This window comes from Bos indicus x Bos taurus, chromosome 10, assembly GCF_003369695.1.
Source record: "Bos indicus x Bos taurus breed Angus x Brahman F1 hybrid chromosome 10, Bos_hybrid_MaternalHap_v2.0, whole genome shotgun sequence".
Taxonomy (NCBI): domain Eukaryota; kingdom Metazoa; phylum Chordata; class Mammalia; order Artiodactyla; family Bovidae; genus Bos; species Bos indicus x Bos taurus.
This window is the reverse complement of record NC_040085.1, coordinates 74,470,712-74,612,368: the sequence shown is the minus strand read 5'-3', so window position 1 is coordinate 74,612,368 and position 141,657 is coordinate 74,470,712. Positions and strand designations below refer to the sequence as shown.

The 141,657-nt window shown below is 50.3% G+C and overlaps 1 protein-coding gene, 2 non-coding genes and 1 pseudogene across 7 annotated transcripts; 3 read left to right on the top strand and 1 right to left on the bottom strand.

Moving 5' to 3' along the window:
- The first annotated feature begins 10,070 nt into the window (after window positions 1-10,070).
- LOC113900510 lies at window positions 10,071-10,180 on the top strand. Its single transcript, XR_003513155.1, has one exon. It is a non-coding gene; the product is annotated as a U6 spliceosomal RNA (small nuclear RNA).
- A 21,903-nt stretch (window positions 10,181-32,083) lies between these two features.
- On the top strand, window positions 32,084-130,133 carry ACTN1 (actinin alpha 1). Of its 5 annotated transcripts, XM_027552255.1 has the most exons (22): window positions 32,086-32,494; window positions 86,634-86,748; window positions 91,000-91,119; window positions 99,237-99,323; window positions 101,154-101,241; window positions 101,754-101,832; window positions 105,384-105,465; window positions 106,686-106,771; window positions 113,589-113,681; window positions 114,930-115,160; window positions 116,880-117,027; window positions 120,236-120,386; window positions 120,832-120,940; window positions 121,435-121,575; window positions 122,354-122,536; window positions 122,806-122,940; window positions 123,934-124,113; window positions 124,868-125,014; window positions 125,962-126,042; window positions 126,553-126,618; window positions 127,762-127,920; window positions 129,389-130,133. In XM_027552255.1, exons 1-22 carry the CDS (start codon window positions 32,390-32,392, stop codon window positions 129,545-129,547), a joined length of 2,745 nt encoding a protein of 914 aa, XP_027408056.1. In that variant the 5' UTR covers window positions 32,086-32,389; the 3' UTR covers window positions 129,548-130,133. The 5 variants fall into 5 exon arrangements, 4 of the variants coding, with proteins under 4 accessions (XP_027408053.1, XP_027408056.1, XP_027408055.1 ...); XM_027552252.1 differs by lacking the exon at window positions 126,553-126,618 and having other exon boundaries at window positions 32,084-32,494; XM_027552254.1 differs by lacking the exon at window positions 125,962-126,042 and having other exon boundaries at window positions 126,556-126,618.
- On the top strand, window positions 54,923-55,029 carry LOC113900514. The gene has a single exon (XR_003513157.1). It is a non-coding gene; the product is annotated as a U6 spliceosomal RNA (small nuclear RNA).
- Window positions 130,134-135,354: 5,221 nt separating the features above from the next.
- LOC113899658 lies at window positions 135,355-136,761 on the bottom strand (annotated as a pseudogene).
- Between the last annotated feature and the right edge of the window lie 4,896 nt (window positions 136,762-141,657).

Sequence of the window (141,657 nt, the reverse complement as noted above, 5' to 3'; positions counted from 1 at the left end):
TTTCAGTGCTTGTAATTGGGTTGCTCATAATTTCTATTTCCTCTTGGTTCAGTTTTGGAAGATTGAACTTTTCTAAGAATCTGTCCATCCTTTCAGGTTATCTATTTTATTGCCATATATTTGTTCATAATAGTGTCTCACAATCCTTTGTATTTCTGCATTGCCTGTTGTAACCTCTCCTTTTTCATTTCTAATTTTGTTCATTTGATTCTGCTCTCTTTTTTTCTTGATGAGTCCAGCTAAAGGTTTGTCAATTTTGTTTATCTTCTCAAAGAAACAGCTTTCAGTTTTACTAATCTTTACTATTGTTTCTTTAATTTCTTTTTCATTTATTTCCATTCGGATCTTTATGATTTCTTTCCTTCTACTAATTTTGGGGTTTTTTGTTCTTCTTTTTCCAGTTGTTTTAGGTGTAAAGTCAGGTTGTCTATTCAATGTTTTCTTGTTTCTTGAGGTAGGATTGTACTGCTGTAAACTTCCCTCTTAGAACTGCTTTTGCTGCATCCCATAGGTCTTGAGTTGTCGTATTTTCACTGTCATTTGTTTCTATAAATATTTTGATTTCCCTTTTGATTTCTTCAGTAACATGTTTGTTATTTAGAAACGTGTTGTTTAATCTCCATGTGTTTGTGTTTCTTGCAGTTTTTTTTTTTCCTTGTAATTGATGTCTAGTCTCACAGCGTTGTGGTCAGAGAAGATGCTTGATACAATTTCAGTTTTCTTAAATTTACTGAGGTTTGATTTGTGACCCAGGATGTGGTCTATCCTGGAGAGTATTCCATGTGCACTTGAGAAGAAGGTGTATTCTTCTGCATTTGGATGGAATGTCCTAAGGATATCAATGAGATCCATCTCATCTAATGTATCATTTAAGTCTTGTGCTTCCTTATTAATTTTCTGTTTGATGATCTGGCCATTGGTGTGAGTGGGGTGTTAAAGTCTCTTACTATTATTGTGTTACTGTCCATTTCTCCTTTTATGTCTATTAATGTTTGTCTTATGTATTGAGGTGCTCCTATGTTGGGTCATAGGTATTTACAATTGTTATGTCTTTCTCTTGGATTGACCCCTTGATCATTATGTAGTGTTCTTCCTTATCTCTTGTAATAGTCTTTATTTTAAGGTCTATTTTGTCTGGTATAAGGATTGCTACTCCAGCTTTCTTTTGCATCCCGTTTGCATGGGATATATTTTTCCATCCTCTCACTTTCAGGCTATATGTGTCTTGAGGTCTGAAGTGGGCTTCTTGTAGACAGCATATATATATATATATGTCTTGTTTTTGTATCTATTCAACTAGTCTGTGTCTTTGTTGGAGCATTTAATCCATTTACCTTTAAAGTAATTATTGATATATATGTTCCTATTGCCATTTTCTTAATTGTTTGGGGTTGATTTTGTAGATCTTTTTTCTTCTCTTATATTTCTTGACTATATAAGTCCCTTTAACATTTGTTGTAAAGCTGGTTTGATGGTACTAAATTATCTTCACTTTTGTTTGTCTGAAAAGTTTTTATTTCTCCACCAATTTTGAATGAGATCCTTGCCAGGTACAGTATTCTTGGTTGTAGATTTTTTTTCAGTATTTTAAATATATCCTGCCATTCCCTTCTGGCCCACAGAGTTTCTGCTGAAAGATCAGCTGTTAAGTCTATGGGGTTTCCCTTGTATATCACTTGTTGTTTCTCCATTGCTGCTTTTAATATTCTTTCTTTGTGTTTAGTCTTTGTTAGTTTGATTAGTATGTGTCTTGGTGTGTTTCTCCTTGGGTTTATCCTATATGGGACTCTTTGCGCCTCTTGGACTTGACTGACTATTTCCTTTTCTTGTTGGGGAAATTTTCAATTATAATCTCTTCAATTATTTTCTCATATGCTTTCTTTTTCTCTTCCTCTTCTGGGACCCCTATAATTTGAATGTTGGTGTGTTTGATATTGTCCCAGAGGTCCTCTGGGACAATATCAAACACACCAACATTCAAATTTCCTGGCAGTCTACAGGGTCTACAGGGTCTCAAAGAGTCAGACTATACTGAAGCGACCCTGCATGCGTAGATGCAAGACTATTTTTGCTTGTGGCAGCTCTGCCACAGTGAGAGTTGAGCGTAAAAGTGGCTCAAGCTGCTTGGCTTGCGGGGACTCTGGTGGCGCCTGGTGTGCAGGGACACGGACTGCCTTCGCCGCAGGAGTTATGGCCCTATCAGAGGTTTTTTCTGAGCCTCTTGTAGCTGGTGATCGGAAGGCCTCTTTGGCCAGCCTTTCTCCGTAGCTCTGCCCATTCAGGCAATTAGAGGGCTCCCTTGCCTGGGGTCCTTCTCTGTTGTTCCGCACATCAGGCACATAGAGGGGGGCCCCCTGGCTGGGGTCCTACTCTGTAAATTGGCAGGTCAGGCACTTAAAGGGGCACCCTGGGTGGGGTCCTGCTCTGTAATTCAGTGCATCAGGTGTTTGATGGGCCAGCCTCTCTACTGTTCAGCTGCTGATGCTGGCAGTGATGGGAGAGAGAGACTATGGTGGTGGCTCCACCCCCAACACGTGACTCAGCTGTATCACCTTGCTTCCATGGCTGCCGGAGTTTTTTCCACAGATATTTCCCACCACCATCTCCTCCCTCACATCCCCTAGATCCATCTCTCCGCAGTCAACAGCAGCCCTTGCCCTGGGATCGCTCCACAATTCCTAAACTCCAGCTCCCAGCCACCAAACCTTCCAGGGGACCAGCGTCCCTGTCTGGGGTATGTATGGCTGCGGCAAGGACTGTCTGATTCTCATTCCATTTAGGCTGCTACAGATTAACCATTTCACTCTCAGCCGTAAATGTTTCTCCTCTAACTCAAACAATTGCCCCCATGTGGGGATCGGACCCCTGCTTCAGTTCCTCCACCCTCTGAGGGCAGGTCCAGTCTTACTAACACTCCTGTTTTTTCCCCTAGTTCCTTCATCCTACCGAGTTTTGCATGGTTCTGTATGTGCTTTTCCACTGGTCAGATACTCCTGTCCGCTCTCAGCTGGTGTTCTGCATGCACTTCTGTGTCTGAAGGTGTATTTCTGATATACCATGAAGAGAGATGTACTAGACGTCCACCTACTTCTCCGCTATCTTGTTATCCAAGCCTGCGGAGGAAGACTTTTAAAGTAGGGGAGGGGACTTCTCCAGTAGTCCAGAGGTTAGGACTCGGCGCTTTCACTGCCATGGCCCTGGGTTTAGTCTCTGGTTGGGGATCTAAGATTCCACAAGCTGCATGGTGTGGCCTAAAATAAAATAAAGACAGTGAGCAGAAGCCTGAGGGAAGGAAGTGGGCCATGCGGATCTGGGGAAGGTGTGGAGGTTCTGCCAACAGAAGAAATTCGGCATGTCTGAGGCATAATGAGGAGGCCAGGATGGCTCCAGTGGAGGGAAGCAGAGTGTGGTAGCCCATGGGGATGGAGAGATAGGCAGGGCCGCATCACTGGGCATCTGGAGCCTGACCTTTTTCTGTGTGTTGGTCCAGAGGTTCTGGACAGAGGAGTGCCAAGAGCTGGCTTAGGTTTGCAAAGATATTTCTGGCTGCCATTTAGAGAACAGACGACTGGCAGGTACACCCTGCCAGGAGGCCACTGTTGTGGGTCAGGGATAGAGAGGTTAGAGTAGGGAATTCAATTAGGACGTGCTAGTAAGAATGCATTGGAAAGTTGCTGATGTATTTCGAAAGTTGAGCTGACAGGATTTGATAATAAAATGGAGGTGAGCAAGAACAAAGAGTCCCATCACTTCATGGCAAATAGACGGGGAAAAAATGGAAACAGTGACAGACTTTATTTTCTTGGGCTCCAAAATCACTGAGGACAGTGACTACAGCCATGAAATTAAGACACTTGCTCCTTGGAAGAACAGCTCTGACAAACCTAGACAGCGTATTAAAAAGCAGAGATATCACTTTGCCAACAAGGATCTGTCTAGTCAAAGCTATTGGAGAAGGAAATGGCAACCCACTCCAGTATTCTTGCCTGGAGAATCCTGTGGACGGCGGAGCCTGGTGGGCTGCTGTCCCTAGGGTCACACAGAGTTGGACACGACTAAATCAACTTAGCATGCATGCATGGATTGGAGAAGGAAATGGCAACCCACTCCAGTATTCTTGTCTAGAGAATCTTAGGGACAGAGGAGCCTGGTGGGCTGCCGTCTATGGGTCGCACAGAGTTGGACACGACTTCATGGGAAATAGATGGGGAAACAGTGGAAACAGTGTCAAACTTTATTTTTGGGGGCTCCAAAATCACAGTAGATGGTGATTGCAGCCATGAAATTAAAGACGCTTACTCCTTGGAAGGAAAGTTATGACCAACCTAGATAGCATATTCAAAAGCAGAGACATTACCTTGCCAACAAAGGTCCATCTAGTCAAGGCTATGGTTTTTCCAGTGGTTATGTATGGATGTGAGAGTTGGACTGTGAAGAAAGCTGAGGGCCGAAGAACTGATGCTTTTGAACTGTGGTGTTGGAGAAGACTCTTTAGTGTCCCTTGGACTGCAAGGAGATCCAACCAGTCCATTCTAAAGGAGATCAGTCCTGGGTGTTCTTTGGAAGGACTGATGCTAAAGCTGAAACTCCAGTACTTTGGCCACCTCATGAGAAGAGTTGACTCATTGGAAAAGACCCTGATGCTGGGAGGGATTGGGGGCAGGAGGAGAAGGGGACAGCAGAGGATGAGATGGCAGGATGGCATCACCGACTCGATGGACATGAGTTTGAGTGAACTCCAGGAGTTGGTGATGGACAGGGAGGCCTGGCATGCTGCAATTCATGGGGTCGCAAAGAGTCGGACATAACTGAGCGACTGAACTGAACTGAAGCACCTTAGCAGCAGCAGCAGCAGCAGTCAAAGCTATGCGTTTTCCAGTAGTCAGGTATGGATGTGAGAGTTGGACCATAAAGAAGGCTGAGTGCCAAAGAATAGAAGCTTTCGAACTGTGGTGTTGGAGAAGACTCTTGAGAGTCCCTTGGACAACAAGAACATCAAACCAGTCAATCCTAAAGGAAATCAATCCTGAATATTCAATGGAAGGGCTGATACTGAAGCTGGACCTCCAATACCTTGGCCACCTGATGAGAAGAGCCGACTCATTGGAAAAGACCAAGATGCTGGGAAAGATTGAAGGCAAAAGAAGTTGGTGGTAGAAGATGAGAGAGTTGGATAGCATCACCGATACAATGGATACGAGTTTGAGCAAATTCCAGGAGAGAATGAATGACAGGGAAGCTTGGCATGCTGCAATTCATGGGGTTGCAAAGAGTCAGACACAACTAAGCTACTGAACGATAACAAATGAACAAAGAGAAGGCAATGTGATTCCTAGGTCTGCCACGTGAGCTTCTAAGTCAATGGTGCAGGTGAGGGGAAGTTAAAAATTCTGTTTGGGGGGTTTCTCTGGCAGTCCAGAGGTTAAAACTTCACCTTTCAATGCAGGAGGTCTGGGAGCTAAGATCCCACATGCCTCATGGCCAAAAAATCAAAAACAAAAAACAGAAGCAATGTTGTAACAAATTCAATAAAGACTTTAAAAATGGTCCACATTAAAAAAAAAAAAAAAAAAGGAAAACAAAAAAGAACTCTGTTTGGCACACATGAAGTTTGAGGTGCCCATTAGCTAGCTACCCCAGTGGAGGTGTCGGGTGGGCCATTGAAGATATAAGGCTATGAGTCTGGACCAGAGGCGGGGCCAGGGTTGGGAGGTAAGGGTGGAGATAAATTTCATCAGCTGTAGAGGGAACTGACAGCCATGGGAGAAGTGGGATCCGGGAGAAACTTAGAAGGGAGGGAAGGGGAGTGAGGACTGGGGCCCAGGCTTCTACCGTGGAGAGGTCTCCAGGAAGAGGAGGCTGAACCAGCCTGGGAGACTGTAAAAGAGGAGCCAGTGAGTAAAGGTGAAATCAGTGGGGTGTGCTGATGTGAGTAAGCTCAGACAGGCAGGAAAGAGGGAGGGCTTAACTGTGCCACAAACTGTGATGATTGGCCGGTAAGATAGGGACCAACCTAAAATTCTTCGATTGCTAAGTTGCAGGTCACGGGCCACCTTGGCAAGAGAGCTGAGAGGAGTGATGGGGACTTAGGCCTCACAAAAGTGCGCTGGGAAGGAGATGGAGGTACAAGGGCAGGCCAATATACCTAGGGATTTTGCTGTAGAAGGGAATAGAGAAACAGGATGACAAACTAGCCCACTGGACCCGCAGGGAGAAGGAGAACTGGAACGGTCACGGATGACCTTGCCGAGAGTTTTCAGCGCAGCAGAGGTGACAGACGGGACTGCTGTGTCAGGCAGGAGGCTGGCATGTCTTCCCTGAGATTGGAAGGAAAGGGTAAACATGTAGATAACCTGAAGGAAATGGAGGGCTTCTGCCAGCATTCTTTCTCTGTGGCCTCGACTTTTCACCATCACTGTTTTCAGAAGCCTGACTTTAGCAACCAAAGAGAAAGATGTTACCTGAACAGTAGAGCCACGATGGCAGCAGGTTGAGGAAGGTCCTGAAGGAAAGGGTGAGCTCTAGTTACAGCCCCTGTTTCTAAGGCTAAATCTGTCTAGGTGGGTCTGGTCAGAAAAGCCTGTCTGACCAGGACAGCAAGTGCAAGACAGCACATCTGAAAACAGTCCACAGCTTCAGGACCCAGGACTTCACTCCTGGATGTTGCATTAATTTAGGAATCCTCCAGTCCTGACTGAGGAGCTGGTGATTCACAGGGGCTAATGGACCCTCAGCAGGAAAGAATTCTTCCTTCCATTTCATTGTTTCCAAAGCCACACCTGTGAAATAATGAGGGTGATCTTTGAACCCAGAAAAAGGATGTACCAATTAAGAAGCCTCATGCCAATAAAATGGTGATGCTGTGCTACTCAAAGTGTGGTCCCTGAACCAGCAGCATCAGTATCAACTGGGATCTTGATAAAAATACAGAATCTCAAACCTATGGAATCAGTCTTACTTTAACAAAATTCCCAACTGATTCTGATGTGCTAATTTAACCACTAATGTTGAGAACCATTAACTTAAGCCATGAAGATATTTATCTGGAGAGTTAAATCTACGGTATATTCAACAGCCTCCCTGATATAATTGAGGACCAACCATTATTAGAGTTGTTTTTTTTTTTTCTGATGCTGTTTGCCTCATGGTTATAAATGGCTGCCACAGCTCCTAGAGTCTTATGCACCAATGTGACAATATTCAATGACTGGGAATGGGGTTCAGGGCGAAGGTGATAAGAACTTGTTTTGTGAACTCTCTCCTTTTGTCAAACAGGGGAAAAACTTTCCCTGCAAGAGATGTCCCCTTGCTTCTTACTGGGCAAAAATTTGTCACCCTCTCCTGCTAGGGAGTCTGGGATGTTTTGGCTTTTTCATTGTCCATAGTAGGAAGCAGAAAATAAGAAGGAGGTTGGAAAGGGCTACTGGGCAACCAGTCATTAGCGATGCCATAAAAGGCAAACATGAAACATAAATGTACATATGGCAAAGTTAACACATTAATTAAGTAATTAGTTAAGTAATGAGAGAAAACAAGGAAGATCAGGGTCTCCCATTAATTTTCTGTCTTTAATTTATCTGATCAATTAATAAATCATTTTTTTCTGTTTAATTGATTTGCTTCATGTTTGTCCAGGTCAAAAATGAAAAGGTTTTCTTTAAAATATAAGTTCCTTTGAAGACAGAAATTCCCATCTGAATGTAAACTTTGTGTACTGTTCGTAGCTCACTGTCACTACATTCTGTAAAAATAGAGATGAAGAGACCAAAAATAAGGTAGTCAACCACATTTATTAATGCTCTTCAACATATAAATGTACTGTCCACAGCAGTTGTGTATAAAAACTCTTAGAATTTTACATACCCTTTAACACAGAAATCCCACTTCTGGGAATTAGTCCTAAGGAAATAATCAAGGATGCATTTCAAAAACAGCCATTAACAAGCCTCCTATAAAAACAGGGGACAACCTAAATCTCCAATGACAGGGTGCTGGTTGATGATACAGCCGTACAATGAGATACTAAACAGCTGTAAAAAAAAAAACAAAAACACAGTGTTGAGTAGTATTGGATGTCATGGGAAAATGTTCACAATATATTATTAAGTGAAAAAAGCAGTTTATAAGGCAGTAAGTATATAGCATAACCACATGTAAGTTTTTAAAAATATAATTATGCTAAAGAAAAAAAAAACAAAACAAAACACTGCACACTACAAAATATTGCTTTCTGGATGGCCCGATTATGTGAGGTTTGATTTTTCTTTTGACTCCTCTATAGTAAATATGCTTTACTTTGCTGTGAGAAAAAAAGAGGGTTTGTGGTACTAGATTAAGATCTAGGCTTCCCTTTCTCACCTCTTCTCCCTACCTCCCTACCCCCAGGCTAAGCAAGACATTCCACCCCCCCACCCCCAACTCAGAATGCTGTGGAGGCTTCTGGGGCTCCCTCCCACTTGGCCAACTTTCTGTTTTTGTGGAAACTCTTAATGTTTCCATTGTCTGATTTGAGAGTGTTCAAATTATTCATCGTAATTAAGTAGGACTAGGTGTTGTTTTGACAGAGACTCTCACCCTGCAGATTTTCTTTACCACTTGTTTGTTTTAGAAGCCAAGAAAGAACAGGATTGAGAGGGAGGGCAGACGGCCCACCATGCACTATCTACATCTGAAAGGCAGCCTTTCAGATGCTGGAAGAAAGGACCGGATGGCCCCTGGCTGGTGCTTCCCACACTGCCAGTATCTTAAGAGTCTTGAAACCCCCTGCAAGGAGAGTTTCTTTGCAGAAGTGGCTTCCTGGGTTCCAAAGTGAGTCAGGTGATACTCCCTATCTAAGTAGTCTGGTAGTGGCTTCACGACTGCACATTTCTCCTCTCAACTCGAAATGTACGTTCCTACTCTGTGCCACTTGATGATGCGGAGTGATGGAGCCAGTCTAGAGAGTGACCACCAGCAACCTGTCAGAGGCGTTGACATCAAGCGGAGACTTGAAGGGCTTCCAACCGTGAGCAAGTCTGGAGGGACCGGCTTCCAGACAGAGAAAATAACAAGGGCAACGACTTGTGTGGGAATGAGCTTGGCCCTTTCTAGGAAAGAAGGGCATCCTGAGAGGTCTTTTCCTGAGATAAGTGCCTACAGTGGGGTGATGGGACCAAAAGTTAGACATTTTTATGACTCTTGATATATATATATGGATTGTTTCCAGAATGAATGTAATTAAGATTTTGTGTCCAATTGTTGACAGCAGTTATCCTTGGAGAGTGGGATTCAGAGGTTGACAGGATGAGAAAAGAAACTTAAAAATTTCCATCTTCTGGGTGATTTAAATTTTGAGCCAAGAGTATGTCATTTTTATAGCTTGAAGCGACCTATTGTTTTAGAACGCTGGACATAAGCAGGGTGGTAGATACAGTGTTTTATTATTCTAAATATCATATATGTGTATTTAAGCTCCATTATATGTATGAAGTATTTCATACTAAAAACCTGATTTTTATAAAATGTATTAATTTATAGACTGCCAGCTAGCTCTAAATATGATAGTTTCACCACCATTGCACAAATATCGACCATTATTCCTCTTTAACATTTTTGCCTCTTTGAGTTCAGGCTCTGGCCTGCTCTGATGTTTTACAAGTCACTTCACTTCTGTAGGTTTCAGTCTTTTGTCCAATGAGAAGGAAGATCTGACTAAGTTCTCAATTCCCTAATAGAATTGTTCAGGAAGTTAAATGAAATAGTACATGGAAAGGCACTTAGCAAATTTTTTAATGTAATAGACTAGTGAATTCCCTGGTGGTCCAGTGGTTAAGATTTCATGGTTTCACTGCTGAGGGCCTGTATTCGATCTCTGGTCCAGGAACCAAGATCCCACAAGCTGTGCAACTTGGCCAGAAAACAAAAAAAACTGAAATGGATTAGAACAAAGGAATGAGAACTAAAGAAAGAATTTCCATCTGAAATGAATTCCCTCTTTATCCACATCTCAAACAAGCTAGTGGCTTCTCAAGACAGATTTTCTAGACTCTCTCATTCACCCTGCTCTGCCTGTTATCTATATTTTGTCTCAAATGTTCCTCACTTCGGCAGCACATATACTAAAATTGGAATAACATAGAGAAGATTAGCATGGTCCCTGGACAAGGGTGACGTGCAAGTTTGTCAAGCGTTCCATGATTTTTATGGGCATCAAGAGGGAAGAGGGGCCCTGTACGTGAGACAGCAAAAGAGACACAGATGTATGGAACAGTCTTTTTGATCCTGTGGGAGAAGGCAAGGGTGGGATGATTTGAGAGAATAGCAGTGAAATATGTATATTATCATATGTGAAACAGATCGGCAGTCCAGGTTTGACGCATGAAACAGGGTGCTCAAGGCTGGGGCCCTGGGATGACTCTGAGGGATGGGCTGGGGATGGAGGTTGGAGGGGGGTTCAGGATGGGGAACACATGTACGCCCATGGCTAATTCATGTCAATGTATGGCAAAAACCACTACAATATTGTAAAGTAATTCGCCTCCATTTTAAATAAATTAAATTTTGTTTTAAAAATAGGGAAGAGGGGAGTGGGAGGAATTGGGTGATTGGGATTGACATACATACACTGTTGATTTTATGTATAAAATAGATAATTAATGAGAACCCACTGGATAGCACAGGGCACTCTACTCAATGCTCTGTGGTGACCTAATGGGAAGGGAGTCCAGAAAAGAGGGGACATGTGTATACATACAGTTGATTCACCTTGCTGTACAGCAGAAACTAAGACAACATTCTAAAGCAACTATACTCCAGTGAAAATTGAAAAGTTAATTCTGTCTCAAATGCTCTTAACCCTAAGTCTGCACAGTGTGACACATTCATTGTCTCGCGTGCATTAATGACGAAATCCCCCAGAGGAGGGTCCTGTGAGGGTGTGGTGTCCTGAGAGCAGCATTTTAGAGGAGAGGAGACAGTCTGGATGGAGAGGAGGGATCTTTCCAGACTGAAGTTACTGAGAGCAGGATGGATTGGGAAGAGCTTCAAATGAGCTTGTATATAAATTAAGTTCTAGTCTGGGTTTTTCAATGACTAGCTCTGAGTATGTCCAGTTTCTTTCTGGTTTCAGTTTCTTGAGAAGTGGGGATACAAAATTTTCCCTTTTTGTTTGGTTACGTTGTTTTAAGGATTTGATGAACCAACATACTTTAAGAAGCCTTGAAAACCGGGGAGGCTTTGTACAAATACAAGGACCTATTACTGCTATTTAAGGCAATGGTTTTTTCCAGTAGTCATGTATGGATGTGAGAGTTGGACTGTGAAGAAAGCTGAGCGCCGAAGAATTGATGCTTTTGAACTGTGGTATTGGAGAAGACTCTTGAGAGTCCCTTAGACTGAAAGGAGATCCAACCAGTCCATTCTGAAGGAGCTCAGTCCTGGGTGTTCTTTGGAAGGACTGATGCTAAAACTGAAACTCCAGTACTTTGGCCACCTCATGTGAAGAGTTGACTCATTGGAAAAGACTGTGATGCTGGGAGGGATTGGGGGCAGGAGGAGAAGGGGACGACAGAGGATGAGATGGCTGGATGGCATCATTGACTCGATAGACGTGAGTTTGAGTGGACTCCGGGAGTTGGTGATGGACAGGCAGGCCTGGCGTGCTGCAATTCATGGTGTCGCAGAGTTGGACACGACTGAGCGACTGAACTGAACTGAATGACTGCCTTTGGGCATCCCTTGTGGCTCAGTTGGTAAAGAATCTGCCTGCAATGCGGGAGACCTGGGTTTGATCCCTGAGTTGGGAAGAAAATCCCTGAGTTGGGAGAAGGGAAAGGCTCCCACTCCAGTATTCTGGCCTGGAGAATTCCATGGACTATACAGTCCATGGGGTCACAAAGAGCTGGACACAACTGAGTGACTTTCACTTTTACTTTTGTCCCCAGCAGGTTATGCAAGGGTGCTCACACAGGCCCGCTTGCTAACTGGGCCTGGAGGGAAGGAGTCCTCTTACTGGCTCCAAGTGTCATGGACAGAGTTTGAGCTTTGATTCCAGGCAGAGCTCACTTGATACCTGAGTTCTGCCAGCTGCTACCCTGTGCTTGGTTGCTCAGTTGTGTCCAACTCTTTGTGACCCTTTTGACTGCAGCCACCAGGCTCTTCTGTTCATAGGATTTCCCAGGCAAGAATACTGGAGTGGGTTTGCCATTTCCTCCTCCAGGGGATCTTTCTGACCCAGGGATCAAACCCGCATCTCCTGTGTCTCCTGCATTGCAGGCAAATTCTTCATCCATTGAGACATCAGGGAAGCCTCACTACTTCCTGCTAGGTATTAAACCTGCCTGTGGTCAGCATCGCCTATGCTCACCGCTATCCTGTGCGCCTCCCCTTCCTGGCACACGGAAGACTCAGTAGGCGCGTGGGGACAAGGTACTAGTTCTGGCAAATGAACTGACAGCAGAAGTTCACTTCTGGGCTGAAGGGGAAACTCATGCACAATCTTCCAGTCTCTCTCTTCCCCTGCCATGGCAATTGCAGTGGAGGCCTTGAGTTGACATGGTGGGGCAAAAGATCAAAGCAGTCAGCGTTTTGGAGCAACTGCACGGAAGGCTTCTGTGAGTGGCAAATATACTCTAATTGCATAGAACCACTGAGATTCTTCAGACTGTTTGTTACTACAGCACAGCCTTGCCTCTCCTGACCAACACGCAACATGAGTCTCGGTTTCCCCTCCCCTGTCTCACATGGCTGTAGCGAAGATTTAATAAGAGAACTTGTGTCAAGTTGTTAGCTCAATGTTGGCTCCTGGAAGGGACACTCTAAATGTTTGATTCTTGCCCACCGCTAGCAAGATGGTTATTCTTGGCAAAATCACACAAGGCTACCTGACTAGGCCTTCCCATGGACCTCTGGAGCATAGCAGTGATGTCAGTAGTTTCTCACGGAAGCACACAATCCTTACTAAGCAGCAGGTATTATGTATTATGAGTTCTCTCTCTCCACACTTCCCAGTTCTTTCCATGGCAATCCCAGGGCGGTAACGTGGGTTTGTTGAGCGATACGGCACTGACAGCCCCTGGCACCCACCTTCTGCTTACAAGCTGTGACAACTCCACTCTCCCTGAAGCATTGCCACCAGCAGCCTCCATCCACAGCAGGGAGAGGGGAGAGATGGGGCTTGGGGTTGGGGTGCTGGGAGGGAACTACCCTTGCCTCTCAGTGCCAAGTGGCACGAAAGAAACCTTTGGGAATATCAACACGCAGTAGCACCTCTGAACCTCACTTGGTCTGTGCTTTGACTCTAACAACAGCAAATAAGAAAGCAAATTCCAAACAAAATTCTGAGCTGTGGGTGCCCCCCCCCCCTTTTTGAGTGAAGTTTACTGAAATGATGGTGGTTCTAGAAGCAAAACATGAATCTGAATGCTGAAGGAGGAGAAACAAAACGCCTATGGAAAATCACCTTTCCCTTCTCAGTATTGGCTGGGTGTATTTGGGGGGTGGTTCTGTGTGGGGGTTTCTGCAACCAGGCTGATACTTTTAGCTCCATCAGGAAAGCAGTTTCTTGAATCCCACAGTGAGGGAGAGGAGCCTTTAGAAAGTTATGTCCGGGCTCTGGTGGTATTTTCCAGAGCCAGTGACTCAGGATTGCTCACCTGGACACCTTCCCCAGCAGTATTTCCCCTACACACATACTGTGTTTCACACATACACACACACACATGCACGCACGCACGCACTCATCCAGTTATGAAGAAGAAGATGGGAGCAAGCAACTTGGAGATGTTTTTAGCCTAACCTTGGAAAACACAAAAGATATGTAAGTCCATTTTCAAAATCTAGGTCTGGTTGTGGAGGGCCCTGGTCCTCCCTCCGCCCCTCTCCTGACCCACAGGAGCTGTGCAAGAAAGCTGAGGAAAATGGACTCCGCTTCACCACTTCATCTTATGAGAAACTAATGACTCCTTCCTCGAAAATGGCGAGTGCCTCCAGAAACCCATCCTTGTTCCTTTGTTCCAAAGCAAACACTTGCCTTGGCTTCTGTTCTCGTGCTCAGACAAGATATACAGGAGTGGAGCTCCTGAGCCAAAGGCCTGGGACTTGAATGGAAATCAACACACTCTCCGGAAGCTGTGACCACAGAGAGGTGGGGCAGGTTTTCTAACAAACCTTCCAAGACTTACACATCCACGTAAGCCTGATCCCCTTCAAAACAGTCAAAATGTAGGGATTTACTTCAAGGGTGATAATGATTAACAAGGTATCAATATGTATGGAGCATTTGCCAAATGTCAGACTTTGTGCTAAGATCTGTGTAAGTATTTCCCGGTTGATCCTCCCAATTCCATTAATAGATGAGGAAACTGCGATCCAGGGAGGTCAAGTCAGGTCAGTATTGGGCGATGATGCTGGAGTCCAACCCAGGCCCAGAGCTCTCCAGTCCAGGCTTAGAGCTACTTTCAGAACCAGGAATGAATGCCATTTTTCAGGTCCTCACCGATGGCATGAGGATTCACCTTCATTTAGTTTCAATCAGCAGAATCTGGAGCATTCACATTCCTTTCTTCTTTCACTGAAATCTCACCCAGGTGAGGCAAGTGGGTGAGCCTCACAGTCCTCTTAGGGCGGGGAGCCCCGGACACTCGGAGTTACGGAACTTGTGGGAAGTGACTCTGTGATCGCTCTTGGGGATGGGTTTGATTTTTTGGAAACAATCAAAAGCTATTTGGAGTAAAGTCTGCTAAGCTAGCTAATTTATCTCTGCAAAATCAGGCATGTTCAATATAAATTTACACACGGTGGATCATCTTATGTGGTTCATAGACTGATCATTATGAAGCCAATTCCAGAAAAGGCATTTCATGAATGGTCAGAAATTTCTTCTGAGTCTCATCCTAAATCTGCCTCCTTGTAATTTGCTCCTGTGACTCCAATTTGAATTCTGACGCCACGTAAATCGGTCTCATCACTACCCATCTCCCTGCCACTCCATCCTAGAAGCTTGGCTATCTGATTGCCAAACCAGTAGATTAGAAACTGGGAAAGAGAAAAGATGGGCATGCACATTAGAATCACCTGGAATGTTTCTAACTTACCGGTTCATGGGTTCTACCCCCAGGGAGTCTAATTTCCTCCATCTGGCTCAGGGTCCAGGTGTGGTTGTCTTTTTGAAGTTCATCAAGTGATTTTAGCCAAGGATGAGAAAGATTGTCTTCAGAAGAGAGGATAAATTAGACCCTGAGAGGCTGGGGAACTAGCCCAGGGTGGCACAGGAACCATACTCTAGAGCTGAGCGTTAAGCCCCTGCCCACCTGCCCCTTGCTTCCTCTGGTCATGCTCATCCGACCTCACCCAGATGGCTTTCCTGAGTGTGGGGTCCCAGCAGGGACAGCAGGGGAATGACAGTGTTTGCATTCTGCCCAGTTCTCAAGCGTTGCTCATCACCCACAGTAAATTCGTTTTTTTTTTTTTGGCTGCACTGGGTCTTTGTTGCAGCATGCCGGGGCTTTTCTCTAGCTGAAGTGTGCGGGAGCTTTTCTAGTTGTGGTGCACAGACTCACTTGCCCCGGGGCATGTGGGGTCCTAGTTCCTGATCAGGGATCCAACCTGTGTTCCCCCCTGCAGCCTCCTGCACTGAAGGCGGATTCTTAACCACATGACCACCAGGGAAGTCTCCACCCACAATAATGTATGATTTCTTGTGACAAAGGAATGCTGGCAAGCCAGGCACAGGTGAAGCCTGGGGACTCCTGGGTGTTGACTCTGCTTAGCTCCACATGAGGATGTGGCCTTGGGGCTGTGGAGTCTGGTCCAGAACCAGGAGAGGCCCGTCCACGTTTGTGAATATTTCTCTCAACTTGCACTTACCTTGTCAGAAGTACATGCTTCTGGAACCATGACCCCAGCCCTACTATAATGGAGTGAGAAATCCAACCTTCTAGGGGATCCTGGAAGGGATTGAGGCAGGTGCCCTGTGCATCTCCTCCAGAATTTTGAGGAAGTTTGTGGAGTGAGGCTGCCTCTGTGGCTGGCTAGCTTCTGATAAGAAGGACTTTGTATCCTCATCTAATTTAATTTAATCTAAACTTATAATCTAACCTCACAGGGACTGTGTATGTATGATGATGACGTTTTATGGAGGACGTGTGGAGGTTCCTTAAAATAACTAAAAATACAGCTATCATATGACTCTGAAATCCCACTCCTGGGCATATATCCAGAGGAAAATATGGCCTGAAAAGATACATGCATCCCAGTATTCATTGCAATACCATTTACAATAGCCAAGACATGGAAGCAACCTAGATGTCCATTGACAGATGAATGGGTGAAGATGGTGCATACATCACACCACATCTCCTTTACCCATCCACACACACACACACATATATACACGCACACACACATATATGAATGTTACTCAGCCATTAAAAAGAATGTGATAAGGCCATTTGCAGCGACATGGATGGACCTAGACAGTGTCATACTCAGTGAATCAGTCAGAGGAGAAGGATCATATGACATCCCTTATATGTGGAATCTAAAAAGAAAAGATATAAATGGACTTGCAAAACAGAAAGAGACTCACAGACTTAGAAAAGGAACTCATAGTTGCTGGGGGGCAGTGGTGGTGGGGAAGGGATAGTTAAGGACTTTGGGAACGTCATATACACACTATATTTCAGTTCAGTTCAGTTCAGTCGCTCAGTCGTGTCCGACTCTCTGCGACCCCATGAATTGCAGCACACTATATTTAGTACATATTATATTTAAAAGGATAACCAACAAAAACCTATTGTATAGCACTTGGAACTCTGCTCAATGTTATGTGCCAGCCTGAATGGGAGCGGGGTCTGGGGGAATAGACACATGAATATGCATGACTCAGCTCCTTCTCTGTTCACCTGAACTATCACTACATTGTTAATGGGCTATACCCCAATACAAAGTGTTTTTGGTGTTAAAAAAATTAAAATTAAATATGTATATATAAAACCTCATAGAACTGTGTGTGTATGACGCTGATGTTTTATATAATGTTAAAGGTACTGTGTACGCATGATGCTGATGTTTTATATAACCTTATGGGGACTGTGTATGTATGATACTGATGCTTTGTATAACCTGTAGCTGGGGATATGAGCATAGGTGGCCCTCCTGGCTGGCCCTGACACTGAGACTGAAACAAGCAGGCCTCAAGGAACCAAGGCAGGGGTTGTCGCCACTGGGACTTGCTGGGGGAGAGTCCACCAACTTGCCAAGGCCTGACCTCAGTCCCCCTCCCTAGGAGCCCTGTATTTCAGCTTCTCTAGTTGTCTCTTTTTCTGTTTAAATATTTATTTGGTTGCACTGGGTCTTAGTTGCAGCACGTGGGATCTTTAGTTGCTGCACGCAAAATCTTAGTTGTGCCATGCGAGATCTAGTTCTTTGATCAGGGATTGAAACCCAGCCCCTTACATTGGGAGCACAGAGTGTTAGCCACTAGATCGCCAGGCAAGTCTCAGGTTATTTCCAGATGCTGTGGTCCCAGCTCTGTTACCCTCTGCCACTAACAGAAACACTTCCCTGGTTGCTATTCCCCTTACCTTTCCCTTCCATGACTCTTTCCACCCACATCCCTCAGTTCCAGGGTGTACTTTACTTAGAAAACAACAGGGAATTTCAGGTCAAAGAACAAGGTACAGTTGTAGTGATTAACTCAATTGGGTACCATCTATGCCCCTGAATTCAAATACATTGATTCACAGATGCAAGTTCATTTGGTTCAGCCTCAAGGTAACCTTGTATGATGGTTAATTTTATGGGTTGAGTTGAGAGGGCCTCAAGTGCCCAGACATTTGTCAAGAATTATTCTGGAGATGTCCGTGAAAGTGTTTTTCAGATGAGATTAACATCTAAATGACCTGACAAGTGAAGCAGCTTGCCTTCTTTAATGTGAGTGGGCCTCATCCAGTCAATTGAAGGCCAAATAGAGTAGAAAAACCTGACCTCCTCTGCATGAGAATTCTTCCTTCCTGATGGCCTTCAAACAGCAATGTTGGCCCTCTTTTTCTGCCCTTGGACTCACGCCGAAGCATCGGCCCTTCCTGGATCTTGAGCTGCTGGCCTTCAGACTGGAACTACACCATCATCTCTCCAGCTTGCCAACTCACTCTGTAGATCTTGGGACTTGCTCACTTCCTTAATCACGTGAACCAATTCCTTGTAACAAGTCTCTTTCTCTCTATATATACATCTTACCGGTTCTGTTTCCCTGAAGAACCCTGACTCATCACCACCTTGCCTCAGAGATATTGCCAATATCCCCATTTTGCAGATGGAGAACGTGTGTGAGAGTCAGGGCCACCACCAGCCCTCTCTGAATCTTGATCATACTAGCTCTGCTCACCTCCTTTCTCCCTTTCTCCCCATGTCATGCTCCCTTCTGGCTCATTCTAGTTCTGCTCACTTCTTTTTCTCCCTTCCTCCCCGTGTCATTCTCCCTTCTGCAGCCTACCTTGTCCAGGTGGCAGCTCTGTCTCTAACCCCTTCCCCATCTGGGCCAGCAGGTACCTCAATCTCGGAGCTGTGATTCTTTTTCTGGTTCTTTCACAGGGAGTTGAGCAAATCGATATTTATGGGGGAGTTAAACACACATGCTGGTCTTCCCTGATTCTGCAGTCACTTCTTTTTTTAAACACTTGAAAATATCTCAGAACCCACATTATTCCATTTGGTTGTCAAGCCACACCATGGTTTTGTAGAGAAGGCTGTATATCCTGGAGACTCTAATCTTCATTTCTTTTCCTACCACTTTGCATTTTCCTTTCTCACTTCAGATAATCTTCTCCTGCAGGTTTATTTTCAAGATAATTCAGGGAAAGGTGTTTGGCTCACACATTTTGACCTGCTGTAGTTTCCAAAATATTTTGGAGAGATCTAGGGGGTAGGTCGGAGAAGGCTATGGCACCCCACTCCAGTACTCTTGCCTGGAAAATCCCATGGACGGAGGAGCCTGGTAGGCTGCTGTCCATGGGGTCATGAAGAGTCGGCCATGACTGAGCGACTTCACTTACACTTTCCACTTTCATGCATTGGAGAAGGAAATGGCAACCCACTCCAGTGTTCTTGCCTGGAGAATCCCAGGGACGGGGGAGCCTGGTGGGCTGCTGTGTATGGGGTCACACAGAGTCGGACACGACTGAAGCGACTTAGCAGCAGCAGCAGCGGAGGGTAAGTTAACTTCTTTTTGGCCTAGTCTGAGTAGTTTTGATGTGACAGTGAATGTATTCTGACTTGCAGATGGTAGAAAGAAAGGAAGGAAGAATAAAAGAAATGAAAGAAAATAAAGATATCAATAGCAGCGCCCAACAGCTAAATTTATATGAATAATTCTCTAAGGATAACTTGTACTTTACCTTGGGCCCCTGATAGCTCAGTTGGTAAAGAATCCACATGCAATGAAGGAGACCCCAGTTTGATTCCTGGGTCAGGAAGATCCCCTGGAGAAGGGATGGGCTACCCACTCCAGTATTCGTGGGCTTCCCTTGTGGCTTAGCTGGTAAAGAATCCACCTGCAATGCAGGAGACCTGGGATCAATCCCTGGGTTGGGAAGATCCTCTAGAGAAGGGAAAGGCTACCCACTCCAGTATTCTGGCCTGGAGGTTTCCATGGACTGTATGGTCCATGGGGTCTCAAATAGACATGTCTGAACGACTTTCACTTTCAGCCAGGAGCAGTGGGAACCAACAGCCACAGGGAGGAATATACTAGCTTCAAGATTACGTTCACCCTAGGTTCTTTTTCCATCCTTCAATTGCCCCCCACCTACCCACCCTTGAGCGGCTTGTGGGATCGATCTTAGTTCCCCAACCAGGGATTGAACCTGTGCTTCCTGCAGAGGAAGTATGGAGTCTTAACCACTGGACCACCTTGGAAGTCTCTATCTTTAGTTTGAAAACACTTCAACACATTCACTATTAATAATTCTTCTTTCTTCTGAGCATCTAGAGAAACAGGTCAGTAAGAGATTTATGTGAGATGATGAGGCAAATGGGAGCCAGGAAGATCTTTGAGTCCTGGATAGTGTCCTTGATGAGGCTTCTCCTCCACACTGGAACCTGGGAACATGGTATTAAGCTAGAGCCAAAATAGAGTGAGAGGGAATGTGGAGAAGGGCTTCCCAGAAGACAGAATGTGGAAGAGAGACTTGAAGAAAAGGCTGGTGGGAAGGTGCCAGGAGGGCCATGAGGTCATGGTTTCAGCGTCCTCCAGCCCTCTGGCTAAAGAACCATTTCACTGTGAATTGTTATCCCTATTTGTTTGTGTCTTTAATAATAGCCATAACAATGGATGCCACGAAGGTCAACCCTGGGGCTCCTGTTGGGCTAATGCATTTAGTAAGGGTTGGAGGCGGAAATAAGTTGATGAAATTGTTGTTGATCCAAACACAGTTTGGCTGGCCTAGGCGGCGGAGGCCTGTGAGAAACTCCAGATGGACTTCATCTCCTCTGGGGTCCTAGGCAAGGACAAGAATGGCAGCTAGAATTTAACTTGAACACATTTAAGGTGAGGCATATGGGATGAAAGCTCATCTCAGCTTCTTATATGAGATGGAAGACTCTGAGTGGTGCCCCGAGAAGCTGGGCTGGCCCACAGGCGGTGGATACTCATTCAGTCTAGGGCAGAGGCCCACCTTGGTAGCCAGAGCAAGCATCATGCCAGTTGTAGAGGAGTCCTAGGCCCCACAGGGGTCTGGACTGCCCCTTGCTGTGTGGGGTAATCTCAAATCCCATCTGGCATGGCTTGCTGGGATCTTACCACTTTCCCTTCAAACGACATTAGGAAAGGAGGCCCCATGGGGTGGAAAGACCCACCCAAGGTCACTTGGTTGGATGGAAGCTGAGTCAGCACCAGAATCCGGCCCTTGGCTTCCCGTTGGAGTATTTCCACTTGTCTGTAAGCCCCCGACTCCTCCAACCCCAGCTCAACCAGAGGCAGGTAAACAGCAGCCTCCCAGGCTGGAGATGGTGGGGGATGGGGTGCCTGGGGGCTGGCCAGTTTTTAGTCGTGCCCTCCGATGAATGCACACCAGGAGCTATGCCTCATGCACTGTTATCTATAAGGGCATGAATCCTAGAGTCAGACCTCAATCATTTAATTCCTCTGAGGCTTTCTTTCCTTATCTGGAAAATGGACAACATTAATAAGTGTGTCTAACACATAAAGTGAAATGCTCCATGAAGGATCACTGTACAAGATGAGGGACCCAGGACCCCAAAGAAGTTCATGGTATCTCAGGAGAGCCAGAGTCACCTATAACTGTATTCAGGGTATATGAACATGGTGGTTTAGGAGAAGGGGAAGGAATAACTAACTAACTAGAGTGTACCAGGAGAAGGCAATGGCAACTCACTCCAGTAGTCTTGCCTGGAAAATCCCATGGACAGAGAAGCCTGGTAGGCTGCAGTCCATGGGATCGCTAAGAGTCGGACACTGAGCGACTTCACTTTCACTTTTCACTTTCATGCATTGGAGAAGGAAATGGCAACCCACTCCAGTGTTCTTGCCTGGAGAATCCCAGGGACAGGGGAGCCTGGTGGGCTGCCGTCGATGGGATCGCACAGAGTCGGACACGACTGAAGCGCCTTAGCAGCAGCAGCAGCAGGGTGTACCAATGTCTGTCCTACTACTTATCAGCTAGATGACCATAAACACATTTCTCAACCTCTCTGGAGGTGACTGAACTTCTTATGTGTAATACGGGAAGATTGAAACAGCACATACATTCAGGGGTATGGATTTAAGAACTGGATATAACAAATACGAAGCACCTGACTCTTGCCTGGAGAACTCCATGGACAGAGGAACCTGGTGGGCTACAGTCCATGGGATCACAAAGAGTTGTAAACGACTGAGCGACTAACATGGACATCCATAATGTAATATTATCCTTTTGGGAAATAAAGCCAAAGAAATCTTGACAGAGGAGGTGATGTTTGAGTTGGGTTTGAGAGATGAGCAGAGTTCTACAGAGAGAACTTAGAGCAGCATGGACAAGGGGATAGAGACATGGAAATATGGCTTATTCAAAAGAGAGCAAGCAGCCTGGAGATTCTGTGGCAGGGAGTTTGTGGGAGTGAGGATACAGGGACAGGTTTTTGTGGACTTTATGCCTGATGTAAAGAAATTTAGACTTTAGGACAATGAGGGCCTTTGGAGATTTTTGAGCCTAGGTAGGACAGGATCAAATTGGCATTTATAAGATATGCTTAGTTGCCACTTTCTTAGATACTGGTTTTTTGTTCGTTTGTTTTGCCACAAGCCATGTTACAACAGCACTAAAACAATAGTGTTAAACTCCTGAATATCTATGAGAAGCCTATTGGTTGCAAGTGACAGAAAACCAAACTCAAACTAGGTGTGGTGGTTTTAAAATAGGTCCACATTCTTTGGTGGTCCTCCTCCCTTCAAGAGGTAAAGACTGATACCCTCCCTTTGAGTGGGAGGGAATCAGTAACTTAGTAATGATTCTAACTGGACCGGACTTAGTAACTCACTGCTAACAAAGAGAATAAGTGGAAGTGACAATGTGCAATTCAGAATTGAGGTAATAAAAAGCCCTTCTCACTTGCTCTTTTGAGTAACTCATTCTGGAGGAAGTCAGCTACCATGTTCTAAGGACAAGCAATCAGCCTATGGAGAGCTCAATGACAAAGAACTGAGGCCTCCTGCCAACAGCCACATGGGTGAAAGCCCAGTCAGGCCTTCAGAGTCTTTGCTAACATCCAGACTGAAATCCAGTGAGAGACCCTGAGCCAGAATCATCCAGCTTATACCACTCCCAACCCTCGACCTATAGAAACTGTGAGATAGTTAATGTTTATTGTTTTCATCCAGTTTCACAGTTATTATGCATCAATAAATAATCCGATAGGCCAACTCAAGCCAAAAAAAGGAAATTAATTAATAAACACAACTGAGAAGTCCGGAAGTAGTACAACTTCATACAGGGAATCAAGAGATGTCACCAGAACTCAGTTTTTCTTCACTCCTTAGAGCTGCCATCCTCTGCACTGGCTTTTTCGCTTAGGTTCCATGTAGCTCCCGAAAGCTCCAGGCTGCAGTTATCCTCACTGCTGGGATCTCCAGGGGAAAAGACTGTGTGCCTCTCTCCCGGCAGTGCCTGCAACAGGCTTATTGCCAGTCATGCATTCTGATTGGCTCTCATGTCCAGCCCAAACCAATCGTTGTGCTCTGATTGGCCCTTTGTTGCTCAGCCTTGGTGGTTAGGGGTGTGGTCAACTCTACCTGCAGAACAGGGCCTGCGGTAGAGGAGGTATCTCCCTAGAGGAAAGTCAAGGTACAGTTGCCAGGAGAGGAAATGGTTTCTGGGCAGTGAAACAATGAATATCTATTATGCCCACACTTGCCCTGTACTTTTCCTCATGTGTCTCACACGCATTGTTCCATGCCAGCCTCCTGGCTGTTCCTCAAATGCTTTTCCTTTTTCATGTTATTTAGGTCTTAAATATTCTCTACTCAATGAAACCTTCCCCAAACACCCCATTTAAAAGAGTAACTGCCCTCTACGTCTCCCCTGTGATGTTGTGATTTATAATAAGAAATATATATTTGCTCTTTGTCCTGTTTTTGGCACAGAGCTCCTAAACCCCTCAAAATTTCCTAAGTGGTAAGAGCAATAAAGATGTCTTTATATTCATAACAAACCCCTTTCAACCACACTAGAGTTTATGTTAATTGTATGACTTTTGGAAAGCACCTAAGGATGGGGGCTGGTTGCCAGGGGAACCAACTGTGTTATTGCAGGGTTGGAACTTTCAGCCCCATTCCTGTGACCTCCAGGGAAGTGGGAGCTGTTGGAGGTTGAATCAATCACCAGTGGCCAATGATCTAATCAATCATGTCTATGTAATGAAGCCTCCACAAAATCCCAATAAGGACAGGGTGTCGGGGTGTGTTTCTGGACGGTTTCTGGGTTGGCGGACATATGGAGATTTGGGGAGAACGACGTGCCCCAAAGAGGACTTTAAAAACTCTGTACCCGTTCCTGCATACCTTGCCGTATGCACCTCTTCCATCTAGTTATTCCTGAATTATATCCATAGGGTCGCAGAGTCAGACATGACCTAGCGACTAAACAGCAGCAGCAGTAGCGGCGTAATAAACTGGTAATCTAGTAAGTAAAATGTTTTCTCTGAGCCACTCTAGGTCAGAGGGGGTCGTGACAATCTCAGAATTAATAGCCAGTGTGTCAGAAACACAGGTGGCAACCCAGACTTTTGTTTGGCATCCGAAGTCATGTAGGATTGAGCCTTGACCTGTGGGATACGATGCTGTTTACAGGTAGGTAGTGTCAGAATTGAGGTAAATTATGTGGAGGACATCCAGCTGGTGTTGAAGAATCGTCTGGTAGTGTTGGAAAACCCATGTATCAGATCCCTACACTCTCTATTCCCCTTCCCTGCTAAATTTTTTTCCCCTGAATAATATCATATTATTTTCCTCATTTATCTTAGTCTCTCCCTTTGGAATGTGAGTTTCAAAGGCAGAGATATTGTCCATTCTGGTTCCTGCTATATCCTCTGTGTCTAGAACAGTATCTGGCCCAGAGTGGGTACTCAGTACATAATGGTTGGATAAATGAATGAATGGGGTTCCCTGGTAGCTCAGCTGGTAAAGAATCTGCTTGCAATGCAGGAGTGCAGGAGACCCAGGTTCGATTCCTGAGTTGAGAAGTTCCCCTGGAGCAGGGATTCTTGGGCTTCCCCTGTGGCTCAGATGGTAAAGAATTTGTCTGTAATGCGGGAGACCTGGGTTTGATCCCTGGGTTGGGAAGATCCCCTGAGAGGAGGGCATGGTAACCTACTCCAGTATACTTGCCTGGAAAATCTCATGTCCAGAAGAGCCTGGTGGGCTACAGTCCATGGGATCGCAAAGTCAGACATGACTGAGCGATTAAGCACAGCAAATGGATGTTCACAGCCATCCTGGGAAATAGGTGGGATGAAGGTGATTCTTCTTCTGTTAGAGGTAAGGACATTGAAACTCGAGAGATGGCTCCTGTTGGCAAAAAGATTAAAAAGAATTTTTTGGAAACGTTAATTGTAGAGTGCTAATGAGAAAACAGCAGAGGGGAACTTAGTGGATTACAGTGTGTTCCCACCAAATGAAGGTTAAATGATGCCCTGATCAGTGGTTCAAGTAGAGAAACTAGTAGAACTGAGTCATCCTCTGGCACTGTGGCGATACAGGCCTCCTGAAAGCAAAAGAAACACCTGCTCTATCACAGTCAGAACTTACATCATGCTGGGAGTCACAGTTTAATTTCAGCAAATAGCAACAGTCACATTTAAATGAAAATGGTTCGTTTAAATCTTATTGGTTTTGCCATTTCTGTTAAATAGAATCTGTAACCTTGTTTTGATTTTATCTTGGTGGTAAACCTTAAGAAGATTGTACCTAGTTTTATATTTGTGCACATTTAAGGACCATTAAAACAAAAATTAAGTAATTTTGTGAGAATTTGTATCCTTTATAAAGGGACTTACTTTGTATTTCAGATCGTGAAACACTGTTTCCCAAGGCTCAAACCCTCTTGTCATTGAAGATCTGAAGGAGGAGCCTAAGGATGTTCTTAGCACAGTTCTTAGAACTTAAAGACCATCTGGCAAAGTCCAGCTCTCTCAATTTGCAGGCGAATAAACTGAGGAGCTTGGAGAAGGAAATGGCAACCCACTCCAGTGTTCTTGCCTGGAGAATCCCAGGGAAGGGGGAGCCTGGTGGGCTGCCGTCTCTGGGGTCGCACAGAGTCGGACACGACTGAAGTGACTTAGCAGCAGCAGCAAACTGAGGAGCTCAGGTCTTTTGACACCCCACCCCCACCCCTGGGGCTCTTCCTTTGATGTTATCCTGTGCTCAGTTAAGGACACCTGCTCTCCAAAAGCTATACCATTATTTCCACGGAGTGACCTGAGCAGGCCTCTAAGGATGAGCTTCTATGGAAGACCAGTGGGGTAAGCTGGGATTGATAAGACCCCTGAGGAACTCACTCCCCTAGCCTGGGGTCTGCCTGTCCCTACCAAGGAGGTGGGGGTGGGAGGGTACTAGTCACCAGGAATTTCCCAGTTGTGACTTGGGTGTTTCACTCTGGTAGTTGCTGGGAACTAGAGGTAGCTGGGGAGAGACCCCCACCCTCCTCAGAGGGCTCAGGTTGGGGAACCTACCAGGCACAACTGTCCCCTGATTGGAGCTGACCTCAGGGTGACTCTCTGAGGAGGAGATTTCTGAGGTTTCTATTTGGATTGACCCCTGGACTTTGGGGTAGCTCCCATGTAGCTCAGTCGGTAAAGAATCCACCTGCAATGCAGGAGACCTGGGTTCGATTCCTGAGTCAGGAAGATTCCCTGGAGAAGGAAATGGCAACCCACTCTGGTATTCTTGCCTGGAGAATCCCATGGGTAGAGTAGAGGAGCCTGGCGGGCTACAGTCCATGGTATCGCAAGGGTCGGACATGACTTAGCAACTAAACCACTACCACCTGGACTTTGGGGGAGAGATATATGCAAAAAAAGATGAAAACAAGGGCACCAAACCAGCTAGATGTTCCACCACCCGAGATCTAAAACCTGAGAGCTGGGCAGAGCATGAGAACCAAAGAAACATTTCTGCCTGCTCCAGGCCAGTCTTTTAGTAAAGATTCTGCAAGAGGGACCCTGCCCATCTTCTTCTTTCCTCCCCTGATGAGCCTGTGGTGGGAGGGCCAGGAACTGGGTGCGGGTGGCTAAGGACTTGGGCCTGAGGGCTGAGAGCTGCCCGCAGGGATGAGAAGGATGATGACCTGGTCAGTTTCTCCAGCGCTGGTTTCTGGGGGAGGTCCAGGACTGACGAAATGCTTATGTGGATGATGGCAAAGCCTCCCACAGGTTGAAGGGGGAAAGGGAGGCCCAGAGATGAAATCTGACTCAGGTCATTTTTCATTCAACAAAGACTGCATTGGATCTTTTGTGTTCTAGGTGCTGTGGTAGGTGGGGGGTGGGGGCGGAGTAGAAGGGTAAGACTGCATAAGGGCTGTAGGAGATGAAATGTGGGCAAAGGACTACAACAAAGCAAAGCAAAGCAAAAAAGAAAAAAAAAGCTCTTTTCAGTTACAACTGATGTGCTGTAGAAGCTCAGGGGAGAGTGACTTAATGCATTCAATTGCTGATGAGTGATATCCCCTCTCCTCTAGCCTTCTACAAATACAATCATTCCTTATGAGAAGCCCATAAGGAACCTTAGTCTGTAAGTCAGAGGTTCAGGACACAGTGAAGGAAACCCCCAGATCTCTGGGCTTGTGAAATCCGTGGTGCTTTTGGTTTCCAGAATCTTACAGATCCTACTTGCGTGTTTCCCCACAGGGCCTTGTGTGGTCATTTCCAGACTTAGGAGAAGATGGGCCTGAGGAGCACTGGAGTGGCCGTGGCAGCAGGACAGGCTCCCGGCTAGAACTCTGCATTCTTTACGTTCCTGGCATATGTCAATCCAGTTCATTTTTATCAGAAGACTGTGTTATTGGTAACTATCTGTTGGATGGATGCATTTTAGGGGATAAAGCCTATGGTTTGGTCCCAGCTAGACCAAGAGGCTTGGGAACGCCAGGAGTCTTCTTGGTGCTGCCTGGCACAAAGTGGGGGCTTGGTAAGTACTCCCAGAACTCATAGACATACCATTCCTCCCTCTTTCCAAGGGAAAATGGGTCATCACCACCAGAGCTAGGTTCTTTCAGCTACAAAGCACTTGTGGCTTTCTGGGTGACTCATCACTGGCTGGAGTGGGGCTGCCTGCAGGGCTGGTAATGGACTAAACTAGCCTCTCAGAGCTGGTACTGAGCCAGGAGTTCCATTCCTCGAGGAGCTGGGGAGAGAAAGCCCCAACTGGTGGAAAGGACCTGAGTGTTTTCCTGACCACTGACTTGAGACTCCTGCAGTCTCGATTCACACCCACTGGCCTGTAGAATGGCAAGACCTCTGCCCACAATCACAGTTCCTTTGTCATCGCATCCAGAGAAATCCAAAAGGACGGAAAAGGGGCTGGAAAGGCTGAGCCTCTGGGGAGAAAGGAATCAGTGCTGTTCCAGATGAACCCTCCCATTTTCCTTCATGATCTTGCCTTACTCTACTTGGGTTGCTGATGTGACCCCAGGGATTATTTCTTTTTCGTTATTAAAAAAAAATTTATGTGGCTGTGCCAGTCTTCTTTGATTTTTGTTGCAGCATGTGAATTTTTTTTTTTTTTTTTCAGTTGTGGCATGTGAATTCTTAATTGCAGCTTGTGGAATCTATTTCCTTGGCCAGGGATCAAATCTGGGTTCCCTGAATTGGGAACATGGAGTCTTATCGGCTGGACCAATGGGAAGTCCCTATTTCTTTTTAAAGGAGCTGCTTTTCTTAAACATTTTTATTGAAAAGTCATAATGGACCTGTACCAATGCAAAACAAAACAGCTCCCACAAGGGGCCAAACAGCCTCCCCAAACAAGCATTTCTGGAATATTTGCTAAGCATCTTCTACCTCCTCTAAGAGAGGACCACATCTTTCTTCTTTGCTTTTATATCTTCATAGAGCAATTGCTTGATAAATATTTGTTGAATGAACTAATTAATTAAATTTGGGGAAATTAATAAAATATGCATGTCATCATCTGTTATCTCAAGCAGCTAAAAAATAAATTGCTGGGACTTCCCTGGCAGTCCAGTGGTTAAAACTTCACCTTCCAATGCAGGGGGTATATGTTCGATCCAGGGCCAGGGAGCTAAGATCCCACATGCCTTGCAACCAAAAACCCAAAACATAAAACAGAAACAATATTGTAACATATTCCATAAAGCCTCTACAGATGATGCACATCAAAATCTTTAAAAAAAATAAATAAATTGCTATTATCAATGGCAGTGGGAATGAGAGTTATTGATTCAAATGGTCAATAGGTATATGACAGATTAAACCCATAAAAACAAACCACTACTCACCAATCTTCATGACTAAAATTTAAAAAAATAACACTGAGTGGTGGGAGAACATGGAGCAACTGAAATTCTCACATTCTGCTGCTTGGAGAGTAAATTCTTAGTTGGTTTGAAAAATTAGCAATATCCACTAAAATGAAACATATACCTCTACAATAGGATGACATAATTCTCTTCCTGGGTATACATGTATAATTTCTCTTGTATGTGATATATATGTGGTATCTCCAAGAGAAATTATTTTCCAAGAGAAATATGTTCACCAAAAGCACACATAAAAATATAAAACTTTATAGCAGTTTTATTCAAGTTGCAAACTGTAAACAATACAAATGACAGGAGAGTAGGTAAATTACTTAGCATATACTTATACAATGGAATACTGCACAGGAAGAAAACAAACAAACAAAAATCAACTGCTGATACAAGCCACGACATAAACAAATCTCACAGACATTAAACTTAGTGAAAAATCCAGAAACCAAAGTATGCATACTGCCTGATTTCAGAGACAACTTTTCAGGCCTTACTTTCCAGGCCTTTCTGCCACATCTGATGTTGCTGATGCCCCTCACTTTGATGTTTCATTCTGGATTTTCAGGACACCATGTTGTCCAGGCTCCCTGCGCTTCTGCGGACCATTTCCTCTCTGTCTCCCCCAGGGGTCCTTGTTCTTTACAGTTCCTTTCTAAGTCCTGCTCCTCTGGGCGCTCTTAGCTCCACCGAGGCATTCTCCCTGGAGTTCCTCATGGTGTCCATGCTATCCGTAGTCAGATGACTCTCAGATTCTGTTTCCCCTCAAGTCAGGGCTGTGCCATCACCTACTTACTGGACAGCTGACTCCGGACAGAGCACTTCCGGTTCCAGCACTACCTGGATTATTCCAACTCCTTTTTTTAAAATTTCATTTTATTTAATTTTTGGCCACACCGCACAGCATGTGGGATCTTAGTTCCCTAAGGACTGAACCCATGTCCCCTGCATTGAAAGTGCAGAGTGTTAACCACTGGACCACCAGGGAAGTTCCCTCCAACTCCTTTGCAACTGGTTGTCACAGCTTCCAGCCAGCCTTGCTCCCCTCAGAGAGGCATGTGGCTGAGAAGGCCTTCACTGCCTGGCTGCTGCCCACCTCTCCAGCCCTGTCTCTGGTCCCTCCTGGCCTTGAATTTCTAGTCTGGCCATGTTGAAAGCTAGCATTCCCTTTATACCATGCAGCTTCCTGCCCCCATGTATCAGCTCACACTGCTTCTTCTGCCTGGAATAATCTCCCACTCTCCTCTTTGTCTGGCTGGCTCTTGTTCTTTAAGGCTCACTTGAATTCCCCCTCCTCCAAAAAGTGATACCTGGAGCTTCCTTTCCTACACTGGGCTCAAAGTCCACCCTCTCTACCTACCTCCCTACAGTTCCCTGGCTGGGGAAGTATCTATCTCCTTGCAGAATATTTTTATTTCTGTGTGTCTCTGGTGGACTGCCAGAGGCAAGGAGTGTCTTTTTCATCTCTAGATACATAACATCTAGCATGTCCCCTGACACATGGATGCGGCTCCACACATATTTATTGAGAGAATGAATGGCTGCAGCACCATCATTACCCTCGATATCAGGTTTAGAGCCATAGTTTAGAAGTGGATATAAAATAGTCTATAAATCTGCTGTCTCCGTGGCTCAGAAGCAGTGCTTCCTCAGCCAGGGACTTGTGGAGGGCACAGTGCTGACCAGTGACACTTGTATAAATGTGCGAGATTGAATGGTGCAGGCAGTGACACATCACCCATATCTGCTTAGGACAGCAGCAGCTGGCTCTCCTGGGAGTCACAGGCACTTTTTTCAACTTTCCCATCTGTTGGCCTTTCAGGTAACCTAATTCATTGCCCTTTCTAACTCCTTCAGTCACCTCTGAACTGACAGTTGTTTTCACAGTAAACCCAGCCATCCTTCAGGAGCATACATGGATTAAGCACTACTCTGTGCAGACGCTACTGGAGGCCTCTGGCTCCCGTTCTTGAGTCCCGGAGCTCTCAGAGGAGCCCACCAGGGTGTGAGCCCACTGGGGAGATCCGCCACTTACTAGGACAGGCGTAGAGCAGGCAGGCTCCACGAACTTAAAGGTGTTTCTTCGCTCTTGCCCTCCTTCCTCCAATAACAATAAGGCTTTGTTTGTCAGGCATAAGGTTACCGGGTTGGCTTGTGGAGCTCTGAGAACCCGAAAAGTCCCCGTTTTAAGCTCATCTTCGGGAAATTCAGTTTCTCCGTCGGGTCAGGGGTGTGTATTGAGGGGGCGTGGAGTAGGTAGATCGCTCAGAGCTATTAGGGTGCTGCCCAGGTGTGTATAAGGATAGCTCGGCCCTGCCAGCCCGCGGGAACCCGCAGCGGAACCCGGGAAGCTGGGCGACTTAGACCCTGAGCCCAAGGGAGGGCGGCAAAGGAGCCTGGGGCGAGGCGGGAAAGCTGTGTGGCTTCGGAGGCCGATGGCTGGTTAGAAACCTGGCTCCGGGAGGGCAGGGGTCCGCCGGGTCGCGCCGCGCGGGGCGGGGCCGGGGGCGGAATCAGGAAATTCCCAGGAAATTCCTTAACATTCCGGCACTCCCCGCCCCCCTTCCCCGGGTGCCGATCTCTCCGGACCCTGGGAAACAGAAAATGAAATGCTTTTCGGGTTTCTTCGCGTCGGTCCTCCAGCCCCTGGCAGTTGTGGGCTCTGGAGCGCGTGGGAGCGCAGGACGCAGCAGCAACGGAGTACCGGGCCTTCCTGCGGGCTGGGAGTGTGTCCAATGCCCCGGCGGTTCCTCCTGGGGCTCCCGAGCGCGCGGCCGCTCGGTCCCCGAGCTCGGGGAGGCGTCCGCCGGCTTCGGTCCCGTTCAGCTTAAGCTGGTGTCACATGAGCCGCGCGGGGGAGTGGGAACCCGGGGAGTGGGCGGGGGCGTGTGCGCCGGGAGGGGGCCGCCCAGTCCACCTATATGCGCCGCGGCCCGGCTGACGGATGCCAGGAATTCCCAATGAGAGGCGAAGGGGGGAAGTTTGGGCAACTCGGCCTGGCCAATGGAGAGCCTCCGGAGGGCTCTGCCCCTGCCCCTCGCCCCCGCCCGCCTGTGCGCCCGCAGCGCTAGTGTGTCCGCCTCGCTCAGTGTGCGTAGAGATTAGGTCTGAGCGCCGGCGCGAGGTAGGCAGTCCGCGAGCTCCAGCCGCCGCCGCCGACGCCCCCCAGCAGCCGCCTTCGCTAGCAGCGCCGCGGTGGAACCGGGCGCAGGGGAGCTAGCCCGGCCCCGCCAGCCCAGCCCAGCCCCAGCCCCAGCCCCAGCTCAGACCGTCCCGACTCCCTCCCCACGCCGGGGCAGCAAGCCGCAGCCGCCGCCGCCCGGAGAGAAGGTGGAGGAAGAAATCCAGCCCCTAGCACGCGCGCACCATCCATCATGGACCATTATGATTCCCAGCAAACCAATGACTACATGCAGCCCGAAGAGGACTGGGATCGAGACCTGCTCTTGGACCCAGCGTGGGAGAAGCAGCAGAGAAAGGTAAGCAACCTCCCCGGCCCGTCGCAGCCCCCCGCCCGGGGCAGCTCGGCTTGCGGGGCTCTGGGGTTCTGGGCTGCGAACCGGTTCCAGGCGCGCACGAGCGGGGGCGGGGGATGCGCGGCCGCAGCGAGGTGGGGTGTTGGGTTACAGGCGCGGGGAGGAAGGGGGAGCGCCCCGGCCCCAGAGCCCGCGAACGCCGAGGCTGAGCGCTGGGAGGTGGGGCCGCCCGCGGGCAGGTCGCCTTGGGGCGGGCTACCCAGGCTGCCCGGCTGTAGTCCCCGCGGCCCCGCCAGGGCAAGGCGCGGGGGCGGTCCTCTGGAGGCTGGGGCTGAGCCCCGGGCTCGGTGGCAGTTAGCTCCGGATCGATTTTCTCTTTCCTTCCCCGCCCCTTGACCGCCTTTCCATATGGCGTGCGGTGGCAGCGCGCTTCCTGGGTCGCCTTGGTACCTGAAGGGGACAAGCTGCATGGGTCCTCCCAGCCTCAGTCCGCCGGCCGAGGGGGCAGCGGGCGTGGCGGGATTGGCACCCACCTCTGGGTCTGTGTGGATGTGGACCTGCCGGAGTGGGGTTAGGGCCGAGAGAACCCGGGACCAAAGCGGGCTCCCCAACGGGCCCTGTGGAGGCGGGGTCAGGGCGGCAAACCGTTTTATTGCTTAACTCGGTGCTTGGTAGCTGCGAACCGACATGAGCTTGCGTCTGCGTCCTGCCTCTCCGATCCCTGCTCATTCCTGGCAGATGGCGAATTTGGGCAACTTGATCTGAGTTGAGGGGCTCGGTAGGGCAAGGCATTGTCTCTGGGGATATTTGGGGTCAGTCCTTGGGGTTCCATGCTTAGCCACCGAGGCGCGTCCCAGTGCCGGGTGCGCGCTCTCCCACGGGCGCTGGGCTCAAAGCTGGCGAGGCGACCCGGGCACAGCGGCCGGTGGCAGGAAGAGGTCAGAAACCACTCTTGTTGGGGGGGAGGGCGCCCCAACCGTGCCTTTGCTTCCTGCCTGCGCGGTGAGCTCTTGCCCCAGGCGGCCACGTACCCTGAACACCCTTTTCCCTCCTCCCCCGCGGCCCGCTCCCATCCGGTCCCTTCTTAACCCCCACCCCCACCTCCACCCCTCCGCAGATCTGGGAATGGGGTGGGGGGGACACACAGGATGGCGCGTCCCCCTGGATAGTGCGGTTAGGGCTGGGCTTGAGGGAGAACGCTTATGTCCAAAAATGGTAACATTCATTCCCTTTTTTAAACTTAAAAGGGGGGGAGTTTAGGGAGCCGACTGAAGTTTTTTTTCAGCCAAAGGCATCCTGTATTAGCTCACTCAGGAATCCTAAGCCCTGAAACTGGCGCCCTTTTACTCACTTCATCAGACAAGCAGAGGTAATTTAAAACAGCGCACAAAGGGCTTCCCAAAGCAGGGCGACCTGAGCCCCAGGGTCTTGGCTTCTGCTGGGCCCAGCCCTCTGCAGCCGCACCAGAAGGTTGCCCTGCTTCTAGCAGACTTCTTTGCCTTGCGGCCGTTACTTAAACACCCCTCCCCCTCTACCTGTCGGGCCCCTCGGGGAGGGCTGGGGGAGAGGTGAGTCCCTCCCTCACCTGGTTTATCTCCTGGGTCAGTTGTACTGTTGGGGAGTTGAGAATGGAGTAATCTGGAGATTCTCATGGGGGTAAAGGTTGGGGAGTTTCAAGGTGCACCTTCCTTGAGAATAGGTTTTAAATTGGACAGGAGGAGTGGGATTAGTGTAGAAATTTCTGTTTGCCTAGCACCTACTGTGTGCCTGGTGGGGTGGAGTGACAGGACTACCCAAGAATTAGGAATTAGGTCCTTTTAAGGATTGTGGGACTAAGCATTGGACCTGCACATGGTTTCATTATCATCAAATGAATGAGTGAGTATATTAAAAGCAGTGGGGGAGAAAAATTAGTGTCTCTCTTTCCCTACACACACACTCAGAACTCTGACCTGGGTAGTAATGGATGTGTACCAGGCTTTTGGGCAGCCAGGTGGGAACAGGGTCACCTGGGAAGGTTGGTTACCCAGGGACAAACCCCACAGTTCCAAGAGCTGGGACTGGCTGATGTACGCTGGGACTGTTCTAATGGTATATGTGGTTTCAGTTGTTACTCCCAGCAGCTGTGGGAGCTGGGCAACGGGAGGATGAGGAAATGAGGGCAGAGGTGGAAGTAACCAGCCTAGCGTCCAGACAGCTGCTTGGTGGGGCTGGGTTGCAGCTGTGCTCCAGCAGGCAGCTTCCCCTCACTTGTTCCTTAGTTGGTGAAAGAGGCCGGAAAGCTGGGTCTGGCACCCAGAGCCTGCAAAGATCTTGGACCAAGGGGAGCCAACCCCTGCTTTGGTGGGGTTGATGGAGAAGGCCCACAAGCTCTGAGCCTTGATTGAATCTGGTCCACAGCTTTTTTTTTTGTTTTTTCTGGGCCATTAAGTCTCTGTAATCTCAGTTTCTGCATATTTCCCCTAGTTCTCAGCAGGCTGGTCGGGATCTAAATTGGTATTATAACGGGAAGATCAGATTTAAAGTAACTTGGTGCTTTTGACAGTCTCCCTGCTGAGGTGAGGTGAGGGTTGAGTGGGTCAGAGGCTGACGGTTCCAAATGGAGGCGGGAGAGTGAGGGTGGGGGGAGGAGGGGCGGAAGGAGGTCACAGTGCTATGAGATACAAAAGCCACTGGGCAGGAGGCTGAAGACCCCCGTGTTCTGTCCTGGACTAGACAACCTGGACTGCGGGTAAGACTTCGGGCCAGTCATTTCGCTTCTCTGAGCTTTTATTAGTTCAGCAAGTACTTTTGGAACCCCTACTCTGGGCCAGGCTGGGATCCCGGTGCAGAGGGTGGAACGTGAACTAGGCAGGCCAGGTCTCTGTCCCCGCCGGCCTTCCATTCTGTTTCCTCCTTCGGCCTGCCCTGCCCACCCCTCAGGGCTCCTTACAAGCATCAGATTAAATGACTTCTTGGGTGACGCCAAGGCTGATGCAGATGCTGGTAAAAGTCTGTGCAGGTAGCAGGCATGACTCAAGAGCCTGCCCTGGGTTGGCCACGGCTTGTTCCTTCAAAGAGTGCTTCAGTGCAGAGTTCATCATGCTGGGCTCCTTGCCTCAAAGACACAAAATGCCGTGGCTTGGGGGAGTTTACTGGATTTCACAGTCTTTCCGATGTTGGAGGCTGAGAACTGAAGCCGTCTTTTCCAGGGGCCCCAGCTCTGAACGCCCATCTTTGGGGAATGGCCAGAGTCCTCAGTTTATTCCCTTATGTGACTCTCACCCACGTCCTCATGTGTGCTCATGTGTGCCTGGAGTCAGCTTGGCTAGATTTTGAGTAAAATCCTGGCTCTACACTTGTATGCTTGCAGCCCTGGGCAAGTTACTTATCCTTTCTCAGCCTCCAATTTCTTATTTATAAAAAGATGCTAATACCTCCACCCTACCCCACCCCCTCCACCGACCCTCTTCACTGCTAGGTCGACAGCAGAGGATATGTAAAAGGGCCTCTTCTGCTGTTAAGTTTTATTCTCTCTCTTCCCTCTAAATCTGGGAGGCTCTGGTGTACTGTGTATTCCCACAGGTGCCAGCCCTGCGTTTTTGTTCTGTTTTTCACATGTAGGACCTTAATTAATATTTGTTGAGCTGATGGATGTTCAAACAGAGAGACGGCCCTGGCAGGTGAAAGAAGGTAGTTGTAAATAAGCCCAGATCCTGATTCCATATCTACGTCAAGCCAGGTTGTCAAGCTATGTGGCAGGAAGAGAGGCTGCTTTATTTACATTTGCTTCTGGACTTTGAGGGGCTTCCTGGTGGCTCAGCGGTAAAGTGTCTGCCTGCAATACAGGAGCCACTGGACACATGGGAGGAGAGCATGGCAACCCATTCCAGTATTCTTGCCTGGAGAATCCCCATGGACAGAGGGAGCCTGGCAGGCCATGGTCCATGGGGTCACAAAGAGTCAGACTGAGCATGCACGCATCCATGTCCTGGACTGTGAGATCATCATCAGAGGAGCTACCAAGGTTACCCACCAAGGTGGAGGATTGCAAAAGGGGAGAGTCTGCCATAGGTGGGTTTATCTGGGGAGGATCAGGATGTCTGCCTACCTGAAGGCAGGAGGTTAGGAGTGAGTGATGCCTGGTAGCAATAAAGCCTGAGAGAGAAGAGAATTGGCCTTCATCTCCATCCTCATACCGCTAGGGTTCTTCCCAATTCATTCCTTGTCAGTGTCCATGGGGGCAGGACCCAATCTGTCCTGTGCTCTGCAGAATCCCTAGTGCCTAGCACAGAGTCAGACCTATTGCATGTGGTCCAGAAATGATGATGAAATAATTGGATAAACATCATGCATGGCTTCTAACTCCAAGCCAGGGCAGTAGAGATTGGGATGAAATGCTTTACATTCCAGATAAACCATCCCTTTCTGGGACTGGATTCTGGCTCCAGCCTCTGCAGGTGGACATGCTCTGGGGACCCTGGTTCAAGTCTTCACCCCTCCACTGGCTAGCAGTGTGATCCAGGGTGAGTCACTTACCTGCTGTGTGCCTGATGATGCCAAGAGGGAAATGGAGATAATAATTGTTCCTGCCTGAAATAGCTGAGTAGAAGCTTAAAAACCCAGTAAGGTATACAGGGAATTTAGCATAGCACATGGGGTATAGCGAGTGCTCAGTAAATGTTAACTATTTTGAGGAACCAGAGCTGCTATGGCCTTTTTACGGTGATGCTTTGAGATAAGATGTAGTATATAAATCTGCTTCTGAAGGAGGCCAGAAGTGTGTTGGAGTTGTGTTGTCCTTGACCTTTGACCCCAAATTCAGTGCTGGCTCATTGAGTGTCACCCGACCTTTCCGTTTGCTCAATCCCTTGACCTATAGAATGGTATAAAATCCTTTGCCTACCCTTTTCCTACTTCCTGGGAATCCAGGATGAAGAGGTGAATGCCGAAGTGCTTAAAAAACATTGTCAGCTGGTTGTAATACAGGTAAAATGACCTCAGAGTGTCTTCAGGCCCCTCTGATAATTAACTGATGAATGCCAAAGTGCTTAAAAACATTGTCGGCTGGTGGTAATACAGGTAAAATGACCTCGGAGTGTCTTCAGGCCCTTCTGATAATTAACTGAGTGCGTTCTGCAGGCCCTGCTCACACCCTCAGCAGCTCGCCCAGCCCCGCTTGGCTCCAGATTGCAGCTGCTTCCTCTCTGAAACCCGGCCCACGTGGGTGCTCTGAGTGCAGGTGTTCCGCTAGTTGGTGAAGTGGTGGACAGAACCTGGAAGAGAGATGGGAGAGATGGACGGGCTGGGAGCCTCAGGGCTGCCCTGGAGAGATAGGTATGAGAGGGCCTGGGGCAGAGGGCTGGCCAGACTCTTCAGTTCTGAGCAATGATGAGACCTTGAGGGGCTGCTGAGATGGGCTTTAGGATTCAGCCTCTTCAAAAGGAGGAATCTCGCTTCCTGAAGTCTGACTTCTTGAGGAGGGCTGCCAAGGCCTCTTAACCCTGGGACTGTCCCTGGGGACGGTGGGCGGTTCTGTGCGAGGAGGTCACACCAAATGGGCGTCCTGTCCCCTGGGATTTGTGGTTGGGATTTGGGGCTCCTCTTTCCAGCTTCTCGAGGAAGGCCTGGGGCTGGGCGCCTGGCCAGTGGCCACAAACCATAAACTTGGCTTGAGGACTTGTCACATGAGACCTGGCACCTCCTGCCTTGCCAGGGTGGGGCAGCCTGAGACATGGCCCGGCCACAGACCTGCTACTGTGTGCCTGTTTCTCACCTTCTAGTCCCTGCATAGTGTGAGAACAGTGGCGAGGTCTCCTTGTGGAGGCAGTCTGAGCGCTGATTGAACCCCCTGTTAGGTAGCAGATGCTCCATCCAGGTGGGGCTGTGACAATGACAGGTTAGATGCAGACAGACAGAAAATCCCCCCAGGCCATACCAGTCACAGCCAGGGGCATGGCACTGACCACTGCGGGGCAGGAGGTGACAGGGAAGGTTCTGCTGGGAAGCCTTTCCTTTCCCTGGCAAATATCAGGGGTGATGGTGGTGGGGGTGTGTGTGTGTGTGTGTACAGGGGGGTAGGGCTTCCCCTACTGGAGGGGAAAGACTGGGAGGAGCAGGGGTGCCAGTGAGTCCACCTGCCATTGTTTCCCCCCTTGTCCTCCTTCCCCATTCCCTCTACCCCTCCCAGAGCTGACCTCTCACCTTGCTAAGAGGCCAGGCTGTTTGTACAGCTCATAGGTTGGACTCTGGAGCCCCACACCTCCGCACAGGTGTTGTCGTGCAGGTGTTGGGACTGTCCAGCACCTGAGCTGCCCCCATGTGTGACCCACCCCCACTTTTCCTGGGGCCTGGTGTGCAGCTCAGGGTTGAAGTGTCAGGGCATGTTTCTGGGACCCTGCTTTTATCCCCTGAGTGTGGTCAAAGGGCCCATGTTGCTGCAGGAAGGATCTGGGGAGCCAGGCTGAGTTACTCACCTGGGGTACTGAAAGGGTCCCAGAGTCCACCAGCAGCTGGATATGGTTTGGACAGTCCAGTCAGCAGCTCCCCAGAGGGGTCACAGCTAAAAGGCAGTAGGCAGAGGGACCCTGTAACCTGGGTTCCATAGTCCTGGTCACACTGGGTCACCTTGCCGGGACTGGGGATTTAGCCCAGGGTGTGCTGGCTCCTTTGGCAGTGGCACAGTATCCTAAGTCCTGATTGCCCAATCTGAGGCAAACCTGGGGAGTGGCCAGGGCAGGGGGTCCAGCAAGGGGGGGCTCAGCCATCCTGGGAGCCCCTAACACAGGGCCAGGATTCCTTCTGGTTCTTGGGCCGAGCATCAGGTCGGGGAACCCTCCCTCCTCAGGGGGTAGAGGGTCACCTTGGGGAGAGGGCTAGTCCTTCGCTCTCCTGCTTGTCCCTCCTGGTCTTCCTTCGCCCGTATCACCCCCATCCTGGCTGGGGGTTACTGGCAGGATCTTGCCGTGCAGGGCACCTTGTGAGTCTGGAGTAGTCACACTTGGCCGCAAAGATACGGTGACGACAGTCACAACCTCACTCTGCCCCCTCCTCATGCTTGTTCGGCCACCCCAGGTGGTGCCATTGCTTGCAAAGGGGTTGGGTGGGTGTAGCAGGGCCTCCAACCCTTCCCAGACAGAAACTGGCTGTCCCAGCTGCCTGCTAGCAGAGCTAGGAACGGACTGGATTTTTTTTTTTTAAGTTGAAGAAATTCTTTTTCTTATGATAATCACAGTGGCTCACCCTTTCTGAGCATGTGCTCAGCATTCCGCCCTGTGCTAAGGACTCCACATACATTAACACATCTAATCCTGCGAGGGGGATACTCTGACCCTGTTTCGCAGAGGAGAGAACCGGCTCAGAGCAGTCACATACTTATCCAAGAACCCACAGCCGGCGAGAGGTGGAGCTGGGGTCTGAAGCCGGGTGGCGTTGCCTCCTCAGATTTTGCTCTGCTGCTTATAAAGCAAATGCTTGCATTTCTAGCAACATTTACCCAAAGCCAAAACATATACAAAACAAAACCCAGTGATGAAAGTGTTCTGGAATTAGATAGCGGTGGCGGTTGCACAACCTTGTGGATATACTAAAAACTGCTGAACTGTAGGCTTTAAACTGGGTGACTGACGGTTTAAGAATTATATCTCAACTTTAAAAACCCTCAGCTAATGCTAATTTAGGAAGAGAATGACAGTTTCCTGTCAGCCCACCTCCCAGAGGTGAGCTCTCTCCATCCTCGCCCCTCTTTCTCTCACTGTGAGTCCACCTTTTCTCTCTCGCTCACTGTTTATGAAAAGGTCAGGGATCCTGGTTCATTGCGAATGAGTGGGAGAACAGAAGAGAAAAATAATCAAGAAGGATAGCTTTCATAAAAAGCCTGATGTGGCCCTTTTCTTGGAAACTGCTTAAGACTAGAGCCCAGATAAGCACAGGCAAACAGAATCCTGGGGTGGAGGTGTGTCCTTCCTCATTGATCAAAGGCTGAGCCAGTTCCATGGGACCTGCCTGCTTGGCCTGGGATTACTTCCCACCTTCTGCCATCCCATGGTTAACAGGGAGGGTCTAAGTGGGGCAAATTTCCCTAAGTCCTGAGGCATGAAGAGGGGAGGGTAGGGCCAGGGTCCTCCCCCAGGAGACAGCTGCCCATTCTCAGAGGTTGCCTAGCAATAGTGGGAACAGGTGACTTAGCCCACTACAGAGGTGGGAGGAGAATAAAAGGCAGCTGGGATGGAAATCGGGAGTAGATGCAGAGGATGCTGTTACCCTGGAAACCGCCTGCTTGGTCCTTGGCTGCAGTGGGCTACTTCTGGGCTGGGATCCATTCTTCATTGAGAGATTGCGGGGACCTCTCCAGGCCTGTCACCCACAGGGTTGGGGCGGGGGAAGGGGATGTAGAGAAACCTCTTGCACATGGCCTCTGTGGGGGATATGTTCTCTGCAGCCTCGTTTAACATTCACAAGAGCCTTGTAAGGCATGTCGGATGATCACACTTGATAGATGAAGATGCTGAGCTTAGAAATATAGAATAACAGGCTCACACCCAAAGGCTCACAGTGAGAAGGGGCTGGTACCCTTGGTCCTTAAAGCAAACATTTCATTTTGGCTTAAAGCATTTCACGTGCCCAAGATCTGGGAAGGAATGTAAACACTATCCACCTTCAGGGAAGGGAAGAGAAGAAGATGAGAGAAGCGAAGGCTAGAAAGACGAGTTGTCTGTTTTATATCCAGTGATCAACCAATAATATTTAATAAGATGTCTTGGTTCTCCAAATAAGTAAAAAAGACCGTAGTTTACACTGATTGAAGTTTGCATGGTTTAGATTATCTCAATCTTAAAAAAAAAACCCTTTGAGAAAGATACTGTTAACTTCCCTTGTTACTATAGATGGGGAGATTGAAGCTCAGGGGGTTTAAGTAGGTTTCCAAAGATTGACCAGCTAATAAACAAGTTTATGAATGAACCCAGGCAGACTGACCTTGAAATGCCATCCTTCACCAGAAGTACAGATGCACCCATTGCTATCTTGGAGTTTATGTTTTGAGACAAGGCTTACATATATAAAATAATATGGAATAGCTTAAGATGGAATATAGTGATTCCCTGGTGGCTCAGACCATAAAGAGTCTGCCTGCAATGCGGGAAACCCAGGTTTGATCTCTGGGTTGGGAAGATCCCCTGGAGAAGGAAAGGGCAACCCACTCCAGTATTCTTGCCTGGAAAATCCCATGGATGGAGGAGCCTGGTGGGCTGCAGTCCATAGGGTCGCAAAGAGTCGGACACGACTGAGCGACTTCACTTTTAAGATGGAATATAACCGAATACTCATTAGATGGTTCATGATTTTTAACATTTATGCTTTCACATGTGTCCTCTCCTTTCACTGTGATAAAAAGACTTGTGAGGTCTTATTCCCATTTTATAGACAGAGAATGTAAGGCTCAGAAAGGGGGAGTGGTTTAACCAGGGTCTCTTGAAGTCCAAATGGGGTAGAGTTGGTTTTGAATCCAGGTCTTTGACTAGAGGGTCTGTGACACTAAAGGGGTGCAGGCCTTTCTGAAGTTCCTTTTCTGGGTTGAAAGGTCGCGGAGGATTCTAGTTGTATTTCTCCCCACTTTTCAGTAGAAGGAGTAACTTCGGGGAATAGACTCCTGAGCCTGGTGGCCTCTCCTGAAGCTGACTCCAGCTGTGGAGGGCTGGCTTCCCTGCGATGAGAGTCATCCATGCCCCCTCCTTCTCTCCTCCTTGGGACCCTTCAGCTTCAGCGGCTCCTGCGGGCCCCTCTGTTTGGTCTCCAGGGACACCCAGCACCTTTGAACCAGGTAGCTGATGCTCAGTGTTTATTTTGACTTTAGAAGCCTGTGCCTGTAAATACAAAGTTGCAGGTTCTGATTTGAGCCTTGAGGCTGTTAAGAAAGGGGGTGAGGGTGAGTCTGAGAGCTTAGGTTGGGGTGAGCTGTTTTGGTTTTCAGTGCTGCAGGCCCGGCTAGGGGACAGCATTGAGGGCGGGGAAAGACCATGCCCTTCCTGTCCCATCCCATCACCTTGCAGCTGAGGGTCTAAATCAAAGGCCATGATGGTGGAAAAGTGATGGGGGTGGGGAGGGTAAGGAGCCTGGTCTCTACCTTGTTTTTCCTGTTCTGTGGTGGTTGGTACTTGGGGGCTGCGGAGTGTGGTTGCAGGCCTGTGATTTGAGGCCAGGGCTTACAGGGGAGCATTTTTATGGGCCTGAAGATTTATTTTTTAAAAGTCATCTGCAAAGCTGATTATAACCAAGAGGAATAGAACAGAGTGGTGCCGGGCTCCGTTTTCAAATCGTCTGTAGGTGAAGTGACCGGAGGGGAGGGTACGGCAACGTGGGTGGCCCCCTTCAGGCAGGTCTCCTAATGGAACTTGGCTTTCGATCTTGCAAGAGAGGCGGCCAGTCCTGCCTGTGGGTGGGAGGGGGCTTGTTACTGTCAGGCTCTGTCTTTCTCCTTATGTCCCATGTGGAAATGTGCACATGTCACAGCCTGTGGTTTGAGGATGGAGAGAGAAGTGGCACTTTTAATTCTTCTAAGTCCCCAAACCAGAAAATGGGATCTGTGCCTCCCCAGTGTGAGGCTGTACTGGGGGCAGGGCCAGTAGCTCTGAGATCCCAGGTCTGTTTTGACTTCCGGGTCTGTTTTGACCTCCAGGTCTGTGAGCGAGGATGTGTGTGTTGGTGTGAATGGAGGTGTATGTACGTGGGTGTGTGTATATATATGTATGTGTGTGTGTTTGTGTATGTGTGTATGTGAGTGTGTGTGTGTATGTGTGTACATGTGTGAGTGGGTATGTGTATTTGTATGTGTGTTTGTGTATATGTGTGTATAACAAGTGTATGTGAGTGTGTATATATGTATATTTGTGTTTGTGTTTATGTGTGTATAACAAGTGTATGTGAGTGTGTATATATGTATATTTGTGTATGTGTGTACACGTGTGTTTGTATGTCGGTGTGTATGTCTGTGTGTGTGTGTGTACATGTGTGTGGTGTGTGTCTAGCTCTGAGGAGCCCCTCTGTTATTTTTGGCCACTGCCTTGACTTTGGCAGGGGAGTGGCTCCCTTTCAAACACCACAGACATCCTCCAGATAATGTCTAATGGCACTTTCCAGTAGAGTTCCCGATATTCGGAAAGGCCTTTCCAGGAACCCAGAGTGCTTTTCCAGACTTGGCCCTGGGAGCTAGGAGCTGGGAGCTGGAGGAGGTGGAGCAGGGGAAGCGGGGGTGGGGGTGGGGGCCCAGACCCCTGGTTTCCTGCCCTTCATCCTGGATGCTGTGCTAGCTGGGCTCTTTGGAGGTGTCTTTCATGAGTCCTGAGGACTCACTTTAGAAATCTGGATAATTTTCCAAACTCTAGCCACCTAGCTTTTCTTTTTTTTTTGGTAAGTTAAGCAGTGGTAAACTTAGAGATTCATTGTGTATAATTAGCTTTCAGCTTTTTTACAATGAAAGAACTCCACATTGGGATTTTAATTCCCTGGGCCTGTCTGGATAACTGCCCCCGCCCCCGCACCTTTTCCTTTCCCCCTTAACGGTCTGCTTGGTGCAGGCAGCAAGGCCATATTGGGGCCCAGGGGTGTCCAGTTAGGGCACTTGCTCCCAGTCCCTTTCCATGGAAGCTGCTGGCTCAGGACAAGGCCAGCTTAGGTCCACCTTATGGCTCAGGGAGTGTGTTTGGAGTTACAGAGCTGAGCACCCACCCCCTCCCCTGAGCAGGAGCCAAGCCTGGGCTATGCTGTGGACCAGGCACATCTCTGAGTGTTTCACAGATATTAATTCATTTAATCCTCAGAACACCCGTGTGAAATGATTTGGCTGGGAGAGTAAGGAAATTTAGACCTGCAAAGGCTCAGGCGGTTACAGCTGTTATTTCTATATTTTCTGCTCTGAGGCCCGTTTGCAAAGAAGATGAACATTGCAGATTGGAGACCCTGGCCTTCTTCTCCCCAGTCCTGTTCCTGTCCCCCAGTGGAACTGATGACTATCGAGCTTGGTGGTTTTCATTCCTAAGCATCCATTTATACAGTTCCTACCTGTCTGGCTGTGTGCATAACAGATGGTGTCACACCCAGCGTATCACCGTGCACACTGCTGTTTCTGTGCTTGTCTGTCCCACACCCCACTCGGTAGGAGCTCTGACCCCATACCATTGATGAGACGGCTGAGACCAGGAGGGGTTGGAGGATTTGGGGGATGTTTACAGGTGGCAGGTGGGGCCAGAAGCCAGGCTTCCTGCCTTTGCGGGTGGCTCTTTGTGTTCACCTGCTGCTCCTGCCACATCGGAGTTCAAAGACTGACTGGTATTTGGTGAGGGAGGGCAGGGGCAGAGAGTCTGTTTTTTATTTTCTTCCCTCCCACGTGTGTTTTTGACACCTGGTTCTCATCCCCTGGGGCATGTGCTCGTTTGCCCGCTGCCCTGGACTCACAGTACTTTGCCATTTTTTTCTCTTCCCAGGAGGGAGCCCTTCTGCTTTTATTGTTCCTGGATGAAGTAAATATGCAATGACAGAAAAGCTACTGTGAATTAAGGCATGCTTCTAAATGAATTTGTATTGTATGTCTCACAGTGGCTTCTTGCAACATTTGGAAGTTAGTTGTTCTTGCACATAGTTTTGGAAGAGGCGGGAGGTGGGAAGCCGTGGCTGGCTGAGTCCATCTTGGCTGGGTCCCAGGGGCAGCCAGTGGGATTCCAGTTATGTCTGTCTGTGCATGCTTGGTTTCCTGGCTCTGGCCCTTTCTTCCTTCTGCCCTGGCTCTGGGCCACTCAGCCCCTTGCCTTGCTCACTTAGCGCCTGGGTAGAAGATGGGTTGGAGAGAGCTGGAGAGGACAGACATGTTGGCAGCCTCTTGACAGCCTTTGCCACACTTGCTTAGGGCACTGTTGTGAGACTCTTAGCTCTGAGGACATTTGGAAGGTTCTCAGGGGGTGTCACTCATCTATGACTGACTGGGGACTCCTTGGATGAGTGAAGGTGAGTCTGTAGGGTCTCCTGGGGCTTCCTAGTAAGGAGTCCATTGCCTGGGGCTCCTGAAGCCTGCGGCACTGGCATCTGGACACTCATGCCACCTCATCCCAGAACCTTGAAGCCTAGAAGGATAGGAGTGGTTTAACAGTGGTTCTCACTTAAATGCATCAGCGTCACCTGGAGGATTTGTTACAGCACTGGTTGCGGAGCCTCATCCTCAGGGTTGGTCATTCACTGGGTCTGGGGTGGGGCCTGAGAAATTACGTTTTTAGCAAGTGAGATGACACTTTAAGATGACTTGCAGAGGCGGGTAGATGTAGGCAGGGGTGAGGAACTGGGGCTCCTTTTGCAGTCTGCTACTGAGATCTTGAACCAGACTGTGACTTTGCTGGTAATTTCTGCCTCGTACCTCCTGACTCTCCCCCAGAATAAAGACCACGTTCTTTTTCTCTTTGGGAGGTCCAAGTTTGGGGAGGGAGGTGTGCTCTTGCACCCCGAGAAAAGGGGACTCCTCAGGGAGCTCCGATGGGCACGTGGTAGTCGGTGGTCACCAAATGTTGGACGGACAGTGTCAGCGGATGCCTTTTGAGGGGGTGTGGGAGCCACAGTCCAGCAAGAGACGTCTGCAGATGAGAAGGTACTGGGGGTGATGTCCCTTTGAGTCACCAAGGTTCACTCCAGTGATGGGGCTGAATCCGGGGCACAGAGCAGGGCTGGGGAGGCTCCTGAGATTCAGAAGGGTGCCCTGGAGTCAGGAGGAGGCCGGAGGCTGGGGAAGCTGGCCTCTAGCTCGGGATGGGCTCTGAGCCTGCCACGCCACCTGGCACCCTTCCCTGCGTGTCCTGTTGCGGGCTGGTGGGAGCCAGCACAGGCCTCCAGCTCCCTATTAGGTAGTCCAGCTGCGTTTCTTCCTCTTTTGGCCAGCGGCCCACTTCACATTCCTCTCCCGAGGTGCTGGCCCAGCTGACACGTCTCTCCACTCCCTGCCCTATTGCATTTGGCGGAGGCCTCTACTTCAGAAATTCTTAGGGAGTTTCTGGTCCTCTTGTGAGGGTTTGGGACCTCAAAGGAAGTAAACTTGGCCCTCGGTTTTCCTTCTCTTTCCAGTCCCAGGGCCGAGGGAGTTCTCAAGTATTGGACATGGGTGGCCTGCTCTGCTGTCTTTAGGCTCAGCCTCCTGAGGGTGTGGAACCAGACAGAACCTGGGGCTCTGCATCTATCAGGATGTGGGGTCCAGTAGGACCTTGGTCTGCTTGCCTTCTCCTCCCTTTCAGCTTGGACCTTGGAGGGGTGTCATTTAGGAGAAGAATCGGTATGGAGATACTGCTCCTTTTTTTTGCATTGTTAGGCCAGACAGCTGCTTTGGGAGACCCTGTCCTCTTTCCTCAGAGCAGAGAGAACAGTTGTGCGTTAGGTTCCGGGGCTGTGGGAGACCCGAGGTCTCTTAGAGCTTCCTGTGGCCACTGTGTGACGCTGGACAAGTCACAGCGGATTGTTACCTATAAAATGAGTTGTGTTAGTCGCTCAGTTGTGTCCGACTCTTTGCAGCCCCATGAGTGTATAGCCCACGAGGCTCCTCCGTCCATGGAATTTTCCAGGCAAGAATAGGAGTGGGTTGCCATTTCCTTCTCCAGGGGATCTTCCCGACCCGGGGATCATAAAATGAGGGGACTGGGTTATAGGGTGACAGTGGGGCTCTGTTGTAAGTGTCCTGCTTGGATTATCGCGTGGAGATGATCTTTAGGGTCTGGGTCAACGCCAGTATCCTGTGTTCTTGTCCTCTTTGTGGGGACGGGTTACTCTGCAGTCTAATACTTCTTGAGGTGACCTTGAGGTCGATCCCTGGGCTTGCAGTCTGGCCCTGAAATAACCTGCTAAAACACTGTCTCATATCTGTAGGAGTCTTCTGTGTCCTCATCCTTCAGGAATTTGTTCCCACCCTCTAGGGAGGGTATGGGTGGGGCCAGGTGAATGAACTTCCCTTAGGGACCCACAGTGCTCTGTGTCTTGGGCCCTGCATGGACTCTCTTGCTCTGGAAATACCTGCTTGGGGTGTGGCCGAGTGGGAAGCCCAGGTGCCTGGGGAGGGGAGAGTGGAGAGCCTTGTTTAGGGTGGAGATGGGTTTCTTAGCTTTGCCTAAGGATGCGCCAGGTGTGGTCGGGGGGTGGGAATGCTGGGGGTGGCTCTGGAGGGGTGGGAGGGCATCTGTGCCCTCTGCAAGGTGGGCCACTCATAATCAGCCCTTTGTGTGGCTTGGCTGACCCACGGCCTGGTGGGAGGGAGGCGGCCTGCCCGTGGGTTCTGTGGGTAGAAGAAACTCCAAACTCCTGCCGGAGCCAGGGAACAAGGGTTTCAGCCTGGAATCTGCCCAAGGGACTGGTGTCAATGGGCAGCCTTGTGTTTCACTTTGTTTACTCCCAGAACCCAGCTCTATCCTTTCCCTGGTAGCAGTCTGAAGAAATCAAATCACAGGAGGCCCAACCAGAAGGGAACCCGTGCTGTCACCTGACTTCTGCACATCAGATAAAGAGACTGAGGTCCATGGTGGTGATCTGTCTTGTCCAAGGACACACTGCTTTGAGTTCATTCCTTGTGGGGCTGGTTTAAGTAAAAAAATTATTCTGGGGACATATAAATCAACAACTGAAGTCATCCTTGCCAGTGGGCTCCAGAACACCTGCCGACAGATAGACGAGGTGAGCCTCTGTGCTCTGAAGGCAGGTGGGGCTGCTGGGGATCTGTGTGGGTGGTGGTCAAGTTCAGGTGAATTTCACACATGCTGACAGCTGTGCTCTACTGGGTGGAGGTGGTGATGGATAGACAGGTGGGCCCTTTGCATGGCTGCCCTTACGCTCAGATGTTCCTGGCACCGGCTTCTGATTTTGCAGTTGAGGAGGGAGCCAGAAATGGTCAGAGGGACCAGTGCTGGTGATGCTAGTGGTCCTGATGTTAGCACTTAGCACTGAATCGTCATAACCACCCGTAAGATCTAGGTGCTAATACATTTTCATCTCCACTTTACAGAAACACTTAAGCATTATTGAGATTAAATAATTTGCCCAAGCCATAGACAGAGAGGGGCTTGGCGGGCTACAGTTCATGGGGTCGAAAAGAAGCAGACATGACTGAGCACACAGCATGCACACCCAAGTTCTTGCGTGGCATTCTGGCCTGTGAAGCCAGAGTTGCCCAGCCACAGCCTGCAGTCCTAACCACCACTTTGACCATCTCCTTTCCTCTCTGCCAGGGCATGCTGCTTGATGGCAAGTCGGCCTGACTGGAGAAGGGGAACCCCTCGCTAGAGAAGGAGCTGGGTCTCCACCCTCCCTAGGCCCCAAATACCTCTCTCCTGACACACACATTCCTGTGCATTCCTGAGGAGCCAGGAAGTGACTGTCTCTGGTCCCTGCAGGTCCCAGCGCTGAGGCAGCAGTGGAGGTGGGGCAGCTCAGCCCAGATGGGGGCTTTTTATGAACCCCTCCATGCTTCTCTCTGCCTCCCTCTTTTCTTCTCCTCGTCTGTTGTCTCTCCCTCCTGCCCCGCAGTGGCACCCCAGGCACTGGCCACTCCTGAGATTGGCCTTGGGAGGTAGGCTTCGCCAGAGGGATGGCTTTCTTTGCCTTTCTCGGGGTGCAAGGTGCTGGCTGCCTTTGCGGGCTGCCCTGGAGCAGGGCTATGTCAGGGTTGGGCTGCTCCTGTGTCTGCAGGGGGCTCCAGGCTCCCACCCTCTGAAACAGCCACGGTCGTGTTTCCCTGTCTCTCTTGCAGCTACCATGCTGGCTGTTACACATCCTGAATCTTATTTCATCCCAACAACAAGGTAGGAGGTATCAGCCCTGTTTACAGGCGAGGGAATCAAAACCCTGCAAAGTCAGACTGCACTGAGGCTAGTTTATGGCAGATAGGGGTTAATGCCCAGGTCTGTGGACCCAAGTGTCCACGTCCACTGATGCCCAGCATGAGCAGAGAGTGGCAGCAGAACAGAACCCCTGTCAGACAACAACAGTAAAACGCTTCCCAGCCAGGCTAGAGTATCCTGGGTCCGGGTGGGCTGGGTGTCTCCCTCATGAAGGCGCCTTGCTGGTCTCCTCTGAGAGAAGAGGCCAGATGGAAAGCATTTACAGGCTCATGGGCACTTCTTACTCATGAGTCTGTGGCCGAGGCATTGCTCAGAAAAACTCAGGCAGGAGAACACGTGATGCACAGGCAGCCAGAAGCCAGTCGGAGCCTGTCCCTCGCATCTGGCCCGGTTCTGTGATTCCTTCTTTTCAGAGAGTTTCAGCGCCCATTGTCATTGGAACTTGTTAATAGCGGCTGTGGGAGCCTAGTGAATGATAATAATAATGATATGATAATACTGTGAGAGCTATATGCACTAACTCTTCTAATGCTCTGCCTCGCTGTGTCCTTAGCTTTTTGCTTGTAAGCACTGGAATAAGGACTTTCCATGTATTAACCCATATATTCCTCACAATAACTTTGTGAGGTGGGCACTAATACCCCCATTTTATAGATGGGAAAACTGAGGCCCAGCGAGGTTTAGTTGTTCATCCAGGGTCCTACAGCTAGCAAGGGGCAGAGCTGGGACTTGAATCCAAGGATTTCCAGTCAGTAAGACCATACATGATTCCCTTGAGGTCAGGGACCTCCCCATGGCTTTTATTTCTGTCCTTTGGCCTAGTACCTGATACCAAGTGGACTCTAGGAAGAGTCGTAATGATAGAATGAAGGGTGTTGGCATCCTGTCCTTTGAGGGGAAGTTGCCTTTAAGTTGCAGGGATCCCAACATGGCTGGCATGACTTTCTGTTGAGGAGTGAGACACTGAGCCCCACCCTTGGTCTCCTGAAGCCACTTACTTATGAGGGGAGCCCCTTGTATGGGGAAGGCTTCAAGTGCAGATGGAGTTGGCAGGGCTGGGAAGATAAGCCCAGGAGACACAGGGCCCAGAAAGCCCCTCATTAGCTACTTGTTCCTGTGGGGAGGTCTCCCCTGTCTTCATGTTATAAGTGCCAGTAGGCCTTTAACTACCAGGGAGGGATAGCAGATAATTTAGAATTTAATAAAGTTATCATCAATTCATAGGGGCAGGGGTTGTTTTTTCTTTCTCTCTTTATCCATGTTTCCTGGCATGTGGTGGGCACCTAAGGAATGTTAGTTGTGTGAATGAATGAATTAAAATAGAATCTTCATATGGAAAATTCAAGCACAGAAATAGAGAAGAGTATAATGAATCCCCGTGTACCCATTACCCAGCTTCAGCAATTAGCAGCGGAACCTGCTGGTCGTACGTAGCCACCTGGGACACTTTACAGTGAGATTAGCACGCTAGGATGAACTGCTAAGAGCTTCTCGAGAGGAAAAGGACACACAGAGATGAGATGATGCTATAGGACTAGTAAGAACTCGCTTTCACGTCACTGCCATGAGACATGTGCCAGGCACGCTGGAGGTGCTTATTTGAAGGTTTGACCTGACTGCACTGGACCATGTGGCATTGGGCTCCAGCCCCAGAGTGGGAAGAAAGTTCCTGAGGGATGAGTTCAGCAGATCCATGAGATGTTCAGACACATACGCTGTGGCTAAAGGCAGTGCAGCCAACAATAGTTCATCCACTCAGTTCATATTTATTATCTCTCTTTTTAAATGGTGTTCAAATACTTTCAAAGTACAGAATAGTAAAACACATAGCCAGGTGCTTGCCACCTGGATTTAAGAGATATTAAGCACTCGCTCTTTTCAGATCACGGCCAGATGACGCAGGACATGTGTCTCTGAAGAGGCCAGTTGAGTGAGAGACCCACCACCTAGCGGTTCCCTGTCATGATCAAGGATGTCACAGCCTCTACAGTGAAGGGAACGCAAGGAAGGCCCCAGGCTGCCTTTGAGGAAACCAGTAAGACCTCCCACAGGAGGTGATACTGTGAGCTAAAATTTAAATCTAGAATATATAAGAGTGAGTCAGGCGAGGGGGGTGGTGGCAGAGAGTGGGGGAGGTGGACCAGGCAGAGTGTGACCAAAAACATGAGACAGTGAGTGTCAAGTTCTGGGAAGGGAAGGGCGGGGAATGAGTGTGAGGTGGGGCGGGGAGCAGCTGGAGGGGAAGAGGCCTGGGGGCGGGTGACGGTGAGCCCAGAGGGTCTGTGGGGGCAGTAGCAGGCTCCGGGCCTGTCTGAACTGGACAGTGTAATCTTCAGTGGAGGTTTGGGAACGGGGCAGGGGAAGTGGGGGAACCGCGTCAGAGGAGTATTTGGAGAAAGCTGGCTGTTTAGAGCAGTCACCAGGCTGGAAGAGGCTCTGCTGGACTTGGCGTGTTGAGTGGGCCCCAGGGCTTGGAGGAGCAGGACTTGGGGGAAGTTGAGTGGAAATGGAGTTAAGCTCAGAATTTCTACTAGTCATACTTTCCAAAGAAGGAATGAACTGTTAGGTTGGGAGTTACCTGGTCTTAAATGTGTTTAGGTCTGCTGAAATGGAAATGGGGGGAATTCCCTGGTGGCCCAGCGATTAGGACTTCGTGCTTTCACTCTTGAGGGCCGGGGTTCAGTCCCTGGTTGGGGAACGAATCCCACAAGCCATGTGGCATGGCCAAAAAACAATACGAAACAAAACCCTTCTAATTGAGGTATTCAACTAACTCTAAAAGAAATGAGATGGGAAGGACATGGAGGAAGGAGGGCACTGGCCCTTCACGGTCTTTTCTTACTCCGTGTTCTAAGAATATAAGCTGGGAGAGAGTTGGTTAAGTGACCCGTGGGCACAGACAAGTGGTGCTCCAAGGAAGGCGGCTATGGAGGAGGTGCTGGCCTGTTGCCATGGGAACCATCTCTGCTGTGGGTTTCCAGTTCCAAGGATGCCCTGAAAGGAATGAGCTCACTCCACCTGCAAGGTGATGAGTCAGCCTGCTCCGAAGTCCTGCTTGCCATCCAGGGCTGAGCAGGACCCTGCTTCTGCCCCTCATGGACCACTGATACTTCTCTGCCTGATGTGAGCCGTTGTCATTAGACAGGAGATGGAGGCAGAAGAGGCAGCCACATGCCATTCTGGTGCCCTCGGGATCCTGACTTCAGTAGACGCAGGAGAAAGCCTCTATTCCACTTGGCCAAACCATGGTGCTCAGCAGGGCTGAACTATCCTATCTGCAGGCTGCTCACCTCACATTGACAGGGCACCAGATACACCTGGGACCTTGTAGTCCCGGCACGTAGGCTAGACGGATGCTGTGTGCTGAGGGCGTTGAGGAAGTTCAGGCTGTTCGTGGATGTCTATTGGTCAGTTGTAGGGGTGGTTTCCGAGGGTGGATGAAGAAACCTTCTGGGATTTGATTGCACACTGGAAGGATTAGGGGTCACTAGTTTGCCGATCGAGTCCTAGGTATATTTTTGGAGGCCTGGGCTTGTGACTCGTGGCCCTTGCCTCCCTACCGCCCACGTGTGCAATTCATCGATCTTATGGGGGAGTGTGCAGAAAATGTCCACTGACTGCCAGGTGAGGACTAGCATCTCAAACAGCTGTGATTTCAGAGCACGAGGCATCTTCCTCAAGACCCTACTAAATGCAGACCATCATCTACTGGGTTCTAGTTCCTCAGAATCCAGATGGGCGCTGGAGCCTGTTCCCTCCCTCCTTGGGGCAGCCTGGGGATAACATTGAAAAGGCCAGGGGAGGTTGGCTTTTCTAGTTTCTCACTGCCTGCCTGCTTCACCTCCATGGACCTCTGTTTCCATCTGAGAAGATAAATGACTTTGGGGGAACGGTGAATGACCACTTTAACCCTTTCACCTAAACACAGCTACTTAAATTTCGAGAAGCCGGTTTTGTTTTTATCCTCACGCTTGTGTTATTTTGATAACGGTGGTTACTTTTATATTTCCTTTTTATATTTACTTTTATATTTAGTTTACTTTTATATTTCCCCACTTGGCATTTTTATCAAAGATACCTTTTCTTATATAGCCACACAGCCTTTATCTTCCTTCCCTGGAGCAAGTGAGATCCAAGTGTACAGACTGTTTCATGAATACGTATTTATTTGTACTTTCCTGCATCTTTTTCTAAAAAGCATTTGAGGAAAGCATGAAAGTGAGGAAGGTGCTCTGTGACATCCTAGAGGGGTAGGGATGGAGTGGGAGATGGGAGGGAGGTTCAAGAGGGAGGGGATATATGCATGCCTGTGGCTGATCCATGAAGATGGATGGCAGAAACCAGCACAATATTGTAAAGTAATTATCCTCCAGTTAAAAAAGAAAAACAACTTAATGCAAGTGTAGCGGAGGGAACTCGACTCTGTACTCTGTAATGACCTATATGGGAAAAGAATCTAAGAAAGAGTAGATACATGTGCATGTATAACTGATTCACTTTGCTGTCTACCTGAAATTAACACAACATTTAAAATCAACCATACTAAAAAAAAAAAAAGCTCCAGAGCTTTTTGTCAGGGTGGTTGTAGGTGGGTGAGGTAATTGAGAAAATAATGTTAAAAGAACTTAGTTTTTGTAAGCACTGACCCTAGTTTTGAGCTGCCCGGTAGCTAAAACAAAAGGAGAAATTGGAATTATCATCTACTTCCTAATAAAGGGAAGTGTGCTGGTTCGTGAGAAAGAGACACCTTGTCTCTTAGCGTGAGCACCGAACACCAAGGGCTTTTCCATTTTAGGAGAGCAGTGTGCTGATGATGCCATCAGTGTTGGTTTCATGGAGCTCACAGAGACCTTTTTGTATATTGGTTCTTAAATCAACCTGCGGTAGAGTCAAAGGCACGGTGTTAAATCATACTGGTGTGAAGGTACTTCTGTGGGGAGCTGAGAAATGAAAGCTGGTTCCACTGTTTCTAGAGCTGCAGCCTGAGCGAGGCCCCGGTCCTTAGAGATGCTCGTCAACGTTTCCTGGAAACTCACTTGCACTTGTCTGATAGGGGCTAGAGGGCGGTCAGTGTGGACTCCTGGGCTGTGTTCAGAGGTTTTCGGAGGCTTTTCTGAGATGAGAACTTATGCTTCCAACTGCTGGGCTGTCTGAGGCCAAAACTGCTATTTCATTAGGAAAACAAGAGTTTGGCTCACATCACCTCTTTAGAAGGAGAGCCATTGAAGCCAAAGCTGTCTTCTGGAAGCACTTGGTGGTCTGCTCAACAAGGTGCTCCTGGCCCCTGACTCTTGGCTGCAGAGCGGGGATGAGGCTGTCCAGTCAGGCCTGGGCCTGGACCTCGACTGGCTGCCCGACTGTTCCGCCAGGTGACAAACTGCTCCTCTTAATTCTCCCATCCCTGGGCATTTTCATAGTGTCCAGCTTTGAGCGCTCATAGATAATTCCTCTATAAATACTCCTTTCACCGTGGACCTTTTCCTGCATTTTAGGATAATATCTAGGAGCTGAGTAAATTGGTTAAAAGAGATGATCATTTCTATAAGTGCTTTTACATACTAATCAGTTGCCTTTAAAATGCAGACTAATAAAAAATCAAATGGTGCTCGCTGTGGCAGCACATATACTAAAATTAGAATGACACAGAGTAGATTAGCGTGGTCCCTGTGCAAGGGTGACGTGCAGATTTGTGACGCAGTCTGTACTTCTGTGCTCTGACAAACTAGAGGGGTGGGATGGGGCGGGAGGTGGGAAGGAGGGTCAAGGAGGAGGAGATATATGTATACCTACGGCTGATTCATGTTGATGTTTGGCAGAAACCAACACGATATTGAAAAGCAATTATCCTTCAGTTAAAAATAAATAAAATTTTAAAAATAATAAGAGAAATAGAAAGGGCAGGCTAGCTTAATGTGCCATCCATAATATACAAGCTATTTTTTGTTGAAGTACAGTTTCAGGTATACAACAAAGTGGTTTAGTACTTTTATAGCTTATACTCAGCCTATTTTTTTAAACTAATTGAGATGAAAAGTAGTATTTACTGCAGCAAATTTAAAAAATACAGCAAAATACAAAGAAGAAAATAAGGATCGCCTAGAATTCCCTCCGGAGAAGGCAATGGCATCCCACTCCAGTACTCTTGCCTGGAAAATCCCATGGACAGAGGAGCCTGGTAGGCTGCAGTCTGTGGGGTCGCTAAGAGTCGGACACGACTGAGCGACTTCACTTTCACTTTTCACTTTCACGCATTGGAGAAGGAAATGGCAACCCACTCCAGTGTTCTTGCCTGGAGAATCCCAGGGACAGGGGAGCCTGGTAGGCTGCCATCTATGGGGTCGCACAGAGTCTGACACGACTGAAGTGACTTAGCAGCAGCAGCAGAATTCCCTCACCCGAGAGCATGGAGGTGTGTGGTTTGATGGGCTGCTGCGGTGAATCTGTTGCCTCTTATCAGATCTGCGACAGTCCCCCCTTAATGGCCATCCTTAGGGGACCCCTACCTTGCAGAGGCGGGGGTGCCTGGTTTTCCTTGGACCCAAAGTATCTTCTCAGGCATTGGCCCGTCCCTGGCTGTAGACTTACATTTCTAAGGTTCTCAAGGGCTCGCTAACATTTTTTTCTAATGCTAGATACATAAGAAGGTGACTGGGAAACTCTCAGGATTTAAACATTTGAGAGGAACATGTGAAATATTATCGCCTGTTGGCAACTTAGCAGTAGCTGCCCCTTGCCAGGCAAGACCTAAGGGTCAGGGGTATGGCTGCTGAGTGCTGGGGGGACAAGCAATCAAGAAGTGGGATCTGTGTCTGCGAAGATTCTGCCCGGTCCTGGCTCCTGACCGCATTCCCCAAGTTCCTGTGAGGCTCGTCACAAGAGCCAGGGTGTTTGGTGAAATTGAAGGGAAGTAGGACGAGTCGTAAATGAGAACCTGTGCCTGCCGTCTCCGTGCGGGTTCTCACTTCCCCGTTCGCTTCTCTGAACCGAGTATCCTGTGGTCCAGGCGACCCTCTCCTCTGCAGCTCGTCCTTAGGAGGGGGCCTCCTGGCGGCAGGAGAGACCGCTTCCTGATCTGGGCTGGCCCTTGTTGACCTCTTGGCTGGGGTGCCGGTGCTGGGCTGAGGGTGGCTGACACCTCCAACCCACAGCGAGATGTCTGTGACCCGAGCAGTTACGAGTCCGCTCTGAATACTGGGGTGGGAGGAAGAAGAAGGTCTGTCCATGGAATGACTTAACCTCAAATTGGGATGGAGGTCTCAGTCCCCAGGAATTCCAAGAACTAACACTTTCTTATGCAAAGTCGCTTCAATCATGTCTGACTTTATTCAGTGTCTTAGGGGGCTTCAGATGCCAGAATGGGTGAATATGCTGGGAGCGCTTGGTACTGTGGCCACAGTAGGGCTCACCTGGATGGTTCTGTTACTTTCGGTATGGGGGAGGTGGTGCACAGAAGCTTCCTTTTTCCTGCAACTTTGGACTTGCCTTTGAGTTGGGTGGGATTTGGGCAGGACCATAGCTGCCCTTGTTATGGGAAGAAGTGATGCTGAAATGATGGCTGCTTAGAGCTGCCCATCTGTGGAATTGTCAGGCCCTTGAGGAGGTGCACTTAGAGGAGGCTTGATGTTCCAGTGCTGTTTTTCCTATGGTTAGCTCATCTGACACAGTTGGGGAGAGTTTTCCTATGTCTGGGGGCTGTGGATGATCAGAACTTTGGAACCATGAGATCCACCACAGAGAGTCTTGGTGTTGGGACATTTCCTTGGGGAGGCCCTGAAGGGGGACACCACCAGAATGTCTCAGCTGCTGTTCTAGTTGTTTGGGTAAAGAGCTCCCTGCTGGAGCCTTGTAAGGCTCTAGTTTGTGGCCACGTGGAGAGGCTGGGATTGATTTATTCTGTCTGGTTGGTTAGACACTCTACCCTCTGCTTCCCCCCACCCAGAAAACCACAGTGAACTGTCAAGGCTGGTCTAGTTACAATTCATGGTAATTGGGAGAGGGAGAGGGACTCCTGAGGAGACCATGGCTTGTGCTTTGCTCTGTGAAGAGAGAGGATCTATGCTGTGAGAAGTGGAGGCAGGTAGCAATTAAGGGCCTGCTGCTGCTGCTGCTGCTGCTGCTGCTGCTGCTAAGTCGCTTCAGTTGTGTCCGACTCTGTGCGACCCCAGAGATGGCAGCTCACCAGGCTCCCCCGTCCCTGGGATTCTCCAGGCAAGAACACTGGAGTGGGTTGCCATTTCCTTCTCCAATGCATGAAAGTGAAAAGTAAAAGTGAAGTCACTCAATTGTGGCCGACTCCTAGCGACCCCGTGGACTGCAGCCCACCAGGCCCCTCTGTCCATGGGATTTTCCAGGCAAGAGTACTGGAGTGGGGTGCCATTGCCTTCTCCGAAGGGCCTACTACTTACACGTTATTAAATGATCATCTACTACTCCAGGTGGCCATGACTTCCCTGTAGAATTCTGGTTCCTGCAGGCACGTCCACCCTCTGCCATCCAAGTGGAGAGTTTCATGCCAAGGCTGTATTCCCTAAAGGGTGGTCTGTGGGCCACCTAGCATTCATATAAAAATTGTAGCTTCCTGGGCCTTGCCTAGACCTGCTGAACCAAATACTCTAGTCTCAGAGCCGTGGAATCTGCATTTCTAGCAAGCTCCTACCTCAAGTTTTAGACAACACTAGAGCCCACTCCAGTACTCTTGCCTGGAAAATCCCATGGACGGAGGAGCCTGGTGGGCTGCAGTCCATGGGGTCGCTAAGAGTCGGACACGACTGAGCGACTTCACTTTCACTTTTCACTTTCATGCATTGGAGAAGGAAATGGCAACCCACTCCAGTGTTCTTGCCTGGAGAATCCCAGGGACGGGGGAGCCTGGTGGGCTGCCGTCTATGGGGTCGCACAGAGTCTGACACGACTGAAGTGACTTAGCAGCAGCAGCAGAGACCTCTGTGAAGGATGACCTGGGAATGTTGTTGCCTCAGGCTGAACGATAGGTGTTCAGCCAAACGAGCTCAACTCTTTCACTTCCCCTGGGACATCTTGGTGATGCTTTGTCTCCTCATAGACTGCAAATTCACTAGCTGCGCCCCGCCCCCGCCGCAAATGTGAGTCAGGTATCTCTTCTGGACCCCGAGCCCAGAGGGGAAGTATTGATAGGGGACGGGAGGGAAGATCTCCTCCTGTTTGCTCTTGTGACGGTTTTGGCTTTGGAGCAGGTGGGCCGGTGGGCTATCTGCAAGCACTGTTGGGGTGACCATGGTGGGTGGAAGCCGCTTTCTCATCCTGGACTTGCAGAGGGGGTGTCTGTACCAGACAGGCGGCCCACCCTGTCCTGGCCACTAAGCACAAACATCTGTGTCCTGCAGTGACCTGCCAGCCCCGTTGTTTGGTTTCCTGTGGAGGGAGGGCTTTTCAGCGTTGTGTATCCTGCTCTGCCCGCCTCCCCTCCCCGTCCACCTTAGTGACCTCTGGTCCTCTACTCTCAGTTGAGCCAAATTCTGACTGTGGGCTGTTGTCTGGGTTCTAGCTTTCCTCCAGACAGCGTGACAGGAGGGGTTTGGGTTGGCCCTAGACTGTGTAAACGCCTCCTCATTGTTATGGCCCTGGATCATTTCAGCCTGGGGGTCTGCCAGCAGCAGTGTGTTTGCTGGCCCAGACTCAAACTGTCCCCTCGAGATAGGGGCCCAGGCAGCACAGGAAGCTCGAAGGCCTGTAGGACTCAGCTTAACAGGCAATTCCCTAATGACTCCACACCCTTAGGGGGTCATCTTGGAGGCTCTAGGTCAAGAAACCCTCTGGCAGCCTTCTGCCTAGCAGAGGGGCTGAGAGTTTTGCAGGGGAGATGTGGCACTGTGGGGGCCACAGTGTAGAAGGGGATCAGGTAGGGAAAGCTTTAGGGGAGCTACAAGGTCTACTGATGTCAGAGTGGACTGGGGTTACAAGAAGGACGGGTATAGAGGACTCAGAGGTCGGATTTAAGAAAAAGGATGTCCAGAGCACTGAGCCTGGAGGCCCAGAAAAGACGAACTCTTCCAGTCAGAACAACTCAACTTTAAAAAGTAAGAAGAGAATCTGATCAGGGCAGGCTTCTAGTCCAGTGCGTGCTTGTGGTCTTTTCTGAAGTCCTTGAGGATTGGTGCAGCCTGTGGGTTAGTATCTGGGGCTTGTTTACGTAGCAGAACTATGGAAATGTTCTTCCCCTTGGGCCGGGTAATTCCACCCCCAGGATTGTGTCCTGAGGAAAGCGTCCAACTAAAACAAAGAAAGGCTTCAGAATAGTCTCTGTGCTGTCCATAGGAGCAGAAGGGAAGGTTCCTGTGTCTCACTCACGTCAGGGGAGGAATTTAACAAACCGTCCTGACACATGATCGTGGTGGAACATTTTTTCAGCCTTTAAGTGACATTTAGGATGATCACACAGGAATAAATGCTCAACAGAATGTTGAAAGCAGGAGAACTTCATCTAGTATGTACATTGTAATCGGGTGCAACTGTAAAAATCTGTGTAAACAGGAAGATAGCATACAAAAGTGAAAATGACTGTGTTGAAGTTATAGGATTAAATATGTAAAAAAAGATAGTACTCTTTTTTTTTTTTTGCAAGTCAGAGAATTGCTGTCTGCAGCAACATCCCTCTCCAAATGTTTTTCTGCCATCACCTGCCCTTTTTCTTGAGGAATGGCAGCTCAGTGAGATTTAACTGTCTATTCTGAGCACTTTGCTGAGTGCTGTGCACTGTTGGGTCCCATGAAGCACACAGAGTGGGTAAGACACGGCCCCCTGAGCTTGAGAACAGGGTGTGTGTTCGCTTGCTGCGGTGACTGGATGTGCTGAGCAAGCTGATTGGTGCTAATTGCTGGGGCGTGGTCCTAGCATGGCCAGGAGTCACGGGGAGGAGAGGAGGCAGGTAGATGGACGGTCTGGGCCTTCAGCCAGAATTGGACATACATACAGGACCAGAGGACGAGATGGTTGGATGGCATCACTGATTGAATGGATGTGATCTTGCAAACTCCAGGAGATGGTGAAGGACAGGGAAGCCTGGCGTGCTGCAATCCATGGGGTCGCAGAGTCGGACATGACTGAGCAACTGAGAAAGAACAACAAGGAGGACCAGGAGAACTTTCATGACCAGGGAGTCACCTGCCTGGCAGCTGGGAAGCCCGCAAAGCCCAGCAAGAGTCCAGTTCTCCTAAGATGTGTTTTATCCGAGTCATCACTGCTTTGAATGAGATCAGAGTTAAATAAATGCCCATGATTCACTCCATTTTCTCGAGAGACTGGAAACTGAAGGCCAGGAAATGAACTCTTCCAGGAATCTCCAACATGCCCCCCCGGGACCAGGCTGCTGCTCAGGCCTGCTGCCTTTGGGATGGCTGTGCTTGTCTGCCAGCTCCGGCCGTGCCCTCCCCGGGGGCAAATCCCCTGTTCACGATCCCCACCTGTGAGGCTGCACTTTGGTCCCTGTTGGGCTAGTGGAGGGGGGTGGGGTTTCAGCGTTCCTTCCCCAGTGATCTCTCCTTTTAAATCTGTCCCTGGCCTGCAGGGCTGCTGGGCACTCCTGGGAGGCCGCCCATCCACACTTTCCATTTGGGGACCTTGACATTTTGTTTAAGAGAGGATGTGATTGAGAGTGTGTGAGGGTGAGAACCGGAGGTGCTGGCTCTTTAAGGCTTGGCCTTCAAGTGAATTTTGGCAAAGGGGACACTGAACGTTTAATTTTAGGGCCAGGAGAGGGTGGGGGAAAGTCCCTGTGCATCTGCTTTGTGTTAAGTTCTTCCCTTCAGAAAAGGGCTGTGTTTGTGGTTCAAATCCGGCAGAGATGGGGCGAGCAGGGCTCCACTTCCCCGTGCTAGACAGTGGGGCACAGGGAATGCATAGAGCTTCCTTCTGGTCCTCTGACCCCATCCCAAGATAAAAGGTTCCAACTCCGAGACATCTTGGACATCCATTTTATCCCGGAGGTTGAAGCAGGCGTTTGCCTCCAGCAGCTGGGCTTTGCACACCAAGCAGTGGAGCACCCAGAGTTGGCTAGCTGTCAGCTCGGCTTGTCTGGATCTGAGGGTCCTGCAGGGGTCAGCAGTGCTGCTGGTTCCCGCAGGCATCCCGGCTGTGATCCCGGGTTTGAGGGCTTGTGTATAGGAGGCCCAGGCTGTCAGACCTGGAAGGTCCTGCACAGACCAGATGCTGGATCTGGTCTCACTCTTGACAGATGAGGAAACTGAGGCCCAGAGGGCCAAAGAAGCTTGTCCAAGGTCACATAGTGAATCAGCGGCGGACTCGGGATTTGAACCAGACTTTCCTGACTCTCAAATTTGGTTTGGTACTCTCTTGGGGGTGCCATCAGGCTTCCCTTTCTGCCTGCTGTTTGTGTGACTCTTCCAGGTTCTGCTTCCTCAAAGGGCTGGCCTTGGGGATATGGGTTGTGATGGCAAGTCTTGAAACTTGGTGGCAACATTCACGAGGCTGTGAGCACCTCCAAGGCTGGCTGACTCACTGCCGTTTTCCAGCACTGTCTCTGTCCCTGCACAGGGTAAGAGCTCAGAAAAAAATGAAATGAATGGATGAATGGGTGGCTTGGCCTGAGGGTGGAGGTACTGGTGTTCCAGTTAGAAGCATTGTGTTTCCTTCTGAGCATCTGCCCTGAAGCTGTCCTGTTCCAAGGCTGGGTCTTATCTTCCCAGCCCTTTCTTGGTTCTGGCCCATCACCCAGCTTCCAGGGAAGTCTAGGGTTTCAGAGCTAAAAGGAGCCTTTGATAGCAAAGGGTCCATCCCCTTCGAGTTACAGATAAGGAAACTGAGGCAAGGCCAGTTGTCTGGGGTCTGCAGGTCCTGGATGGATCAGCAGGGACTAATCAGTGGGAACACAGGACTGAAGGCAGAGCCTGGTGTGTTATGGAGGGAGCTATGGGTTCTCTGTACCTCCCTCATCCCGTGTCTTCCTCAGTTGGGCAGATGAACCATTTCCTCTGCCTCCCTCTTCAGTCTAGCTTCCTCCCCACTGTGGAGGAGGATGGTGGGATGGTTTCACCAGTGCCATCTCGGGAGAGGCTAGGGCATGCAGGGATGGGCCAAGTCATTCCCTTGTGCCGTCCTAGAAGGGGAAAAAGGGTGCCCAGGCTCGTTTCCTCCTGGGGAAACCATAACTGGAGTCATCCTAGAGTCAGAGCCCAGGGAGGGGCCCTCCAACCCCTCCATCACCTCTGGCTTGGGGGGGTACTTCCCTCCTGCTGGTTTCATGGGAGCAGAGGAGGGCCAGGGGACACATGTGGTACACCTGGCCAGCACCCAAAGCCTGACTTACTGCTTTTGGAGGGGTATTTCTCATGGTCCACTGCAGACCAGGCTGGTGGTGGTAGCCAGAGGAGTCAGGCAACATCTTTGTGCCATTCTAAGAACCGGGAGTTCTTAAATCCCATCGTGGGTTGCAATTTGAAATCTGTTTGCCTTATAAGGCTAAATGTCTTTGTTGGTTTTATTATGAAAGTATGACATGCTCATGGTAAAAACAAAACAAAACAATAAACAATTCCCCACACGTAACAGGTTATTTTTGTATGCCACACACAATATTTCATATTTAATTTATATATATGTATATATATGCTGCTGCTGCTGCTAGGTTGCTTCAGTCGTGTCCAACTCTGTGCGACCCCAGAGACGGCAGCCCACCAGGCTCCCCCGTCCCTGGGATTCTCCAGGCAAGAACACTGGAGTGGGTTGCCATTTCTTTCTCCAGTGCATGAAAGTGAAAGGTGAAAGTGAAGTTGCTCAGTTGTCTCTGACTCTTAGCGACCCCATGGACTGTAGCCCACCAGGCTCCTCCATCCATGGGATTTTCCAGGCAAGAGTACTGGAGTGGGGTGCCATTGCCTTCTCCGATATATATAATTTACTTGACTGTAAATATACGTAACTTAAGTTTACCATTTTGACCATTTTTAAAGTGGGCATTTCAGTGGCAACAGGTACCTTCACATTGTCGTGCTGCCATCACCACCTTCTCATAAACCTGAAACTCTGCACCCACGGAACAGCAGCTCCCTTTAGTCCTCCCCCAGCCCCTGACCACCACCATTCGTTCTTCTCTGTGAACTTGATGGCTTTAGGAACCTCATTAAAGTGGAATCCAGCAGCATTTGTCCTTTCACGTCTGGCTCATTTCACTCCGCACAGTGTCCCTAAGGTTCATCCCCGCTGTGGTGTGCCAGCACCTCCTTCCTCTTTAAGGCTGGCTGAGGTCCATTGCACGCGCACACGCCTTTTGTTTACCTGTGCATTTGTTGATGGATATTTGGGTCATTCCACCTTTTGACTATTGTGAATAATGCTGCTAGGAATGTGGGTATGCAAATACCTGTTCAAGTCCTTGCTTTCCCTTCTGTTCTGTCTATACCCAGAAATGGAATTGCAGTATTTTACGTACTGACAGTTTACTATTCGCAAACTCTCAGGCACTTTGAGCCTCCATGGCAGGGGTGTTAGGTCAGCACAGCGCCCTGGGCCCTCCCCCACATCCCCTTGCTCATGCCCCAGGGCCGGGTCCCTGGCTGGCTGGGCCTGCCGTGGTAGCTGTCAGCCGAGGTGGGTGGGCTGGCCAGCTGGGTCTCCTTGTTGTTCTGTGTCCAGGGCCGGCCGCAGCACAGCTCTGGGGAGAGCTAGTGCGAAGCTATGGATCTCCTGATAGAGGAGGGCCTGTGGTGGCCAGATCCCCATCCCTCTTCTCTGTAAATCTGGTGAAGCAGGGTGCAGTCTGCTGGGCACCCTGGAGTGGAACAGGGACCCCAGAGCCAACTGGCCCCGTTTTCCCACACTGGCTTTTTCCCCCAGTTCTTCCTGCCCCAGGCTGTTTGTCTCCTAGAAGGTTACTGTGTGATCCCTTGTCTTCCAGGGAGTTCCAGAGACTAATGGCACACTTCCTAAATTCCCGTGGAGAAAAGGTCTATTTCTTGCTAACAGAGTGAGCTCTCCCCTCCGGCTTCCTGTTCTACTCGGGTCCCGCACTGTCTGGAGTCTGGCCCCCAAACATGCTCACCCTGCAGAGCGAACTGGCTTCTGCCTGCTGTCTGGAGTGGACCTCCACCATGTGCTGTGTCCTGGCCCCTGGCCAGGATCTGTGTTGTTATTTCCCGATGCTTAGTCCATGTGTCACTGGTGGGGTGTGTAGGTACCTATCGGCTTGGCCGTGGCTCCCTGGGAGCTGGGCTGTCTCTCTTGTTGTAGCAGTCACTGGTCTAGGACCCTGTACTTAGAGGTGCTCAGTGAGAGAAAAGAGAAAGTAAAAAGAGTTTGGGATCTGGTTGGGAAATGCCTGGTTTGGGGTTTGGGGCCTGCTCTTTGCCAGCTGGGTTAATTAATCTTCCAGAGGCTATCTCTAAAACAGGGATCAAAATCTCCCTCTTAAAACTTGTTGTGAAGAGTGAATGTGATGATCAGGACAAAGTGCTTAGTGAGTGTCACTAAATGTCAGCCGTGTCATCATTGTGCCCTCTAAGTGGGAGAAAAGTCACCCGCTGCCAGGTCTGGGTGAGGAGCCTGGGGGAAGGCGAGGTTTTAGGAGGGCCATGATGCTTTCCTCTGCTTCTCAGTTGTCTGGTCCCTGGAGAGGCTGGGAGAGGAGCAAGAAGCTGTGTGATGCCGTCTGGCTGGGTGGCGGCAGTTTCCTCTGCAGGAGGAAATTACTTCCTCTCCAGGGAGTCCGGAGTTGTGTGAAACTCTCCGTGCAGCCAGTTGCTGCTTGCCGAGCAGTGATTGTGTGTTGGGGGAAAGGAGGAGTCCAGGGTACCTTGGGCTTCATTCCAGATGTAATGTCTTCTGATCTTGGCACCCTATCCTGTTAGACCTTCTGGGAGCCCTTCTCTCCAGCACCAGGAGGTCTGGCTCAGAAGTCCCCCTGCCCTGGGCTGACAGGCCCCTGTCCTGACTATTTCTTACGTGGGTCCTGTGTACTTTTGTGGACTTCCGAGGTGGTGCTATTGGTAAAGAACACGCCTGCCAATGTAGGCGATGTAAGAGATGCAGGTTTGATCCCTGAGTCGGGAAGATCCCCTGGAGGAGGGCGTGACAATCCACTCCAGTATTCTTACCTGGAGAATCCCATGGACACAGGAGCCTGGCAGGCTCTGTTCCATGGGGCCACAAAGAGTTGGACATGACTGAAGCCACCTGCCTTTGTAGATTGCAGGCTCCAGGATCCTGTCTCCCTCACATATGGGCATAGGATGCAGCAGCCTCTGTCTCCATGCAGTAGAGTGCACCTTTATCCTACAGGATAGGATGCTTGGGACCACCTGGGCACAGGTCATGTCCAAGCTCTAGGGTGGGAACAGTAGAGCGAGTCCAGCTTGGGGTTGCTGGTTCCTTTCTGCCCCTCCCTGCAGGAGAGTCCATCTGGCAGAGGTTTCTGGGTACTGAGAACAGCCTTTGGAGCTGCCAGTTCTGGGCTGGAGGGGAGCTCTGCTGTCTTACTAGCTGTGTCCTCCGACAGGTCCTTCTTCTGAGCCTCGGTTTCCTCATTTGTAGAAAGAAGGCGATCTCTCTTGCAGGATCACTGCCAGGACTAAACGAGATGATGGCGTCCTGCACCTAGTGGGCTCTCTAAGCAGGGGTTGTTATTTTGTAAGTGTGCCCAGAGCCAAGGAGCATTTACACAAACTCTTCTTTCCCTTCTCTGCCCAGAAGGCAAGGTCATAAAGACTTCCGGTGTGTTTTCAGAGCCCAGAGTTGCCGCAACACGTCTGATTCTAGGATTTACCTGGAGTACTTGTTACTTGCTAAAATACTGATTCTTACTGCAGAATTCCTGAACCAGAATGGCAGTTGTTGGGGTGGGGTCTGTATTTTCATCATATTGTATGATTCGGCCAACTTGGGAAACCTCACCTCCCTCAGATTGCTTTCCCAGTGGCTGTATCACTTGTTCTTCACAAGAGCCCTCTGGGGCAGGTCTGAGGCAGTATGGCCCCACGTAAGGTGAGGGGGGCTTTACAGGTGAGACGGTGGAGTGGAAGGGTCAGAGGTGGTGGTGGTCTGAACAGACGGCTGGTTCCCTGGTGGTGGAACCAGAATTAGAACTCAGATCTCCCAGTGCTGTGTCCATTGTGCCTGCAAACATTCTAGTAAAGCATGGAAAAGGTGGGGGATGGAGAAAAATGGGGCAACTGGAAGGAGGTGAGTAACAAGGCCGCAGTGGTGGCAGGGGGAGACCCGCGACGCCCCTCCGACCCCCTTGTGGGAAGCCTGCAGAGGCCAGCACGGGAACAGGTGGCAGGCACGCTAGGACACTTCCCCAGGTGTGCCTTCTGAAAACCCGGGCCCAGGTGAGCTTGACGAGCAAGGGCTTTGTCCCAGGGTCGCTGGGAGTCAGCAGGTGTGAGGAGTTTAGGGGTGGCTGGGGCCAGGTGGGCAGGGCCCGAATGAGACACACACATACACACACCCTGGATCGAATTGCTGTTGTTTGTTGCTCAGTCGTGTCTGACTCTTGCGACCCCGTGGACTGGAGCCCACCAGGCTCCCCTGTCCCATGGCATTTCCCAGGCCAGAATACTGGAGTGGGTTGCCATTTCCTTCTCCAGGAGTTCTTCTGGGCCCAGGGATCAAACCTGTGTCTCCTGCATTGCAGTTGGATTCTTTACTGCTGAGCTACCAGGGAGGTCCCTGGACTTAGGGGCCCATTTTAGCCTCATATCTTCCATAAATTTTTCTGTATGCACTGAAGTTCAGTTTGCAAATGTATTTTTATTTATATGAGTCTTTGATTAACATTTGTCATCTTTCTTAGACCAATTTAGGGGCTATGTCTTTACTTGGCCCAAAGTGGGACCTTCCCAGGGCCATTGGCAGAGTCCTGGGCAGGTAGGTCTACTTCTCTCCCCCTTCCCCCTTTTTATGATTAGGTCTGGAAAGCCTTCTAGAAGCACAGGCAGGGCTGGCTCCTCTTCTCAGATGGAGAAGTCAGAGTGTGCGGGAGAGAAGAATGGACTTGGCCAAGGTCAGCTGGCCATGGCAGATGCAGGGGCCCATGGCCTCCCTTCTTCCTTATTCCCGAGGTTGGCCTGGTGTCCATGATCGGTCCTCTGTGTACCGGATCCCCTTCCAGTTTCCGCCAAGAGGCTCCTGATGATGATTTCAGGTTGATTTTTCTCCCTGTGTTGGTGGAGAGGTTTGGGGAAGGGGGTTGGCGGGAGGCATTGGAATTGCTCTTTTAAGGTGTTCCAGGGTGAGATGGGCCACCCTGACTGCACAGCAGGGTTACCTCTACATGGACAGGGGGCTTCAGCAGCTGCCTCTGCCTGGACCCACCCCCAAGAGCGATCCGATTGGGCTGCAGTGAGGTGGGCTGTGGGCAGTGAGAGAGGAGGAGCACTGCCCGGGCTGGTGCCTGTGACCTGCTGCTGGGCCCGCGGGAGGAGCAGGAGGGAGGAGGGCCACGCTGAGCCAGTGTGGGTTAGAAGCATGAGCTCTGCACTCCTCCAACTGGCTGTTTGATGTGACCGTGTGAGCATCTCTGTCTCAGTTTTCTCCTCTGTAGAATGGATTGAATGACAGCACCAGCCTCATAAGGTAGCAGTATTGAGGGCTGGCTGTCTCAATAGTGACAGAGCACTTGGGGCAGTGGGCTGCGGAGGCAGCCTGCTCTCTGAAGTCCTCTGTGCTGACTTCAGGTTAGATTGTCAGGCTGCAGACGGTGGGCCTTCTGTAACCGTGGTGAATGCTGTGGATGTCTAGCACCTGCTGCCTTCCTCTGTTGGCTTGGATCCACAACCTTGGTGTGACCTCTGAGCCCTCCTTCCCTCCCTCGCTCTCTCCCTGAGTATCTCTCACACCCACCCACTTCTCTGTCCCTGCCACCACCACCCTGGTCTAAGTCACCTTTGCCTCTTGCCTGGACCTCTCTTGCCATGGCCCCCTGACTGGTCTCTCCTGCCATTCTGGTCCTCCTCTGATCTGTTCTTCACACTGTGATTATGTAACTCTTTCTAAAATGTAAGTATGTATAAACTAGCACCTGATTCCTGCACACCCACCTTACCCTACCCTTCAACCCTCAGCTGAAATCAAATAAAACCTCTCCCTTGTTCTCAGGAGACACCATCCAGCGTCCTGGGGAGCTCCGTGCTCCTGCGGTCTGCTGGCTCCTGGCTCCCTGCTCCTCTCTTCCTGCATCAGCCTGAGTGTCCATTTCTCAGTGGCTTCAGCAGCCTTCATCCCTTCCCCTGGGGCCATTTATATTTTCTTTCCCCTGCTTGGGTGACACGACCTTCCTGGCCATCCCTGACCCCACACGTGCAGTGGGTGCCACGAATCTCGGTTTGCACCTGTTGTCCGGATGTAATTATTAACAGCCTCTCCCTTTGTTTTCAAGTGCCCTGGTTTTGCTGATAAACTTTATGGTCCCCCTCCACACTTACAGTCTCTTCATCTAATTAAAATTCCTCAGCTCTAAAAATTCACTTACTTCCTCAGAGCAGTGGTCAGAGACACACAGACAAATAGACAGACAGACAGACACACACACACCCTGGACCAGGTTGTTGTCGTTTAGTTGCTCAGTCGTGTCTGACTCTTGCGACCCTATGGACTGTAGCCCACCAGGCTCCCCTGTCCGTGGCATTTCCCAGAATACTGGAGTGGGTTGCCATTTCCTCCTCCAGGAGATCTTCCTGACCCAGGGATCAAACCCATGTCTCCTGCATTGCAGGTGGATTCTTTATTGCTGAGCCAATGGGGAGCCCCTGGACTTAGGGGCTCATTTTAGCCTCATATCTTCCATAACTTTTTCTCTACGCATTGAAGCTCGGTTTGCAAATATATATTCATTTGTATGAGTCTTTGATTAACATTTGTCATCCTTCTTAGACCAGAGTCTTCTTGATTTAGGGACTATGTCTTTACTTGGTCCATAGTGGGACCCCCAGTTCCTGATCATGCTCAGTAAGAATTTATTGAATGAGTGAGTGAATGGATGGATGATGAATGAACCTGGCTCCAGCTGACTGGCAGAGGGAGCCTGGGGCCTGGATGGTTCAGGAGCATCTGCAAGGGCCTGCCTTGAGGGAGGCTGCTGACATTGGGCCAATCCAAGCCTAAACAAGCCGGTTGTCCACACCCTGGCATACACATCCCCTGACTTGGCTGCCCCTATAATTATTCATGGCCTTTCTCAATGGGCTTTGTGTTCAGGAAGCCAAAAGAGACAAGAGTTCAAACCCTTTTCCCACCTCCCCAAAACTGAGACCTAGGAGAAAGAGCTGCCCGGCCCATTCTGCATCTCTAGGGAGCCACAAGATCCAGAACCTTCTCTCGTGGCTGGACGTGAGCTCTGGCATGATTCTCATCCAGTGTCCTGGGCTGCCTTCCCCGAGACAGGCCCAGGGACTGCCTGGGGACAGCCGTATACATGCTCGTGTGGTTCTCGGCAGACCCGAGACTGGTGCTGGCCGAGTCCTCATTGTTCTCCAGCCTGAGTGAAGAACCTGGAAGGGCCTCAGTCCCCCGCAGAATGGAAAAGGCTCAGGCACTGGCATCCTACAGAGCCCAGTTCCGATCTCAGCTCTGCCTCTCACTAGCTGTGTGACAGGGAAGGTTGTTGAATGCTGCTGACCCTCGCTTTGCTCCCCTAGCATAGGGTTGTTGAGTAGGTTTGCTGAGATAGCGTGTGCCTCACTGAGTGGCAATAATAGTGCACATCTTTGAGCAACTCTGAAACCGTATTCAGTCTCTCCTCCCCTCCTCTAGGGGCTCCCAGAGGTCCACTTTGCCTCCATTGTCCCCTCCTTAAATTTGAGGGCTTAGTGCTGTCCTTTCCTCTAGAACAAGGTTTGGGGGAGGCTGCCTCTCTCATGCCTTGCACACTTTCTGAGCAGAAGTCCGGAGGTGGGAGACAGTGGGTGTGGATCTCGCAGCTCCCTGGAGGCTATGCACACACTCACCCGCAGACAATAGCCCCGGTCCCGCCTTCTCCCAGCAGTCAGTTGGGTGGGCCTGGCCAGATCTGCTCTTCCTCCCACCCTTCCAGAGATGTGGAAGTTTCCACAGACATTTCGGTTCCTCAGTCTCCCCTCCCCGTTCCTGATCCCCCTGCTGCCCTGTCCCTTGAGCCGGGCTGGCCACACTGAGGTGTTGGCCGGCCGCCTGGCCAGCAAGCCTGCTGTGCGGGGCTGCCCACATGCTGGGTCACGGCTGGGAGGGTGGAGATGGCTTTGGGCTACGTCCACCTGGGCCTGGGTGGGGTTTTTCACGGCCCAAAAGTTGCCCATGATTTCTTAATAAAGGGGTTTGAGGGTTTCTGTGCTGCTTTACGGAGGGTCTTCCCAGGTGGTTCTAGTGGTAAAGAGCTCTCTTGCCAATGCAAGAGACATAAGAGATACAACTTTGATTCCTGGGTCAGGAGGATCCCCCAGAGGAGGGCGTGATAACCCACTCCAGTAATTCTTGCCTGGAGAATCCCGTGGACAGAGGAGCCTGGTGGGCTATAGTCCATGGGGTTGCAAGGAGTCGGACACGACTGAAGTGACTTTGCACACACGCACTTGCGTGCTGCTTTATAATGTGCTGTGTCTGTATTTTGGGAGAAGAAACTTTATTTTCCTGGACATTGGGTGAAAAGATTGACTTCATTAGGCCCCTTGACTCATGGCCCACTTGCAGGTCCATCCATGCAAGGCCACTGCATAAAACATGTCACGTTTTACCCTAAAATCTCCCTGCGGTGGTCATGCCGTCGGTCCCCCACCCCTCCCCTTCCAACACAGATGACAGAATGATGCATGTTCTCCCAAGGACCCCCGTGTTCACTGCGTGAGAATTTCTTCTAGAGATTTCCTGGGTGGATTGTTGGGCAGGTACGTGTTGCACTGCATAGCGTAGCAGTGGCTTGCTCTCCAGTATGGCTGCACAGCCCACCCTCCAAGCCAGGCACGAGGGCTCCGGGATTCCTCAACCATAGTGGTATTTGGGGTGATCACCTCTAATTGTTTGCCGGTCTCTTGCGGGTTAAAGGCGAATTATTGTTTTATATGCAACTGAGGAGGAATTCTTAAAGTGCCAAGCCTTCTGTTCCCTTCCTCCATTCAGTGTTCCTGAAACCAGAAACTTCCTCTTCGGTATGGAGTGATTGCAGAAAGCTCCGACTCCCCAGGGAGTGGCGGTTTATAGACGATCTGTTAATGCTTCATCCTCCCCACCCCCACCCAGAGTGCACATCACTGGCGTGGTTCCTTGTGGCTTGCAATGCTTGTGCAGCTGCTGGGTTCTCAGCTTGTACCCCCTGCCACCTGCTTTCTGCTTAGGGCATCTCTGGTACCCTGAAGGCTCTGGGTTCCCTGGAGCTTTGAACTTTCTTTTGGGAGGTTGTTTCTACTTACATTCGGTGTGAGGGCATGTGGTAGTCCCTTGGGAGGGAGGTGTGGGTTTGTGGGCTGAGGTTGTCTTACTGATCATATGTCCTTGATTGGGTCAGGGAGCCCAGGGCCAGGGATTACTGGGGCACAGTGCTGGCTGGTGCGTGCTGGCCCAGACTCAGGCACACACCGGGCACCCGGGCAACCTCTGTAACCCTTGGATGGTCCAGGTGACCATCTAGAACACATAGGCAATTCCATGGACCCTGAGCATTTTCTATTATCTCACTCCTTTCTGTGAGTATCTGTATTTTAGTTCTTGTATTTAAATAGGGAACTCTAGATATTATTAACAACTTAGCATGTGCTAGGCTTTTTGCAAGGGCTTCCCAAGTGCACAGTGGTAAAGAACCTGCCTGCCAGTGTAGAAGGCACAAGAGATACGGGTTCAGTCCCTGGGTTGGGAAGATCCCATGGAGGGAGGGCCTGGCAACTCACTCCAGTATTCTTGCCTGGAGAATCCCATGGACAGAGGAGCCTGGTGGGCTACAGTCTATAGGGTCGCAAAGAGACAGACACGACTGAGTGACTGAGTGCACTCACACAAGCTTTTTGCAAATGTTAGCTCATGGAAACCCCTTAACAGCCCAGGGAGAAAGACTGAGGCTCAAAAAGGGCAAGAATTTGCTCAGGTCTCAGCGTTAGTAAGTGGCAGACCCAGACCAAATCCAAGTCTTCTGCCCCCTTACGCATCCTCTTAAGCATGAAGCCCATGGTCCCTAGTGTGGTCTCCAGGCCAGCAGCAGCAGCGCCAGGTGGATTGTTGTGGGAAATGCAGTTTCTCCACCTGTCCGTTAACTATGGAAGCGGAAGTCTGGAGGGATGCGTAAATCTGCTCTAGCGAGCCCTCCAGGTGATTCTAATGCATGTTCAAGTTTGAGAACCACTGCATGGAGCTACTCTGCTCCACATTTTTCCGTTTGTTTGCTGCCCTGCTCTTGTGTCATTGAGCCGATCGGTGTAAGCTCAGACTTTGGGCCTTGGCCTCTCTTCGGTGGTTTCCTGCTCACTGGAAGAGGTTCAGTGGCTATCTATATTGGGTCTGGGGTCTCTGGGAACCCCTCCCAAGTCCCTGAAAGCATTGGGCAGAGCTGATGCCCCCGCTGCCTCCAGCTCCAAGCCTCTGGAGGTCAGAGTTCCTGACCCTGTGCCAAAGGAGATGCCTTGAGAGGGCAGGGGTCCCAGGGGTGAACTGTGGGACAGGCCAGAACAGAAGCTCCAGTCCAGCGGGTTATTCAGGGACACAGAGAAGAGACTTGGGAAATTTTTTGATCCAAGCAGTGTCTCTTTCTTTTCTGCAAATTTGTAATAAGTGGTTTGGCATCTCCAGAGGCTCCCCCTTGAGGGGCTTGGAGCCCGGGCAGAATCTTTGTTCCCAGTAAGCAAAGCTAGCACACTCATTAGAAATGACCCTGGCGAGAGAGGGGTCGCTAACTGTACTGCATTTTACTTTTTGAGCCCCCACCATCAGTCCAGTACTGTGCTCTTTAATTCTTATCACAACTCTAGGACGGGGTGGATTGATTATTCCCATTTCATGGATGCGACTATCAAGGCTTCAGGCTGTAAAGTTGAGAGTCACAGCTCAACCACACAGAGGAGTCAGGTTAGATGCTTGAGGTGGCCAGACCACAGATTCCCATATTTTATGAATACCAAGCAGGGCTTGAGCCTTGTCATGTGGGGAAGTTCTCTATGGAATTGAGTGGCCCGTGGCTCTCAGCCTCGTGCCAGGAAAACCAAATGACCTCACATGTGAATGGCTTTTCCTTCTTTGGGGAAGGAATGTGCAGGCCATTCCTGTGAGTTGCAGCCCACGTGGCCTATGTGCTGTCAGACCCGCAAGGGCCAGACTCGGACTCCAGACGTGGGGGAGGTGTCACAGGCAGGCCCACCCTTGGCTTGGCAGTGGGGAGCAGGCTGTTCTCGACTTGGGCTCCCCACCGGATGTGAAGTGTGCCCAGGAAGAGCCAACAGGCCTTTCATGGCTAAGCAGGTATCCTGGAGCGTGACCTGCTCTTTGGAGTCACCACTCTCTGGGGGAAGCAACAACAAGACCAGTGGGGGCTAAAGCCCGCAGCTCAGGCCTGGCCCAAGTGCCACACACGGGCCCAGGGCGAGCCCAGGCCTCCCCCCTTGGAATCTTGGTCTCAGTTGCCTCAGTGCCTAGAGAGGACGGGGGTCTGGGGCCTGCCTTTGAGACTGGTTCCTTGCCAGTGGGCCAAATGGGTTTTTAAAAGACTTAGTGGGGTCTTGGAATATTTTCATTAAAAAAAAAAATAGTTTTGTTGATATATATAATTCACATACCATACAGTTCACCCATTTAAAATGTATAATTTAATTTTTTTAGCATATTCAGATATGTGCAACCATTACTGCAGTCAATTTTAGATCATTTTCATCACCTCCAAAAGAAACCCCACCCCCCTTAGCTATCACCGACCCCCAGCCCTAAGCTACCACTACTCTATGTCTGCCTCTTGTAGATACATTTTTGGTTTTTTAACATCCAGGGAGCACTTAGTCTGCGTCAGACACTGAGCTAAGCCTTCTGTGTTAGCTCACACAACCCTCTTTTAGAACAGCTGCACGGAATAAGCTTTTTTTTTGGTCTTTGTCTGAAATGGCAACCCACTCCAGTATTCTTGCCTTGAAAATCCCACCAATGGAGGAGGTTGGTGCAGGCTACTATCCATGGGGTCGCAAAGATTCGGGCACGACTGAGCGACTTCACTTCACTTCTTCACTTCACTTACTGATGTGAAGACTGAGGCTCCGCAAGTCCAGGATCTCAGAGCCCGTAGTGACAGAGCCTGCTGATGGCTGGACCATTGCTGAGGCTCTTTCTTCCTGGGAGAGGCCAGCTGTGGATGGTGGGGGCAGTTGACACTCATTGGCCTGGAGCTGGGAGGGAAACCCTTGTTGCTTCACTGGGATCACACGCCACCTGACTTAAAATGGTCCTGAAATCTCTCAGCAGCCCCAGGTTCAGTCGGCACCTGCAGGAAGGCCCTGGGCTGTCTTCCAGGGGCCTCGGTGGGAAGAGGGGCCTGGAACACTTGGAGGGGCTGGGAGCTCTCTTCTCTCCAACCAGGACACGGTTATTAGGTCACATCACCTCCTAGATGAGCCATTTGGCCCCCTGTGCCCTGGTCTTGTGGCCTTGGCCACCCTCCCGTCATCTGGTGATGTCTCCCCGAGTGGGCTGGAGGTGGACATAAGCCAGAAACACGGGCCCCTGCTCCTCCGCCTCCTGTTCTCCTCACCCTGGCCAGAGGCTGGTCTTGGGGTTTCCTCTTTAGCTGGAGAGATATTACAGACCTCTTTCTTCCTAACTTGTAGAGCTCTGTGAATGATTAACTTTGATCAAATAGAAAGGGAATGGGAAGCGAGAGCAGCAGGAAGCAGACACTGATGGGACTCCCGTCCCATCCTCACGCCTGGCTGTTCTGCCTCCATGGCCTTCACCTGAGAACAGCCCTGCACATCGTGATGTTCTGTATCCCCATTTGTCAGACAAAGCAACTGAGGCCACGGCCGGTTCATTAAAGCCACACAGCCACTGAGGGACAAAGGCTGGCTGGTTTAACATTGTTTAAAGCCTCTGTTGTGAACAGAGCACCAGACTGTCTTTAAGTACAGGAGGTCTAATGTGGTCCTTTTTCATGCTGTGCTAGGCTGTCATAGGTCTTGTTATCCCCATCTTACAGATGGGCATCCTGAGGCTGGGATTGAGAATTTTGTCCGGAGAGACACAGCTAATGAAAGGTGTAGGTGGAGACCTGGCTCAGTCCAGTTACAGAGTCCAGCTCCGTTGGGAGCCTCCAGCCACCTGCCTCTGAATTTCCGGTTCCCCAGCATTCACTCGACTTGGGGGGAGAGCGGGTGGGGAGGTGCCCTCTCAGAGCAGAGGAAACCGCCCGGCGTTCAGCACCACTCCCAGGTGGGTGGAGAGCAAACAGACCTGGGTGGAGATGTTCTTGGGGACTCTGCTTTTCATCGTGAGTGAAGCAGCTGACAGCTTGCTTTGAAAGGCTGGCAGCCAGCCCTTGATAAGTTAACCAGATACTCCTGTTTATGTTACCAGAACCCTGGGCATTGAGATCACTGCTGGCAGGCCTTTGCTTGGACAGCCCACCCAGTGCCCATGCCCTGGCCAGACTGGCCATGTGTGGGGGTCAGAAGGAGAGAGAACTCTCCCTGGCAGGTCCCCAGTGACCTCCCCCGGGGCCAGCAGATGCTGCAAAGACCTCGGCCCTGAGTTCTCAAGGTGCCCTGGCCTGATGCTTGAACATGGCGGCCAGGAGTGGCAGAGGAGGTGGGCTCTGCCTGGCAGCCCTGGCAAGGCCCCCGCCCAGAGGGGTGCGGCGGGTTGGGAGGCTGCTGAACTAATATCTCAGGTGATGAGCCCTAGAGCCTAGACCAGGGTCCTGGTGCCCTCCTCCAGGGAGGAGAAAACCATCCGATGAGAAGCCAGCTTGTATGGGAAGCCCTGCACCACCTTCAAGAGGCTTAGAAGCTTGTTTGGGCTTTTCTGGGCTGCTGGGCCAGGGGTTTCTCCTCTTAATTTCCTGACAGTTTGCTGTCTGACTATCGAGGTGGACATGTGGGTATGATTGCTGCTTTATCTTCATGTCCTGGTCCCTAATTCTGACTTTCCTTATAATATTTTACACTGATAAGGCACGTTAGAGTTTTTCACAACCTTTTCTCTGTATTCTTACTAATTCTTTTAAATAGGTGGAATAATTTTTCCTTTATCAACACTTTTTTTATTTGGAAGCGTGTGTTTTCTCTCTGATCATTCGGAGCACTGACCCCACCCCAGTGCCATTCTAAGTCCTCCTAGAGAAACCGGAAGTTCCCTCTGTCCCATCCCTGAGGTCCGACTTACCAGATAAATGTACACACTTCCAGACAGGCTTTTCTTATATTTGCATAGTTTAAAAAAAAAAACAGACAGATGACTGCACATGGTATAAAATTCAGAAGAAACAAAAGAGTATTCTGTGAAAAGCAAACGCCACGCCCTCCCCTGTCAGGAGCCTCCTGCCTCCCCTCCCTGGAGGCAGCTGCTGGGCCAGGCCCTGTGTGTCCTTCCAGGGATATTCTGGCACGAAGCTTTTAGGGACTATCCAGTGAAATAATAACAGGTATCTTGTTGTGAGGGGTAGGCAATCTTGAGACCGAAACGCTGATCATGCATTGAGTCACTGAGATGAAACTGCCCCCTTGGACTTGACTGGTATTGGCCTCTCTGAAAAGGGGCAGAACCCATCCATTGTGATCAGCCTTACACGGGAACAGAAGACGTCTGATGTGCTCTCCTTGGTTATGGTTTTAACGCTCGCGTGTTACAATGGGACAAGTTGCCAGGCTCTGACCTGCAGGGTCTGAGGGATGCTTTTGAGGTTACATAGGTGGAAAGCGTTGGGGTGGCTTATACCAGGCTACACTTATGCCTGGCTGAACCAGGGCAGGGTGCAGGTTTCCTAACCCCTGTGCCTGGAACAGTAACTCCCCCGTAGTGAGCCGGGGGCTGGTGTTGAGTGTCAGGATCCCAGGGGAGTGGGAGGATATGCCTGGGAGAGATGTGGTCAGCACGTGAGTCTGGGGCCTGGCAGCTGGTGAGGTAGGTACTGCTGTCTCCCACTCGCTGAGCCAGTCTTGATTGGCTGCAGGGGGGGTATCTAGTTTACCCTGCTGCAGGACCAGTGGACAGGTCAGCCAGTAATGGACAGCCTGGACTAAGAGGAGTGAGTGCTGGCAGGCAGAAGGCCAGGGAGGAGATGGGGACCGCCAACCACATTTGCAGACAGATGGGCAAGGAGAAAGAAAAGGCGCCGGCAATTCAGCTACAGGAACACGAGCTCTGCTGGCATTGGGATTTTGTTTCCATCATTTTCTCTCATTCATGTGATCGCACATAGTTTTAAGCCTGTGGTGCATACAGTCTTGTATCCTGCTTTTTTGTTAATTACATGTCAGCCTTTTCCCGTAATAGTTAGTTTCAGAACCCATCATTTTGGCCATCTAATGTTCCATTAAGTGGATGAACCATAATTTACTTAACTAATATTTTATTAATAGAATTTGGGGCTATTTCTGATTTTTTTCCTCTTAAGTAATGCTGGCAAGGATGTTTTTGTCCCCACGGCCCTCCTCTTTCTTGAGTGATATTTACCCAGGAGAGCGTCCCAGCTTTGGGCTCAGAGTCTTGCCCATTCTAGCTCCCCTTGGCGAGGTGCCTGCCACCAGAGATGTGCCCCGCATCGGCCTGCCCACCGTGACGTGTTGTGGCTTTGCCCTTTAATGGGAATTTGCCCTTTAATGGGAATTAGCAGAAAGTCGCTTTTGCAGATGTTATAAATGAAGATTGGCACCTTGGTTTGGGTTCACACAGCATGGCAGTGTGTGTACATGAATGTGTGGGGCACACCTGTTGTGATCCCTGGTGACAGGTGTGGGTCCCTGATCGAGCCCAGATGAGAAGAGCCCCTGTGGCCACTCACAGGATGGACCTTGAGTTTTTGATTGCAGATTCCCAGATGGCTGATGCCGGCAGCGGTCTGCGAGGAATGTTGACCCTGCTGGGCGCAGCTGTCTGCTGAGTGTGTGTGTTAACACACACGTTCCCGTATGGTAACTCTGTTGTTAGGAGACCTAGAAAGGTTTCACGTTTTCCTACAGTGGAACCAGGGACCTGCCTGTATCTTTTGAGGGGGCTTCGGAATGTCTTACTTTTATATTGTCCTGCTACTGCTAAGTCAATTCAGTCGTGTCCGACTCTATGCAACCCCATAGACGGCAGCCCACCAGGCTCCCCCGTCCCTGGGATTGTCCAGGCAAGAACACTGGAGTGAGTTGCCATTTCCTTCTCCAATGCATGAAAGTGAAAAGTGAAAGTGAAGTCGCTCAGTTGTGTCCGACTCTTAGCGACCCCATGGACTGCAGCCTTCCAGGCTCCTCTGTCCATGGAATTTTCCAGGCAAGAGTACTGGAGTGGGGTGCCATTGCCTTCTCCGTTATATTGTCCTAGCGTTAAAAAATTCTAAAAGTCCAGATTTCTGGCTCCTCTTCATTCGAGGTCTGCCACCTGAGGACCCATGTTCCCTTGTGGAGCCAAGGAGAGAAGCCTCCTGTCTCCTCACTGCGCCTGCCCTGGTCCTGAAGCTGTGCTCTGATTGCCACTTACCAGCTTGCAACCAGGCCTTGGTGCCCATGCTGCTCTCCTGAGTAGAAACCCAACGGAGAGCCCAAGAGGGCCTTTGTTTCAAGACGAATCCTTGAGTACACATGGAGGAGGCGAGGTCTCACCAGTCCCACTTTTCTTACGCTTGCCCATTGTGCTTTTATTAAACCTCTTTGTGCCTTAGTCTCCTCATCTGTAAAATGGGGAGAGTAACAGCATCTGCCTCATAATGTTGTCATGAAGATTGAGTTAAAAGGGCTATGCAGAAGGGGATCCAGCACAGAGCGAGTGCTCAACAGATGTTAGATGCTGCTGTTATTATTATTAATGGCATATGTGTCTGTTTCCTCTAGACTAGATTCTCAGCCAAGGTGTGTTTTTTGGTTATCGCAGCTTGAGGTGAGGGATGTTCCCTGCATGTCGTGGGAAGGTCCAGGAATGCTGCTAAACATCCCATGATGTATGGCACAGGCCCCAAACCCTGAACAAAGTAGTAGCTGACCCAAAGTATCAATGGTCTTGAGCTTGAGAAACTCCGCTCAGACATTGAAGCGTGTAGTCTTGCTCCAGTTGAACTCTTCAAACACATCTCTGAACCAACTTTTCAAGGGCTGCTTTGCACTCTTGAAGAATCAATATTATAAGGGACCTACTTAGCTCAGCCCTGAGGGGGTGCTTGGTTGAGTCCTCTCTCAGCACCTTCACCAAGCACATGCCTTTGTTGGGTAACACATCCAGCACTTGGTCTGTCCTTTATTACATTGAGCTCTGGTCTTCCTGTTCTTCATCCTCGTAACAACAGCTCCCATTTATCGAGCCTTATGTGTGGGTGATTGTGCTTAGCACTTGCTGCGTGTTGCTGCACTGATCTACAGCACCCTTCCAGGCGTATTCTATTATTATACCCATTTTACAGATGTGGGGGTTGAGGGTTGGAGAATTAAAGTCATTTGCCCGGGGTTACTCGGTCAGAGGTGGGATTAGAACTAGGTCAGTCTTGCTGTAGAACACACGTTCCTCGCCGTTGCTGCCTGCCTTGTTCTGCCCAGGGCTGCACCCAGCACGTTTATTTGCTTGTCCATAGGAGGGTCTTTCAAATATTTGGATGAGCCCCTGAGTCCACTCTTCTCTCTTCCTGGTCAGGGAGCCCCACTTCCCAGAGTTCTCCTCAAAGACATATGTTTCTGATCTGCTCACCATCCAGAATATTCTTCCATCTCTGGACAAGCAGCTGCCTGCCTCGGGACTCCCCTTTCCTCTCTCCATTATGCTACCCGCAGAGAGGCAGCCCGCCCCACGCCAGCTCTCCTGATGGTCCATCAACTCAAGACGCTGTCTGCCAGTGCTGACCGGAGTCTCTCGGGGTGGTGTTTTCACTTCACAGTGATGAGTTTCCCATGACATGCCACAAGATTCAGTTCACCTGTCTGCCCTTGGTTCTGCTGTTCCCTTCCAGCACCCCACCCACACCTGAAGTCCCCATGGTCGTGGTGGAGCAGAAAGCATGTGGGGCTGGGACTCAGGAGGCCAGGTTGTGAACATACCCCAGCTGTGTGGCTTAGGAAAAATCACTCACCCTCTCTGGTCCACGTGCCCCAGTTGTAAAGTGAGGGTTTGGCTCTGATGTGCCAAGCATGTCTTCCAGCTCTAACGTTCTTTGATGGCATGTGTTGAATAGCATGAACTTGTAATAATTATCTCTAATTATTGTGGTAACAGTAATGAGAGGTAATTACGGAGCAGCCCCTGTGTTACAGACCTTCTTTTCAGTGTTTCTCAGGAAATTCTCCACTAATCCCGTACTGTCATTACTCCATTTTACAGACAAGCGCCTTGAGGCAGAGCCACTTGAGTCGCTTGCCTGAGGTTATCACGTGGCTAGAAATGGATGAGCTGGGGTTTACCTTGTCTTCTTCAGAGTAATCGAATCCTTCCCCTCTCTTGGATTCCTGCTCTGTGAAGTGATTTTTATTTTCAGTTAAAAAAAAATTTTTTTTGGCCGCACTGTGTGGCTTATGGGATCTTAGTTTCCCAACCAGAGATTGATCCCATGCCCTCAGCAGTGAAAGCGCGGAGTCCCTCCAGGGGTCCCCTCTGTGGATCTTAAGCAAGTCCTGTGACCTTCCTGTGCTCGGCATCTTGTGTTTTGCTCATTGTGTTTCCCTCCTCCCACCAAGGTCACGACCCTAAATACCGCTTGACTTCAAAAGCTCAGCCCCTGACTCATGCTTACGGGGTAATCCTCTGTACCCCAGATCCCAGCTGGCTGTGATTATTCAGACACCTTTTAGAATCTAAAATTTAGTCAGTAATGATGGTAGTGACTACTACGTCATACTTAATATATTTCAAACCACATTAGTATTAATATTATGTTATCATAATTAATAAAAATTAACAACTTAGTATGTTAATATTAGCTTTTCCTGATTCTTTTTTGTGTGTGTGGTAGATACTCTGTATTGTTTAATCTTCATTGCAGTCCTGTCTGGTAGATGCTATTGTTCCCCATTTACAGATGTGAAAACTGAGGCTCAAAAAGGCCTGTGGGGCTAAAGTCACATGCTAGTGCATCTGCTGGGAGGGATTGGGGGCAGGAGGAGAAGGGGACGACAGAGGATGAGATGGCTGGATGGCATCACTGACTCGATGGACGTGAGTCTGAGTGAACTCCGGGAGTTGGTGATGGACAGGGAGGCCTGGCGTGCTGCGATTCATGGGGTTGCAAAGAGTCGGACACCACTGAGCAACTGAACTGAACTGAGTGCATCTGAGCTGGGAAGTAGGGAAAGCATGTTCTCGAAAGCCATTTGCCTTATTTTAAGGAAATGTAGGGAATGTCCTGGCAATGCAGTGGTTAGGACTCAGTGCTTTCATTGCCAGGGGCCTGGGTTTGATCCCTAATCGAGGAACTAAAATCCCACCAGCCACATGACTCGGCCCCACCCCATCCCCTCAGCTGCAACAAAAGGAGATATATGGACAGGATACTTGTTAAAGATGTAAGGGAAAGCCCTTAGAGGATCTCGTGTGAAAGCAGGATTGTGAGACCCAGCAGAGAATGTAGACAGAGATGCTTCTCTCTCCATCATCTCCATGGACCTTGACCAGCTCCTGTGTCCCATACTCCCCGACCCCCCATAGGAGCCGGGCCAGGACCATTTACAGCCTTGAACTACAGTGCTGGATAGTTACCCTCTTTGTTTCCTAAAATCACCTTCATGCCAGATTACACGTGGGCAGATGCTTCCAGGTCAGTGAGAAGCTGAGCAGCAGTTGGGGTCCTCTGCCAGCCCCTCCCTCTCTGTCTAATGTCCTCTGAGGCTGTGCAGTGGGGCTTGAGGTGGGTGAAGGATAAGAAGGGAGTGAGCCCCACTGTAGCTCTGGCTGCCCTTCCACCATGGAGCCCAGGCTCTTTCCCTAAGACCTGAGCTGTCTGCACACCCAAGCTCATTCTACAGCAAAGCAGGTCCCGGTAAAGTCTATCAGCTCCTATCTCCTTTGTCCGAGACAAAGCATGGACCCCCTGAAAGACCTCCTGGAGCAAGGGGAAGCTCGGATGGGGCAGGGGCTGGTTGGGAGTGAGGCAGCAAGATGCCATCTGCCTTTATTTGAAGTCAGGATGGATTGTAACCCTACTACGGCAGCCCTGCCTGCCACACCGGGGCATCTGGGCTGGAGGCCATGGGGCCAGGATCTCTAGCATGGGTGTCCCCTGTGGCTGGTGGCTTTTCCTCCTGTCCAGGGGCGGGTGCCTCCCTCAGTCATAATTTGAGAGCTGGGGCTTCAGGACCAGGGCCTGCCCACGCCAGAGGAGGGTGTCTGTGCGGTGTGCAGGGAGGACCTCACTCCTGACTCTGTTGTCTCCTCTCCCGGGGCCCTGTCAGCCTCCTCTGCTGGGGATCCACAAGGCCACGGTCAAAGTCATAGGCTTTCTGCCCCCACAGCGCACTTTTAGCCCTCTTCCCATAACACATCGGGGCCAGTTCAATAAAAGTTCTCAGACACAAGGTTGGTCATCTTGGGGACACGGTGCATTGCTTGCATGGATGGAACCCGAGCTGGGTGGCTGGAGGAGGGAGGAGAGTGTGGGCTGGGAGCACACAGGGCTGAGTCCTCCGAGGCCCGTCCCTGGGGAGGTTGTGGAAGAGCTAGTTTTCTCCTTCCTCTAATCATTTATTGAGCATGTTCTAAGTGGCAAGCACTTTGTAGATGTTTTCCAGTTAATCCGCCTGATATTTATAAAGTGCCGACGCTACCCCCATTTTGCGGCTAAGGGACCTGTACCTGAGGTTTGCAGGCGAGCCTGCACCTCACGTGGCTGGTGAAGAGTGGACCTGAGTGCTAAACCATATCTGGTTCCCCCAAGTGCATGTTTTTGATCACTGAGTTTCTGTTTCCTCTGTGGCCCGAGCTTCGAGCTGGGCGCTGCTTGCTGGGGAGGCGCTCAGAGACCCCTTCCTGGTAGTCACCCTGTTGGGGTCAGGACGAGGCCTTGGGGTCTTAGCCACGTGTGGCCCCCCGCGGCCTCCGAGGCAGGCCTTTGTGGGAGGGAGTCTGGGCAAACACAGGTGCGTCTCAGCCTCCAGGGCTCTGGGACTGGCTTCTCCAGGAAATGGGGCTGGCTGCTTTCAACAGCACTTTTCCTCTTGCAAAAGCGGTATCTTTTTATCTCTTCCTCCTGCCTCTCACCCCATCCCCTCTCCACGACTGTGTGGTAAACAGTGAGATTTCATGGTCCCCCTAACTGTGAGGGTGCTGGCAATTCCCACCAGGACCCCAGCACCACTGGACCTGAAACTCCATCTGAGCTGCCGGGGTGATCCACTTCCTGCCAAGTCGGCAGAAAACCCCAGGCAGAAGCTGAAGGTGGGCCTGGGAGGGAGATGAGGGGAAGGTACTGTGGAAATGCAAGGTGGTGGTAAATGACCCGCCCTCGTCAACGTAGAGTGTGGTGACATCCTTTGTATATATGGACACATGGCATCTGGGAGAGAACAAGGAACCACAAACAAAATTATACTTATTGTAAAGATTTAAAAATTCTTTAATGTTTTTTTGCATCAAAAAATTTACAGCAAAATGAAAAGAAAAACTAAATAGCTTCTCATCCCCAGCTAGGTTTGCAGTGTCAGCACGAGAGGAAGGGGACCCAGTGAATACTTTTTTTTTTTTCCCCTTTATTAAAATTATTTATTTGGCTTTGCTAAGTCTTAGTTGCAGGATCTTTGATCTCCATTGCAGCATGTGGGATCTAGTTCCCTGACCAGGGATTGAACCTGGGGCCCCCGCATCGGGAGTGTGGAATCTTAGCCGCTGGACCGCCAGGAACGTCCTGTAACCACTCTTTCCTGCCCTGCTGTATCTTCCTTCCTCTGGGCCAGAGGCTTCCTGGGGCCTCAGAGAGCTGTCAGTCCCTCGCCCTGACACCTTTGAGGTGCGGTTGCATCTTCCTGGATCCTCGCACTTTGTATCGGTTCCTCACTTGCTCCTTCACTCACTCAGTTGTCTCATTTTTACATCCACCGAGTGTCTGTCGCACAGGGCAAGGATTTTTGTTACTTTGCTCAGTGCTGCATCTGTGACTCTGTGCGCTGAGACTCTAGGGTGAACACTTGAGTCCAGGTGTGAAGCTGACCAGCAGCCACCTTGCAGTGGGATTAGAGCAATGATGGAGGAGATGCAGGGTGTCAGGGGCTGACACATCACCCCATGTGGTGGGTGGCTACTCTGAAGGCTTTCTGGAGGAGGTGATCTCTTAGCCCAGTCTTAGAGTGTGAGTTGGCCGAGCCTGATGTAGAGGACACTCCAGGCTGAGGAGTCAGTGTGCATCCCCTGCCCACCTTCAGTCTATATGTCGGGTTCATCAAACTTTGGGACAGCCCACACATCCCTCTTGCCTATCATGGGAGTGGGCTTGCCTGTAGAGTGGAGATGTGTTTGCAGGGAGAGAAAAAGAGTATCCTGTGTTGCTAAGTGCCTAGTGAAATGTGATTTAAGAACGAGGCCTGGACTTTCCTCGTGGTCCAGTGGATAAGAATCCGCCTGCCAGTGCAGGAGACCTGGGTTCGGTCCCTGGTCTCAGAAGATCTCACATGCCTCATGTGCCACAGCTCCTGAGCCCGCTTGCTGCAACTACTGAAGCCTGTGTGCCCTAGAGCTGGCAGTGAGAAGCCCACGCCCCTCAGCTAGGGAGTAGCCCCTGCTCATCACAACTGGAGAATGCCCATGCACAGCAGCGAAGACCTAGCAGAGCCATAAATAAATGTTGGCGGAATGTTGTAACACAGCCTCCTTTCCCCTCCTTGTGTGACTGCTGTCTCCGCTTCTTGCTCCAGGCTCTTCAACTCTTGCTCATAAACCTGCTCAAGCCTTTCTTCTCCCCAGTGCTCACTGGTGTGGCATCCTGCCCTCCTCCTGCCCATTTTTGCCACTTCACTTTGGAGTTTCCCAAGAGGAAGTGGTGGTGGGGGTCATGAGTCTGGTGACCCTTCCAAAGAGGAGGAGGATTTCTAGCGTGGATGCTGCTGTTTTGATGAATAGCTCACTCTCAGCATTGCCACTTGGCGGCGTGAGTGGGGAGAGACCTGGCTGGCCCTGCTGGGGGTGACTGGATGTTGGCTCTTGAGTCCCTATGTAACTGAGATTACCATTTGGTGCAGAGAAGTCTTGAGTCACCAAAGAGTAGTTTGGATCTAAAGCAGGAAAGCTCTTCTCTCTGTTTGTGAGCTGGGGAGAGGCACTTGCCCAGGTTTTGTTTGGATGGGCGAGTGAAATTGAAGCGCACACTTTTTATTTCTCGTCTTTGTTGAGCCACCCTCTTCCTTGAGTGAGCCACCAGGAGGTGCTTTTGGCCTGGGACAGCTTGGTTGGTGACCTGCCCGGTCATCTGCTTAAGACAGAATACAGAAGCTTCAAGGTTGCTTTTCTCTCCCCACAGATTAGAAAATTACAGTGATGATGATCTTTCATTTAGTCTCCTTACAGTCCCTTTTTAAAATTCTTGCTCATACTTGTGCAGTTTAAGGTGCCTCCACCTCCCACCCCCAGGATACACACATACACCATGGGGTACTTACCTTTCTCTCTGCTTATCCAGACACTATTCCTCTGAACTCTGTCCCCAGTAAACCTGATTAGTGCTCTCCATTAGCTAGCTGCCAAGTGGGCAAGGATTTAATAAATTTATTTACCCTAAGGTGTTAATGAGGCTTAATATTTTACCTCTGGGATACTCCACCTTGTAACTGTGAAGATCGATACTAAGCTTTAAAACCTAAGAGGTAAACTAGTAAGAACAGAATCATACCACTTCTAAATGTAGGTGGGGATAATGGTTTTGGAAGAAGGTCGGGAGGGTGGACTTTAAAAGGAGGGTGTTCCTTTGTCCATCCCACTGTGCCCACCTGTGCTGCTGGCCCTGCAGGGCGACCCCTCAGCTATTGCCCTGCGATGAGTAAAGGAGATTGTGTGGGGAAATGATGCTGAGAGGTTTTATGGGCTCTACTGAGGGCTCTTTCTTGCCCTCTTTGACCCCGTCAGATATCTTAACCAACAAGGATGACAACACCAGCCCACTCGGCACCTTGCACAAAACAGCCAGAAAAATGACATGAGGCAACAGGGTCCTGGGGACACAGTGAGGCCCTTGTGAGAGCCTCAGAGACCTTGCGGCTTGTGGGAGAGCCTGACCACTTGCTCGTCTTTCCTTCCTGCAGACGTTTACAGCATGGTGCAACTCCCACCTCCGGAAGGCAGGAACACAGATCGAGAACATCGAGGAGGACTTCCGGGACGGCCTGAAGCTGATGCTACTGCTGGAGGTCATCTCAGGTGAGCTGGACCATGGTCTTGGGAGTGCCGGGGCAAAGGTGATGCCAGACGGGCAGGGTCACCAGGGTGTAGGATCAGACATTGCCCACTGGGCTCTGCCCCTTTGGAAATGCTGCCCCGACACCTCTGCTTCTGCTCCATCTTTGGTTGGGGCTAGCTTTGGAGCTTTTGAAAAAGTGGGAGATAGCGTGTGATTTCAGACCCTGAGACTGAGTATGGGCTTGGCTCTGCTGCTGACCCTCTGTGTGTCCTTGGACAAGTCACTGCCTTTCTGCCTCAGCATCCTCATTTGCATACAGAGCGGTCTGAAGGTTGGTCTCTGGGGTCTCTTCTCCTCCAAGGCTAAAATTCTTTGGTCAGGAAAGCAACCACATCTGACTGTCTCCAAATGCTGGCTCCTCTGCTGCCTGTCCACCTATATCAAGGTGATCCTAGTTCCTTATCCAGTCCCCAGTTTGGGATTTGGATGTCCAGATATCTGGAGGGACAGCTCCTCTCTCCAATGCCTGTCTCCACTTTCTTATAAATACCTTTCCTCCACCATCCCTTAAGGGTTGGAGGTCCTTGAGATTCTAGCCTTGGCTTACACACTGGTCAATCTAAGCTGCTTTCTTCACTTTATCTTCCATCTTGACGCCAGTGAGTCCTAGACTAGGGTCAGTCCAGCCTTCTTGGAGGCTCCAATTCAGGCTTAAATCCTGAGTTGCACTGGGCATCTCCACCCATTTGTGCCCCAGGCTTCAATACTGTGTACCACACCTGGCCCTTGCAAACCTCTTTTTCCTCCTTCAGTCTTCATCTTGTTCTTCTAAGCCTCATTCAGGAATCTTAGATAGCTCTTCTTTGGCATTTAAGTTTCATTCATTCTGTTTTCTTCTTCTGTTCTCCTTCTTTGACCTCTGCTACACAGATATTGTGCCTGCATCAGCTTTCTCCTAGATGATGTCCAGAGGCCTTTGACCCCTCCTCCCAGCTCCCCCCTTCTCACTGGCCCCCATCACCCACACGTAGCCAGAGGGTCCATCTAATAGCCCAAATGTGGTTGCACTGTTCCCTGCTTGAAACTTTTCAGTGCCTCCCTGGGGCTTTGTACCTGCAGCTCACATTCCTTAACATAGCTAGCAGAATCCTTCATGAGCTGGCACTTGCTTTGTTTTTGACTAACTGTTCCCCAAAAGGTGTCAGACTCTCTGCCACAGGAAGACATGCAGCCCCCCCCCCCCCCAACGTGTGTGTCCCCCTGCTCTTTGTTTTCGGTGCTTTTGCACAAACTCTGGCTGGCTTCTCTGCCCCTCGGTGCTTTAAAATATTTCCACTGCAGGTGGGGGTAGGGGGTGTGTGTGTTCAAATATACGTAACTTAAAATTTACCGTTTGGGCCGTTTTTAAACGTGCACAGAGGCATTGAGTGCATTCACATTATTGTGCTACCGTCATCACCAGTACTCATCTCCAGGCTTTTTCATCATTCCCCACCGAGATGCCATGCCATCATTAAATGCCAACTTGCCATCTCCTTCTCCCCCCAGCCCCTGCCCACCACCATTCTACATTCTATCTCTGTGAACTTGGCTGTTCTAGGCTTCTCATATTAGTGCAACCCTGTAGTATTTGTCCTTTTGTGACTGGCTTATTTCATTTAGCATAAGGTGCTCATGTTTCCTCCATAAAGTAGCATGTACCAGAATCTCCTTCCTTTTTAAGACCAGACAATATTCCATTGTGTACATATGTTCCACATTTGTTTATTCAGTCATCTGTCATTCACACTTGAGTCGTTTCCACATTGTGGATATTGTGAGTAATACTGCAAAGAACATGGATATACAGATACTGTGTAAGTCTCTGCTTCCACTTCTCTTGGGATGTACCCAGAAGTGGAATTGTTGGATCCTAGGGTAATTCTGTGTTGAATTTTTTCAGGAACTGCCATATGTTTTCCTCTAACTGCCTTTTATTTATTTTTTTAAGTTTTAAATGTATTTTTTCAATTGAAGGATAATTGGTTTACAGAACTGAATTGGTTTCTGCCAAGCGTTAACATGAATCAGCCATAGGCACACATATGTCCCCTCCCTCTTGAACGTTCCTCCCATCTCCCTCCCCATCCCACTCCTCTAGGTTGTTACAGAACTCGAAATGCCTTTTAGAGTGTCCTTATTACCTCTTCCTCCAACATTTCTTAGTTTAAGCACATCTGGCATTGTTCTTTTTCATTTTTAAAAACTCGGTTTAGGCATCTCCTCCGGGAAGGCTTCCTTGACCATCACCCCTTCTGTTCCTGCTTTGGGTGCCTGCCCTCCTCTGGGCTCCTGGAACACGCTGTTGATCCCTCTAGCACGTCATTTGCCACACAGCAGGATTGTTCTTGGCTCGTGTGTTTTCTCCCCACTGCACACCTGGCCCCGGAGGGCAGGGACAAACTCGTCCATGTCCCAGGTGCTCAGATCTATATACTGGGCAGGTAGGGATGCTCAGCAAATATAGAGTGACCGACCGCCCAGCTGGGCTTTCTGAATACCCACCAGGTGCTTGCACTGAACAGGCCTGTGCACATCTGTGAGGCGGCTCTTCTGTTTCCTGGGGTGGGGAGAGACTGAGTCATTGAGACGATGCCTTTTCCTCCCTGAGTGTCTCTGGAGATGGTTAGGATGGCAGGAAAAGGAAGGGGGGGTCCCCCCCTCTGCAAGGGGACCTCTGCTGTCTGTAGAGGTCCTCTGAGTGTGGTCCCTGGACCACCCAGCAGAATCAGCAGGACTACTTAGCCACATGTGGGTTCCCAGACCTCCAAAGTCAGAAACTCAGGAGGAAGGGGGAGGGGGCCAGACGCCTACCGTCAGCAGGTTCTCCAGGTGATTTTGTGTGGACCGAAGTCTCAGGACTTGGCTACCTCCCTTGTCTTGGAGGAGCCTGTTCCAGCCAGTGGATGTAGCTGGCAGTTAGGCTGGCGAGCTCAGGCTTAGCAGGACCTAAAGGCTGGGGCTCTAGTGGGAGCAGCCCTCGTGGGGCGCGGTGGGGTGTGGGGGGAGGGCCACAAGGTACTGGCTCCATCCCACCTATTGGAAGGGAGCCCTGGGGCGTCTCATCTGCCCAGGGGGGCAGTAGGATACCTTCCCAGAGAGGGTGGGCTGTGGCCACAGCCTTGGGAAAGCCACACATGGGAAGTCTTGATTTAATAATAAAAACCCAGCTGGGCTTCGCTGGATGCTGCCAGGCCAAGTGACATCTGTAGCAGGAAGTCTGTTCTGTGGAAGTCGGGTGGGGGCTCTGGGGAGGGGGCTCCCTGGAGAAGTGCTGCTCTTGACAGGATGAGCATGGCCAACATCAGGGCCACCATGCCCCTTGGGATCTCTCAGCCAGGCTGTTGATGTGCTCAGAAGTGGGGTGGAGAGGGGGCCGCTGTGGAGCCTGTGCTGGGTGTGACGTCCTGAGTTCGAGGATGGTGGTTCTCAGACCTCTCAGAGACTGAAAGCTGTGCGCCCCTTCCCCAGGTCTGGGCACACGTTGCATGTATACATTTTTCAAATGGCTTCAGGGGATCCTTGGACACCTCCTTCCTGTGCTCTGAGCAGGGTATTTGGAGAACCAGCTCATCACCCCCTGCTTCCCTGAAGCTCCTGACCGTAAACACTGAACAGCAGAAGCTCTGTGTGGGAAGCAGGGGTCAGGGAAATGGCCGCTGAGTGAGGGTGGAGGGTTGACTTGGAGCTGAGCTGAGAGTGCCCCTGGGCAGCAGTAAACGGATAAGAGCTGTGGTTCTCAAATGAGAGAGGGGCTCTGTGGGCAACACACAGGGAGCTTTCCCCAAATACCCTAGCATGACCCACACCCTCCCCCGGATCGGCCTTTGCAGATGCTGTTCCTTCTGCCTTGATCGCTGTTCCCTGCAGTCTGGGTCTGTTGGCCTCCCACTAAGAGGCCTCCCCTGCCCACCTCACAACTCTTTCACCCTCCTACCTGCCCTCCTCCTCTGCAGTCTCTTTTAAAGCATTTGTTTTAAGCATTTCTCCTTTTTGGCTTTTTGTTCATTTGTGTATGTTGATGTATGTTGAAGGTCTGTCTGTCCCCCTGGACCGTAAGTCCATGAAGGCAGCGAGCTGTTTTGTTCACCCCTGTATTCCTAGCACACAGCCAAGTCCTTTGACATATACTCAGGGCTTAGTACAGACTTGTTGAGTGGCTGCAAGCAGTTAGAGCTGAGAAGTAGGAGAACAGTGTTTCACTTCCCATTCCTCCCTCTCCATCTGTTCAGGTGAACGTTTGGCCAAGCCCGAGAGAGGCAAAATGAGGGTGCACAAGATCTCCAATGTCAACAAGGCCCTGGACTTCATAGCCAGCAAGGGGGTCAAGCTGGTGTCCATAGGAGCTGAAGGTGAGTAGGGCCTGCCCCCTGGCTGCCCCCCACCCCCATCCCACCCCTCTGCATCCAGCTGGATTTTCTGCCCCCACCTCTTGGTTCTCTTGGCCTTTTCTAGCCTGACTCCTAGACCCACACATCCATGGGCGCATTTGGAAGTAGGGCTCCCAGCACCTGGCTAGCCAGTGGATCCTTCATGTAAAAACATCACTTTACGTCTAGTCTCTGTACCTTGGTGACCGTGACCCCAACCCCCCCACCCCTTTAACCCCCCACCCCCCGCTGAAGCCCAGCACTGTCGGATCCATGGGATCCACATGTGTGGAATGCCACATCCCCCTTCTGCAGGCCTGGCTGTGCTCCCCTGTCCCAAGCACAGAGTTCTGCAGCCTGGGGAGAATGTGTGGACATTGGTGCATACCGGGAGCCCCTGCAGGATGGGTGTCCAGAAGGCTTTAGGTTTCTTTTTTTGGCCACACTGCGAGACATGAGAGATCTTAGTTCCCAGACCAGGGATCGAACCCGTGTCCCCTGCATTGGAAGCATAGAGTCTTAACTGCTGGACTGCCAGGGAAGTCCCAGGAATATTCTTAGTAACATTTCCCTGCAGAGCAGCTTCTTGAATTTTTTCCCTTTTACTTAAGAAAAAAAATTTGTTTATACACCTGAAACTAACACCAGCTTGTCAATCAGCTATACTTCAATCTTTAAAAATTGTTTAAAGTTCAGTTTAAACCATTATTAGCATGTTCTTAATGGTTAGAAGGAGGTGGCACAGTTTCTTGTGTGCGGTTCTGAAGGACTTGGAGAGGGTCAAGGTGATTAGAATAAAGTACCATAACCAGGCCCCATGAGGACTGTGTCCCACGGATTCATCAGTGGATTGGGCACCTCTGTGGTGCCAGAGACTAAAAGGTGAGTAGTACAGTCTCCATTCATTCATTCATTCATTGTAGATATAACCTGGACTGTGATTACTGATCACTTGCTCTGCAGCAGGCACTGTGCTAAAGCCTTTTGTACCAGGGATCTTATTTCATCCTCGCCATAGCCCTGTGAGATGGCTCGAATTGTTATCCCCATTTTACAAAAAGAAAACATGTGCCTAATGAAGATTAACTTGTCCAAAGTCCCGTCTTCAGCAAGTGGTAAAGCCGGAACTCAAATCCAGGTCAGAGTGACACTAGAGAAATGCCCCAGAGGGTGGCCTTTCCTTACAGAGGGTGCGGGGTGTTGTTCCAGTAAATCCATGCTGCTGCTGCTAAGTCGCTTCATTCGTGTCCGACTCTGTGCGACCCCATAGACGGCAGCCCACCATGCTCTCCCGTCCTGGGATTCTCCAGGCAAGAACACTGGAGTGGGTTGCCATTTCCTTCTCCAATGCACGAAAGTGGAAAGTGAAAGTGAAGTCGCTCAGTTGTGTCTGACTCTTAGTGACCCCATGGACTGCAGCCTACCAGGCTCCTGTGTCCATGGGATTTTCCAGGCAAGAGTACTGGAGTGGGGTGCCATTGCCTTCTCCGAGTAAATCCATAGCAGCTGATCTTTTTCTCTGGTTGATGATCTGAAAGTCCTCCTCCTTTTTTCTGAAAATTGAGGGGTTTGATATAGCAAACTCAAACTGAGAAACTTGAGCACAGGAGCTGGCAAACTATAGTCCATGGGGTCAAACCTGGCGGACCCGGGCTTTTGTAAATATTGGAACACGGCCACACCCGTTTGTTTACATATTATTGGCTGCTTTCCTGCTGCAGGCAGAATTGAATAACTGTCTCAGAGACCATATCCCTGCAAAGCTGAAAATATTTCCTATCAGGCCCTTTACGGGAAAAGCTTGCTGACCCTTGCCTTATCAGGGACTCAGGCTAGTCCTTGAGGTCATTGTGGGTGGTGCCTTTTGTGTCCCACCCCCTGAGCTGTGAGGTAGAGATCATGTCTCCTACATCCTTGTGGCCCCAGCTCCCAATGGCATGCTGCCCACAGTCAGTGCTCAGTAAATGTTTGAAGGGCTTGTGTACAGCAAGGTACCAAAGAAGAAAAGAATTGTTTGTTCTCTTAGGGAGGAATCAAGACTTGGCAGAAAAAGTTTCAGCTAAGCAGGGATGGGAAGCCAAAGAAATCACCACTCTGGTAGTCTGCTACAAGCTCAGATGCTCCCTGGGGCAGGGAAGTGGAGGATGTGTGAGGTGGGCCGGAGACAGTAGGGATGAGTGGGGAGTGGGGAGAAGTGGGAAAAACACGTTCTTCTAAGCGGGGCAGCTGCTGTGTAGATCTAACCAATTGTTGCTGAGTGGGAATACATATCCAGTGTTGCCAGATGTTCTGAATTTTTCGAAAGAAGCCAGAAATCCAGACTTTTAGCAAGGAGAATGTAACAACTACCATAATATATATATGTGTGTATATATATAGAGAGAGAGAGAGAGTCCCAGGTGGTGCTAAAGAACCTGCCTGCCAATGCAGGAGACATAAGAGACTGGATTTGATCCCTGGGTCTGGAAGATCCTCTGGAGAAGGGAATGGCTTCCCGCTCCAGTATTCTTGCCTGGAGAATCCCATGGACAGAGGAGCCCGGTGGGCTATAGTCCATGGGGTCGCAAAGAGTCAGACACAACTGAAGCGACTTAGCGTGTGCGCATGCACACACACACGTATATATGGTAGTAGTGTTAGTTGCTGCATCGCAGGCAGATTCTTTACCATCTGAACCACCAGGGAAGCCCGTGTGTGTGTGTGTGTCACTGAATACCAAAGGGAAGGAAGAAAGGAGAAGATGGGCAAGAATAGCACTTGCTGAGGTCCAGATCTGTGGCTGGCCAGACAGGACAGAATGCTTTGACAGGCTTGTAGTATCACCAGCCATATTTTACAGTCTAGGAAACGAAGGCTCAGAGGAGCTGCTCGAATGGAAGTGTGCAGTGTGTTGGCCACAGGCTCTGGGCCAGGTGGCTTCCATTTGGCAGAACACAGATTCAACCCTGGGGGTTTGGACTCCAGAGCTGAAGTCTAAACCTCTCCAATCACCAGGGCACTGCTGCCTCTCTGCAGGGGTCTAGGACAGAACCTTCACGTCTGATTTTCCTCAGCTGTGAAGTGGCGGGTCACACTAGCTGTGTGGTCTCAACAGAGGGGTAAGGAGCACAGCCAGACAGGGGCATAAACTCTAACCACCACCTCTGTTCTCCCAGGAGGTCACTTAACCTAGCTGGCTGGAGTTTTCTAGTTCCCTTAACACAGACGTTGCTTCTTGAAAGATTTCTAAAGCTGCTTTTAAAATGAGACATTCCAAGCCTTCCTGCTACCTTTAGGCCAAGGCTTCCCTCTTTGAAATCCTCTCTCCCATTTTAAGCCAATGCATTAATAGTAACCTATATGGGAAAAGAATCTGGAAAAGAATGAATGTCTCTATGTATAACTGAATCGCTTTGCTGTACACCTGAAATTAACACATTGTAAATCAACTATACTGCGACTAAAAAGAAAGAGGTCGAGCACCAAGATCATGCCAGGACGGCCCGCTGCTGAGCCAGGAAACCGGATGAGGCCCAGAAAGGGTTTTGTTTATTTTAATGAAATGAAGTTTGCTGCTGTAGACTATCAAAGACAGTGGAATGGATCACCCAGAAGGAGCTCTCCTGGGGTTGGGGTGGGAGGAGACGTTGCCATTTATCCTGGCAGGGGAGCCTTGGGGACCAGATTGGGGCCCCAGTGAAAGATCCCAGACCTTTGAAGGATGATCACGTGGGACAAGGTCTTGACTCCGGCTGACCCTGGTGGGAAGCACCAGGCCTGGAAGGGAGATCCTGTGGGTAGGCAGACTGTGGAAAACATACAGAACCTTAGGGGATGGAGTGAGTGCTCTGGGAAAAGCATCAGGTGTTCAAAGTGAACACCCAAAGATGTTCAGGTGGAGGTCGGAGGCAAGGAGCATCCATGCCACAGGAGAGGTTAGAATAGATCCATTTCTTGTGTGATACTTGGTTCTAGAATGTCTAGACTTCATGGGATTGAGACTTGACCTGGGTGAGTGGTTGGGATTTAACCAGATGAGAGCACCTGAGAAGGAATTTTCATTTTAAAATCCAGAGGCAGGGAAAGCCTGATAGCTTTGGGTGCCAGAGCCTGGGAGTGGGCTTGATGATTTAGTGTCTGTCCTTAGGTTGGATGGTGGCCACTGGTCTGGGCAGTGGTGACCCCCCAGGGTGGAGGGTCTAGTTTTCTACCACATGGAGTTTCTTCAGCATCATTGATTCCACCGTCTGAATACTGCCTGCCTGGAGTGGGGCCAAGAGAGAGGCAGGTTCTGAGTAAAAGCAGGATACGAACAGCTTCATAGGTAGCCGTGGTTTAGGAATGGCATCTTCCCACACCCACAGCAGACATTTGTTAATCTGTCATCATGGGTTTCCCCCAGGGGCCCGGTTACAGCCATGGCACCCCCCTTTTGGACTCAGTGTATCAGCCATAAAGACACCTGTGAGATGGACAAACTTACTCCAAACATAGAGCTGCCTAGTGAAAGGATCCATTCTGGGGAGGGTTTTTGAGGGTGAGGGGGGCTCAGGTGGACACGGGGATGAAAACAAATCGCTCTCTTTGCCTGTACTCGGCTCCTTTGTTTTCTGGCATGCAACTGCTTCCTTGGTAGGCGTTGAAAATTCAGTAAGCAAACTCCTCAGGGGTTGGGTATTTCTGGAAGAGAAAAGAAGTAAGTTGGCAAGACCTAAAGAGGAAGCTGTCTTGTCTTCCTTGGTATTGGGAGGACTCTGAGCTCAAGGCCAACAGGAGGCTGGGTTATTTAGCCTTTATGCTGGCAAAAACTGAAGGCAGGAGGAGAAGGGGGATGACAGAGGACGAGATGGTTGGATGGCATCACTGACTCAATGGACATGAGTTTGAGCAAGCTCCGGGAGATGGTGAAGGACAGGGAAGCCTGGCTAGCTGCAGTCTATGGGGTCACAAAGAGTCGGACACGACTGAGCGACTGAACAACAGATGGGGGTGGGTGGGTACACACACACACCCCTCCGCCCCCAGGTCAAGAGGGAGTGGCATTGCAGCCTCGACTCCCTAGAAAGGCATTACCACCTGGAGCTTTTTCTTGATGTTAAAAAAAATTTCTCCTTGATTTGAGATGGTGTCCATACAATTTAATACCTGATTTTTGTCTTCTGTAATTACAAAGATTTTTTCCAAATCATCAAAAAATTGTAATTATGATTTTTAATGGCTGTGTTAATTATCTGTTTGTTGAGCACAAGTGTGCTCTGTTCCAGATCTGCATCCAGTCCTCGAGGAGCCTGAGTGCTGTTGTGTTCTCTGCCCGTTCAGGCGTCTGTGGTTGGTGTCCTCCATTCATTCGTTCGTTTAGCAGACGTTGATGGAGGGCTGTTTCTGTGCCAGGCACAGTGCTGGGCTCCAAGCAGTGCTGGAAAACGAAAACATCTTTGTCCTCAGGGAGCTTATGTTCTGGAAGAGCGAGAAAGAAAATACGTGTATCAGTTGCAGGAGAGTAAAGAGGGAGATCCAGGAAGGGCTTAGTGAGAAGATGCAGGGCGAGTGGAGGCAGGAGGGAGGTGAGGGATATCCTGGGAGAGGGGAGCAACAGGGAGGCCGTGGGACTTCAGGGGGAGGGGGACAGGGGTCCCGGAGGCCCCAGCAGCCGCTGCTCTGAGTGGGGTGGGACGCCCTGGACGTCTTGAGCAGAGGGAGTGGCAGGGTCTGGGCTGCACTTGGTCACACCTTGTATTTTGTACCTTCACAGGGTTTCCAGGGTGGGGTCATGATAAGTAACCTGGCAGCAGGTGCCTTTATACGCCAGCCTTAATCTACATTTCACACCACTGGCTGACTGGGGCTGGAGAGAGAATTTTACTCTCAAAAAGTTGAGCAACTTCAAGATGCCTTGCTCCCTGTTGACAAATTATTTCCCCAAAAGGTGTTTCTTTAAAACTAATTTATACTTCTAGCCACAGGGTGAGAGCCACACGGCTGTCTATCGTTAGATTGATAGATCTGTCAATCTAACGATAGATCATTACCATCATTATGTGTATTTGCTTGTTTTTAACTTTGTTCATTTAATAGCTGGGAAAATGGTATATCTCTAATTACAAGTGGGTTTGACATTCTTGTAAGATGGTGGTTTGTATTTCGTGTTTTGTGAAGTGTCTGTTCATGTTCTTTGCCGACTCCTGTATTATGAATTTAAACTTTTTTATCTTATCAATTTATATAAGCACTTTGAATGTTACAGATGCAATACTGTTGGGAGTCACAAGTGAAAGAGCATTTTAAGCATAGCAAACCTTTAGGAGGGGCTTTCCCAGCAGTCCCGTGGTTAAGACCCCATGCTTCCACTGCAGGGAGCCCTGACTGGGGAACTAAGATCCTGCATTCCATGCTGCTGCTGCTGCTGCTAAGTCGATTCAGTCGTGTCCGACTCTGTGCGACCCCGTAGACGGCAGCCCACCAGGCTCCCCCGTCCCTGGGATTCTCCAGCCAAGAACACTGGAGTGGGTTGCCATTTCCTTCTCTAGTGCATGAAAGTGAAAAGTGAAAGTGAAGTTCTCAGTCGTGTCCGACTGTTAGCGACCCCATGGACTGCAGCCTAGCAGGCTCCTCTCGTCCATGGGATTTTCTAGGCAAGAGTACTGGAGTGGGGTGCCATCGCCTTCTCCGTGCATTCCATGAGATGTGGCCAAAAAATAAAATAAAAAATATTAAACTTTTAGGAACTGATTCTTGACTGATTGACTCCACTTCCCCCTCAGCATGCTCTGCAGAGTGTGTGCAGCTGTCTCAGTTGTTGAGGAGGATGGTTGTATGCTGCTGTAGCTCCCTGTCTCTCTAACCGAGTTTCTCAGACTTGGGTCATTGCTCTGGTGATGCCTAGAGTTCTGGGAGGGACATTTCAGCCCCCCTCTTAGCAGGAAGAATCACATCCTGTCCCATGCCCAAAGGGGCCACTGTTCTTCCTTTGCTGAGAACGCTGGTGCAGGCTCAGCAACTTTACCCCCACACTGCCCCCCGAAGCAGCTGTGGGCCAGGCCTCACTGCCCAGTGCCTGCACCTTGCCAGTCACAGAGCAACACGCAGTTTTGCCCTCTCTTTTGTGGAAGGGGATGAGGTATTAGAATTAATTTCCTTACAGGAATCCACTCTTTGTTTAAAAGGTTTGTGGGAAGCAAACCCAAGTGGATGTTGGCTCAGGGGATCAGGGGTCCTTGGCCATTGTCTCTTCTCATGGTCTTGTTGGGTGTCCCCCAAATCTACTGTTGTCAGGAGGGAAAAATGAGATACTCTTTCGATGTGAGAGTCTTAACTGAGAGTAGCTCACCACAGGGCCAGGTTACTGTCTCCTGGCCTGGGAGCAGGAAAGGTAAGGAGTCTGTCTGTTATCTGCTCAGTCTCCAAGCCTGTAAATGACTACATCTTTTAGGATCCTTAAAGACAGGGCTTATTTATCTTTGTATGTCCTGCCTCTAAGCCTGGGGCAAAAAAAAAACTTCATAGAATTTATAGCATTAAAATAAAAACCTAGAAGGTGCTGCTTAGATTGAATTTAGTGGGGTATCTCTTAATTTTGATTTTGAAGCTGCTGTTTGTTTTTTTATGAAAAAATACCAAGTTATGGTATCATGAACTTGATTTGTGAGTTAGTGGATCCTTCTAGTAGCAGTTTGTAAACCTTTGTCAGGTTGGTTAATTTCTGTTGCCTGCACTGACTTCCCAGGTGGGTGGGTGGGTGGCTGTTGTGAGAGCTGTGCTTGCCCAGAGGTCCTCCGCTCTGGAGGTGCCAGGACATTTGCGATGGCGTAGAAGTCCTTTCCCTCTTCTCTGTTAGGCTTGTGGACACTGCCCAGGTTCAAGATGCCCCCTTCTCTGTTGCCTTTCCTGTTGTACCCAGTTGAACTGACCACACTCTCCTGGTCCCCCAGGACACCCCCAAATAGACTTCCCTCCTGGCACCTGCGATATATGATTGTGCTGACTTTTTGACTTCCCTCTAGAAGTGGAATGTGTGGCCTTTGACTTCCTAAGTGGTGCACAGAGTGATGTGAGCACTCAGGAAATGTGACCTTTGTCCCTGCTGAGACCCATCCTAACGTGTCCTGCTGCTGTTTCTGTAGAAATCGTGGATGGGAATGTGAAAATGACCCTGGGCATGATCTGGACCATCATCCTCCGCTTTGCCATCCAGGACATCTCTGTGGAAGGTAGGTCTTCTGCTCTGCTCCATGCTGTCCCCAGGCTTCCACCTCTCCCATGCCTTCACCATCACATCTTCCTCCCTGATCCATGGGGCAAGAGGTCCTTCATCGCAAGCTGCATCCTGGGCCGCTTGTCTATCGATGGCATCCTCGCTCTCTCCTAGTCTACAGACAAGTAAAAACTGGAGTGCTGGCCCCTAGAGTTGCGTTGGCCTCCTCACTTTGAGAAAGCCCGAGATGGCTGTGGGGAAGTGTACTGGAACCACTGCTCTGGGGTTGTCAAATCCCAGAGTAGGGGAATAGCAGTCAGGAGAGAGCCATGAGAGAGATAGGGCCTCCACTTTGCTCCCATAGCACCCTCTGGTGGCCACCTTGCACGTCCGCAAGGGGCCACCATGGTCTGGGGCCGTGGTCTCTCTAAACTTTTGGTTTCACACTCCCGCAGTTTTTGACCTTTATGTCTGATAGGTGTGTATTTATTTTTCAGCAAATTATATTCATGTATTTCTATATCCTGGAGAAGGAAATAGCAACCCAATCTGGTATTCTTGCCTGGGTAAATTCTCGAGTACAGCGGAGCCTGCCAGGGTACAGTCCATGCGGTCGCAAGAGTCAAACGTGACTTAGCGCCTAAACCACCACCACCACCATTGCTATACAAACACATCAAACCAGATTTTTAAAAGATGAGATGGAGGTATTTTTAAAGTATTTTTTAAAATTCATTTTAATGGCCTAGAAATTAATTTTTAATGAGGACAGTGTGGATTAAATTGCTTTGTTATGGGAATCTTGGTTTGACAGTGATACAGCAATGTGAAGGTCTTAAGTTTGGTTTATAGATACCTGGTTATTAGGGCTGAAGTGACTAAATAGATACCCACAGTAGTTGCTTAGGGTTCTTGTTCGTGATAATAGATACAAATCTGGTTTTCAAATAGCTTTCTTGATGAGTTTATTCTTTTGGGTAGACTTCTTGTCAGCTCTGAGTAAATAGTTGTTTTTATCTTGCTGAAAAGAGCTTGAACTAAAAGCGGAAGCATTAGCTTTGAAGATTTTTATCATTTTCTTGTGCTTGAATTACTATATTATCTTTGCAGGAATTGTTGAGCGTCATTTTAAAGTCCATTTTGTGAACTGAAACCCACTTCACTGAGTACCGCGAGCTGCTATTCACAGATGTGAACACATGGGGGCAGTGTGGTTTGCGGCCCTCCCGGGCCGGAAGCTTCTGGGGCCCCCTCAGATACCTGCCCTACTTACTGACACCTGTCTGCTTTACACACAGCAGCAGTGTCGATCCATGCATTAAATATGAGGAGACCTTGTTTTTTCTTTTTAGATGAACAGTAAATGTGACTGGGAGTCCTAATGCTTTCTTCTTACATGACTGTGTGCAATCCACAGGGCACACGGGCCCTCCCTGTCTGAAGAGTCCTAGATTTCAGATTTCACAGACCAGTCAACCCTTCCTCCCCAAAGTGGCTGCCCGACAGAGGTTGCCGACTTAATTTTGTGTTGTTGCTATTTCTTTGCATAAAAGGGAGTGAGGGGGAGAGAGTCTGAAAGTTTGAAAGGCCATTTTCTCATTATTTTAATGTATCAGGTGGCCAGTTCTGAAATGATACCTGGCTTACTTCTGTGTCTCAAATAACGTCTCAAACTTTGTCCAGGAAATAGATTTAATGGCCTAGAAGCAGCAGGGTTGAAATCTAGGAGTCTCTGTGTGGACCCCCGTGTGAAGGACCCTGTGGTCACAGGGGTCCTTCAGGAGCCCACACCCTCCTTCCACAAGCCAGACTCTGACCTCTCTGCCCATCATCCCCTTCCCCACAGAGACTTCAGCGAAGGAAGGGCTTCTCTTGTGGTGTCAGAGAAAGACAGCCCCTTACAAGAATGTCAACATCCAGAACTTCCACATAAGGTGCGTGGCAGGGGGCTGAGGGGCTCTTGCAGAAGCCAGGCTGCTTCCCCCAAGGACCCCTGGGGCTCCTGGGCTGGGTCAGTCTCTGCTCTGGAACAGAACACAGAGCCTTGGGGAAGGAGTCGCTTTTCTGGAAAGGGAGTGTTGCCCTTCGAGGCCCACTCTGTTCTGGCTGCTGCCTGATACATCTTGGGTTGAAGCTCTTGGAGCCCCCTCAGGAGAGTGTCCGGAGAGTTCTAGCCTGGGGCTCTGAAACAGAGCAGACAAGGGCCCCAGACCTTGGTGGGAGGCTTGGGTGGGACGTGACAACTCACCAAACCCCATGGAGCCTTAACCCGGTGCCTGGGATTGTGGCAGCAAGCAGGCTCCTTCCCACTCTGTTCTCCCAACTCCTGCTCCGAGGGGTTGTGGGTTCATCTCTGGAAAAAATGAGATCCCTGCTTGGCACTTTGCCCTGAGTGCTTGGCTCCACTCACCCTCTGGCCACCCCCCACCACCTCTCCCCTGGGCAGCTGGAAGGACGGCCTCGGCTTCTGTGCCTTGATCCACCGACACCGGCCCGAGCTGATCGACTATGGGAAGCTGCGGAAGGTTTGTGTGCTCGCCTGACCCTCCCACCTGTCCCCGCCAGCTCCCACCCAGCTGGTCCCCCTGGGGTCGGGGGGGGAAGGGCGGGACTGGGCCACCTGCTCTGAGAGCCCACAGCCCAGTGTGAGAGCGTGTCAGTCTTAGACTAGCCTAGGAGACGGCCCCTCTGGAAGTAAGAGGAAAACACCTTACATCAGGGCTCCTTGAGTGTGTATATGCTTGCCAACATGCCCAACCTGCCAGGAAAGGCATCAAAAGCGCCACAGAAATTCTGTTAGGATGCTGAGATCCTCAGTGGCATTTCCCCGTTCTGAGATCCTCAGTGGCATTTCCCCGTTCTGGTTTTCTGGGTTTCCCAAGGTGCGTGCCTTACTTTCCTAATTTTAGATTCTCACGTCCTTAGAGATGTGTATCCCAGCCTTGTCTGAGACGTGCTGCGCAGTCCTGGGCAGGTCCCCGCCAGGGATCTGCTTTCCCTCCTGGTCGAAAGTTGGAGGGGATTTTGTTGCCGCTTGATTTCATTTGCGCTTTTGGCGTGAAGCTGCTGGGGGATTTTCTTGAGCGTCTGTGTTGAGGAGCAGACCGGGAGGTGGGAGCTGTGTGTCTAGCTTCATGGTGGTTCTTAGCGTCCGGGCTGGTTAAAGGACACTGGCCTGACCTTGGAGAGGGCCGTCCAGGACACTCTGACTGGACTCACTGCCCTCCCTCTCAGCCCATCCCGGCACAAGAGGCCTCGTGGAGCAGGCATCCTGGGAGAGACCACCCTTGGTGCCCTCCCCACCCCACCCCAGTAGACGGTCTGGAGCTCAGGTTGGAATGTCCCCTGTCGGTGCTTGGATCTCTTGACAAAAAAGGCTTCTAGGAATGACTGTTCTGGTTTTTGTCTCCTTGACCTCAGTACTTGGAGATCTTGGTTTTCAGCCAAGTCCCCCACCGTGGCCATGCCAGGCTTGATGTTGCAGGTAGAGGAGCTGCTCTGTGGCATCAGACCCTCTGTTTGAGGGGATGTGTGTGTAGGAGGGGGCTGCCGAAAAGGATTTGTGAGGGGAGAAAAGAGTCTGGTGGAGTTTCCCACACTCTCCAGAAATCCTAAGTTGGGCCTGAAGCTTGAGGCTGGGCCCCTGCCTTTCTGGAGGGGCTCACCACCTGCCGAAGGAGGGGAGCCCGCTGACTGGCCCTGTGATAGCTGTGTCCAGGTATATGTGGACGGGGGCCGGCTTACCTCTCGGGGGATGGGGAATCCCAGCCCTCTAATTCAGCCACTTTGCAAAGAAAAAAAGCAATTTGAGAACCCACCACCACCACCCCACTCCCCACCGCCCCAGCTGAAAAGTGTGCGGCCAAACCAAACAGGGGCCGACGTGGGGGAATCCTGGAGATGGAGACTTTTTTAAAGGCGTCATCATCACAGTCCTCCCAGCCGGTCAGCGGATGCACCGTGGTGACGGGAGTGTGTGTGCCTGGGTCCCTGCGTGGGGGGCTAGGGAGGCAGCACCCAGTTGATGCACAGCTGTGCCCAACCCTGTGTAAAGCGGGGCCTGTGCTGACTGTGGCTCTTCAGTCTCACCCCACACACCCCCGCCCTGACTCCAGGAGCCTCAGCCATTCGGGGAGGGAGAGTCCAGGGGCCTTTGTCTCATCCCCGGCCAGCTCTCTCCCCACCCTCTGCCCTCTCCATGTCTTTTCATTTCTCCCGGCTCATTTCTCTGTGTTTCTCTGTGTCTGTCTCTTCTCTTCAATACAGTAGCAATAGCGATACTAGAATCCTAGCACAGACCTGTTCCCACTGAACCGTGGGCTCTTACCAGAAAGCCCAGAGGTTGCCAGAGCCTCTGGAGCTTGGGAACAGCGGGGAGCCAAGGGCTCTGACCAGGGAGCACTTCCTTCGGTGGGCATGGGGGCCTGGTGGTGCCTGGGAATCTGGCAGGGTAGGGACGTGCGCACCCGGGGCCTGAGGATGGCCTAAGGCCTTGGACGGATATGACCACTGCCTCTTGGCAGTGGTTTTTATCATTCTGGAAACTGTCAGAAGCTTTCCCAGAAGGACTCCACCTTCTCTATTTTGAGCAATTTCTTCCTGAAAGTGTCCCAAATGAATGGATGTATCCTTTTGTCCCCTTTGATTCTCACCTTAGCAGATGCAGAAGCTGAGTTGCAGGCTGACAAAGCCAGTTTGCTTTAGGTTAGGCTTAGGAACCAAGAAGAGAGTGGGAGGTCCAGCCAGGAACTCTCTACTAAGTTGTGGCTCTTTTTCCACATTAAATTTTATTTTTCAATTTGGTCAAATGTACATAATATGAAAAGTACCACTTTTAGAGGGGTGAGAGGGAGGGGATATTTGTATACATACAGCTGGTTCACTTTGTTGTATAGCAGAAACTAAGACAACATTGTAAAGCAATTATACTCCACAATTTTTTTTTTCAAGTACCACTTGAAGCATTTTTAAGTGTACAGTTCGGTGATATTAAGTATATTCACACCACCACCGTCCATCTCCAGAATGCTTCATCTTGCAAAATTGAAATTCTGAAGCCATCACACCATCACTCTCCACTCCTGCTTCTGCCAGCTCCTGGCAGACCACCGTTCTGCTTTCTGTATCTAGGAATTTAGGAGTAGGTACCTGTATAAGTGGCATCATATAATATTTGTTCTTTGAGTCTGGCTTATTTCCCTTTGCTTAATGTTTTCATGGTTCATCTATGTTGTAGCATGTTTCAGGATCTCTTCTCTTTTTTCCGCAGAATAGTATCCTGTGTCTGTCTATCTGTCCATGAACGTTTGTGTTATTTCCACCTTTTGGCTATCATGTATAATGCTGTTATGAACGTGGATATACAATTATTTGAGTCCCTGTTTTCAGTTCTTTGGGATATAGACCCAGAAGTGGAATTGCTATGTCATATAGTTCCATGTTTAACTTTTTCAGGAACTTCCATACTGTTTTTCCATAGCAGCTGTACCATTTTACAATCCCACCAAACAGTGCACAAGGGTTGTGATTTTTCCACCTCCTCACCAGTCCCCGATAAGTTTTCTTGAGAAGGTAGCAGAAGCCAGAATGTAGTCAGAAGACTGTGGCTATTTGAAGGAGTCCCCAAATTTCATGGAATGTGAGCACCAAAGGGGCTTGAGAGCTCCTAGTCCAACTTTTGAGTAACAGATGGGGAGACTGAGGTTAAGTTGTTTGCCAGTCCAGCTGGCTGGTGGCAGAGCTGAAACCAGAAGTCAAGACTGATGGTTCCCAGGCCAGTGCCCCTGTCTCAGCTTGCATTTCTTAGCAATTCTTTCTTGGGCTGCAGGCTTGTATTCTTCACTCTATTTCTTTGACAAAGAAACTGCAACTTGAAGAGGAAAGATGGCATTTAAGTCCCCCAGCTAGCAGATCCTGGCCATGAGGCCAGACTTCTATACCCAGAGCTGGCCCCTGAGGACTGAACCAGGGAGGGGCCACAGCAGTACCCGCTTGCCCCCGAGTCTTGATGATCATGCAGTGGGGGCATCCAGAAACTTCTTGTGCTTCTCACCCGCCTCTTCTTCTTCTCCCCTAGGATGACCCACTGACAAACTTGAACACAGCTTTCGATGTAGCAGAGAAGTACCTGGACATTCCCAAGATGTTGGATGCGGAAGGTGAGAGGCCCTTCCCTCTGAGCCTTCGGCTTTTCTCCCAGCTGCATGCAGCGGCCAAGGGGCTGGGCCTTGGCACTCTGAGGCCAGACGGGAGAAGGCCTGGTTCCTGGGATCTCTTCTGGGGAGCCTGGGGATCACTAGTCTCTCAGGGATTCCACAGATAGACAGATACCTTGAGATTTGGAGGGGGAGGTGGTAGCTGGTGCTGAAAAGGGCTGCCCGAGGGTGATGCGTATCTTGGTCTTGGAGTTGGGGTGCTGGGTGTTGGGGTGGAGCACAGTGGTCCTTTGTTGTTTAGGGGAGAGAAAAAGGTTTATTTACATGTGCTTCATGTCCATACATGGGAGCTTGCAGTGATGGGTAATTCAAAGAGATGATTTGAGTTTGAGGTCTATATGCATATCTAACTTCACAGGGGAAAGGGAGGGAGAGAAAGAACACTTATGGGCATGCTAATGACTTTTTGGAAAGATGAATGGACCCTTAGGAGAAGAGATGGAAGGTACAGTTTGTGACAATGTCTGTCAAGTTGTGGGGACATTTTCCAATGTGCAAAAGAAGGGAAAATAATATAAGGAGCTTCCATATACCCACCGTCCAGATAGAACAATTATTGCGATTTTGTCACTTTTTTTTTTTTTCTATTTGTCTTCTTGTTGAAGTATTTTAAAACAAATCCCAGACACATCATAGCATCTCACTACTACATACTTCAGAATATAGACCTTAAAAATAGAAATAGTTTCATTCTATTTTTCAATCATAAAATAATTTTCACACCAAGCAAATGGACAGTAATTCTTGGATACATCTGCCACTTGGTTCAAAATCAAAATCTCCCCATTATTTCTCTTTAGTTGGTTTGACCAGAGTGTGCACATGGCATTTCATCGTTCTAGTTCTTGTATCTTTTCTAATCTGTAGCATTTCCCTCTTCCCTCCAACACCTTTGGTTCCTGGCATTGAACTTGTAGCCTGACGACCAGCTGTTCTGAGCGCCCGTTTCTCTGGTTTGTCTCGTTTCCTTCCTCAAGTACCATTTCACTCCTTCCTCTACCTCTTGTGTTCCTGTGAGTGGAAGTTGATGCCAGATGCTGGTTAGATCCAGGCTCAGCGTCTTGGCAAGAAGACTTATGGTTCTGAGAGCTGCTTTTCCCATCACATTAGGGAGTGTATCATGTGTTCACCAGCTGGCTTTAACTCCAGATTTTTCTTGACAGACATCGTCGGAACCGCCCGCCCGGACGAGAAAGCCATCATGACTTACGTGTCCAGCTTCTACCACGCCTTCTCTGGAGCCCAGAAGGTACCTGGGGCCCCTTGCTCCTTCCTTGCCCAGCGCACCTCATGCCTGAGCCCGATCCACGCCCTCCCACCCCTCCTCTCCCCGGCGACAGAGTCCGGACGGTCTGTCTCTTCAGTAGCGTCAGTCCCCGGTGCCAACGTGGCGTGTCATATTCTTGCTCAGCTCCTCTCCTGCCCACCCCCCACCCCACCCCAGCCTCTCTGCTCTCGCTCATCTTCCTCTATCTGCTGTCTCAGAGAACACTGGGAAAGAGCTCACCTTCTGGGACCCAGATGGCAGACTTCAGCAGGAAGGGGCGGCATGGGTGAAATTAACCAGGAGGTGCCTGGAAGGCGACATGGGCAGTAGCCCTCCTTGCCCACCTCTGCTGAAGCTATGGCTTTAGCAGAGCAGCACGGTGGCCCTTAGGGAGGAAATCTGACAGGGGCACCTCCTGTCTTCACTGACCTGTCCTGCAGCAGTGTCACGAAGCCCCTCCCTTTCTCCCGCTCACAACTGTGGTTTAGCCAATCTGTCCACAGCCCCTTGGTCCTTGACACCTTCTATATCTTGCCCGGGGCCCCCAGGTGGGGTCAGTACACGAGGGAGGGAGGGAGGGAAAGGGGGAGCAGCTGTGAGCCCTGCCAGTGTCCTGACCTAGTATTGCTCAGGGAGGTCTGAGGTTCCAGTCCAGTGGTACAGGCTCTGCACTCAAATCACTGACACTGAAGATTTGAGTATTTCTGTTAGCTGGCAGCTGACGCCCCTCCGCTAGACCTCCCTCATAGGCAGGACCCCAGAAACACAGCATCCAGGTTGCTGTGACCACAAGCAGCAGGCTTGCCTTATCAGCTCTGGGCCTTGGACCTGCCTCACACTCAGGCAGATTTCCTGCCCTCTGCATGGAGTTTGAGTGGCCTGTTTTGAAATGCATGATGGGGTGATGCCCCTTCCCCTGCCCCCAGCCTTCCCCAGCCCCCACCTTTGCTCTTTCAGCCTGGACTCTCTCACACCCTGTCCCGTTTGTCCTGCCAGCATCTCATTTTCTCAGTGTCTGTCTGTCTGTGCTCTCTGTCTACCGTGGCTGTTGGGTTGATTCTGTGCTGTGCCGCCTCCTTCTCCTCTCAACCTCTTCTCCTTCTCTGTGCAGATGTATAGGCACGCTAAGGCCGGATGGGAAGGCCCCGTGACCTAATGTTTCATGTCACGGCCACGCCTTCTCGGTGCGCAGAAGGTGAGCTCTCCCTCGGCCTCGCCCACTCTCCCAGCGCCCTTCTGCCCACCTCTTCCATCCTCTCCGAATACTCCAGCAGCAGCCCCTTGGAACTGCGGCCCTGGAATGAAAGGAAGGATTAGAAAAGACCCCCCACACACACAACCCCGACGTCCTGCAGGAGGGCAGGATGCTCTCTGAACTTTGGCCAGGACACTTAAAGATGCTGGAGAACGCCCGCTTCTGGATGGCCTTGGGCATCTCTGTCCCCACACACTGGGCATAATGGGTGCCACAAACAGGAAAGAAGTCTCAGCTCTTTCCCTGGACTGAGTTGAAAGCCCTTATCCCAAGCAGTGCAGTTTGGGGCTCTGCTTGTTTTCATAAATATTGAGGACCCTGTCACTTCTCTCTCTCCCTCCTTCTACTTGAGCAAGACCACCCTCTAAAATTACCCAGCAGTCAGGGCAGGGAGAATTCTTTTACCTTCCTCCTGGTGTCCAGGCCCTGGGCTTAGAGTCCTGCCTGATCCTTCCCACCCATGTCTGCCAGGGACAGTGGTGCAGGTTGCACACTGTACAAGGGTGCCACGTGTACATCATAGACCATGAAGATTTGAATATTTTTTACTAAAATAATCTTGGAAATGGCCCTAAAAATGTCTTCTAACAGAATGAGAATGACAGTTTTCTAATAGAAGTGCCTTGGGGGAAAAGGTGCCTTTAAAAAAAAAATTATACATAAAAGCATGAGGTGAGCTAGCAGCAGGCCCATCCCCTGCCTGGATGGGCACCCGTGACCTTCTTCACTTTCCTTCCAGGTCTCATGGGCGCTGCTTGGCAGGAAACAGCCCTGCCTGGAGGCTCCCTATTCTGGGTGTCCCTGCCCCCCCAGGAGGCCCAGACCTTTCCAGCCTCTTCTCTGGTCTGCATCTTGCTTCTTCTTCTTTCTCTTTGTCCCATCTCTGCTGCTGCTCTTTCTTGTCAACTTCTTCTGGCCCCTCTTACACCCCACCTTTTAGGCAGGATGTGAGCACCATCTATCTACTTGTCTCGGGGGACCTCCAGCCCCAAGAACCGCATGGAGCCCTGCCCGCGCCCAGAGCTAGGCTGAGCTGCCTGCCATGGTCTTTCCAACTCTCCTTCCACCAACTCCTCCTCCTCTCCTGCTCTTGCAGGATTCTCTCCTGGGCTTCATGCCTGTTAACACTGGCCTTCCCTGTCTCTGGAGCCTTCCCTGTGTCCTGGCTGATGATGCTCGGGGGGGAGCTTGTGCCTGTGTGGGTGTCCGCGTGCACGCGCGTGTGCGTGTGTGCGTGTGTGTGCACGTGTGTAGCAGCCTGCTATTCTCCTTCCCAAATCTCATACCACCTCCTCCCCATGCCCTCTTCCCTCTCACTCATCCTTGTTGCAGTCATTTCATGCTACTTTGGTCCGTATCTGAGGACAGCGTCATCAGCTTGGGGGGTATGGGGCTGGGGGTGTGGGTGGTGTTCCTTTCGTGTCCTGGGTTGGGGGCCTCACCCAGAGTTGCCCCTCCCAACCCACTTCGAAGGATTCAGGCAACTGCTTAGAGCCGAGCGGGCTGGTGGGCGGGGACTCTTCCCCCTCTCCCGTGGAAGGAGGAGGAGTCTTTCCTACCCTCTTCCTTTCTTGACTGTCTTGTGTCTGAAGCCAATGTGGGAGAGTCTCCTGAAACCCGTGTCTGGTGCCCTGCGTCCTCTCCACTGTCCTTCTCTTGTCAAGCCTTGGGCAGTGGAACTAGAAAGGCAGCCAAGTCTGGAGGACGTGTGCACGCCTGTGTATATGTATTTGTGTGCCTGTGTGGATACGAGTGTGTGTGTGTGATTGACGTTCCTAGTCAGATGAGACCAGCTTCTGTGTGATGCACTGGTTTAGGTTCTAATTCTTTCTCAGCCTCTCCTCTCTCTTCTTCTTCTCCGTAGGGATTTAGAAGGTGTTGTGAGCAACCAGATTTTGTTTTGTTTGTTGCTTTAATGTTCATGGCCTGTGAACTGTTTCTGAGAAAACAGCCCTTTAGGGTGTGAACTGGATCTGCTGTGGGGTTCTGGATGCTCTTAGAAGTAGATGATGCTGTTTGCATCATTCCATTTGTCATCTGTCGGTTGTGAATCTTCTAAGGCAAAGAAATCCTGTACCTGCCCTCGGGAGATTCATGGTCCATCTGGGAAAACTTTTAATAAAAGAAGCTCACAATGCTGTGGTCTAATCTCTGCTGTGCTTCAGACCTGAGCAGGGGAGGGGTTGCTGCAGGGCTGTGGGACATGGAGACTTTCTTGCTTGCTTGCTTGCTTTTTTTTTTAGTTTTGGCTGTGCTGGCTCTTCATTGCTGCTTAGGCTTTTTTCCAGTTGCAGCAAGCGGGGGCTACATTCTAGTTGCAGTGAGGGCTTCTCATTGTGGTGGCCTCTCTTGTTGCAGAGCACGGGCTCTAGGTGCTAGGGCTTCAGTAGCTGCAGCTCAAGGATCAATAGTTGTGGCTCCCAGGCTCTAGAACATGGGCTTAGTAGTTATGGCACACCGACTTAGTTGCCCTGTGCCATGTGGGATCTGACCAGACCAGGGATGGAACCCATGTCTTCTGCATTGGCAGGCAGATTCTTTACCACTGAGCCACTAGGGAAAGCCCCATGGAGGCTTTCTTGAGTAGGAGACACTTGAGCCTGAGGGTCTTAAGGGTTGAGTGGTGGGGGAGTTCTGCAAATGAAAGGCTCGGGGAGGTTGAGGAAGGCGGTTACGATTTGTGGGTAGCTTCGTGGTGTGACCATGCAGCCTCAAAGGGAGAGCAAGTTAGCACTGGTCTGGGTCTCATCCTGCAAGCTGGAACAGGGAGTAGGGGTGAAGCCAGAGTTGGCGACTGGCGTCTGGGGGTGCTGCTGGCAGGAACACCAGGGCAGGGAACTCACTTGGATCGTGAAGGAAGGCTGAGCCGAAGGAAGCTGTGGGAGGAAGGAAATGGGCAATTCTAGCTAGATTTGGGAATTTTTTGACTAAAAGTGTCGCAGATGAGATCTTCTTGGCATTCGCATGACTCTGTGGGTGGCAGGTGGCAGAGCCATGGGGTTCATTTGGCCACATTTGGCTGTTTGATGTCACCATCATTGAAGCTGCTTCCTTTCAGTTTGACCTGGGATAGCAAGGGTTTCATTTGGGGGTAGCTAAGTGCTCTGGGAATAATAATCCATAACTTAAAAATCCAGATCTCCAATATTGCAGGCAGAATTCTTTACCGTCTGAGCCACCAGGGAAGCCCCAAGAATACTGGGGTGGGTAGCCAGTCCCTTCTCCAGGGGATCTTCCTGACCCAGGGATCGAACCCAGGCCTCCCGCGTTGCAGGCAGATTCTTTACCTGAGCCACAAGGGAAGCCCTAACTTGGAAACAACTAATGTAAAACTAAGCACATTGTTTTGTATGACACTGTTTAGTAATACAAATAGTGGGTCATAAAAAAAACATAAAAATACTTTCCATGGAAGGGTCAGAAATTTTTTCCTTTGGTACTTGGAAGTCACCCTTTTGCCTGTTTCCATAAAATATTTTCTCAGCCCATCGATGATCTTTGTAAAAAGTCCCCAGAAGGCCCACCCGGAAACTCCCCAGACTTTATCCAAGAGGAGCCCCCTTTGACCCTGGATCAGACAGCCGGCTCTGAGGGGCGGGTGAGGCTTTTGAGGCCCAGAAGTCACGTCTTCCAGAATCCCATGAGCATGCAGGCCTCATTCAGTCCATCAAGTCTGCAAATTGGCCCACAAATCAAAGTTTATGTCTTCCAAGCTTAGGATCTCAAGATGAATCAGAGGATAACAAGGTGAAGGCGGGCTTGATCCATTAACTGTCACAGCGATGTTGACTCTTGCCTGCGATTCTTACCTGCTCGGTCAGCACTTTGGGCCGGGGACTTTGCAGCCACCCCATGTTCTTACATACATGTCAGCACACAGGAGAGCACTGGCCTCTGCCAGGGTCCCCCTCCCCAGCCTTTGGGAAACAACTCTGGTGACTTTGGGCAGATTCATGGGGTACATCAGCCAGTGCCCAGGACCCTACTTGTTCTGTGGCCTCTCATCTTCTGAGACAGGTCCGGGGAGGCATTTCCCTCCTCGTCACCTCTTGGGATTCCCCACGGTTGCCTGTTGGTTCTTAAGAGGAAGGATGATCAATCGGGGGTTCCTGATTGTCCTGTTGAGAAGTGGCTTTAGCATCTCCAGGACAGTTAGGTGGCGGGGCCGGGGGTGAGGGTCTAAGGATGTGATGGCTTGTCTCCGTTTCTTGAGACCTGGGACTCCCAGCTCCTTGCTCCGCAGTCAAGCCACAGCTGCCCTGCTGGAGGCTCACCCACCCTGACACCCTGCCGTGGAGGGTATGTCTTCACTTTGAGCTTGAAAGGTCCTTTATGGTGATCTCATCCTGCCCTCGTGCACATACCTCCCGGCACAGTCACCCACGCATCACGTGGTCTGGTGGGTGTGTGTCCTATTTGAAGAATTCCACGAGGAAAAAAACATTTACATCTTCTCAGTCATTCCTTCCCAAATGAAAGCACCCTCTTTCTCAGGAACTTCTTCCTGATGCCTAAACTCAGTTTATCTTGCCGCAGTTTGAAACCCATTGTTCATCAAGTGGGTTCAAGGTCCCATCTTTCTCCCTCTTCAACCTTTGCCATCTGCAGGGTCACCCTTCTCCTGGGCCCTAGGATGTGTATCTGTCTACTTGTCATGATTGCCTGCTGCCACACTCAGGCTATCTTCCTTCCTATCCCGGGGCCCAGATGGCTTCGAGTTCCCCTCCCCTTGGAGCTGGGTTAGGACTGTGAACGGGAATTATATTTAGAGATCACCTGAGCCAAGTCCCTGCTGGCATCAGGTGCAGAGGGCCCTCTGAGCCAGAGAAGCCGTGTCCCCTGGGTTTCTGGGCCTTTGCATCTGATTGCCATTCAGTCTTTTATTCTTGCCACCTGGCCCACCTCAGGTGTCTGCTGGCCCAGCACTCGGTGTGGGATGTGTGTTTACCTTTCCCAGAGGTGCCCAGGGTAGCTTTCTGGGCATCCTGTCTATGCTGGGTTGATTCTTAATTCCTGCATCTTCTCTAAAGTTCTTTGGGCCAGGAGCCTTGAGATTCTGCAAGGATCCTGAGAGGCCCCACTCCCTCTCACCACCTTATTCTAGGATGCCCAGATTTAAATTCCTGCATCTCCAAAATCCTGGCAGAACCAGTCTGAGAGCCTGAACCTTGGGAGTCCCAGGGTCTCTACTTGGAATTCCAGGATGGGCATAGATTTTCTCACCTTCCACCTGAGCTCAGCATCTCAATTATATCAACCATTGACTTAGTTTCTTCCCAACATACATGTTGGATCTCAAACTTACAGTCTTTTCTCCAGGGGCCCCCAGTTCAGCCACTTAGGTCTTTGTGTGTGCTCACTTGCTCTGTGGGACTCAGCCTGGGCTGGTAAAGAGGATGATGAGGAGCCTGTGAATTCAAAGTCTTGGGAGCTGCCTTCCAGCCATGTGATGCTGCAGGGGTGGGAGGAGCCCTTATTGGCGCAGGCGTGTGCCAGGCGCTCCCGCTGTTGCGACGCTGACCACCACCCTCTCTGTCTTGTCAGGCCGAGACAGCAGCCAATCGCATCTGCAAGGTGCTGGCCGTCAACCAGGAGAACGAGCAGCTCATGGAGGACTACGAGAAGCTGGCCAGCGACGTGGGTACCCTTGGGTTCTCCTGGTCTGGCCCTGGCAAGGCCTTGCCACCCTGTCCTGAGAGACCAGGGAGCCTGCAGTACCCATCCATTCCTCCAAATCCATCTCCGGGCACAGTCCCAGCCTAGGCATTGCCCCTCATCACAGCAGCTGACCGAGGGCGGCTTGGGCTCCCCCAGAGATCGGGGGTGGGGGTGGGTCAGGGGCCAGTCGGGACTTTGAAGAGCTGAGTTCCACGCTTTTTCTATCACCTCTCTGCTCTTGATTTTTTTTCACTTGACAAATGAAAGCTGTGCCAAGAGACCTCAGAGGCCTTTTGGGCCCAGTGTACTGTTACTCTGGGAGTTTCGTTTGAACTTAAAAGGAGCGTGCAGTTCTGAGAGGATGTGAACCAGGGATAAATCAGGCTGGCTCAGGCTAGCTTAGCGGCTGGGCCCACCCAGAGGACGGGGGGGACAGGATGGGTTTGCTGTTCTGCCACTGACTGCATTTGGGTTAGAGCACCACTTGCTCCTTCCTTAATTCAGCCCCTGAACAGCTTAGCCCGGCCTCTTGGTGGACTTACTGTCCCCCAGCATAGTAAGAGCCCAGGTTCTGGGGTCCCAGTGCCTGGATTTAATCCCTGCCCTACTTCGGTCACCTTGGCAAGTCACAGAAGCTCACCATGCTTTGGTTATGTCCTCCGCCACTGGTGGGGACGGTCACAGCACTTAATCCCGTGATGACTTAGCTCGTCATCATTATTCAGATGAGTTAGTCCGGGCCACGTGATCCAGTTGCAGGGGATCACGAGTTTCCTCTCATCGTTTCCACTCCTCCACCCCCCGTCACCTCATTGAAGAAACAAAATTCAGGCTGTCCTCTGCAACCTTTTCTCTTTTGAGTCAAGGACCCACATTCTAGAATCCTCAAAGGTCAGATGGCAGGGCCTCTGGCCAGCAACCATTCACCCCTCCATGGTAAGATAGGGAAATTGAGGCCCAGCCAGGTAGTAGATGAAGAACTAGAGCTCGGGTCTCCTGCTGAGTTGAGCCATCTTGCCCCCAGGTTTCCCCTTGGGGAGCAGGGAGGTTGAGTGATGCTGGCTGTGGTTTGATATATCCTAGTGGCCAGGCGTCATGGAGCCTTTGATTCTCAGAGGCAGCCTGGCCCTGTGGCCTGGGAACGGCCTGGGGTGATGGTTGGGAAAGAGTGTGCCCTCAGGAGAGATGCGGCCCCCCTCCCAGCGTCCTCCCCTTCTCCCTCCACAGCTGCTGGAGTGGATCCGCCGCACCATCCCATGGCTGGAGAACCGGGCACCCGAGAACACCATGCACGCCATGCAGCAGAAGCTGGAGGACTTCCGGGACTACCGGCGCCTTCACAAGCCGCCCAAGGTGCAGGAGAAGTGCCAGCTGGAGATCAACTTCAACACGCTGCAGACCAAGCTGCGCCTCAGCAACCGGCCCGCCTTCATGCCCTCCGAGGGCAGGATGGTCTCGGTGAGCACCCGGACTGCCCCAACCTGGAGCCGCTCCCAGGCGCCGGCAAAAGACGCGCTGTGGGCGGGGCGGGGGCGGGGCGTGTGCTCATCTCCTGCCCACACTGCTCCAGGGATGGGTTCTCTCTCCCAGGTGACCACCCGGACTCCAGCCCACACTCGGCCAGGTGGGGCTCCCCCTCGCCCCATAGAGAGAGCCCCCTTTCTCCTCCCCACGCCGGGTCATACTTGCCCTTTCCAGACACCTGCTCATCTGCTTGGATCTGCCCCAGCACTTTCCTCCCCACCCCTCAAAGAGTCATCTCTGCCAACAAAACCCCACTTGACATGTTGACCCAAACAGAGCATAATTCAGGAGCTAAAAGGATAATTTTCACTTCCATGGAATCTTTTTTAGCACTTAAAAACTTTTTTTTTAATACCTTAATAGATTTTTTTTGGTAGGACAGTTTCAAATATGTAAATAAGTAAAATATAGAAAATAGAAATTCTTCATAATCTTCCTACCCAGGATCAACTTAAAAGATTTTGGGGAGAAGAGATTCTTTTAGACTCTGTAAATGTGATTTTAAAGGGAATCCGAAAGCATCTTTTATTTAATAAGCTGCTTAGAAAAAAGAACTTACAGGGACTTCCCTGGTGGTTAGGAATCCACGCTTCCAGTGCAGGGGGCACAGGCTCAATCCCTGGTGGAGGAACTAAAATCCCCCATGCTACATGGCATGACCAAAAAAAAGGAAAGAAATAACTAATTATATCGTGACCAGCTTTCCATGTCATAACTTTTTTTCATTTTTGTCATTTTTTGTTATTCCTCCCTGTTTACCCTTTCCCCAGGACTTGAGATATGAGCCAGAGAAACATGCAAACAAAAATTTTAAAATAAAAAATTGACCAGGATAGAGCTTTTGTACTTTGCAGAGGAGAGTTGACAAGGAGACACAGGCACATAAGGGAAGCGTGGAAGGGGCTGGGAGAAACTTGTAAACAGCAGTGGAAGGAGGGAGGACCCTGGGGGAGTAGAGAAAGGCCTGACGTTGTGCATGCGGTTTGGAAAACTGTGGTCCTTTTACAGATTCCAGGCCAAGTCAGCAGCTTCTATATGGCTGGAGCTGCTGCTTGACAGGGGCGGGGTGTTGGGGGTGGGTGGCGCTCCGTGCTTTAATGTGCCCCTCCTGTGGCAGATGCAGTGTGGCCCCTGGCACATGGCGAGGACCTGGGTGGCACACGAGTCCGATCAGCCTGTCACTGCCCGGGGGTGTCCTTGTGCTAACTGTAGAGGGCAGCTCCATGTCTGAACGCCTGTGGGTTTGTGCTCATTACCTGTCACCATCTCTGGGTGACTCTGGGATGGCTACTGCCCAGAGCCCATGAGTAAACCCAGAAACATGAGGAGGCTGGGAGGCTCCCACCCCTGCCTGCCTTGTTCAGTTTGTCGCTCTGTCTCCCTGGCTGCCCCTGTGACCTCTGTGGTTGCTCAGAATCCTGGCAGGAGCCAGTCTTGGTGCCCAGAGGGCCTTGGGCTCTCTCGCCACTGGGATGCACTGCTAACGCCCCATAGCAGCATGGACCCACTTCCCTACCCAGGAGGCCTGGTGCCTAGGAACCCTAGGTCATACCAGGGGGACTGGGTGGGGAGGAGGCTCCTCCTGGAATGTATGAAGGAGCCGTGGGGGCTCGGGGGCCAGGTGGGCTGACCCTGTGCCTCCCATCCCTGCAGGACATCAACAATGCCTGGGGCTGCCTGGAGCAGGCGGAGAAGGGCTATGAGGAGTGGCTGCTGAATGAGATCCGGAGGCTGGAGCGGCTCGACCACCTGGCAGAGAAGTTCCGGCAGAAGGCCTCCATCCACGAGGCCTGGACGGACGGTAAGACCAGCCTAGCCCCTGCCCCCCACCCCAAGCTTGGGTCTAGCTTTCGTGCTAAACCACCAGCCATAACTCCTTTCTCTCTCATGTTTTATTTTTTTGTCTCTTACTTGTCCCTTAACATTAGGTGAGTTCATGACCCACCCCACTCCCTTTTTTATTGGCCACACCCCATGGCACATGGGGTCTTGGTTCCCTGACCAGGGATCGAACCTGCCTCCTCTGCATTGGAAGTGTAGAGTCTTAACCATCAAGGAAGTCCCTCATTAGTATTTTGGTTGCTTCAGTTTTCTCCTCTGCTAAGTGGGGACAATAATAGTATCAGCTTAATATGTTTATGAGGATTAAGTGGCATAATACATCAGAAGCAATGAGAAAGGTTCCTGGCATACCACGTGCTATATGTGTGTTAATTATTCTCGTCACTGTAGTGGCTTCTCTTCCCTGGGTCGGGTTGGGGCTCACATGCTGATTCCACCACCTAGAGGCGGCGTATCTTGGACCAGTGGGCTTGTGTCCTTGTCTGTTACATGCAGGTGATGATGTGCCCTCCTGTATTACTTTCTTAGGGCTGCAAATTGCCATAAACTGGGTGGTTTTACATGACACAAGGACATTCTTGTTCAGGAGACTAGAAGTCCTAATTAAGGTGCCGTCAGCACTGGCTCCTTCTAGAGCCTCTGAGGGGGAGGCGTCCCCTGCTTCTTCCTAGTGTCGGGTGGTTTTACTGGCACTTCTTGCTGTTCCTTGGCTTGTAGCAGCATCACTCTAATCTCTGCCTTCCATCATCACCGGCTGCTTCTCTCTGGGTCTCAGTGACCAAATCTACCTCTCAGTTTTCTACTGAAGATACCAGTCATTGGATTTAGGGCCCACTCTAATCCAGTAGGATTTCCCAGGTGGGACAGTGGTAAAAAATCTGCCTGCCAGTGCAGGAGGTGCAAGAGATACGGGTTCAGTCCCTGAGTCTGGATGATCCCCTGGAGAAGGAAATGACAACCTGCTCCAGTATTCTTTGCTGGGAAATCCCATGGACAGAGGAGCCTGGTGGACTACAGTCCACAGGGTTGCAAAGAGACAGACACATCTTAGTGACTAAACAACAGCTAATCCAGTATGACCTCATCTTAGCTAATTATATTGGCAGAGACCCTATTTCCAAATAAGGTCAGACTCTGAGGTTCTGGGTTGCCATGAGCTTTAGAGGGACACTATTAACTCAGCATACCTCCTCATGCGGTTGTTGTGCATTTTATGCGTAGCTGAGTGCCTGGCACATGAAACACACTCGGTAAATGGGAGCCTTTGATACCTTCCCCCCTCTGCCTTCTCTGCCGTTGTAGTAACCTGTAGCTCTGGCCTTAGCACCTGTGTGTCTCCATCACTCTGACCTGGAGCACTTGGCCATGTCTGGTGTCTGCTTGTTGGCAGATAATCTTCCCCAAAGAGAGAAGATCACACCCAGAATGGTCTTTTCCTTAGAACCTGGGCTGGGGCTGGAGAGTGAGCCATGCTACCCATCTCCTAGGGCCCTGCGGTCATTTCAGCTGAAGCCCCTGGAACAGACCCATTGGCCGGTAGAGCTCAGTACGCTGAGATGCCCCCATTCAGCTCTGTGGTGGTCCTCAGACAGTAGACTAGAGATGAGTAGGGACAGCCACACCCTGGGGCCATTAGGGAGTGGCTTGGAGCAGGAGGGGATAGGTGTGTGCTTGACTGAGCAGAGGGGTTTACTGGGCTTCATATACGATGATATGAGGTCACTGCCGCACCTTCCACTGTGCCTGTATGAGCTATCTATCCAGGCACGGATGGATGGAGGAGAAGGGGGGTGGTGGAGTTTGCACCGATTCACCCACACGCTTCTATTGTGTTCTCTCTGGTGCTAAGGAACAGCTCACAAGAAGGTACAGAGCAAAGATTGGCCCCGCCAGCCACCAGCAAAGGCATGAGAAGTGCTGGTGTGCCTGCAACAGACGCCGACATAGCAGTCTGGCTACAAGTACTCACAGCTGACAATGCTGTTGCCCACTTACCTAAGAACTGCATTTCTTGAGGCTGTCTAAAACCCCTAAACATGGCTGAAATCACGTGTCTGGGGTGTTTGCATGAGTCCATCTACAGTCCTGCCAGCTGAGGGGCCCACAGGCTCCATGGTAGTGCAGTGTGGTTACGCCACTGGGGGTTCAGCCGCTCGACAGAATGTTACGGGGCCATCGGAGTGACTCGTGTGATGGCTGTGGTGGCAGTGTAGAAACTGGTGATGCGCTGCTGAGTATTTTAAAAGCAGGATATGTAATTTACATACACCCAATGGCTTTAACACAACATCCATAGGAGGCGAGACTGAAAAGGAGCAGATAAATAGGCTCATCTGTGATTTTTTTACCCTCTAAACTCATCATATTAATATTCTGACAAAAAGGAGTAGAGAGAAGGAGAGAAGCTATCACCTTTTTGGCCCAGCTCTCATTTCCTGAGAGTTGCTGAGCCTCCCTGACGGGGCAAACACCGGAGGTGGGCGTGCAGGCAAGGCCAGGTCAGCCTCTGTCCCGCAGCAGCCGCGTCACAGGGCAGCTGGGGACCGCGTCTAACAGCGATCTGAGAGCTCGATTCTCATCCTCTTCCCTTTGGAAACAAAAATCCAAGAAATGCAAGCCTTGCCTCGCCCCTTAAAAGAGAGGGCAGTGCACCTGAGGCTTGGAGAGGGTGCTGGCTGCCGATGGCTTCTGTGCAGAGTGCATTGGACAGGCTGCCCACACTGGGTGTAATTGAGGGGCAGGGTCCCTGCAGGGCTGCTGGGGGCAGCAACTGTAAGTGGAGAAAACTGTAAAGATGGGGCACCCCTGAGGAACTTGTTTTCCCCAGGTTATACCGCAGGCGTAGATCGTTGTTTCGTGCTGTTTATAAAGTTTGTGTTATACCCTGACTGTCCACTTAGCCTCATCGTCTGTATATCACCACTCCTGGTGGCCCTGGCATACTCCATGAAAAGGAGTGACTTTCCCACCCTCTGCCCCATCACGCATGTTCCGGCTGCATATCTATTTTCTCGAACTGCAGATAATTGATCATCGTATGGGGCACATCTATCTCCTTGGGATATACCAGAAGTGGAGCTCCCAGGCCCTGAGGTGGGGGTGGTTGTGATCAAGAAGGTGGGCCTCCCGGCTCCTGCTCAGCCTTGTGCCCGACCTCTGACCCCCAGGCAAAGAGGCCATGCTGCGGCAGAAGGATTACGAGACGGCTACCCTCTCGGAGATCAAGGCCCTGCTCAAGAAGCACGAGGCCTTTGAGAGTGACCTGGCTGCCCACCAGGACCGCGTGGAGCAGATTGCCGCCATTGCCCAGGAGCTCAAGTAAGCCCGGCGGGCACTGCAGTGCTGTAGGAGGTGGGCTGTGGCCTGAAAAGTGAGCTGGGTCCTGGGGCAGGAGGTCATTGATACAGAAGACTAAGAACGTCCTCGCAGGTGGGGAATAGCCTGCGACCATTCTGTCACAGGCCTTCGGTCCTTACCTACAGCCAGTGTGGGACCAGAGGGTGACCGAGTATGGCTCTGAGATCTTGCCTGGTCTTAGTGGCTTCCTGTCACTGGGCATTGCAGTCAAGGCTGGTGTGACTTCCAGGCGAGGCTGGGGCGGGGGCCCTTGCGGAGGAGAACTGTTCTCCTCCCAGCAGTCTCCTGAAAGCCCAGAGGTTGAGGGTGGGAGTATGGGTCCTGGAAGGTCTTGAAGAAGTGCGCAGGAGAGCAGGCCGCAGAGGTAACCTGGGTCGCCTGTCTCTTCCTCTCTCCTCCCCTGCAGTGAGCTGGACTATTACGACTCACCCAGTGTCAACGCCCGGTGCCAAAAGATCTGTGACCAGTGGGACAATCTAGGGGCCCTAACCCAGAAGCGAAGGGAAGCTCTGGAGGTGAGAGCCCCTGAGGAGACAGAGACTCGCCTCCAGCAGCCCTGTGTGGCCTCTCTGCTTCACGACTCCCTTTGCTTTGGGCTGAGAAGCTCCACTGGGTTCCTCAGACCTTCCCCAGTCCTGGTCTGACCGTGGAAAGCTCACATGGCACTGGACTTGCCCTTTGCCCTGATGGAGATGCCCTGATCATGCCTTCTCCTCCTCCTGATTTAGTGTACTTGGAGCAAGCCCCGCCTGTTTGAGAACCTTCCTGTTCTCTAAACCAGACTCTCTGGGGCCTGGGCGGGTGACTCCAGTGTGGGGTGGTCCATACACCCCATATTAAGAACCAGCACTCTGGGAGAGTCTGTTCTGAGTTATCTGGTCCTTCCAGACCTGAAACTCTCGGGCTAGCCAGAAGGATCTTGAAGTCTACTGGGTTGGGTGGGGGGTGGTGATTCTGGACATGACGTTACTAAGCACCTTCCTATCCCCATGCCATTTGGCACTCCCAGCGCACGGAGAAACTGCTGGAGACCATTGACCAACTGTACTTGGAGTACGCTAAGCGGGCCGCACCCTTCAACAACTGGATGGAGGGGGCCATGGAGGACCTGCAGGACACCTTCATCGTGCACACCATCGAGGAGATCCAGGTGTGCTGCTGACCCCCTCATCCATGGAGGCTGGGTCTGCACGGCCCACACACTGCTCTTGTAGGGAGAGGGCTGAGGGTAGCCTCCCCAAGGATGTTCTAGGTTTGAAAGCTTTGTGTTTTATTTATTTTGACTCCGTAATATATGCATATGGTATCAAATCTACAAGCTAAAGAGACTGTGCAATTTTTGTCCCCCAGCCCCCAGTGCCGCTCCCCAGAGGAGAGCAGGACACGGTCTCTGCATAGGCGAGCACATTTGTTTATTAATATGTTCTTCCCCCACTTTTTACGTAAAAAGTAGCTTTTATTATATACTGTATCCTGAACCTTTATTTCTAACCTCATAATTATCTTGGAGCTCATTTCACTGCAATAAGCCATTCTTTTGTACAGCTGCAGAGTGTTAGATGAAAAAGATTTTGCAGAACAATGAGAAAGTGTGTTAGGACAGGTCCCTTGAGCAGACCCAGGGCACCCCTTGTTCCCAACCTAACTGTGGGGTGGTGAGCCCCCAGGGAGATTGCTGCTGGATTCACCAGGCCTGAGCATGAAGCTGTGGCACCTTCCTGTGGCCAGCCCAGCCATCCTGGTTCTCAGCTGAAATAGTCCTGGGTTGATGCCTCCAGGCTGCCCAACTGGTGTGAGGCCGGCCTCCAGTGGCCCCTTCACCCACTTCTGCCCTGGGACCTGCAGGTCTCCCTTGGCTTATCTTGCCCATGGGAGGCATTGGTCCCTCCCAGTCATTGTGCTGCTTCTGCATGCCCGTCTCTCTCCAGGGACTGACCACAGCCCATGAGCAGTTCAAGGCCACCCTCCCCGATGCCGACAAGGAGCGCCTGGCTATCCTGGGCATCCACAACGAGGTGTCCAAGATTGTTCAGACCTACCACGTCAACATGGCAGGCACCAACCCCTACACAACCATCACGCCTCAGGAGATCAATGGCAAATGGGACCATGTGAGTCCAAGGGCTGGGTGGGGCGCTGGCGGAGCCATTGTAAGTTTCAGAAGGGCAGGGATTTTTGTCTGTCTGTATTCTGATTTTCATTGATTTCAGTGTCGTTCAGTAAGTACTCATTGTCTAGCAAATGAATGCATTTCTAGAACAGGTCAATGTGTTCACTCCTATTACTGCCTGGCCTCTTCCCTTCATGGCTCCTCCACTTCCTCTGACATGGAGGCAGATGGCCGGCCCGTCCCAATGTCCCCTGACTGTTCCTGCCCCAGGTGCGGCAGCTGGTGCCACGGAGGGACCAGGCCCTGACGGAGGAGCACGCCCGCCAGCAGCACAACGAAAGGCTACGCAAGCAGTTTGGGGCCCAGGCCAATGTCATCGGGCCCTGGATCCAGACCAAGATGGAGGTGGGTCCCAGCACCGAAGGCCCGGCAGGGGCTTCCACCCTTCCCTGCACCATCCCAGACAGTCAGGCTTTCCCTGTCTCCTCCTGGACGGGACCTGTGGCCACTGTGGGTCCTGAACCCACAGCTGGCCTGCTGCCCCGTGGAGGGTGTGGGACCCGTGCCCACACAGGGACACCACATGAGACAGTCCCACGGAAGGATCAGTGCCTAGGTGACTGATGCGGCTTGCCCTGTGGCATATGTGGTTGAGCTGGTCTCCCTTCCTCCTGAGCCATGAGCTTGGCCAGAAGGAGGTGACCTCCCCAGAGAGAGAACTGTGCTTTGGGCAGGCGTGAGATTCTTTGCTGTATTGTTGGACCAGGTATCAGGGTGATGTAGGTAAGGAAGGAACACTGCTTGGGTTAGAGCGTGGTGTCCCTCTGAATTCCTTGAGGGCAGAGACCATGTCAAGTTCCTCTGTGCTTTTCTGGACCCCATCTCTACCTGCTTAGCACATTATGCATGGTAGTGGGTGCTCCAGAAATGCTTGCCAAGTTGAACTGAGTTCCCAATGAGAGACAGAGATGGGGATTAGGCCTGGACCATGGAGACAGGTGGGATTGAGGTGGGCAAGGCAGGCCTCCGAGGAACCAGAACAGCAGAATCGAGTTCATTGAGAAGGTGAGCCAGGTGCCCTGAGGCTGTGAGGAACCCAGCTCAGTGGGAAAACTTCCCTGAGATGGGTGGTAGTCGGGAATGGGCCTGGGATGGGAGTTTGAATGGCAGGTAGAGGAGTGAATCTTTAAGTTAGCAACTGACCTTGCATCCCCTTCCTGAGGCTGAGGGGTAGCCGGGAGATGGGAGGTATTCATCTGGTGATAACAGTCAGTGCCGGTCAGATTCCTTTATGATGCTATTTCCATGCCAAGAATCATCAGAGGGGTTGGCCCCAGTCTCCACCCTGGGGGCCCAGAATGCATAGGTCTCACAAGAGCCTCCTTTCTGGATGAGCAGGAGATTGGAAGGATCTCCATTGAGATGCACGGGACCCTGGAGGACCAGCTCAACCACCTGCGGCAATATGAGAAGAGCATCGTCAACTACAAGCCCAAGATCGACCAGCTGGAGGGCGACCACCAGCTCATCCAGGAGGCGCTCATCTTCGACAACAAGCACACCAACTACACCATGGAGGTGGGCACCACCAGCCTTGCTCCCCTGGAGAGGGAGCCCCGGATCCCCCTTCTGCTTCCCTCGGCTGGGGAAGTGGTGGTGGGGGGGGGGTCACCCATCATTCCAAGCAGACTGGTTGCATAGTAGGATAAACCCTAGCTTTTAAGTGAGAGAATACTCAACTTCTCCTCCCTCCTGGAGCTCTGAGTCTTCGGTCCTCAGTGACTTTTGAATTTCCCCAGGAGCTTGCTGAGAATGCAGATTTCCAGGCACCGTCCCAGAATTTGATTCACTAGGTCTGGGATGGGACTTGGGTATCTAAATTTTTAACAAGTACCCAGTGATTCTGAGACTGGTGGTCACCAGACACTGGTTTGGCCTCTGCTTTTTAAATGACCTACTTGTTTTGACTATGAAGGCATGGGTGTGAGGTTATAGAGTTGGATGTTCAGGGAATTACCTACTTTTTTGTCCTTTGATCTTCCCCACTGTCAACTTTGCCCTTTTTCCTGACCTGACCGCACTGGTCATCCTGGTTTCTGCTGTTCCGGGCAGAAACCATCACCCTTCTGTGCTTCCCCCTTCATCATCTGGGTCCTCTGTCCTGGTTTGCTGTCCTTGTCCTGGTTGCCCAGCGCCTGTTGACTCTGTTAATCCGGGCAGAAGGCCTGGTTTGATTGCATTGGCCATTTTGATGATCAGGGGAGGGAGTAGGGAGGGGTGACCTGGGCCCAGGCCTGGGACCCCTTTGCTGACGGGCCTTGCCTGCCTGCAGCACATCCGTGTGGGCTGGGAGCAGCTCCTAACCACCATCGCCAGGACCATCAATGAGGTGGAGAACCAGATCCTGACCAGGGATGCCAAGGGCATCAGCCAGGAGCAGATGAATGAGTTCCGGGCCTCCTTCAACCACTTTGACCGGGTGAGCTCCACCCCTGCACTCGCTGACGGCAGCCCCAGCCCCAGGGCCCTGGAGGGCACTGCCCAGGGCATGGGCCCACTTCCTGGGCGAGTGAGGAGGAGAGGGTGGGGAGGGAGGAGCTGCAGTCAGCCTGCTCTGACTCTCCACCGCCCCAGGCTGGCCTTAGAAGCTGTCCAGGTGTCCCACGAGCATCGCTGCTTTCCTGGAGAGAGTGCTCGTGTTGTGGGTGAAGAGAAACCCTCAGACCCCTGACTCTTGCTCTCCTACCATGAGGAGTCACGCCTTGGGGGCAAGGCTGCCATAGCCTCAAGGGAGGGTCTGCTGTCCCTGGCTATGGCGACCATCCCCTGCCTGTGCCTGGGGACAGAGCAGAGCCTCCCTCCTCCCCGAGCCCCGGGGGGCCTTTCGGACCCCTGGTAGAGGTGCCAGAGCTATCAGTCCTCCTGGATTCTCATCCAGTTTTGTGTGGGCTGCCCCTCCCAGCGCCTTGGGGCTTTGTGGTGGCCACAGGGGGTGGGAGCATGGGCTTGGGTGCTGCCCACCACCCCTGCCTGCTTCACTGCCCTCCAGGCACCTGGGTGGGTGGCGTCCTCCTGGAAAACCCTGCTCAGGGCATCGGGGCCAGAGGTGGGCTGGGCACTCTTCTGGGGGAGCTTCTTTCCCCATGGCTCACCATGCTTCCCTCCAGCCTGCTCCCCGGGGCAGGACAGCTGCGTGTACCGGGGAGAGGGCCCCCTCTGGGCCACGGCCATGTGTCTAACCTTGTGCACTTTTATTTCCCTCCTCCCCCCGCCCCTCCGCCCTCCACCTTCCCCATCCGCATGCCTTCGTCCCTGTCTCTCCCCACACACGCTACCCTCCACTGGGGCATGGCCCACCCCTTCCCCCTCACGGCCTCCACCTCCCTGGCACCGCATGGCTCGCTGGCTGGCGCACGGCGGCCCCAGGATCACTCCGGCACGCTGGGTCCCGAGGAGTTCAAAGCCTGCCTCATCAGCTTGGGTTATGATATTGGCAACGACCCCCAGGTACTCGCCTCCTGCATGGAGCACGCTCAGGGGTGGCGTCCGGGGCGAGAAATAACGCGTTTCTCCTTTTTTCTTTTCTCTCTCTCTCTTTCTGGATCTCCTTGCCTCCCCTTTCCTGTGGGCCGTGGGGCTCGTCTTCTGCTGTCCCTGCCTGGCCCCCGGCGGGCTCCTCCTCCCGCTACTCCGACCTCTGACCTCTGCCCTCGGTTATCTTTCGTGGGAACCTGCGCGGTGCCCACCTTCTTCTCTCCTCATCGCTCTCCATCCCATGGACGGATTTTTGCATCTCCCTGCTCTGTCTTCCTCCTCCTGTGGATATCTTCCCCGGATGTGTATTTGCATCTCTTCCTCCTATGTTCCTTTCCCCTTCCTGACCGCCGCCCCCCCTCCCCGCCCCCCGCCCCCTAAAACCGTACACCTCGACCTCCCCTCTGGCCATCTATGCCCTGTCTTCCTGGCCCCGGGCTGGCCCTTTCTCCTCCTTGTGTCTTGGTGCCCCTTGCCCCACAGAAGAAGACAGGCATGATGGACACGGATGATTTCCGCGCCTGCCTTATCTCCATGGGTTACAACATGGTAATGTAAACCCCACCCTCTGCCCTGGTGCGGCAGCCAGCCAGCTGACTGGAGAGGCCGAGTCCTGGCCGTGGTGGGCTGGAGGCCCTCAGGCTCAGGGGCCCCCCTCCCTGGAGGGGCCTCAAGATTCTGGTCCATGGGGAAGATAGTGTACTGAAAGGCTGGGCCCCAGCTGTGGGGCCTGTGTGTGTCCGGGAGACCTGGCCTTCTCGCCTTTCTCTGCCGGTTTCTCTTTTGATATTTACAATTGAAGTGGGCTTTTTGTGTTTTGGCTCCCATCGTGGATGGTGGGGCTGACCCCGAGGCTGCCAGGCAGGACTGTGGTAGGCACTCTGGGTGGAGGTTGGTTCAGTTCTATCTCACGTGAGGCCTGGAGAGTTCCACCTCTGTCCTGGTGATGGCTTCAGCCAGGCATGCCGCCCCTTTGCTAGTTGCCCCAAGCCCCTTCCCAACCTTCTCAGCTGCCTTGCCCTCATGCAGGCCTTCTGAGCAGGCCAGGCAACTCCTGGCCTACCTTGCAAAGCCCAGAGCCCTTGGGCCGCCCAGCGCAGGAACACGGGCGTGGGCTTTAGAAGCAAGGAACCTGGGGATAAATCTCGGTTCTGTCATCCCCTGCTTGGAGGCCCAGATAAGGTGAGGGGAGCGCTGCCGGGCCATTGTAACGGTTAAATGAAGCAACTCAACGTGAGTGCTGTGCCGTGTCTGACACTCAGAACGTGCAGTGTGGTGGAGGCCCAAGTTCATGTCTCAGCTCTACTACCCCCTGGCTGTGTGGCCTTTGGCAAGTCACTAAGCCTGTCTGGGCCTTAGGTTTCTCCTCTGGAGACCTGATGAAAGTAATAAAATAAATAGCTACTTCATGGTTGTGAGGAGGGTTAAATGAATTTTACACAGCACTTCAAATAGGGCCTGGTGTATAGTGTATGCTGTCTGTTAGCCAGTGCTGGCATTAGTTATCATCAGCATTATCATTTTTGTTCCAAGAGGACCACATGCATCCGTAGAGGGTGGGAAACTGAGACATCTCAGGTTAGGTCAGGGGCCCTCTCTGACAGCCTCAAGCACTCTGAGCCCCCAGAGGCTTCAGGTCCATAGAGAGAGGGGACTGTGGCTGACAGGCCTGGGATTGGCTTTTCCCTCCAGGGAGAGGCAGAGTTTGCCCGCATCATGAGCATCGTGGACCCCAACCGCCTGGGGGTGGTGACGTTCCAGGCCTTCATCGACTTTATGTCTCGTGAGACAGCTGATACAGATACAGCAGACCAAGTCATGGCTTCCTTCAAGATCCTGGCCGGGGATAAGGTGGGTGTGCTGTGGCGTGGGTGCCGTGCGGAGGTGGGCTGAATTGGAGGAGCGGTCATGAGCAGCTCCGCTGTTCCTTCTCCCACCCCAAGCCTCACTGCTGTCCACCTCTACCCGTTTCTGTAGCATTTGGGCATCAGCTAAGAGGTTAGGACACTGTATTAGCTTCAGGGAGTCCCTTGCCACGGACATTGCATGTCATACTTATGATGAGATACTGGTGATGAAATGACTGGCAGTGGAGGGCAGTCCAGTCAGATGGAGTATGTGAGTGGGTGATGAAAGGTCAGTCTGGGAACTTAAGACTTCAGCCCTGCATCATTCTGGGCATGAGCCATGGCATGTGGATGGGAAGCAGGAAAGAAGCATGTTTCTCATTTGTCTACCCTAAGCAGCAGTCAGCTTCAGTTCTCCAAATCTCCCAGGTTCCCTGCACTGCCAAGCCTGACAGTGGGAAAGTAGGCGCATCCCGGGGGATTTGGAGGCAGAGAGATCTAGAGGTCAGATTCCCTTCCTGTAAAATTCATAGGATAATCCTTAGGCTGTCCTTCCTTAGCCAGTAGGGAGAATAGTTTCTGAAATGTCTCAGTCTACATTGAAGTAAAGACTGAACCAACAAAGAGGTTCCTAAAGCTCTTATTTACATTCAAAGACACCTTGTTAGAGTCATAGCACTTTGGAGCTGGAAGGACCCTCAGAAACCACCTCCTTCAAGTGACTCATTTGGTCGAGGAAGTCTCCGGGGCCCAGAAAGGGACCTGATCTCTTGACTCTTGAAGTGACTTGAGGGCCAACCCCTGTCTCCTTCAGACTGGCTCCTTAGGGGACTCTGGCAGAAGTAGGGCAAGTCCCTGAACACGTGTGAAGCCGCTAGCTCCCCAAAGATGCAGGTTCCAAGTAGACTTTGATGGGCAAGCCCAAGACAGGGAGGAAGCAGACATCCCAGACTGGGAACCAGATGGGCTGGGGGAAGGTTAAGAGTCTATCAGTGGCAGTGATGCCCCAGACTGGAGGCTCCTGTGATTTATGAGAATTGTGTGACCTCCTCAGAGCCCAGCTGAGCTGGGCGTGGGAGTCCTACTCTGTTTCACCAAATATGGTATTGCTAATACCCGCCTGTGGTTGGTGCACACTAGAGAGATACACGAAAAGATTACAGGTGCAATTAGCTCTTGGAATTACTTGGAAACAGGCTAAAGTAGTTACTGAAGTGAAAAACAAGGGGATTGAAATATATGTTATTTAAATATATATACACATATATAGATATGTACATATATAGATAACATTTATACATATGTGTCTATATCATATAACTTATCGTATAATTCATTTATTTACATATATGCCTGATACAGGTATATATAATGTACCTGTTGGAATGGGGGCAGGACAGGGTACCTTACCTCCTGAGTGAGGTTCCCGACCTCCGGGCTTTGCGGCCGCCCTGAGCGCATTGTTTCCGCAGAACTACATCACGGTGGACGAGCTGCGCAGAGAGCTGCCGCCTGACCAGGCTGAGTACTGCATCGCGCGAATGGCCCCCTACACCGGCCCCGACGCCGTGCCCGGTGCTCTGGACTACATGTCCTTCTCCACGGCGCTGTACGGCGAGAGTGACCTCTAACCCGCCCCGCCTGGTCCACACCCTCGCCCCTCGCCCCCCGCCCCATCCGCTGTGCGAGCCCCACCCTGCGCCTCCGCTATACCGCCTCTCCCGCCCGGGTTTGGTTTCACGCTCTGCCTCCAGTGGGCGAGCTGGGACCCGTGTGGCATCCAGCCTCCCTGCCCGTGAAGTGACAGTTTACAAAATTATTTTCTGCAAAAAAGAAAAAAAGTTACGTTAAAAAAAAAAGTAAAAAATACCAAAAAAACCACATATTTTATTATACAAAAAGTATTTTTTTCTCCACCAGACTTAAATGGAAAAGAGGAAGAATTAACTATTTGCACCGAAATGTTTTGTTTTGTTGTGACATAGGAAAATAACCAAGCACAATGTTATATCCATCCTTTTTATCGATTTTTTTTTTCCTTTCTATCTGTACCATCTGCTGTATTCATTTCTCCAATCTCTTGTCCACCTTGATGTGGGAGTGGGAGGTGAGGGCAGGGGAAAATCTTGTCAAAAGGCACATTGGTGCATGTGTGTTTGCTAGCTCACTTGTCCATGAAAATATTTTATGATATTAAAGAAAATCTTTTGAAATGGCTGTTTTCTTAAGGAAGAGAATTTATGTGGCTTGTTTTCTCATTTTTGAAGTCCAGAGGTGTGTGTAATTACCCTCTTCATCAGCACACACTTTTTGCCCCCAAATACTGCCTATTAAAAATGGTCAGGACAAAACGGACAAGTGTGGACAGCTTTGGTCCTATTGGGCACACAATGGCACCCCACTCCAGTACTCTTGCCTGGAAGGTCCCATGGACAGAGGAGCCTGTCCATGGGGTCGCTAAGAGTCGGACACGACTGAGCAACTTCCCTTTCACTTTTCACTTTCATGCATTGGAGAAGGAAATGGCAACCCACTCCAGTGTTCTTGCCTGGAGAATCCCAGGGACGGGGGAGCCTGGTGGGCTGCCATCTATGGGGTCACACAGAGTCGGACAGGACTGAAGCGATTTAGCAGTAGCAGCAGCAGCAGCAGCAGTGTTAAAGCAGCAACACTCCCATGTCAGTTCCTTGCTCCTTGCTTACTGTTTTCCAAAAGAGTGCATGGGATCAAGGATGGTGTGGGGCACCTGTACCACCCCTAATATGCTTTTGACCTTGGCACGTTCAACCTTATACTTGTTTCGTTTTCCAGAGGAGAACGTGGTTTCCTCACAAGGCTCCTATGCGTTGAAAATAAACCCCGCCTTTGTTTCTCACATCATCAAACAGCTCTGTGACATCTACATGCCCCGGTTCCTTGTATTTTTGCTGCAGGAGACACTCAGGAAGTCAGACTGTCCCGTAGACAGCAGCTGTCCAGCCTCACCTGGTAGGCTGTTGGAAATGCAGGCTCTCGGGTCTACCTCAGACCCTCTCATTAGAATCTGCCTTTAAACAAGGTCCCTGGGGGATCTCTGTTTCTTTTGATTTTTCCTCCTTGCCTCTTTCCTCCTCGAGGCTTCTACTCACAGGACAGGCAGCGAGGACTGCCAGTAACGGTATCAGTAACAGTGCAGTGATTTATCGACATAATTTAGCAATGGAAGCTGCAGGTCTGTGTTCCAGTTCTGTGTCGAGGGGTAAAGCAATTTCATGCAGCAGTAACAGGGAGTTGAGTCTGTGGAGTCTGATGGCCAGAGTTCAAACCTACCACGGCCATTTCCAAAACGGATAAACTGGGCACTACAGTTCTCTCATCCACTAACAGGGAATAATAGTGCTGCTGGAAGGTTGATGCTCTAATATATAGAACTCCCAAAGTATTCGTGCATATAAATGTTGAGGTCAATCCTACTTTAAGTTTTAAGGGATTCGCTTGAAGGATCTCTTTAAAAGAGAACCCTTAACATGATAGAAGTCCCCTCATATAAGAAGACTAAGACCAAATTGGAATTTATTGAACTGGGGCCAGAGATGACAGTTTTCCAGTGTAAGCCCCGTTTGTTTAGGAATTAGTTCCATGAGTTTCTGGAACACCCACTGCCCTGGGAAAGAGGCAAGGCGTTTGTGGAGAATGGACGTGGGGAGAGGTTGGCTTTTGCTTTGGGAACCATGATTGCAGGTTTTCCCACTGGCTGGCAGAAAGCCGTACCTGCTCAAGGTAGGTCTGCTGTGACGGCAGCTTGGTGGGGAAGACTGTGGTTTAAGAGTTGAGGAGAAGGAAATTGTTCCAACCAGAAAGTTTCCTAAACTGAGGGTGTGTGCATTAATAAGCCTCAATTTTCAGGGACTTCCCTGGTGGTCTAGTAGTTAAGACTCCAAGCTTCCACTGCAGGGGACGTGGGTTCGACCCTTGGTCAGGGAACTAAGATCCCACATGCTGTGCATCATGGCCACAGTATTAAACAAAATGCCACAAAATCCCCCTCAATTTCCAGAGGTATGATCAATCTTTAAAAGAATGCGTAAGAGTCATTTGAACAAGGTGTGTTTATAGAGTTATTCCACAGTCTTCAAGGGTTTGAGTTTCTCAACATTCAAGGGTGCTTATAAATGACTATATGTGTGCAAACGACTATAATTTTCAATCCATTAGAGGTAAAATCTTAAAATTTCATTTCTTAAGCTTTTAAGCGCATCATGGACATTTTATTTTATTGATAATGTAATTTTCCTGTAAAAATAACATTCTTCTGTGTCTTAATCATTCATACATTTAAACAGATTTAATCCTCCAGAACAACCCCGTTTGCAAACTTTGTTAAATCCCTTTAGATATTTTAAACATATTAGCAAGTTTTAATCACTCTTTAAGACATCAGACTCCCAACCCAGGCAGATTCAAATCCAAGCTGCAGAGTTTTACTCAGCACAAAGCAATTGAAATATTATAAATGCAGCAAATCAGGTTCCCTGGAGCAGTTCAAAGCTGTTTACTAACAGTTCTCTTAGACCTCCAAAATTGAAATTACACGTCTCATTTCAGTTGCACATTGCAGATGAAAAATCACAAAGCTATTATATGCTGGGTTCTTTTATGTGTTCAGTCACCTTAACCCACTCGTTGTCATGATGCATACAAAACTGCTGAACACCACCAACGTATTAGTACCAAGAGTTTGATTTATGAATACTTCATCTGTTTAGTTATTTCTAAAGAGGTGATTTCAAGTCCTTTAGCTACTCATTGCTGGCTTTTGGGGTCAGAGGTTCAAGAGATACATATATATATATTTAGGAAAATACCACTGAGGAGTCCTCTTTGAGCGTTTGAGCTCTGTGATGGGCTGAATAATGGTCCTCACGAGATGTCCGTGTCCTAATCCCTTGGATCCTGTGACTCTGTTACTTTACATGGCAAACGGGACTTTGCAGGTGTAACTGAGTTAAAGTCCTTAATGGAGACATTATTCTGGATTGTCTGGGTGGGCTTTGATGAAGAGGGAGGCAGCAGTATCAGAGATGTGACGACGGAGGTAGAGGTTGGAATGACATGAGGCCACAAGCCAAGGAATGCACTGTCTTCTAGAAGCTGGAACAGGCAAGGAGATGGAAGCCCCACTTAGAGCCTCAGTGGGAATGCCGCCCTGCTGACCCATTTTAGGTTTCTGAACCGAGAAGATAATAAATACGTATTTTAAGGCACTACATGTGCTTTGTTACTGTGGCAACAGGAAGCTAACGCTTGCTTAATCATCCAGGCCTCTGGACAGGCTGGCTGCCCCCCACCCCCCAACCCCACCCTGATATCAGTGACTTGTGTTGTAGGCTTGAGGCTTTGGCTCAACCACCCCAGCTTCAGAGGCCTAAACTTGTAAAACGTCAGCTCTGGGGAGGCTGCCACAGGTGCTGACCAGAACCCCTAACCCTAAAATTTCGTCTGCAGAGGAGGGGAGATGGAGGTTTCAGATGAAACCTCCAAAGGGTCAGAATGACTATGCCCAGTGGGGGCGGTTGGGGGGTGGTTGCTGGTTAGTGGCACTGGCTGAGGGGCTGAAGGCTGTGGGCTTATCTCCTAATGGGGTAGGTGACCTCACATGGACGAGAGTCCCCCAACAGGCTGTTCCCTCCCCCCCAGTCCAGGCCAAACTTAGGGGGACAGAAGAGGTAACTAAGCAGTGGCACTGCCACCAGAACCACTGAAAGGCCTCGTCCACATGTGCTGTCCTGCAGGGTGGTGCTGGAGAGGGCCCCTTTCCACACCCGACTCTGGGGAAGCCTGGATATGGGAGCTGGGAGCCCACATCGAAGCTGAGAGGGCCTGGGGTTTTCGGGACACTCAGACGTGGTGGGATGGAGTCCTTCAGCTAAATGAAAGCTCTAGGGGCCACTTTGTGACCATCAAGGCTTTTGAAGCTCCAAGAGAGGTGGGGGAGTTCCCATTTGAGCAAGCACAGCTCAGGTGCTGCTGTGGGACCTTTGACTAGTTATTGGACACCTTGCCACCTTAGAGATGAAGGGGAGATGAGACTTCAGGGTGTCTCTCGAACCCAGGGCCTAGGTGGCAGCCCAGCCTCAAGTTGGGATCTGCCACATGCCCTAGGAAGCCCTGGATAAGCAGTGAGCCTGCTCTATCTCAGCCCCTCTATGTGGGGGCCTCACTCCTCTCTTGGGCCTAGCTTTCTCTGGTCATGACCCCCATGGTGGGAAAGGCCAACCTCACATGCCCTTGTGTTTTCCTCTAAAAGGAGGCCAATCCCTGTTCCTCGTTTGCAGGACCTGCTTGGCCCAGCCTGGCCTGGTCTGACGCGGTGATGCCTATCAGTCCATGGATGAGGCTTGCGGCATTGGTCAGGCTGGGTGGGGCAGATAACTCAAAAAGTGAAGGCTACCTCATTTCATCATCAATTTTATCTCTGAGATTTGGATTCAGCTTACAACCGATCTCACTTTGGAATTATTAGTGTCCTAGCTACTGTTGGCCAGGTGGCAGTCATGACCTCCAGTCATGGCTTGCTCTTTAGAAGTAGGAAAATGAGTCCTGGTTTTGTCTCAGACTTCCGTTGACACCTTCTAGTAAGATCAAGCACCAGGATCAAAGCCTGCAGAATGAGTATACAGAAAGACAATCTGGAAGTCCTAGTGGAGCTCCCTCATCAAAAGCTGTGCTCTTAAATGCTATGGATTAAAATGGTGTGTGGAAAATGCACTGGAAGACTCTGGCAAGGAGTTCAGAGGAGCTAGACTCTGCATTTGAGGACGTTTTAGCAAATTTGTTTTGCTCACCTCTGCACAAGAGTGACAGATGATAAACATGTTTAAAGACTAAAAGCTTTTTCAATAACTACGTCGTGGCTGACTCTGCAACCCCATGGACTGTAGCCCGCCAGGCTCCTCCGTCCATGGGGTTTCCCAGGCTGGAGGGGGTTGTCATTTCCTTCTCCAGGGGATCTTCCTGACTCAGAGATGGAAGCCACGTCTCCTGCACTGGCAGCCAAATTCTTTTTTTTTAAATAGATATTTGAAATACAACTTTTTTCTGATTCTAAACAAACAGGAACGCGAGTGGTAGTAACAAACAAGATTCCACCTCTCAGTATTGTCATGTGACTGTAGCAGTCTTATATTTGAAACGCAAGGCGGAAGCATCTGTATTCCAGAAACACCTAAATATACAGGTCGGAAAAATGAAGTTTTCTTTAAACTGCCAGTTTCACTCCGAAGCCCATCCATCTCCTTCAGCATCCAAAGAGTAAGCACAGGCTCTGCTTCGATGTGTAATAAAGTGCGAACAGGCACCACTGACAGGACAGTCGCCTGTAAAACTAGACTTCTGACGCTGGGCTCAGCTTCTCACAGGTCATCATTTTCATCCGGGAAAGGAGCTGTCTGAGCAACCTCTAGATGCACTGCCAGGCTGGGTCCATGACCACCTCTGGCGGGTGAGAGCGGGCATGATGACAAACTCCGAGTTAGGGCCTCCACTCGGCTTTCTAGCAAGCCAGAGCGAGGGCTTTTCAAAGCTTTTCTGCCTGCTTTTGGCAGAAATGACATAGTACTGAAGAGTCTCCTTTTGGTGGAAGACAACTGACTTTGCCTTAATCTTTCTGTCCTTAATATCTACTTTGTTGCTACACAATATGATGGGGGTTGTTCTCACACACTCGGACCAGATCTCTGTGCCTGTTAGGCGTGTTCTTGTAACTCCTGATGTCAAACGTTCTAATGAGACACTCATCTTGGTTATAGCCATCTCTTCGTCCACCAAATTTCTCCTGACCAGCTGCATCCCATACATTGAACTTAATAGGTAGGTCCTCTGTTAGTATGGAACACGGGGAATGGGACTCAACACTCCGGGTAGCTCCACACTTCTCAGATTCACCAGTCAGATGGTGTTTCACAGACGTAGTTTTGCCAATGTCACCATCACCCACCAAAACAAGTTTGAACTGAACTTGGGGTTCTCTTTGGGCAGCCATTGTAATGTTACTTTCAGATATCTATCTGACTGAGTTGGCAGGCAGATTCTGTACCACTGAGCCACCAGGGAAGGCCATCAGTAACTACATATATTAAACATAAACAAGTTTATAATAGTAAGAATGATAAAGCATTGTGTTACAGTTTAAGTGGCTACATGTTTTCTTTCTTGATGTTTATAAAATACTGGAGCATCTTATTAATCTGATTGTATTTTAGATCCAATGAAATATGGCCCACAAAACAGATTACCTGTCAACTCTCCCAAACCTTCTGGATTCTATTTTTGATGAGACAACAAAAGAAAGATTCATTGGAGATTGGTACCAGGGGTTCAAAGATTCACTGGGGTTGGTACCTTACTCTCCAGAAAGAGCAATATAGAGATGTCTCACAAAGGTTCATCCTAAACCTATTCTCTAATTTGGCAAGCTAAGAGATCACAGGCAATGTAAAACATCCATTCTTATCACTGACATTTGCTTTCTTATCACCTCTCTCTAGTATCTTCCACTTCTAATTATATATATATATTTTTTTTTTTTCGGGGGAGGGGGAGAAACAGTCTTTATTTCACCAGCAAATAAATTCAGGTCATCTCAGGTTTGGTAACCAAATGGATCATAAGAAAACATGTTTGCTCTCAGATTTTTTAAATTGTAAAATTAAAAAAAAAAAAAAAGGACTGTGGACATATATATACACATAGGCCTTAGAAATTTATATATAAGGATGAATGTGTAAATAGATATCTTTGTTGTTGTTTAGTCACTAAGTTGTGTCTGTTTGCGACCCCAAGGACTATAGCCTGCTAGACTCCTCTGTCTATGGGATTTCCCAGGCAAGAATATTGGAGTAGGTTGCCATTTCCTTCTCCATCTAATTATATTTTTCTTAGCCATCTTCATGAGTCCTACTTTTCCAGCAGAAACTGCAGGAGAGATTTTGCAAACACTTAATACCTGGGAAGCTGGCTTCTGAAAGCAAGATCTTTGAAAGATGGCTTGTGAACACTTGTAAAAAGATACAGTCATCCCTGGGCACAGCACAGTTCCATGAATAGCAGATGCTGCTTGACTAACATCTTCTTTTGGGGTTGGTACCAGGCTCCCTGGAAAGAGCAATATAGAGATGTCTCAGTCCTTGCTGAAATTCAGACAAGCAGCATCTCCTCTGTTCTTGGTGGGAGAGTTCCACTGCAGGGCTCAGTGGCTGTGTAAATAAAAAGTGTGTCCAGAGTGTGCTGGCTTATGAATCTGACGACTTCTGGGAGGTTGCTGTAGGCTGTAAGCACTGGTTCTTGGTCCTGTCTTGTTCAGGTCCTACTGACTCGGACTCAGGTGTTCACCTTCAAACCCGCAGGTGTTATGAAGCCTATAAGGTAAACAAGAGAATTAGGATCACAAAAGATCTCAACGGGCAATGAAAGTAATCTTCTAAGATTATGTTTTATGAGAATGCATGTAAAACCCTGAAGGTGGATCTAAAAAAACACAAGATGTGGGAGATACCCTGAAAAAGAGACCAAGAAGGTCCTCAGCTTAGTATGAGTGAACAGAGTAGTGAAGCAGCTTCAAAGGGCTAATCTGATCTTGGGTTGGACTGAAAACTTGGAAACTCAGAAGTTGCTCGTGCTCACATCTGCCAATTGTAGGAGAAGCATGAAAAGCTGGCCTTTGACAAGACAAAATAAAGCCTTGCCTCCACAGAGGAGAGACTCAACCCCAAGCCTGGGAGTGAAATGAACTGGATCCTTGTCTGTAGTGACACATTTTCCTTTTCTAATGCAAGTTAGCTCAGATGGGCTTTGGACACTTGCAGCGAAAGTCCTAACCAATACAAAAAGGTGTCCACTTTATACGGAGGTAGTGGGATGGGCAAGACACAACCAAGGACTCTAGGTTGTCTGAGGAAACCCCAGGCAGAGGGTCATTTGGGACTTATTCTGAGGATCAGAATTAGTGGACATGTCCCCTTGGCGCTCCAGAACTTTCAGGGGGAGGGGTATCTCTCAGGCTCTCCTCACTGCAAAATTTCTTTATAGTTCTAAATTTAGACCCCATGGAGAAAGCAGTGGTTTAAGGAAGAAAGGGAGAAGGTATTCATTCTCCTTACAAAGGTAATAGAATGCGGAAGGGGTGGGTGAGATGTCTGAGGGAACTTAAATGGGCCTCGGTGACTGGCTAAATATGGGATGGAGGAAAATATCCATAGAATGTTAGTGCTGGAAAACCTTTCATTTGACAGAGGAGAGAATCGAGGCCTGGGAGCACTGGTTGCACTGCTAGGGTCGCAGGGTGACAAGAACTCAGGTCTCTTGACTCAGCCCAGGGCTCTGTCTACCATCCAGCCAAGCTTGGAGCCCACGTGGGTGGGAGGAGGTGGGGGGTGGGAAAGGAAGAGAGGGAAGGATATTTTGGTTTCACACAATCAGCTTGAGAAGATTAGATGTGATATCTCATGCTTGTACTCAACCCCGAGTCATGTGAGGGGGTTGCTCATGCATGCGTGCTAAGTCGCTTCAGTCATGTCTGACTCGTGGAGACCCCATGGACTATAGCTCACCAGGATCCTCTGTCCATGGGGATTCTCTAGGCAAGAATACTGGAGTGGGTTGCCATGCCCTCCTTCAGGGGATCTTCCTGACCCAGGGGTCAAACCAGCATCCCTTACATCTCCTGCATTGATTGGCAGGTGGGTTCTTGACCACTAGCACCACCTGCTCAGTAGGTTGTATATGTGGTTGGGAGCCTTCTAGGGCAAGAACCACAAAACCCAGTTCAAGCTCGTACGGCCAGAGGGCGATTAACTGGCACACCGTCATCTAGAGCTTTGCTCACCCAAAGTGAGACCCGGACCATTCTCGAGGACATGCTATGGGGAGTGACTTCTGAGACCCTTGAGATGGGTGACCAGGGGCCCCACGCCTGGTCCTCGCTCCACACTGGAACACTCCGACCCACTGGTTGCAGAAGGCACCCCGCTGCCACCTTGAGAAGGGAATACCAAGAGTCTCTGTGCTCTTCATGTGCAGCAGCTGAGGCTTGGAAAATCGGGAGCTATTTGTGTGCTGGGGGTGGAGTGCAGAGTCCTGGCCGTCAGGCACATGGAGACTCAGAAGACTGTCACTGGGCACCTGTGAGAGAACCCAGGTTTAGGATAAAAATTCTCATGCAAATCCAAGGCAATGGGAAAGCAGAGTTCTTTGTGCAAAACCTCTCTTCATAGGTTATTTTAAGGCACGTCTAAGGGCTGACTAAAGGAGGAAAATTTAAATGAAAGCTTCGGGTGAGGCATCTCACCCAGGGTCCACCATCTTCCCCTCATTACCAACAGAAAGCTGCTTTTTGAGAAAGCGGTTGTTTAAATTAGCTAGATGGATGCTGCCCTCCAGTGGCCAGATGTGTCCTTGCAGTGTTTCCCAGTTTGAAGGGAGAAGGTGCAAAACCCAAGCCCCCATCCTCCTCACTCTGGTTTGCACTGCTCCCAACAGATTCTGGGCTTCCCTTGTGGTTCAGCTGGTAAAGAATCCACCCGCAATGCCAGAGGCCTGGGTTTGATCCCTGGATTGGGAAGATCCCCTGGAGAAGGGAAAGGCTACCCACTCCAGTATTCTGGCCTAGAGAATGCCATGGACTGTATAGTCCATAGGGTTGCAAAGAGTTGGACACGACTAAGCAACTTTCACTCACTCACCACAGGTTCCAGCTGGGCTGTTCGCAGGATGGTTGGGGCCATGGTCTGTGCCACAGAGGGGCAGCAGAAGCAACATTTAACGGGAGAAAAACAAAGGCTAACACCTCTTGGCACTTACCTTGTGCTGGCCCATCTTAAGCAATTTCCTTGCATTTAAATGTCACATATAGTATTTTCATCCCCATTTTAAAAACCAGGAAACCAAGGCATAGAAACCTTAAGTTAATGGCCAAACTGAGATTTGAACCCAGGTCTCTCTAATCACCAGAAGCAGTGGTTCATTCACTTTACCAGTGGTAGGCAAACTGCTATGTCCAAGAATTGTTTAGGGAGTTTGTCAAAGATGCAGAGTCTAGGGTTCTATCCCCCAAGATTGTGATTGAGTGGATCTAAGAGGAGCAAAGACAATTGGGAATCTGTCCATGGCACATTATGGGTAGAATCCAATAAGTAGTCCAAGCAGGGTGACGGGCCACGCTTTGGAAAGCATTAGATTAAGACCGCATCATTAATAGGAGGAAGAGTTTGTTATGATATAAGAAAGAACTTTGTAATATTCCTATATTCTGATTCGGCTAATGTCTACACGTCAAGGATGTAGGTGCACACAATCTCATTTCCCCTCCTTGGTAACCCTTGGAGGTCGATGGCCCCGGTTTACAGATGAGGATGCCAGGGTGTGAACCTCCAAGAGATAAGAAATTCCTCCTCTCCTTTCTTCTATCTTGAGGCTCCTTTCATTGGCAGCCCATCACGGTGGGTAGCCCCTGATGACACTCCAAAATATGCTACTTCAGCACAAGGATTATTTTGAACTGAAGGCTTTTGAGAAGCAGATACAAAAAAGCTCTATTCCTTTCTCCTATTTGCCTAAAAGCAGATCATAAATTTATAAATTGATGTATCATTTGTAAATTCTGCTCTCTACCAAGAAGTCCAGAAATTAATCTCTGGCAACAGCTCTAGACCCTCTCCAGCCTAGAGACAACATCAGAGGAATCTAAACACTGGTGCTGCTGCTGCTAAGTCGCTTCAGTCGTGTCCGACTCTGTGCGACCCCATAGACGGCAGCCCACCAGGCTCCCCCGTCCCTGGGATTCTCCAGGCAAGAAGACTGGAGTGGGCTGCCATTTCCTTCTCCAATGCATGAAAGTGAAAAGTGAAAGTGAAGTCGCTCAGTCGTGTCCGACTCTTAGTGACCCCATGGACTGCAATCCACCAGGGTCCTCCATCCATGGGATTTTCCAGGCAAGAGTACTGGGGTGGGGTGCCATCACCTCCGAATCTAAGCACAAGTCTTGCTAAAACTAGCCCTTAGCTACCACTGGCTTCCCCATATATTTGCCTTCCCATAATTTTCCACCCTATACCCTCCAAGTTCCTTTTCCTGTGTCTTATCATTTCTCTAAAAGTTTATTGTTCTTTTGTTAAGATACTATACAAGCCCAAGTTCTCACCACTCTTGTGAGTTACTTAACTCTGAGAGCTCCCATGTATGTGCAGGATACACATGTTAATAGACTTCTGTTTGTTTTCCTCTTGTTTTTTTTTTTTAAAGGTGTATTTACTTTTATTGGCTCTGCTGGGTCTTCACTGTTGCGTGTAGGCTTTCTCTGATTGTGGTGAGTGGGGGCGACTCTCCACTGAGGCGCACAGGCTTCTCTTGTTGCGTGGACTCTAGGCACACAGGCTTCCGTAGCTGCAGCTCAAGGGCTCTAGAGCATGGGCCCAGCAGTTATGACACAAGGGCTTAGTTGCTCCGCGTTATGTGATTTTCCTGGAGAAGGTATCCCCTGAACCCGTGTCTCCTGCATTCGTAGGCAGATTCTTTTTGTCAGACGTGACTAAAGTGACTTAAAATGCACAACATCCTTATCGAACTCAAGTTTGTGTGCCCAGCACTCAGTGAGGCTGATCTCAGCCTGTAGGGGCTTGAAGCTCGGCTTTGGTTCCCGGCCAGAGATTGAGGCTGGGCTGCGGCGTGAGAACACCGAATTCTATAGCTACTAGACCAGTGGTCAGTG

Excerpts from the sequence above, each read along its gene's own strand:
- ACTN1 (XM_027552255.1), top strand. The coding sequence starts at position 32,390 with ATGGACCATTATGATTCCCAGCAAACCAATGACTACATGCAGCCCGAA. Across the intron at positions 115,161-116,879 it reads CCGAGGGCAGGATGGTCTCG|GACATCAACAATGCCTGGGG; the intron begins GTGAGCACCCGG and ends CCATCCCTGCAG. Across the intron at positions 117,028-120,235 it reads CCACGAGGCCTGGACGGACG|GCAAAGAGGCCATGCTGCGG; the intron begins GTAAGACCAGCC and ends TCTGACCCCCAG.